Genomic DNA, 118,068 nt, shown 5'->3' on the forward strand with positions numbered 1-118,068 from the left:
ACTATATAGGTGGGCTTGATCTCCACAAATTACGCCATTGTTAAGCAAATTCAAAGGCAAAACTTTGAATCTCAGACCATATTCAAAATTGGATAACAGAAGTACGGCTCCAGACAGTCTGAGGATGTGGCCCATTTTCAACAGCGATGACCCGCGCAGGTCAACAGTGTCTACACGAAAGATAAGGATCACAAAGCGCTTGCATGTGTACATGTCCATGTACATAATAAACATTCAAGTTTCCAAACGATATTCAAGTTTGAAATAGGAATTACCCATTGTGCTGGTTTCATCATCCCAGCTCTTCAGTATTTTCATTTTTGTCTTTAGTTAGTACAATAGCAAGTTTTCTTTATTGTTCAAGCAACCAAAATGGATGCTCTTTAGGCAGTACAGTAACATGGGCTTATGAGGATACGTATACTGTGGTATACTGTCAGTGTAAATAAGTAAAAGTGGAAAATGAACTAGGGAAAAGCAAAAAGTGCAATTTCTTTGCACAATTTGTGTCCCTCAGTATATGTACATGAGTATTATATGCGAATGCCATAAGTGACACTATGCTCAAAGTTTTGCAGTTGAATGCTTTTTTACACTACTCCAGAAGTAAATGAGTCTAATGATATTAAATCTGTAATACCTGCAGCTATTGTCATTTATGTGGTAATCCTAAAAGGTTATGTAGTAAACATAAAGTAGTCGAAATTTGTTTTTTTAAATCTCAGTCACCGTTATAGATATCTTATTCATTAAAACTAACCCTGCTGCAGATTAATGAGATATATGTATTCTACATAAATTAAATACATAAGGTATTTTAATGGAAAGTGGATCTTACACCCCAAATTTGAAGTTCATATAGTATATGTACATTCAGGCTACGTATGAACTTGTTGTGGAACCAAAACATGATCTATATTTTTCAGATATTTTATGGTATCAATACAATGGAGGAGGGTTAAATGGGAAATGTTCTTTGCCGAAAGTATTCAAAAATACACTCTTGGAAATCTGAGCTTGACGGCACAATTCAACTTTGGTATATGTGCAAAAATTGCAAACTTTGGTTCCCAGACGTGATGAATCTGACTATTCCCTTCCTTTCGATTCAAATTTCCGGTATCACGTGACATAAACGGTAGAATTCCTGTGTTTCCCGAAAATATCTGAAATCTTCCGACCTCGTTGTCGTCAACATTGTATCGTTGATGGCCGGGCAGTTTCGGCCGTGTATGCGTGTATCAAAAGATGTATTAGCAATCAGCTGTTTATCCGCCGTGTGTTACCGGAAGTAGTTTCAAAACGTACTCATCCATAATGGATGTATTAACGGCGGCGGATCTTGGAGCTTTTGAGTTTCCCGCTAAAACTGAAACTCTCCTTGGTTCGTTTTGAATTCAAAGAAAAATACCGTTCTACAGCATTGTCCTAAATCTTTAAGGCAATCCAGTTTGTTCATTTGTATGTCTTAAAACAGACATGTAGGGTTTTTTGTTGTGTTTTGTGTGACATACATTCCGAATGTGAAATAAATGAGATGTGATCTTGCAGCCGATTCAGAAGGCTGATCCCTAGCTACTGCAAAATGCACTTTCCGAGTTGTGTAACCGATCAGGCCAATCCCCGTGAATATTAACCAGCAGGTAATAAATCCTGTCTCAGATGGCAAAACGCGAGAAGGCAACGCCTATCATGTGTGACACGAACACAGAAATGGAAGCAGGTCCTAAATTCTCGCTGTTGCGGCTACGATACTGCCACCAAGTATACATTATTCGGAAAAGACCAGGATAATACACGAAGCAGGTAGCGTCTGCCGACAAAGCAGAAAAAATGACTTCAGACCAAAGGGAAAAAGTCCGCCCTCCTGTCTCCATTATACTGTATATGTATGCCGTGTAAATAACAAAAATAGGAAAGGGATCATCTGTATTTAATACTACAAGGAAACCTCCGACAGAGACAGGGTGTACTGTTGTTCATCTTCTCGAGGTTCACAGAATGCCGCTTTCTACCCTATAGAAAAAGACACCGGCAACAAATGGATTGAGGCCAGTTATAAATTTGAACTATTTAACTACTTTTTTGTGTACGAATACTTCCGACATGGAAATCATATCACTCGTGAGAATTTACCTTTAAACGAATGGATGAACTGAGAGACAAGTGGAGATGGACAGCTCTTTGGCTTTATTTTAAACCTTTCCATAAACAATTACAAAAAAATCATTTCCTACTTGTTTTCAATCTCTTAGAACCAGAACCGATACGCCTATAGAGATATTGAAGCTGATTCTGAAAATACGCCATTCTTAAAGCAATTTTTCTAAAACTGAAAGTGGTTGCAATGTCAATCCAATAATTAATTTTGTTCATGTGAAAATACACGTATAACACAAGCTCCCATGCAAAACGAAAACTATCTTTGACAGGTTAAGCACTGTCCAGTATCATTGTTCATGGTCTTGTCAAGAATAAAAAAATAATAATACTCATTTTATTATGCATATATTTTACACATACTAGCCCCATTTCTAACTAAACGTTCTAAAGATTACATGCCACGTTTACATGTATGGTGTTGTTGTGTTCCCTAAATAACAAGTTGATGGTGGCACGGACTTTATTAGTGTCTATGGGATGTGATATTTGGGGTCAACAATTTCTTAAAAGGTGGATGTGAAACAAGGGGTTTGGGTGACAGTCAAACTGTATGGTTGGTTTATTGCTCTCAATTCTCTTCATCAATGTTCAATGTGGGTTTGAAGAAGTGTATCTTAACATAATACAACACACAAAAGGCAAAGTTATAGTGAGGTGAAGTTGTATACGAGTGTAAACTACGGTTTGGGCAGGACCATTGGAAATGCAAGTCAGACGGAGTGGGTTACGGTACGCGTGTGTAGCATCGCAGAACTAGGCTACACTCATCAGGCCGGGCCAAGGTGGGAGCTGTCCCGGACCACCACGGTGACTACCAAGGGCTGGACGGGGCCCAGCGCCGGTGTGCACCGACCACACTGCCGTTCAGGCCGCAATGTGTTGAGCGCAATGATAAGATCGCCGCACTGTGTACCGTTGGCTCAGTGTAGAGACGGGGAGGACTGGCCTAGTTAGCAGGACAAGGGTGGCGAGGGACACGGGGGTGTCTCGCCCGGCCATCGGTTTGGACGTAGCGGTGACGGGCCGCTACGACTCTCACTAGCACCCTGAGCTAATTCGTACCGCTCTCGCATCTGTCCAAGCTAAGCTAGCTGGTCATTCATATGGTTTCATTTCTTCGCCATAAGAATGGTTACTATCGCACTTCTCTCGGAAAGGCTCCAACCGCCTCACTACGTTGGGTTCCGCTCTCGCAACAAGGGCTTGGACCGCCGCACCTGACCGAATTTGCTGTATTTATAGGACTCTAGAGGCTTAGAAATTAATAAAATATGAGCGTCGCTGAACAGCTCAACCAATGAAAATCTTCCATCTCAAAGGGTCGCCTGACTTCGTGCTAGTGTCGTGTGCAAGAATCTAAGTGTCGTGTGTAGATGGGTAAACTACAAAATAAGAAGTAACGTGTACAAAGTGTAGAGCCGGGTGCGTGAAAGTGCTTACCCGGTCATCTGTGGCGAATGATTGACAGTTACAAAGTCTGAGGTTTCTGAACATTAGCATTTCAGGGAACCTTACCACGCCCAACCACGCAGCCACGTGGAGGGGAATTTCAACATGCCAAAACTGAGCAGAGAAAACACAAGGACAAATGAGTGATCAGGACGGAACACACGATCGTGCCAGAGTACATCACGAATAACTTAATACAAAATTAGCATCTCTACTAATTTCCATAATGCATAGCTGAGTTAAATAAGAGACTTTGAGAAATGCAAGGACCGAGAACGAGTAAAACTCAGTAGGGGGAGCTAGAATTCCAAGATTTGCGGGTGCGCAACAGTATTAAAGAGGAATGTACTTTTTATTTTAATCTGTTTATCATTGTTATGAAAATTTGAATTTAAAACGTAGATTCACTCTTTTTTATGGAACTGTACCACTTCTTGGTGGCAGCAGACTTTCAATATCCCTAAACACTGATTCCACGGTAGGACAGTCATGTGGCATTCTAACTTTGCAGCGCTCACATATATTCCATATAGGATCAAGCTCAGCCTTCTTGTTATATGGAATTAGTCACCTAAACTGTAGATATCAATCTGTACATCTCTCCTCTGGAGGATGAGGTGGTTGAAAACCTTTCCACATCATTCGACCGACTGTCCTGCCCAAGGTTGTGATAAAGGAAGTCTTAAAGAAATGCAAATCCCTCCAGAAAAGTCCAATTAGGCCTATACAGCGTTATGTGAAGATGTATGATAGAGCTGTCAAGTTTGTAAATGTGTATGAGAAGCAGCAAGACTGCTTTCTCAGGCCCATTGTTGGGGTCTCTGGTGATATTTAATCTTCTTGGTTCAGGAGCAGAAAACTGGCAATATGCACTGTGACAGGAGAGAGGTCCACCCTCCAAGGTTTTCGATGACCTCCACTTCGAGATCTGCAAAATTAACCTCTGATTCGACTCTGGGATGGGCTCCAAGTCATCGGAGGGCGACAGCTAAATAACTTACCTCGATCCGGCTGTTGAGGGCTCCTATGCAGTTCATGCATGGTGGCAGCGAGAGATTTGTTGCACACCATTAAGCGGTCTATCTCCTCGGGAGGTCATTATGAAGGTCACACTCGGCAGCGGCTTTCTCATTGACCGACTGGGCTTTGAAACCAACTTTGGACGCACACTTGGCCCATTTGGGGGGCCGGTGGTAGCGTCCACAGAGAACACCCCCAGGTACTCTGTCATATCTCTTGGATATTCAACTGTGACAGTGCGTCCACCCAGGGATCACATGCCATCTTGAATTTGGTGCTGCACTGGATTTCCTTTGATTAACCAGTTCAGTGTCTCTTGCTACTTGCCCTACCGTTGATTCTTTATGAGCCACTGTAACGAACCTCAGCAGCACTTAATGTTCCACTCTTCCTCCTTGCATAGTCATAACAATTCAACTGTATAATTCAGTGTCAGAAATATTGTTTGAAATGTAACGAGCAACAACATGAGTTGAAAATCAGGTGTAGGATTAATCAAATAAAATACATTTAGTATTATCACACTTGCAGATATCTGCATTTGCACGTACAGATGTATATCTGTGTGTGCCCAGGCCTTGATGAAGTAAGGGGGCAATATTTGTGGTTAGGAATAACGGCGCCAAGTCAGTTATGGATATGTCCCCGGAACTTTTGTGCCCACATTTCATATTTCAACACGTGTGTAATCCTCACCACTGTAGAACAAGTACTGGTGTGTGTACACATACATGCATACGCAGAAATTAAAGTGTGATTATATTTCGGCTGATAATAAAAATCATTTTCATGCCTGAATTTATTGGAGGACTTAACGAAAATTGCATATCTTTTTATGTACTAAAAACCTGAAATCAAAATAGTTTTCCCAATACATCACAGTCGCACTGTTTCTTGGTTCGAAACCCATCAATCAGTGAATGATGAAGTTTACTTCCAATTTTTTTTGTGTGCAACACAGAAGTGCACTTTATTACAAAAACCTGTCACTCCACTGAGTGCAGTTGGATGCATGTACATGTAATGTATGCACCTGATGTCTGTAGCCGTTTTCAAAAGCATACTGCATAACGAAGGGAAGGTCGATAGTTTTTTTACATGGCAAATGGAGCATGGCGACTTTGAATTAGTCACTTCATTGTCCCCCCAAAACCTGTCCTTTCACTGTTACGGTAATTCGCACTGTATTTCAAACTGTCAAAAGCACCTATGTGTCTCAGTAAACCTTATTTTCAACTTTTGTTTCACTGCTTCAAAGGGAATTTTCCTGTGTTTTTTTTCTAATGAAATTTCTATACAGTTGAGTAAAACTGTGATGTAATCTCAGGAGGAAAGGCACAGGGTTACATTGGTTTATACACAAGAAAGTCCTGCAGTTTTGCAGATTTTGCTGAACTTAATTTTCTCTTCTTTACAAATTTATTGTTGTTCATGTGCAAACCAATAAGCAAGTATCAATCGTTTTTCCAGAACAGTTTTATTAAGTACATTCTGGGTTCATAATTTAAACAGAAAAACCCGTGCACTGAACTCGGTCTTCCCTGGATGACATCACAGCGACAGTATGGGTGATTTTAAACGCTTAAAAATGCACTTTTCAATGAATTTATGTGAACCAATTATAAATGTAAAAAGAGTTTTCAAACATTAAAAAAGGGAACAAAGTTGCGGATTTTTTGTAAGAAGAACTGTCCGATCTTTGATAGTGGCCCAGCTCTGCAGCTGCTGCTACTACGCCTACTGCTACATGTACTGTGACTGTGATAAACTATGTCGGATCTAAAGTTGGTCGGCACTTCGAGAGCTCTGTGCTACCGATGACGCACGACGATGACGTCACAAAGACAAAGCACTTCTCGGAATCAAAGTGTATGATGGTTCCAGGTGTCTGTTCAACCGATTACGAAGAAATAGGATTAGTTTTGGTTGTTGCATTTCTTTCCACTTAAACTCTATCAAACTTTGGACAAGTCAGTAATATCCAGTAACTTTTCCGGGGACTACAAAGTACAAAGTGACTATCCGACCTGGTTTATCAAATCCCTATAGACGGAAGCTTGAAAAACTTTTGGGATACAGTTTTGGCATTTTGTAATTGACGCTTGTCAATTGATTTGTATGCACTGATGTCAAATCAGGGTCGGTGATCTTACTAACAAATTTCAATGAAACGGCAGATGGTAGCAATATGAGAAAATTGAAATTAACAAACAAGCAGAAGAAAAGCGATGATTTAATTATCCGTCACAATGCTTTGACTTATTCTACAATGCATTAGAACTTTAGTAGCTTCGTAACATCTGCTAAACCTTTGAAAATAAGGATACAATTAGAAAACAATATGATATTTTAAAAATATATCATTAGATTCGAGGTTGGGCTTCAAGAGGAAGTTGATTGAAAGTTTACTCTAGAAAACACATGTAGCGGAACTTTTTGGCAACTATACATTTACCGGTCTCGTTTTGAGGAAAACAAGGACACCAATAAATGTGTTTCAAGCAGTCGCCGTTTTCTCAATTAGATTCGATCTGTTGTTCACCTTCCTGGTGTTTCTATAGAGGATTCTAGAACTGTGAGGTGTGCAAGATGTAGGATTTTTATAGTCAGCCTTGTCTTGTGATATCAGTCTTTAATTTAGTGGCGCTGTTTAATTCGGGGGGGGGGGGGCTTTCGGTTCTAGCAATTCAGAATGTCATCTTTCTTTGTCAAGTTTGTGTGTGTATGTTGGAGGGGGTAAAGATTATTTTACCAATGAAAAAAAGTGGACAGTCGTTTCTGGAAAGAAAAATCTATCAAAGACCACCTTATGAGCCACTAGCCATGACTTTTCATATCATGTACAAATATAAACACTGACTCAACGATCCATTAGTGGGAAAAACGTATGCTTTAAGTTTAGGCCTGATCCATGGACGGCCAGACGTAAACGTTAATATGAATACAATGATGTTCTAATGGGGGCGGAAGCGAATGCGGAAAGTCAGTGTTGGCTTTGTGTTGATAAACACGGAAGGAGTCAACAAAAGAGGGCAAATTTCCCTATTTCGAAGAACGTACTACTTCATTTCTGCACAGTGTATACGTAAACCCCTGCGTTGAATCGTGAGGGCCAAGGTCGCCGCGATAGCGCGATTTACAATTCCGGCTTCACCCAGATGGCGGTGCCATTTCAAGAGTACTTGACCCGGATCTATCTTGTCACCCGATTGACCTCACCTGCCCCTCAAAAGAACGTTGAAAACTATAAAAAGGCCGCTATATCTCCTCTACTCCACAAAACCAGCAAGTCGTGCACCAATTTCCGTGGCAAGAAGTTTCACTGAAGTGTATACAAGCATACACAACATGGCTACGTTAAGGTAAGGCTTCTTAGGCGATTAGTGTGTTTTATTTAGACTTTTCCGCTAATGCGCAGGCCTAATTATGCAATCATGCGCATTAAACGGCCATGGCAGCTGCATAAACCCGGGCAGCCTCCTGAAAAATGTGCAGGAATACAAACTTCATTTTTGCACGAGTTTGATGAAATTTCCAACAGTTTTCTTCAAAATCGAAAAGAAAATGCCATCAAGTTTGTAAACTATAGGCTTACCCCTGTACATATGCAATGGGCTTAGGGCACACTTTTGCCATAATCCACTGATGGTCCCATTGGCCCTCCAGGATACGCTCTTTATTACACTGTCTCTGAAAGGTTGAAGCCAGCCAGCCAGTCAGCAAGAAAGCAGAAATAAAAAAAACAAGTTACAATTGAGAGACGACGGTTCGTGGTTTTACTTTACTTTTGCGGTCGCCAAGTGGACTGCAGCGTCAGAACAACCTTTTTGCCTTTGTAAAAATTAATAAATGGTTACACAGACGGTATATCTGAGACTACATGACTGTAATCCTCTGTCAACCCAGCAAGTTTAGGCCTGTGCTAACACCTTTACCCAGAGATCACACCGACCCGAAAACCCTGGCATTCCAGGGATGCCTCGTGCAAGTGTGCACAAACCCAATCCTTTTTTGTTAAAGCTATTCTTGCCGCTGATGTTATGATTACCAATCAATCACTGCACTTAATCAGCAGCTGAGGCAAACGACAGCTGTTCCAAACTAACCATAGATCCTAAAACAGTCTCAGGACTTGCTGGCTGTTTTACAGTGTTCAGTGGTCGGTACTATTACGAGAACATTAACTATGTCTGAAAAAAAAACATACTTACGAACTCACAGTCATATAAACACAGTAAAAGAAAAATTAGCCTATGCGAGAAACTGGTTTTAATCGAACAGTCGTCGAGGGTGTATCGCGGCACGAAAAAACAAGTTACAAAATACAAATGAATAGGTTGTGTCATGACCCTGAAAGCATTATGCGAGGCGTGGTTCGGGAAAATTTCAAGGGGGGAGTGGAGGGAATCCTAAAACATAACCTATACTGAATGTATCTGATGCTTTTCTTCTCAACAGGATGACTTTTGTTGCATTGGCCGTTGTAGCGCTCTCTGCACACGTTTCAGCCTGCACCTCGTCTGTCTCCGTCAACATCGGGGTATCGGAGGCGGCCCAGTGTGCCTACGTCTTCAGCTTGGACGAGCTGGACGACTGCACTTGCCCGAGCCTGGAAGAGGCAATGCGCCGCTGGCTCGCTCAACGCCCGACTCCTGTTGCACAAGACCTGGTTGGTGAGTACCCTCACACACCAAGATCCCTCTTTTTTTAATAAATTTTAGGGAGGGGCCCTTTCTCTGAAGAGGGAGCCGTTCTGTGCATTTTTTCGAGTTGCAATCGAAATATATTTTTTGTCTCCTCCAAAAAAAAGGAAGGGCTAGCAAGATAGCGGTGAGATGCCAATCAGGAAAACAGTCTATTGTGCTGCGTCTTTGTTTCCTTACGCAGTGAAGTATAAATCTCAAGAAGTCACCATGTGGTTGGAATTGCCAGAGCTGTTTGTAGAGGGCGCTGTAACATGAGTGTCTCAATTACTGTTGGAAGCAAATGGGTGGATTTTACCTTCTAGTTCACATAAAATTACTAAAAACATTAGCGGTCTAATAGTTTTTCCAGAGCTATAGATCAGTCCTAGAGCTATTTTAAATTACTGGAGCGCTACCTTCTCAACCGAGCTCCGTATGGAGAAAATTTGACGCCACCCTGGGCGCAGACATTTCGAATCCACGAGCATGCTTGTAGAACATTCGAAATGAAATGGAATAAATATTATGTACTATGAATACAACTTGCATCGGGTACCGATAAGATCCGATTTAACCAAGTCACGGCAAAACCCGTTTACGTTGTTTACGCAGAGCAAAATTAAACGCCCATTGTACACTTTACATTTTTTGGAATATTGCCTTTGTTGATGCATCGTTTTAGAAATACAGACGCAGATGTAGCCGTGCAAAAGCCGTACAAAATTTCGAGTTTTCTGTAGGTTTGAGTAGAAACATGAATGATTTTTCAATCAATTAGCACTCTATAGCCCTATGATGAGATCAGTGCACAATTAAAAATTTGCCTACAATAGCTGCATGCTGCACTGGAAACAGAGAAATGGTTTCAACGTCTGCATGTACAGCTGCTCTCTCTATTTACTGCTCTTGGAATTGCGTTAGAGCCAACGTCATGGGCTATCCGCTGGGAGCGGGAACGAAAGTGGGCGTATGATGCCGATCAAGGGTGGTGAAGGTCTTGTGGCACTGAGCGCTAGTATAATGGAGATCAATGGTGGGAACCAACCGCATGCGCGGGTGCGCACCTCAACTCGATCGTGGCAGATTGGACACGCTTCAAATCCGTATCATAGAGCTTTGCACGCTTTGAATGAAAACTGATACAAGCTTTATGCTTTTAAAAGCTTGTTTTTGACGGTAGTTGTTTTATGCGAGTGCGTGTGGTTTAACATCCTTGTTCTTTATTTTTAAATCACAGCTCATTATGCGTTCGAGGAAGACCTGTCTGATTCCACAGTGAACCGTCGTAATGGGAGCGCGGATGGCCAAATTACTTACGCTGATGGGCAGTGCGGAAAAGCCGCCGTCTTCAACGGCTCGTCCAAGGTGGAGGTGGGCGCTTTCAGCAACTTTATCTGGGGTTCACAGTTCAGTGTCAGCGTCTGGTTCAAGAGAACCGGATCGAGAGACACTTACCAGGGAATCGTCAACACCGGTTACCACACCACTGGTTCCTGGGAGATCCGTATGGGAAGAGAGAACAGTGGTCAGATGATTGGTGGTGGGGTGGTCACGGCAAACAACGCCCCAACTTGGAACTATGCCTACCTGACAGCCAGCTTTGGAGAGTGGCACCACGCGGTCATGACGTACAACGGATCCCAACTGCTCTTCTACCTGGACAACCAGCTGCAGTCTGGGGACCATGACTGTTGCCATGGAGACATCATCTCCAAGAACACCCTCTTGACCATTGGTCAGGCTGGGGTGGGAATGAATCACGAGTATTTCGTTGGCTTGATCGACGAGGTCAAGATCTTTAGTAAGGCGCTGTCTGCATTTGAGGTTGATAAAATGTTCACAGATCCTTGTTATATCGGCGATGTCTCCCCATGTCACAATTAAAGAATACTTTCACGTAAAACAGATTCGGGACTATTTTAGAATGAATAAAGGTTCGATTATGTTCGTTTTAGCAGTACCAAAAATAGGAAAAGTTATGCTATAGTATTCTATGGATTTCTACAAAGTTGAAACATCTTCAAGGTGGCTTTTTTTTTTACTTTAACTTGCAGCATCTGATTTTCTAACCAAATTGCCGATGCTTTGGCCCACTTTGCATGACAGAAAAGTAATTGTGATATTTCGCATCCGATTTTCTGTTTTTAGTTTTATTTCGTTGAATATTACTTCTGTTAAAGTCTTTTGTACAAAAGAATTGTTGATATTATTGCTCGCCTTGCAAAGTTTGCAAAATAAAATGAATTTGCTATTAAATGTTGAAATAGTTCTGAGTCCCGATCCAAATTTGATTCCTGATCTCCAAATCAAAATAGCGACCAGACCCCGTTTGAATTCAGCGGCCCACATGTCTTAACCCTAGGGGTACAGTTTATTAATCTAAAGTGGGAATTTCTGGTCAGCTCATTAGCATTAAAAGTGCCCCCAAACTATCTTTTGAAGAAGGAGATTGTTTTCGAGCAGGGAAAGCCTGGAGGGTGACCTTTGTCCAGGAACTTGCCTTTCAGTGTATCAAAAATTATTGACTCCTACGCTTGTAATAGGTTCAATGATCTAAACAGCAAATAGCAAATTTAGTAGTATAATAGTATAATACCTGTTTCAGACAGGCGTTCTAGAGTCGCGCCGAAAATAAAATTAAGAGCGGCTCCAGTCGACTCAATTAAATTTGGTTTCAGACAGACGAACTTCATACATATATGTACCTTTGCATTTGATTAGCTCAACAAAGGAACGACGACTGAAACTGAGCCGCTCTAGCTCAGGAGACGTGTCGAGCGCCTCCAAGTGTCGACCTTTCGCTTGCTAGCACGAGTGCAGATGGTCGCTCGTAATTGTTTCAGACGGCGAAAGGTTGCCGTTCTTAAGTCAAAATTTGCTTTTAATTCAATTCGGCTCGACTTTAAAACGCCTGCGTGAAACGGAGGTATGTAAAATACAAAATCTTACTTATAGGGATCAATTAAAATTGTTTTTTTTGCAAACAAACACATTTGTCTGGTCGTGAAAACGCTGGATTTCGTGTGCATTTTGTCTGTTAAACCGGTCCGTATTGGCCAGTGTCAGGTGCAAAATTTTTCATTAATATATTTCCTGAGTCACTTTTTGTCTCTTCGTGCAAACAGTAAAACGAACTTTGCCCACGGGTTTACCCTTAATGGTAACGTTATATGTATGGAGGACTTTCTCTCTTTGTGAAAACGGTAAATGTGGATTAAATTGCATTTTGCCCATCAACATCATCGCGATTTTGATATGAGTAGATTTGGTTACATTGGTAAAAACTTGCATCACCTCGTAGGCAGCAGTTATCCTTGCTGATTGATGAAAAAAAGAAATTGGAAAAAATCATGGTTTTGGGCACTTTTCTCTCTTCTTGAAAACGGTGACGACCTTACTCGTCTGCATCGTCAAGTCATGTTTTGTCTTTAGGCCAGCAGACTTTGCTCCGTTTGGTCAATGAGCAGGGCTGTTGATTTTTTTTTTATTAAACAATTTTTTTTTTTAAATCCGGATTTTTAAAATTGAAATCAGATCTTTAAAATTTCAATCAGATTTTATAGATTTTTTTTAAAATTGGAGACAAGTTGGCTCAGTTAGCTACATGGGTAATAGTTTTCTTTGATTTGTTTTTTTACAAAATGACAAATTTGGATTGAAATTAAGAAATTTAAATGAAGTTATTTTATTAAATTTACAAACCACCATGTCGTAGCCTTGGTGAAATGCATGCTGTATAACACCTATCGGTGCATGTGCCTGCAGAGAAGACACTTCCTGCAGAGATAAGTACACTGTACATGCAGTAAAGATAAAGTGCATACGAAGCAAGAGTTGACAGGAATTTGTTAAGAGGGTACTTACACATGCATCAAATGACTAATGAATGAGAAACATGCCATGAACAACATGTACATGGATTTATTTTACATGCTCATATGTAAAATGTTGGTATTTTACTTTGGTCTGTGTGCAAAAAAGCAGTCTCGTTTTGTTGGTGATCGAACAGAGCAATGACTTAGGCTTGATTAAAATCACTTTATTAAAGGCATTTATTAAGTGGTATTTAGTGGTTTCAGTTACACTGCATAATGAGTAATGTGTCTCAGCAAAATGTGTATCTTATTAACTTATATGGCAGATGTTCACTGTTCACTGATACCTTACCTATGTCAAACTCTGAAATGGGCAATTCAAATGAAGTAAAATTTCATCATGGTGATAAATCCTTCTGATCAAATTCACTTACTGAATCCAAAAAACTCATTTAAATCAAAACAAGTGGATAAGCACATTTTCATTTATACTTCTTTAATACTAGTAGGAACTGGAAGGCTCACAGAGTGGTGAATTATCATTGACAATGTGCAAAACCTGCAAACATTTTCAATCAGCAAAACTGAATTTATAAATTGAAACATTTTTGCCTTTCTCCCTCAAAACTAAATATGTTGATTTAAATCAATGATTTTTTTTCAAAAAATCATTTAATTCAAATCGCGATTTAAATCGGTGATTTAAATCAGCCAACCCTGGCAATGAGTTTTATTTGCCGCAAAAACAGCAGACCACTGACACTCGCTGTACCGGCAGCAGATTTGTCCGTAATATAACACGCTGGGGAAACTTGACTAGATAATATATTCAGGGCTCTAAAGAAGTTCGTTTCAAACGGAAACTTCCGAAATTTCAACAGGGGAAGCTGATTAGTCTACTCTCGAGGCTGGCAATAAAACAATCCCCTTAGAAAAGTACATGTACATGGCATGGGTCTAGGCTATCCCTAGACAGTAACTGTGTTATAAAAAACAGAGCAAAAAAAAAAAGAAACGAAAAAAACCACGTCTGGACACAGGGCCCTGCAAACTGGTCAACTGCACAAGTCTGACTCGGACCATTCCCTGCTCGGACACATACGGTAGCCCTGGAGTAGTTTTGCGACGTCGTGAACGTGTTCAAGACTAGTCGTGAATATTTATGTCCATTGTTCCAGGGACACTAAAGACACAATATTTCAGTCATTCCAAAGGTTACGCGGGTACGCGTGAAACCTCATACGGGTAGTGGTACGATAGCAGTTATTTCAAGCCTAGCCACAGCCAAGTAAATCGTGCAAAACTGCACATCCTATGTGCGATAGACGGAGGGCATGTCCGGAACTGGCTTTCAGAGCTACGGTGTGGCTAGGTCTATTGTCTTGGTGCCTCCGAATGCATTTCCTGTGGAGCGAAGTCCTAGACCTAGACAACAGATTCAGATGCAGCTTGACAACAGTGGCTCTCTGTTTACTGTTTCTGGTATGAATTAAAAAAGTGAAGAAGGCAACGCATCCCTTTGTAAATTGAGTAATTTCTTGTTCATCCGACGTAATAGACATTTCCCTGCAATCCTTACTCTAAAGATGGACACTAGACTTAGGGCTTTGCATTTTTGTTTGTGTCCGAAATTGCCTTTGCAGCCTCCAGAAGTACTAAAACCTTATTTAATCGTGACAGTACCGTACTAAATACTAGTGCAGGGCCTAGACCCGTAAACAGGTTCCTTCATCATATACTGGGCCCTGTCGCTCGTTAAACTTCTCTCAAATTCAAATAAGTTTATCCAGTGTTGTCCGGGGGCATAATCAGACATCTGCTGGATTTTATAAACTGAAATTGCACCAGCATGTTCCCTACTTACTGGGTAAACTATGCCCTAGGTTGCTAAAAAATCACAGATTTGCAAGTTTGGAGGAAAAAATGTTGCCTTCAGTATTGCCCACTCCGGACGAATTTTGGCCAGACATTACACAGACTAATTTAAGAGAGCCTGTCTAGTTTGCAACCTGACTTCAGCACTTATGAATTCGTTCAGATCGGCGAGAGTACCTGTCAATCCAAGTGCGTGTAGTTGTGGAAAACACGGCTGTTGTGTGTTGCAGCTAACGCACAAACTGCCCTTGGCTAGTTCCCTGTCCAGTCAAATATTGCTTGCGGCGAATCATTGAACTTTTAGCCCGGCTCTCTCTCTTTGATTTGACACAAAACAGCTGTCAACAATGTGTACATGTAAGTCTCTCAGTACATGTCAGTATCATTTTAAAATTTAAGTATCAATCTAGACCGGCCCAGTTTATGGGTCTATGTAGGCCCAGGCCTGCATTACAGTCATTGACAAATGCATACATCATATACATGTACAGTGTACATGCAGATACATGTACAGGTATGTGGTCAGTGGTGGTAGGCCTTCCCCAGCTCTACTACATGTAAGTGGAGCGTTAATATTCCTCTTTTACGATTTTGGACGGGAGCTACCGGTAGTTGTGTGTGTAACTAGCTTCAGTGGATGTGTACATGTACATGTATGTCTGGAATAATCTTGTCAGTGAAATGATTTAAGAAAGCTCAATGCACGGACTTCAAATTTGATTTGTAGATTGAACATGGTGATCCTAATAAGAGGCCTGCTGCACTTGGAGTGAAAAGGTCAAGGGTTAAGGTCCATGGCTAAAACAAGAGAAACCTTGTCAATGCAACAATTTGAGACCTTTTAGACATTTTTGACATACAGTCTGTATGGACCTCAGATTTGATTTGTGGATTGCTCTGTGTTGGTTCTTAGAAGCCTATCGCTTTGGAGGCCAAAAGTTCAAGGGTGAAGTTAAAGGTTTTGCGTACTCTTTATTCACACGCATTCAATGTTTTTTGTTTCTCTTGTGTACAGTACAATCAGAGGTGATAAGAACGCAAACAGCGGAATGGCTTTCAGGAGATCCGGCTCATCATCGTCTGAGTCTTCAACAGAGGCCCTTTCAACTCTGCATGCAAATACAAGTGGAGAGGTTTTGGATACAGCCCCACGTTCCTACAGCCTGGAGACTGTTAGGTCAAAGGTGAGGGAATTTCGTTGTCCTGGTACAATTATTTATGACATCTTTTAGCAGTGGCGTATCCGGGTCTTGGTAAGGGAGGGGACCAACATGAAATTTTTCCCCCCGAAACTACTGTCCAATCTTTTTCTCCTCCATAATCCTCGCCTCCATCCCGATCTGTTGGATGTACCCTTTTTAGAAAAATTGGCAATATATTTGGGGGGGAGCCCCCCTATACATGTATGTCACTGCCTTTGAGAAGTTTTGGTTGACGCTTGACATACGTGCATTGTACAAAAGTTATAACTGATGAAGAACAGAACGGACGCATGGTACAGTACCTATCCATAAGGTAGGTCCTAATTTATCAATACACCAACATGGAGAATAAGAACTCGCACACATGATGAAAATTCAACGTTTTCGGACATGTCACAGCACAGTGCATCAGGAAAAAAGTCTGGTGCACTGGGCAATCAACAGCAACTGAACAAACTGGCCATGTTGAGACAAGGGGAGCTCCTGCCATTGAACCGTACCACTGCTGGATCTTGTGGTAAATCACAACCACAGACTCCCAGGCAGTTTGGTCTTCGGGAGACTTGACCTGTTGGATCTTGTTACATTGGGTAGGCAAGCCACTTTGACAAATGATGCAATTGGATGTGTCTGGCATGGCTTCTAGCTAAAGTCGGCTGGAGGGTTAGGGTTAAAGTTGCTATTCTTCTTTGGCACTGTTTTTATTTGTGTCATTCACTGGAGATGTCTGTTTGATGTCCTCAAGCAGCAGGCAGAAAAGTTTCTCAACAAGGCTTTCCAGTGCTGGGAAGAAGGTCTTTACACAGATGTGGTGGTCATTGTGGAGGGTCAGAGATTTCCAACCCATCGTATGGTACTTGCCTCACTCTCAGACTTCTTCCCTCCATTGCTACAGGTGAGTGAGAGGTCGCCTTTACCAATGGAAGATTCAAACTTCTGAAATCCTTGCGTCCAAAACCAGTGTTATAGTCGGGACTGTCACTGGACTATTCACAAGACCAGACACAGGACTATACAGAAGATCGTTCACAAGACCAGTCAGCACAGGATGAGCAGTGACAAAGAACTGCTTTTGTTTCAGGTCAATTGAATAGCTTGTGACTTGAATTCAGACTGGAGATCTTGTGTTGGTATTTTAATAACCCTAACCCCCTAGGGACCATCGAAACGATGCTTGTTGGATTCAGAATGGTTATGGGTAATGGACTAAGGATATATTGACTACAACTCTCTGCGTACATATTTGATTTGGCCAGGCTTGTTTTGCAGTAATTTGTACAACGTATATGCCGTGTGCATTGATTTGAAACTAAAAACAACCACATAGTGTAACTGTCAAATAGCAGCCCACAGGATGTGAGTCTTGAATTGTGCCTGCCTCGTGTCCCCATGACGGAGAAACATGTTATGCTCTGGACAGCTCACCATGTGCACATTGTACACGTAGTTATGTTCTCATCTGTCTGCTTTTTCGAGGGTTTCACCATAAACCCCAAAAGCTCAAGGTGGAATTGAAGATGAGCCAAGTAACGGCTGAGAGCTCAGATCAAACTGTTGCAGCACTAATTAATATGCAGAATGTGATGCTCAAGCAGTTTAAATTTTCTGTCAAGAACTATGCTCTTATAATGATTGGTTTTTGCCCTTGTACATGTATTTCAGATGGACGAGAAAAACAGTGGGGAGGTCACACTGAAGGAATTCAAACCAGAGGAGTTCTCTGTTCTACTGAAGTTTGCCTATACAGGACGGATTGACGTCACCGAAGAGACTGCACAGGGTGTGCTGTTGGCAGCAGACTACCTCAGCATTGCACCCATCAGAGACTTTTGCGAAAACTTCATGGCTGATCACCTTGACGTGGGAAATGTCTGCCAGGCCCTGACCTTTTCTCGAGACTGCTCCTTCGCATACCTCAGGGCTCAAGCTGAAGAGTTTTTCAAGGGAAATCTAGATGGGATTTCACAAACCTCCACATTTCTGGAACTGGATCCGGGCACTCTGGTGCAGATTTTTGATGATGACCAACTCGTGCTTCGTGAACAGATCATTTTGAAAACTGAGGAGAGAGAGAAACTCGTCCTGATCGCAGTCCTGCGATATCTCTGCCAGACCCCTCTACTGGAGGATGAGGTTTTTGAAAGGCTTCTCCGAACTGTTCGACTGACTGTCCTTCCCGAGGAGGTGATAAAGGAAGTCTTAAAGAAATTTCAGTCCCTCCAGAAAAGTCCAATTATACAGCGTTATGTGGAAATGTATGAGAAGTATGTAAATGTGTATGAACAAAAGCAAGACAGCTCTCTCAGGTCCAATGTAGGGGCCTTAGCCGGTGATCTTCCATCGTCTTGGTTCAGGAGCAGAAAACTGGCAAAATGCACTGTGACAGACGGAGAGAGGTATGCTGCTGGTGGACAAGTGGCATATTTCCGACAGCCACCGTCCAGGGTTTACGATGACGTCAACTTAGAGATCTGCAAAATTGACATCTGGATTCGACTCTGGGATGGGCGCCAAGTCATCGGAGGGCTGCAGCTGACCTACCATAATCCGGCCGTTGACGGCTCCCAGGTGCAATGCATGCACGGTGGCAGCGAGAGATTTGTGGCTCACCATCAAGTGGTTCTCTCACCTAGGGAGGTCATTATGAAGGTCACACTCGGCAGTGGCTTTCTTGTTGACCGACTGGGATTTGAGACCAACTTTGGACGCAAACTTGGCCCATTCGGGGGACCAGGTGGTGATGCACACATGGAAACAGCCCCACTCGGTACTCTGTCATATCTCTTGGACATCAACTGTGACAGTGCGTCCACCCAGGGATCACTTGCCATCTTGAATTTGATGCTGCGCTGGATTTCATTTGATTAACAAATTCAGTTTTTCTGGTTCCTTGCCCTAGCACTGATTTCTTTTGTTTTAGCTTTATAAGAGTTTGAGACAAGTTTGCTCAAATGCCTATTCAACAGCAAGCAAATTAGCTGCATGTGTAATAGTTGGCAAATTTGTATTGTGACAAAATGAAATAAATTTGGATTGAAATTAAGAAATTTAAACGAAGTAATTTGATTAAATTTACGAACCATCACCATCGACGGTGCTTAGTATGATCTGAAAATAATATCAAATTTAATGCTTGCACAGTTGCTTGTATTAGGCTGCGTGCCCTTAGTGTTCATGTGCAGTCATTGCCCTTATCGAATGCTTTCTTCGTCAGTTATTTCTGGAATGAATAGCCAAGTTGCTGAAGATACTGTGTTTTATTTAAATTATTTTTATTACGACATTTATACAAAAAGTATTTCATGAGATCTCATGAGTACTCTTTGTGATGAAATAGTGCATTTTGTTTGTTATGGACTTAACTGTCCAGTGGTGGTCAACATGTTGGCTAGTTGTAGCCAAATTCTTACAGACTTTGAAAACTTATGTTTTGTAGAGACAAAAGAAACTTACAAACATTACATGGATAATGGAACAGTGTATCAAACTTAAAAGTTTATTCACGATTGCAAAAGTAGATATCTAATGTTAGAGATTTTTCGCTCTTTATTTCCTGCTCACAGCGATAAGTTGTAGTTAATCGCAAACAAAACAAACAAAAATATTGCTAGGATATTACTGGTCCCACTTGTACGGCTAAGCTGCAGGCAGTAATCAGGCATTTTTGGAATGTTTACTAATGTGTGTCTGACCAGGTGGCAATGCTCATCGAGCACTTTGAAGTGCCAGAGTTCAAACTCCTTCTGTGACCTTCCTCTATGGTTAAACTCTGAAGTGGGCTATTTAAATAAAGAAAAATTAAATCATGATTATAAATAATTTGTACCAAATTCACTTACTGAATCCAAAAAGCTGATTTAAATCGAAACAAGTGGATTGAATTGAACAAAAAAATCTTGCCAACTCAGATGTTTTTTAACACGTGCATTCATACTTTCAATATTAGGAACTTTAAGGCTCACAGAGGGGAGATTTGCTGTTTAAAATGTGCAAAACCTGCAAACATTTCCAATCTTAAAAAAAAGTTCAATAATTGAAACATTTTTGCCTTTTTACCCCCAAAATTAAATATGTTGATTTAATCATAATTATCACACATGTACATGTCCATGTCCATTACGTGTGCTTGCCCAGACGTCAACATGTTAAGGAACCAATGGGTGAGGCTATAAGCCACCAGGCACTCGGTGCATGACGTCACTACGCGCGCAAACTCATGCTGTATTGAAAACCCATTCCCAGAACATGGCGGACCGACGGACAGACGCACTGCATGCAAAGAACACGGATGCGGTGTTTTCTACCTCCCTGAGTATACTAAGCACACGGTGGTCGCTTTAAATTATCCATTTAATTTCGCGACTTTGTTTATCATCAAGAAATTAGTCTTTGAGGAATCGCTGGCACACCTACGTGATGACATTGATGGCGTAAGTACAATGGATATCTCTTGTTATTTCACACTTTACAGGAATAAAATTCATAGGCCTAGTTCTTCTGTCTTGTCAGTTGAGAGTGATGAGACCGTAGAGAAAGGAAAAGATCATGTTGAGACTAATCCTACTTGTTGGACGAGGATCAACACTAGGCATGCCTACACTCACAAGCTACGTGCATTGTATCCATTTCTGTGAAAATGACATGACGTTGCCCAGTAAGATTTTGCACACATCTTGCAAATGGTTTATCCCTCAAGTCGTTTGGTCTGATGTGTGCTCCCCCGAACGTGAAGTTGTAATGCTATCCCATGATGTGGTAAGCCCAACAAGCCCCACTTCACTTTAGCATGCTGTGTTGTGGATAAAAATAAGTTAGTATTCTGTGCAAGGGGCGCTCTTGTTTCGAACAATTCTAAAAACAGGTCTTGTAAAGTTGTAGCGGAGAAGCAATTTTGAGATATTGCTTGTCAAAGTTTGATATATTTGATATTTGAAGAATATTTTAAGATATAGTTTGAGTGATAAATAAGGCTTGTAATCCTATTAATATTTTAGAGATTCGGATTGTTGTGTATAGGAGCCATTCTGGTTTTGTACGCGCTTATTTTGGCATGCTGATCTCCACATAAAGTTGCATATTGATATATTTGTAGTATCGTACATGTGACCGATTGTCATCGTGATTGGATTTAATTGAGTGCATCGTTTGGATTGTTCATCACACAGTACATAGCTACTTTGTATTTATAAGCATGGCCATCTACAAAGTGTCTGCAGGACTGTATACACAGTACAGCAAAGTTGAGGAAATTGAACTCCTGTGCAGTATATAACTTTGCAGGCCTGTTTATATTGTGAGAATAATCTTGTTCCAGAGACAAGGCATGTGACGTGTATAAAACAGTTGAATCTGTATTGCTGATCTGCTCTGTTGAATTGAGATCACTCACATTTGTCACAATAAGGTGGGAAGCAGGAGATTGTGTGTCCATTCAAGCTAATTTAGGCATCAGTGACAAACAGTGGACAGTTCGATCCCTACACAACGAAATCCCTCACATGCTGTGCATATTTGAATTTTTGAAATGATAATTGACGTGACTGCATCAGGATGATGTAGATCAGTCAGTAATCGTCTGAGCAACTTGGACTCTTACGAATTGCCTTTTTAATGAGTTGGATATGATCCACCGAATTATGGTAATGTACACACACTACTCATCAGTCATGTCAGTGTGAAATTGGCAACTTGGTCTGGAATCAACTAGCTCCGATCACCAGAATTAGAAGCCATTACTGCGGTGGCACAACGCTCGTGGACAGGTGGTACGCTCACATGACATGCCTCTTCGACCAATAGGGTGTCACGATTTGCCAAACGCACGCGTGCCAAGCTGAAGAATGTGTGTGTGAGTACAGTGCCACCGCAGTTAGGGCGTCTAATCGGATTAGTTCGCCTTGTAATTTGGGAAGGCCAGGCACTTGGATGCATCATTAATTACATGTACCATAGATGAGAAGGCAAAATCCCAGTCTTTCTTGTCAACCCGACAAACTTTTGGCATATACATGTAAGTATTTCTTGAATTTTAACATTGCATAGACACTTTATTGAAAAACATACTTGTACAAACATACCGTATGTTAGGCTGTTAAGCCTGACACAAAAGTCAATGCAAATCTTGGTTCCTGCTATACTAGTAACTTCTGTGTTAAATTGTTGTCAGTTGCTGTGGAGATCAGTGGATTTTCAAAGACTCAGACTTGAACTTAGACTTAGACCTTCTGGACTCAGACTCGAACAATGAGAACTTGGCCACTACGACTTGACCCAAGCCCCCGTCCCTGATTTTTAACTTTATTTTACTGCGCAAGACTCAGTGGTCTATGCATTTATGGTACCTTGGCAGGTACTGTAGTGTGAAATGTTACAGCAGACTGCCAGAAGTCATTAAGTCTGTCATGTATCTGTGCTGGGTCTGATGTCCACGAGTGGGGCGGAGTCAGACCCTTCAGTTCTGGGGGTAAATAAGTGACACAAATTCCACTTTTTCAATCAAATTTTCCCTTGAGAATAAGAGCAACCATTAAGTTTGAGGTACCCAGGCTGAAGGAGGTTTTTACACCAAAAATCACAGAGTTTTCTCATCATTCTTCTGTTTTATTCCCAAAGATCGCACCGTACCGTACATTTTGTGTATCACACAGTGCATATGCAGCGACAGCCAAGGGCCAGTGGTATAGCCGAGCTTGTTCCGCATGTCATTTGGACTGTTTTTGGAGGTGGTAGTGTTTAACCTGTCACAGCTAGCACAGCGCTTGGCCTGATGGTATCACTCCAGTCACGCAGCTCAGAGGCCACTCGTGTGATAATAACAAGATTCCACCCCCTTCTCGATATATGGACAAACTGACCTTGCTTGGCCCTTGGCCCACGCATGTTCACTGAGGGTGTTATGCACACAGATTGTTCAGTACAATGTGATTGTTGGGAAGAAAGCAGGGGATACGTGAGTAAACCCTCCAATTTTTCAAGTTGGTCTTAAAGGCTAACACTGACGTTAATTACACAGTCTAAAGGAGCTATACATGTCAGGTGCCTTAAGGTTACTCTCACATGAAAATTTGATTGAAAAAGTTGGATTTGCGTCACCGGTCATACATGTATGGTACGTCAAAGGCTGGTTTAAAAAAACAGATAGCATTGTAACCACGTATAAACAAACATGGCAGCAAGTCACACAGATAAGTGACTTTAGAACATCCTGCAGGCATACCTCACAGTTTTGGGGTAAACCTCCTAAACATGGTGAATATCTTTTCTCCGTCAATCCTGTTCTTATTCTCAGCCTGGGCCTGTCACCTAGCCCAAGTTAGGGTCATGTTCATGTATGAGACCTGGGTGGGACTGAGAGGGTACAAGTTTCCTAGCAACAGGGGCTCCTTTGGTGCCTGGGAACTGCACCACAGGAGACTATGAAGTACATGCATCACGGTTGCGTTGCTGCAGTAAATGAACCCTCGATCCCCATTTAAATGCACGACATGGCTCTTTTTGACCAATGAGGGGATAATTTTGCTCAAGGCGCATAGACCTACATGTACATGTACATTTCAGAAAGAATGTGTGAAAGAATTTATGGTGAGGTACACTTAACCGGGCTTTTCCTCCCACCTCTCAAACTGAACATCTCTTCATTGTCTTCTTCACTCATTATCATCCTGTAATTGGCGCTAAATGCGCTGTTGGTTGATCAGATAAATAAACTAATTGTAGATGACTAGATGTAATATGGATGTGGCTTGACACCCTTTGCACAAATGAACTATGGAGGAAGAAACCTTGTGACACTAGTCTGAAATGTTCAAGTGTTTTCAAAGTGAATACCAGCAACATTTTCACTGCTTAATTTTGACCTTTTAGGCCACGTTTTTATTGTTTTTAGATGGCTGGTAGTACCTTTACTAATAATGTTAGGTCACTGTAGGAAAATATTAGAGGCGTCAGTTATGGATTTCTTTCCATACATGTAGGCCTACATCTCGACTAACATCGAGGATATCAAGTAATCATGCCATTGCATGTTCCCTCACGTGGCGTAATTGCCCCAAACCCCACATAAACATTTGAGAAGTTACATGTACGTAAACTTGATAATTTGTATTACCTCAATTTACATGTACATACGTGTACACTTAAATCAAAGTTTGTTAGAAGATAATTTTTAATTTTTGGGCAGGTTTAGAAGTGTCCATTTTGCACTGAAGGAAAAAATATTGGAAAATTGAGCCAAAATAAAAATTTCATTGGGTGAGTAAAATCAGGAGTTTTGAATTAGATTAGTGGAAGTTTGATGAAATTTCACTTATTCTGAAATTTGAGGTAAAACTGTTGCTCTGGCAAGGCAGTGGAAGCAAAAAATCAAATTGCTTTAAAGTTAGGGGGTGCGCAGTTAGGGGGCTTCAACAATATGTGAAGGATGTTGCTGTGACAACAGTAAAAGCTGAAGGGATGCATTGTTTTTGTTTTCTGTTTTTATTGTAGGAGGACGTCATTAAGAGAAGATGATGGAGCCAGGAGTGGCCAATGAATGGGCAGCATCAGGGGAGAGCACAGAACCTGAGTAAGTTCCTTCCCAGCACCAGGTTATTCAATGACAAGCTGGATTGAGAAAGTGAACTTTATTCCTGCAAGTTTACCCATTTTCCCCCGTACTATTACATGTGTCCTTATGCCAACCTTCCCAGATCCTTCAAAATCCACCAGGAGATTTGTGGAAGATTGAGGAAGGTAGAGCCCAGCCCAGCCTCTTTGAATTCAAATGGGACTTGATGTGTCCGTAGAGTTTTGGAGAATGTGTCTTTCTGGGAAGGATTTTTTTAGGTTTGTGAAAGGTTTCCAGGAGCCACCATCTTCCTATGCTGTCCTTGCGTCTTGCTGCGTAAATAATCATTACTTTGTCTTCACTTTGTCAGCTTTGACAAGTTTGGCCTCACAGAAAATGATGAAGATGACTCTGATGTTTGCCGTAGCACAGACAATGGTAAGTACATATAATTTGTCCAAAGACTGTGTGTAAAAAGGCCCTAGATCAGAGATGCCACTTTTCCGATTGTAATCGGAAATCCGACTTTTTAGTATTTTTCTCCCCAAATCCGATTTTTTTGCATTTCTCCCTTCAATGTTTTTAACATTGACAGAATTAAATAAAGAAGAAAAGACTGGAAGCAAATCTATGATGCGCACGTATCCTGCACCGTGCGACTTGGTACCTTATCTTGAGTGCAGTCGTCAGTGGAGTGCTTTTGTCAGTCATATTGTGGTGCGAAATACAAAGGACAGTGTTGAGTGGTGTCGTCAGTGACTGGAAATACATGTACATTTAAATATTGACCTTTAATGCATGTAAATCGCTTGTCATGGACAGCTTGATGCATGCACATGCGACATGCGCGATGCATGAACGTACACATCGAATGTACATTGTGCGTCGGATGATAAACATGTGGATTGGCTGTATGTTTGAGGGCCGACAAAATGCAGCATCTTATTGTCAACAGAAACGAGGATCTTCATGATATTGAAAGAGATGTCAAGGACAAATTTCAGTGGAGATGGCTCGAAGAAAAGGATATAAATGGGGATTTCTTTTCTACTTAAGTTTGAAAGCTTTGTTTGCCAGGTAGGCGCGGCCTAAGCCTACCGACTACCGTCATGACCATAATGTTGCATAGGGCCTACTTCCGATCGGGCGGAAAGCTTTCATCATGTTTGTATCTTTGAGTAAAAAACAGCAGGCTGGCCTATGTGTAGGCTGCAACTCATGACTGTGATTGACCAGTGATGATTAAGAAAGAACTTTTTGTTTTTACAGCCGACTACTTGATGAAGATGCATGTTGTGTACACGCACGCAGACCCATGAATTAATACGTATAAATCCGACACAGTGCGATTTTTTTTTGCGTAGGCTTGTGGCATCTCTGCTAGGTGTCAGAAACAAAATGAACAGTTCTATACAAAACCTTTGTACTGTGACTTTGTCCGACAAATTTGGCAATTCAATGCAGCCTTCCCCTAAGGAAAGATACTGCTCACATATTTTGTCCATTTTTTTCAAATTTTTATGATGAAGTCACCACTCTGTTTTCACAGCTGAAGTTAACACCTAGAGTCAGTGATGACATCAGTACTTTATCTTCTATTTGTTCTTCTCAAGAAGCGGGCTCAAGAGAGACTCAAGTTCCAGTGATGACCCAAGTGACAGCCACTCTGACAGTGATGAGGAGGAAGAACAGTGGATGGAGAAAACAGCAGGTAAAAAAAGCTGTCACTTGTCAGTCATATTTGCCATCTGTGAAGAAATCGCAGCTAGATTTGGCCCTGGTACTTCGTAACGTCTTAACCCTAAAAGAGCTTGGTTACATTGGACCAGCTCGATCACAGCCCGCGGCAATCCCCAAAGAATGGTTCTGTCCAGTGCTGAATTTTTGTACAAACTTGGTATGCATGACTTTCCTTCTCAAAACAAATACTGAAGTTTGATCTCAATCTCTGATATGGTTTGACAGTCTTTTGGAAATTGGGAATGGCAGTGGAAAAGTATGCTTTCTTGGTTGACCGCTCTCCAAAAAAAGGTGCTGTGCAAGAAGTTGGATTTTCCCCAAAATGGTGTCAGAATGACCAAAAAGAGTTATTAAAAAAACTCCAGAAAGCTTCTGGAAAGTATGCACCTGGATAATATTGGAAAATATGTTAAAGGGGGGTATATTCCCTCACCCCTCTCCCAGCTCTTTAGATGTTCTTCAAGAAATTTCCACTCACACAGCCAGTTTTCACTATTTGTTAAGTTGAGAAAGCAGTCACTGGGCACCTCCTGTTGCTTGTACATGTGTCAACTGGCTGAAGATGGACCTTTTCCGAATCAGCCGGCTTAGGCTGACAGAATTACATAAGTCTGTGGCAAATGACTGAAGCCACTCACTTGTGGCTTTAATCATCTAGCCTCAGCCACACCTTTTGGACATCACCTTAAAACCCACAACTCTGCTGGTGACATGCTCAAACAAAGGTACATTTATTACAATGCATACAGACATAACTGGTCCCTTTTTGTTACTGTATTTTTACCAGGTGTTAAAGGTGATAGCAGCGTGGTTGGTCCCCTGCCCGTGGGCTCATCTTCTGGCATCACTGGCCTGATAGAGTAAGGCGATAGCAGCATGGTTGGTCCCCTGCTTGTGGGCTCATCTTCTGGCATCGCTGTTCTGATAGAGTAAGGTGATAGCAGCATGGTTGGTCCCCTGCCCGTGGGCTCATCTTCTGGCATCGCTGCGTTGATAGAGTAAGGTGAAAGCAGCATGGTTGGTCCCCTGCCTGTGGGCTCATCTTCTGGCATCGCTGCATTGATAGAGTAAGGTGAAAGCAGCATGGTTGGTCCCCTGCCTGTGGGCTCATCTTCTGGCATCGCTGCATTGATAGAGTAAGGTGAAAGCAGCATGGTTGGTCCCCTGCCCGTGGGCTCATCTTCTGGCATCGCTGCATTGATAGAGTAAGGTGAAAGCAGCATGGTTGGTCCCCTGCCTGTGGGCTCATCTTCTGGCATCGCTGCATTGATAGAGTAAGGTGAAAGCAGCATGGTTGGTCCCCTGCCTGTGGGTTCATCTCCGGGCATCACTGCCCTAGTAGAGTAAGCCATCTCTTGTTTTATGACAAAAGTAGTCATGATTTTGGTTGTCACAACAATTTGTTTAAAGGTACAGTCCACCATTTGTCTTCTGTGGATTATTTTCCTTTGAAGCAACAAAATTACTCAAAATCTAAAGAAGGGAACACAAGATTTTCAGCTTAATAGTTAATGCTCCATATTCTGAGAAAAACTGTTCTAGGACTTCAGATTTCAGATCAAAAGTTGCCGAGTTGTATTTTAAATTGTGCCTGAATTCAGCACCTGGGAAACATTCTCCTATTCAGTTGAATGCAGCTACTCCTTGTCTCTCCCTGAACTGATGAATTCTAGAAACTGCTAGTGTCGGTGCATTGTGTCAATGCTTGCACGCATTTCTAATAGTGACTTTCCAAAAATTGAGAAGGCGCCTGCTTGAAATCATTGTTTCCTCTATCTAAACCAAACATGCTTTTCAACAACAATTTTGGACACCTTTTGGATAACTGCAAATGATAGACTGTCCAGTTCTTTTAACCCGTTTGTCCTTGTACAGGGTTCCCAAAGTCATTGAAAATCCTGGGAAAAAGTTGGCCCAGAAAGTTATGGAGAACTCACAGAAAATTGGTCTGAGGAAAAGTCATGGAAATCAAGATCGTACTAGGGTGATTTTGATGGTGGTTATGGATAATGGCTATGGCAGTCTTACCGTTTATTATACCAAACAAATTTTCCTTGCAGAGTGGCATTAAATGTCATGGAAATTGTCATATTTTAGTTCTGGAAAGTGCAGGAAAGGTCACTGAATTTGATTTTTCGATTTCGTGGGAACCTTGCTTGTAACAATCAGGGCCCAATTTCTCGGTGCTGCTTAGCACGCGATTTCACGCTTACAGAGGCTCTGTGTATTTCGTGCGTACCGTAAATGGTAAGTACAGCCTGATGCATCCTAACCTTGGAGGAAAGATTTGCTTAAACTTAATGATGTAACAACAGAAAACTCTATCCACACGCAACCGTTAGCACAACCACCCTGAGCACCGCCGTGAAATAGTGCTCAAGGTTAGCACATTTTTTTGCTAAAGTTAGCACGATTTTTCTTCTGACTGGGTTGAGAAGCCCCATGAAGTTGGGCCCTGACCTCACCCAGCCTGTTACACCCTGCACTCCCCAGCACTGTATGGTTTTATGGATTTAACAGTGACCCACAATAAGAGTCTGTGTGGTGATGGGTTGAAACATGGATGTTTCGCTCATTTGGGGAGGAAATTATTATTACGGTGTGACTGAAAAATCTTAGGTGACCTTTTCTTATGTTTTGACATTTTTTTCCTGTGTTTAGATTTGGGAAGGCCTCATTGCCAGGTGAATGTACACATACTGCCATGGCTGCCTACATGAACGTTGAGGCTGGCTAGCGTCATGGTGCGAGTGGACTGACCGATGATATCTCCAAAGTGAAGAGGCAGGTTACGTCAGAAGTAGCACCGGTAAGAGTTCTGTGTTTCATATCATTGCTGGCTTACTGCAAGGATGAATCCGGGAAAGGGTAGAAGGGGCTGATTGGGGTCACGACCAAAAAAGGAGCAGAAATTGTTTCATTTGAAAAAATGAAAGGATCTTTTGGTCTATTTAATTTCCTTTCTTTTGAAAAGTGGAAACGTAGCCTTGCCCTACGAACAACTTTAAAAATTAAAAAAACACGGCCCCCCAGAATCAAGTTTGTCCCCCTTCCAAGAGAAATAATGGGGTCTTGGATTTAAAAATGTCATTTTTTGATTCACTAAACCCTAAAGGGATATCTGGAAAAACCTTTTTAACAAAGAGTACAAATTACAAATGCTTTCAGAAGTAATGGTTCAGCAGTGTCAAAGGAATCCTCGTGTCGTTCATTTTCTGACGTGAAAATGGATGAAAAGCAATAGACACTATCAGTTTTTTAATGAAATAAACGGTGTAAAGACAAGGAGCGTACAAGGATCTTATAATTTTGAAGAAATGTCTCAATTTCTGCTGCAACTTAGTTCCTTTTCTTCCCCAAACCTCTTTATATGAAAGCTGTGGGTATGCCCCAGGAGAAGCAGACCATGATGCTGATGAGAACAGCGCCCTCGCCTCCTTCAACCTGGAGAGAAGGAAGATGGAGGACAAGATCCTATGGGACTTCACCGAGATGATTCATGAGAATGTCAATGGCAGGAAGTAACTCAGATGGATGCCAGTCCTCGCCTCCATGACTGAGGAGGAACAGTTTCCAAGATTGCATGAGGGATCCTCATCATAATGATTCACAAAAAGGCAAGGAAAGGACTCAATCTTCTCAGAGATGCAGTTCCTTGCTTCCACCTTAGTGATGAAGCAAGTCTATCTGCATTTGTACACTACTCAAAGAATCATACATAGTGATTAATAATTTAAACAAATGGTATTCACATCGCAAAAAATGAGCGTCATTTAATTTGGCTATTTTCTGGCATCAAATAAGAAACTTCCACTACAGAGTACTGAAGTCTCACGACACTGGAAGAAAAAACTTTGGTCAGCACCTTGTCCAGGTCCTTTACGGCCCTGAAAATGATGTATAAAATTGAGTTTTAACCAAGTAATGTGAGGGTGCTGTTTATGAGTTAGAATGATATCGTGGTAATGTGAGGGTGCTGTTTATGAGTTAGAATGATATCGTGGTAATGTGAGGGTGCTGTTTATGAGTTAGAATGATATCGTGGTAATGTGAGGGTGCTATTTATGAGTTAGAATGATATCGCGGTAATGTGAGGGCACTGTTTATGAGTTGGAATGACATCACGGTAATGTGAGGGTTTAAATGGTAAAACTGTGCCCCCCTGATAAACGTATCCCCACCCCCCGCACACTTCTACTGGATCGTGCCCCAGTAAAAGTGTCGGGGGGTCCCCCTCCAGGTAATTTTGTCCCCACTGAGAAATGTGTCCCCCATGCAACGTCACAAGTCTGTATCACCCAGACCCCGACACCGTGCTTTTTAGGGAATGCTTGTTACATTGAAACACGGTGATAAGGGGGTTATTGCCATGGCTTAAACGGTATGTGGATGCTATTAATCGGAACTGCTTTCAACACTGTTCGCTGGCTGTGGTACGGCGAAATGGTGTAATGCCAGTGCAGAGATTCACACGGTTATTTTCCTTCCTCTACAAGTCAGAGCTACACCATGCCGCGAGACTGATAATGACTACGCGTGTGAGAAGTCTGCAGCCTGAATACGGAACGCTCCCTTATTTGACTTCTAGCAGAAACATAGTTTGGTTGATTTTAAATCACCCCCCTCCCACTTTTTACAACTTTCTACAAATTCTAACTGTATTTTATGTGGACTTAATTATCTGATCTCACACGAAAATAACAACTTCTGTGTAGCAAAACAAGGGGGGTGGGACAAAATTACCTGAGGGGACAGTAAACTGGAGGGAGACAGATTTACTGGGTCGGGGGGAACACTTTACCTAGGTAAATCTGTCCCCCAGACAGTTTTACCGGGGACAGATTTATCGTCCAGCTGGCACTGTTTATGACATTTTGAATAATATTGCAGTAATGTGAGGGCGCTATTTATGAGTTAGAATGATGTCGCAAAAATGTGAGGGCGCTGTTTATGAATTATGAATGATATCTCGATAATGTGAGGGCGCTGTTTATGAGTTATGAATGATATCTCGATAATGTGAGGGCGCTGTTTATGAGTTAGAATTATATCGCGATACTGTGAGAGCGCTGTTTACGAGTTAGAAGAATATCGCGGTAATGTGAGGGCGCTGTTTACGAGTTAGAAGAATATCGCGGTAGTGTGAGGGCGCTGTTTACGAGTTAGAATCGTGATATCGCGGTAATGTGAGGGCGCTGTTTGTGAGTTGGAACGATATTGCGGTAATGTGAGGGCGCTGTTTATGTGTTAAGAGTGATATCGCGGTAATAATGTGAGAACACCGTTGTGAGTATATTCTGGTAATGTGAGGGCACTATGTGTGATTCTAAATCACAGAAACAAATCACTTCGAAGATGTATATATCTCAGCATGAAAAATCACATGAAACTATTGAGACCATTTTATTCAGTAAAATAATGCAATGTCTGACATGTCCCTGTTTGCAAATCTTCCCCCAAATCACATATACATGTGTATTTACAATTACCAGCATCTGTAAAAATGACGGATAAAAAAAAAATCACATTTGTGTTTGTCAGGACATAAAAAAACAGCTTCACAGTTTTCCAAAACCTAAACACAGAATAGTAAGAGGTCCAATATTTCAGTCACTTTTTCTCAAAATGCCCTAAAGTGAGACACATACGTGTACATCATTTTACCACAGTAGTGTTGTATAGTCCTGGCCAGTCTCATTCATGTCATTCCCCCCCCCTCAACTCTCTAAGACACTCCCAGTCTCTCACCCCCTTGCCTCGAAGACATCCCATCCTTAATTTATGTACAGAGAGTGAAAGGTGGCCATTTTGAAGTTGTGCAATACCTGAGCAATACACATCACCCAGTGCTTTTTGACCCTTCCAGCTAATTGGGCTCTGAAACATGACTAACCAATTGCATTGTCTCACATGGTGCTCAACCAAGCATGAAGATAAGTTTCAGTGTACAATAAGTAAAGTCAATGAGGTACACACCTGGCAAAAACAAATGTCTGATCCTTTAATTTGTTTGAGTAGTCTATATTAATGGGATACAGTACAACGCTGCTATAATGAACAGGGCAGGGTCCATACACAATGCTTGGTGTAGCATACCTCCCCAACTATTGCGATTTCATTGGTACTGTTCCAATCGTTGCATCTTCACAGGCCTAAAAATCAAAATGTTCCCATTTCAATAAAAAAGGGGAAAACGTCCTGGCATAGAGGGTGCTTTTTGACAAAACAGAGAGGGTGCCATTTGCAGAAAAAAAGAGGGTGTTATTTCCTATGTTGAAATGTCAGTTGTTACACATACATATGTGTGTATTCTTGCTCGTGTAAAACAGATTCTCTTGTGTGGCTGCTTGTTTTGCTATGGGCTCATACCATGGCCGCCCCATTTTCGGAGTGTATTGATGTCTTAACATTTGAGTCACTGTCATCGGTCCTAAATTATTTTTTTTCTTTAATTTACAGCAAATTTGTGATGTTCAGTAAAAGTGTGCAGAAAATTCCGGAGCCAAGAGGCATGTTCCATCTACTGAATTGTTCAGAATAGGGACGTTGTACTCTACTTACATCCAAATTATTCATGACTTAAGAGGTACTCTGTAAATTGAAGACAATTGGTCAGTTTTCTTTTGATGAAAAGACTATTGTTTGCCTTTGTTTCTTTTCATTGTAACGCATTGGCTCATATTAATGCGCATTTAAAAATATTCATGTTTACATTTAAGTTATCAAGATGCTATACATGTACTTCAAAATTTGCAAATAATTACTATTTGGAAAGACTCCAAACACTTTTATACTACTTCTTTTGAGGACTCAAAGCTCGCAGCTATTGCATGCTTTTAAAAATTGAATGGTGTTCCCATTCAGGCAGCCAAAATACCAGCACGTTCAGTCAACCCAGAGGCTGTTCTGAACCTCACTTAACAAGTTTGCCCCCAAACAGAGAGATTGACAAATGGGGCTGGATAGCTGAGTTGGTAGAGCACTGGTACATTGTTCCAGAGGTCGCTGGTTCAAATCCCGCTTTAGTCAATTTCTTTGTTCATCTTTATAAGTTTTTCCTGAGATATATATGCAACCATACGTATGAAGCCAAACCATGGTGGTATTGCGCATACCCAATGTGTATTAGACTCGCGTTGCAGCCATTCATCGGTATATCAACAGTACAAATTCCGTCAACCTGTGTGAATTGCAAGTGGTTACAGCATAATGGTTTGTGATGCATGGGGTGTGGGTTCGAATCCCAGGACGAAATTGTGGGCAGGGAGGTTGTTTTTTTTTAAAGGAAAATAAAGCCCGAATGTTATAGGAGCCTAATTTCACATGTGAAGTTTTGATGGTTGGTTGAGCATCTAGATGTCGTGCATGGTTGTGAACTGTGGTTTGGTTTCATATATCGCTCTTTTTCCTTGGACAATATTCTATGTGCAATTTGTATTTTCCAAGTTGTACATCCACATTGCCAGAGCATTGGAAAAAACGTCTTTCACTTAAAATTGTCACAAAACTTCAAGTCGCAAATTATTGGCTCAGTGCTGAAAGGTCATTACTGCAAAAATGTAATTTTTGAAAATACTGTAAGGGCCTTTCCCCTGTACACGAAAGATATATTTGATTTAAACATTTTTAAATTTTTTAGTCATAAAACTCGTTTTTTTGCACCCAACATGTTTAAATTTAACCAATTCTGTTTCCCAAATTAACCCTGTGTACGAAAGATATATTTGATTTAAACATTTTTAAATTTTTTAGTCATAAAACTAGTTTTTTTGCACCCAACATGTTTAAATTTTAACCAATTCTGTTTCCCAAATTAATGTCTAAAAACAATATTTTTCACTGAACACCTTTTGGTGCATTCTAAAGACTTTTTAGCACTGACATGAAATTTGTTTCATTTAGAAATGTTACCTTGCAAAAAGGCTTTGTGTGTATGTAAAACAATTGCCATTTAATGCTTTAAACAGTTAATTTCTATTTGCAAGTGAAATAAATGCTCATTCATTTAAACTAGCAGAACTTGTTTGTCCATGTATATCTATTTGTAAAACTGTAGTACTTTCCACTTCACCCTTTTCCTAACCTGGACCATTTTACACTGCTAGAGTTTAAGGTACAGCTGTTTCCATCTTTAGATTTTACATTAGAGACTCCTCCTACATGGAAGCCCTGCCAGTCTTAAACATCTTCCAAGCTCCTTATATAAAGTTTCCTCTTGGAGCCTTTTAGTCTCAATCTTTTAAATACTGCAATAAGGCCAAGAGCAATATGGAACATTAGGAAACTATGTCCTTAAACCCCATGGGTCCCGATACTGATAGTTCCAAGCCCTCAGGCATCCACTCTACCCTTCCTATCAGCTCTCAGACTTCCAGCCCCAAGGACTTCCACCCTTGCCCATATCCAGTACACAGTTTGGCTGAAAAATATTCTAAGTCCAAACAATGGAAGGTTTAACATTTAGAAACGAGCACATTTCTTCAAGAAAGTGCCGTGGCATAGCGGTTAAGGACACTAACTGCAATGCACAAGGACCTGGGTTCAATTCCAGGTGGGCATGCACAATTTTGTTAAAAAACTTAGTAAAAAAAAAAAAAAAAAAAACTTCCTTTTCCGGGGACCCCAGGATTTGAACCGGGGTCCCCTGGCCTGGCAGCAAGCACGCTAACCACCAGGCCGTAGGCCTCTTGATAGATTTAATTTCGGAACTTATATTTAAAGGTTAGGATTGCGCAATTTCAAAAAGGTCAGAGGGCACAGCACATTTGCATGCATTTAAATAATAATTGCATTTAAATAGCACAAATTTCAATGTTAAAAGACAGAATACACAAAATTTTCAGACGCTGCATGTATTTTAGGTCAAACATATTTGCAAACCTTTCTATATTTACACTTCCAAATGTTCAGTTTTATATCATACACATGTCGCTAAAAATTCAACTGTACTGGATGAAACTTGAACACAACTTGGAGAAAGATTCTGGAAGGATTGAAATGTCAGATCCTCTGTATTTTTTAATTCAAGAGAAAATTTCACAATTTTCGCTATCTTGCTATAAACATTAAAATTTGTCAGCTTTTCTGGATGAAAAGTAAATTGGGGAATTCAGCCAGTGTTCAGTTCTTTTTTCCTCTTTCCATTACCACTCTGCCATTAAGGCAGTGTTCAGTTCTTTTTTTCCTCTTTCCATTACCACTGTGCCATTAAGGCAGTGTACAGTTCTTTTTTCCTCTTTCCATTACCACTCTGCCATTAAGGCAGTGTTCAGTTCTTTTTTTCCTCTTTCCATTACCACTCTGCCATTAAGGCAGTGTACAGTTCTTGTTTTCCTCTTTCCATTACCACTCTGCCATTAAGGCAGTGTTCAGTTCTTGTTTTCCTCTTTCCATTACCACTCTGCCATTAAGGCAGTGTTCAGTTCTTTTTTCCTCTTTCCATTACCACTCTGCCATTAAGGCAGTGTACAGTTCTTGTTTTCCTCTTTCCATTACCACTCTGCCATTAAGGCAGTGTTCAGTTCTTTTTTTCCTCTTTCCATTACCACTGTGCCATTAAGGCAGTGTTCAGTTCTTTTTTTCCTCTTTCCATTACCACTGTGCCATTAAGGCAGTGTTCAGTTCTTTTTTTCCTCTTTCCATTACCACTGTGCCATTAAGGCAGTGTTCAGTTCTTTTTTTCCTCTTTCCATTACCACTCTGCCATTAAGGCAGTGTTCAGTTCTTTTTTCCTCTTGCCATTACCACTGTGCCATTAAGGCAGTGTTCAGTTCTTTTTTCCTCTTGCCATTACCACTGTGCCATTAAGGCAGTGTTCAGTTCTTTTTTCCTCTTTCCATTACCACTGTGCCATTAAGGCAGTGTTCAGTTCTTTTTTCCTCTTTCCATTACCACTGTGCCATTAAGGCAGTGTTCAGTTCTTTTTTTCCTCTTTGCATTACCACTGTGCCATTAAGGCAGTGTTCAGTTCTTTTTTCCTCTTTCCATTACCACTCTGCCATTAAGGCAGTGTTCAGTTCTTTTTTCCTCTTTCCATTACCACTGTGCCATTAAGGCAGTGTTCAGTTCTTTTTTCCTCTTTCCATTACCACTGTGCCATTAAGGCAGTGTTCAGTTCTTTTTTTCCTCTTTGCATTACCACTGTGCCATTAAGGCAGTGTTCAGTTCTTTTTTCCTCTTTCCATTACCACTGTGCCATTAAGGCAGTGTTCAGTTCTTTTTTTCCTCTTTGCATTACCACTGTGCTATTAAGGCAGTGTTCAGTTCTTTTTTTCCTCTTTGCATTACCACTGTGCCATTAAGGCAGTGTTCAGTTCTTTTTTTCCTCTTTGCATTACCACTGTGCCATTAAGGCAGTGTTCAGTTCTTTTTTCCTCTTTCCATTACCACTGTGCCATTAAGGCAGTGTTCAGTTCTTTTTCCTCTTTCCATTACCACTGTGCCATTAAGGCAGTGTTCAGTTCTTTTTTTCCTCTTTCCATTGCCACTGTGCCATTAAGGCAGTGTTCAGTTCTTTTTCCTCTTTCCATCACCACTGTGCCATTAAGGCAGTGTTCAGTTCTTTTTTTCCTCTTTCCATTACCACTGTGCCATTCAAGCAGTGTTCAGTTCTTTGTTTCCTCTTTCCATTACCATTGTGCCATTAAGGCAGTGTTCAGTTCTTTTTTCCTCTTTCCATTACCACTGTGCCATTAAGGCAGTGTTCAGTTCTTTTTTCCTCTTTCCATTACCACTGTGCCATTAAGGCAGTGTTCAGTTCTTTTTTTCCTCTTTCCATTGCCACTGTGCCATTAAGGCAGTGTTCACTTCTTTTCTCCTCTTTCCATTACCACTCTGCCATTAAGGCAGTGTTCAGTTCTTTTTTTCCTCTTTCCATTACCACTGTGCCATTAAGGCAGTGTTCAGTTCTTTTTTTCCTCTGTCCATTACCACTGTGCCATTAAGGCAGTGTTCAGTTCTCTTTTTCCTCTTTCCATTGCCATTGTGCCATTAAGGCAGTGTTCAGTTCTTTTTTTCCTCTGTCCATTACCACTCTGCAATTAAGGCAGTGTTCAGTTCTTTTTTTCCTCTTTCATTACCATGTGCCATTAAGGCAGAGTTCAGTTCTTGTTTCCTCTTTCCATTACCATTGTGCCATTAAGGCAGTGTTCAGTTCTTTTTTTCCTCTTTCCATTACCACTGTGCCATTAAGGCAGTGTTCAGTTCTTTTTTTCCTCTTTCCATTACCACTGTGCCATTAAGGCAGTGTTCAGTTCTTGTTTTCCTCTTTCCATTACCACTGTGCCATTAAGGCAGCGTTCAGTTCTTTTTTTCCTCTTTGCATTACCACTGTGCCATTAAGGCAGTGTTCAGTTCTTTTTTCCCTCTTTCCATTACCACTGTGCCATTAAGGCAGTGTTCAGTTCTTTTTTTCCTCTTTCCATTACCACTGTGCCATTAAGGCAGTGTTCAGTTCTTTTTTTCCTCTTTCCATTACCACTGTGCCATTAAGGCAGTGTTCAGTTCTTTTTTCCTCTTTCCATTACCACTGTGCCATTAAGGCAGTGTTCAGTTCTTTTTTCCCTCTTTCCATTGCCACTGTGCCATTAAGGCAGTGTTCAGTTCTGTTTTCCTCTCTCCATTACCACTGTGCCATTAAGGCAGTGTTTAGTTCTTTGTTTCCTCTTGCCATTACCACTGTGCCATTAAGGCAGTGTACAGTTCTTGTTTTCCTCTTGCCATTACCACTGTGCCATTAAGGCAGTGTTCAGTTCTTTTTTTCCTCTTTCCATTACCGTTGTGCCATTCAGGCAGTGTTCAGTTCTTTTTTTCCTCTTTCCATTACCACTGTGCCTTTAAGGCAGTGTTCAGTTCTGTTTTCCTCTTTCCATTACCACTGTGCCATTAAGGCAGTGTTCAGTTCTTTTTTCCTCTTTCCATTACCACTGTGCCATTAAGGCAGTGTTCAGTTCTTTTTTGCTTCTTTCCATTACCACTGTGCCATTAAGGCAGTGTTCAGTTCTTTTTTCCTCTTTCCATTACCACTCTGCCATTAAGGCAGTGTTCAGTTCTTGTTTTCCTCTTTCCATTACCACTCTGCCATTAAGGCAGTGTACAGTTCTTGTTTTCCTCTTTCCATTACCACTGTGCCATTAAGGCAGTGTTCAGTTCTTTTTTTCCTCTTTCTATTACCACTGTGCCATTAAGGCAGTGTTCAGTTCTTTTTTTCCTCTTTCCATTACCACTGTGCCATTAAGGCAGTGTTCAGTTCTTTTTCTCCTCTTTCCATTACCACTGTGCCATTAAGGCAGTGTACAGGTCTTGTTTTCCTCTTTCCATTACCACTGTGCCATTAAGGTAGTGTACAGTTCTTGTTTTTCTCTTTCCATTACCACGGTGTGATGTAGTAAGCTTCATGGAACGGTGATAGCCCCCTCTGTGGTTGGTCAGTATTCTATAGCAGAGCCTCTGATGTAGCAAACACAACGGAAATTCCTCCTGCCAGGATTGCTAGGAAAAACCAATCAATGTCATCAAGTTCTGTCAATTTCGTTCCAGTGATAGTTCTGAATCTGCCGGGTTATTTGTACCATCTCACAGCCGAGATTTTGGCCGTCCCAAGCCCGATTATTTTCAAAACTCGGTGTGCATGTAAAACAGTCATCGTCAACACAGATGTGGAGTTTCAAATCAATTTATCAATCAACTTATATCAACTAATAGTTGATACGGTCATTTGAAGTTGAGGGTTACAAGCCTACCTGACACTGTGTGCACTCAACACAGCAGTTGAAAGCGCAGGTACATTTTTTATTTTTGGTTGACCCGTTTTGGGAAAGTGGGTGCTGCATGAGAACAGTATATGTGTGATTTTCACAGAACTGCTGTCAAAGTGACTGTAAAAAGCTGCTATATGAAACTAAAGGCTTGGCTCGTAAAAAAACATGGAGAAGTATGGCTGACCTCTTTCACTTGGCCTGGTGGTTAGGGTCTACAGTTTCCAATCATAGGGTTGGAGGTTCGATTCCAGCTGCTGGCAATATGTTGTGGCCCTTGGCAAGCCTCTTCACTCCTGCTTGCCTCTCTCCACCCAGGAGTATAAATTGGCACCAGCATTAGCTGGGGAAGCTACCTGCGATGGACTGGCATCCCATCCTGGGGGGAATAGAAATATTCTCAGTTGTTTCATGCCAAGGAAACCACCATAAACACCGGCCTGATGAGCCAAATTGGCTGGAACCAGACTTGCTTTTTTTTTTAACTTTTTCTCTCAGGAAAAAGGGGTGCTTGTAATGAGCAAGATACATGTATGTACAATTTTCACAGAATTGGTGCCAAAAGGACCACAAATAGAGTTACTGAAAAACTCCTGAAGGCTCAACTGCTGTACTCTGGTGATATCAGAAAAAATCTTGAGGGGGCAGATTCTATCTACTTCCTGGTTCTTTTAGGGTCAAATGAACACACACACACTTAACTGCTCAATGGTAATTGTTTTCAAACCTGGAAGTGATTTTGTTCAGGTAATATCTTATGACCCCTATTGGCTCGAGTGTCTGTATTTGATATCTTCAATATTGCCTTGACGTTGCTTTGTGCATCATCTTCAATACTTGACAACTTCCAGTCACTGCAGAAGACAGACTTCTCCTGATGAATGGAAAGCACCTGTTTCTTCCACTCCCACTACCATCTCTGCTTCTATCCACTTGCCAACAAGTGCCCTAACAATAACGAAAAAGTTAACTGGACTGAAGAAATAGAAAGGCCTCATTTCTATCAATTAATATGAATATTTCCAAAGCCATTTTCATAATTAAAACAAGCACAATATATGACCCTAACCCAATGGGAACAAGGCTATCGTGCATCAGACTTTTACATCTGCTGCAGTATGCTGCATCTGGTGGGGTTGGGGTCAAGGTCAGTATTTGCAAAGTCATACATGCATTTTTCACCATTGTTTTAAACTCCTCTTCTATAGGTTGTAGACTGCTGGCCCTTTTTGATTCCACAATCTGACTGTCTTGCTTGGACCTTCATCAATGTTCCAAGAGCAGACAGCATGACAATAAGGGGCTTGATCTGTGAAATTTAAATAATCACAAAATGATTATTCACCCATTTATAATAATTTTTTTTCTTTTTACAAGATAAATATTCATTTCCATGTTGTTATTTTTAAGGAGCTGCCAAAACAACTGTTCAAAGACTCAAAATTGTAGCTTTCATCAGTAAATTTTGGGGGAACTATACCCAAGACAGGTTTACTGTTGGTTAAATTCTCATCAGCCAGAAAATATTTGTCATCATATCTACAAAGTGTAAAACATCCGGCACTGTGCAGTCTCCTTAGTTTTTAATTTAGTTCTCTAAGACTTCAGAAATTAACACAGAACTGTACTTTTTAGCTGGCTGCACCAAGTGGCAACTTCAACTTTATTTTAAATAAGGAAAGATTTTCAGCTGAAGCAGGTACATTATTCAATTTACGTGTATGCCAGATCTTCCTGACCCTATAGGGGAGAGGAAAGGTTATCTCCCCCTTCCCACACACACAGCGACATATCACCTTCCATTGCTTTCCACCCCACACAGCCCCTTCCCTTCAAAAAATTTCTTCCCCTTTTTTCCCTTTCATGGGTGGAAGGTGAAGCCACCACAGCTGCCTATATCAGAAGGGTTAGCAGGTGTCAATTACATGTACGTTTGATAAGCATAATGTCATATCCAGACTTACATGTCTCCATTGTCCAGTCATCGCCAGCTGCCAGGTGAGTATGCAGGTGTGGGGTCCAGCATCAAAGTGTGCCAATGCAATGTATGCTTATAGGGTGCATTCGATTACAAGGCAAACCTGGAAAAATAGCAAGTTATCACAAGAAGAGAAACTCAAACTAACTGAAGAATCTTCAACGGCAAAGTTGCAGGGAACTGAATCAATGGGGACTCACACACCAATTCTACATGTAAGTATCAAAACCAAAAAAACTGATTAACCCTTAAAAAAAAAAGACCAAACTGAAAAACTAAATAAGACTTGAAAACCACGAACTAAAGTTTAACCAGAAACAGAGCTGGAGGGCTGTCGAATCACAGATCAGCCAAAACTTGTAGGCGGGCCACCACATACAGTGTGTGCAGTCTTGAACACTTCAAATGACCATAACAAACAAAATGAAACATATGGGACAAAAGAGTCACAGCGCCAGCTGTGACAGGTCACATGGTAAGACTTGAAGGTTTTCCTGAGTGTACATGTTCTTATACTGTAAGTTCTGTTTGGCACACTGTGCTGGTGAATGCTAAAAAAGGCGGGTTATTTTGGACCTTGTGACTTACAGAGTAAAATGATTGCGGTTGCTCCATGTATCAATCTCTTTCTTGAGTATGTGTGGTTCTGAGAAGAACCAGGGAATAACTCGACGTTTCGAACAGTGTACTCTGTCTGTCTGAAGGAGTCTGACTGGGAATGGAGCTTATATGGTTCACGGAGGAATTTGAGCAGCTCGCCATCAACACATCAGACCACAGACCCAAAATTTGGCTCCGATATGTGGACGACACTTTCGTCATCTGGCAGCATGGACAGGACAACCTCTGACTCGTTCTGGAACACCTCAACGGGCTTCACAGCAGCATCCAGTTCACCATGGAACAAGAACGTCATGGCAACATTTCGTCTCTTGATGTTCAGGTGACCAGAAAGGAGGACGGTAGCCTAGCCTGCACGGTCTACCACAAGCCCACCCACACGAACAGATACTTCCACAGTACGTCCTTCCACCGCCCCAAGATCAAGTCGTCTGTCAACCGGGCCCTTGTCCGCAGGGCATGCAACATCTGCGACAAAGAATTCCTTCGCCAAGAACTCCACCACATCACCGCAGCGCTGCAACGAAACGGATACAAGCCAAGCCAAAACCCAAGATCCCAGATCCACCCCCAGCCGAAGGGTCTCCTATATCCAAAGCCAACTAGTTAGGGCCCCTAGTTCTATCACCCTCCCCTACTTAGGCAGTACTTCCCACCATATCCAGCGTATTCTCCACAGTATTCAAGTTTTCCACACAGCCCACTGCAGTTGCACAACCTGCTCCCCTCGCACAGGGACCGGCAGGACCCCCAGCGCAGACCAGGGGCAAAGTGTACATCGGCGAGACGGGCAGGGACCTCCCTACCCGACTCAACAAGCACAAAGCTCATGGTAGGAAGGGAGAGCTGGAAAAGTCATCAATAATCAAGCACTCCCACACTGAAGACCATCAAATCAACTGGAGCCAAGCTGAACTCATCCCCAGCATCGAAGGATGTATCCCTGCCGCATCAGAGAAGCCATAGAAATCATCAAGCATGACACAGTTCCCCAAGACATCGGCTTCAGCATCAGCAATCCTCACATCCCAGTCCAATGGGTCTCCTATACCCTAGGACTCCCCAGTTAGGTTCCCTCCTTAGTTAGCCTATAAGTCTTCTCTACCCTTCGCACCCAGCTGTTCACTCTCCCACTGCCAACTCCAACTGACACACTTGAGTAAGCACACACTCAGCTCATGCAGTACCAGGATCCAGTGCAGCATCCATTGTTCCCGCCATCACTGTTCCCGCCTTAACGCCTCACCGAGCTAATCCCTACATCTGGATCCCTCTCTACACCATATAAGCTCCACTCCCAGTCTGAATCCTGCAGGTTGCTCCCAGCAATCTCCCTGAAAGTGATCCACTTTTATCTTCCGGGGATACCGGTAAGCAATATCAGTAAATCTAGGGTGTATTGATCTCGGTTTTCCCCTCTTTCTGAGCTACATGCAAATCTGGCCTCATGAATCTGATAATTCGCATGGAACCAACCGGCATCTCAACAAACCCCAATGGAAGTCCAGGAAAAACATGGAAACAATCAACCACGATCCACCATAGATGTTCTAATCAGTCAAGCACAAAATAACTCTCAAACGCAAAGACAGAATAGAAAATGCCCGAAACCCGTCGATTACAGCAATGTTTATTCGGACTTGGATTATGATACCCCCTGTAGTGAAACTCCGTCAAAGCGATGATACACCGAAGAACAACCATCCAATTCCCAACCTACTTAACTCTCCTGATATCAAATTATCTACAGTCAATCCAATACACATAGCTAAAGCACTTAACAAAGTAGGTACAGACTACATTAAAAAAGTGTCGAAAAACAACCAAGGAGGGATTACTGTTAAATGTCACACCTCAGCACAAGCAAGAAAATTGAAAACTCTAACTCAACTAGATCAATGGGTGGTACCAACAAAGTACGCCAAATCAGAAACACAAAGCAAAGGGGTCATAACAGGCAGCCCGACCGATATAACAGATGAAGAAGTAATCGTCATATGCAAACAACAAGGAGTTGTTGGAGCTAAAAGACTCGTGGGCAAACGTGACGGAAAAGCAGAAAAAAGTCTTTCCATCTGCCTGACGTTCAACACCCCAAATCTGCCTCCCAAGATACAACTGGCATATGAGTTCTTTTCGGTCAAGCCATACATTCCGCCTGTTATTCGCTGCTCCAACTGTCAGCGGCTGGGTCACACTGCCCAGAACTGCAGTAGCGCTACACGTTGCGTTTGATGTGGGGGACCCCACACCTTTGAAAAATGTAACCAAAAGGAACAGGTGAAGTGCTGTAGATGCAGTGAAAGACACTCATCTGCTTACGCATGCTGAAATACAATATAACAAGAAAAACAGGACATCAGAGTAACATATAATATCTCTTCCGCTGACGCAGTAAAAGCCATTAACCCTCCTATGCTGAAGTCACTCTTTGGGTCATTTGGTAAACACCTCAAAGAAGCACAGCTGTGCTGTGTCGTGCACTGCACCAACTGTCCCTCACAGGAATATCAGATTGCACTTTTGTGCTGCCCAACAACTGTGCTCTACTGTTTCATGTGCGTAATTGTGCAGTAAACCAAATGCAGTGAAGAGGACTGCACAAAAGACCCTGGGTCATTTTGTGCTGGCAACCAACTGTGTACACACTGAACCTGTGCATGTTTGTGTTCCATGTAGAAAATACATGCAAGAGAGTGACTGTTGGGCACTCGTGCATATTTGTGCTGTAAAACCAAAGGAGGGTTTTAAGACCGATATCTCCATTCGACAAGATACCGGTAACATCACTCAATCAACACCCTCATCAAAACCTACTAACACCATCAAGGAGCAAAGCTCTATTCATCGTATAAATGTTAACGAGGAGAACACCGAGTCGACCCCTGTCATGCAAATTGCCAACTCCAAAGATGCTAGCACTCAAACAGAAGAAACTACGGGAACACAAACTGAACACATGAAGTGCATTTGTAACGAGCAACACCTCACTGAATTACTCACTGGTACTATGCACATCTGGGACACCATACAAAACAAGGAAGAAAGACTTTCAGCTATTAAAGAACTGATAAGTCTTGAAGGTTTGCATGGTGAATAGGTACAATAGAAAGTAGGTTTGCGGTAGCACCATGGACGTATCTCTTTTGTGAGTATTTGCGGTTCTGAAAAGAACCAGTGGTACTCGACGTTTCAAGCAGTATGCTCTGCTCGTCATCAGGAGAATGCCGGATACTGACTGGGAGTGGAGCTTTAGTAGTCTGGTGGAGGATTCTAGAGACAGGGGATTAGTCCGATGATGCGTGAAGGCGGGAACTCTGGAGAAGGGATTAGGCTGGCTCGGTGGTGCGTGGCGGTAAACTTACTCAGGTGTGGCAGTACTGTTGGGGGTGTGGATTGGTAAACATGGGTGCTAAGGGTATAGAGGACCCATAGGCAGACTAAAGGAAGAACTGGGGCAGGGTGCCAAGGGGTATAGATGACCCATAGGACGAGCTAAGAAGGGTTGAGGATGGGGCGCCAGATGTTACTGAAGATGAAGCCTGTGTCTTGCGGAACTGTTCTGTTCTTGTAAATCTCAATTGCCTCACGAACACGGCATGGATGCCATTGTTCTATGTTGGCAATGAGATGGGCTTGTTGCCAGTGGACTTGGTGGTCTTCAGTGCTGGAGTGCTTGATGATGGCAGATTTCTCGAGATCCCCCCGTCGTCCATGGCCTCGATGTTCGTTGAGTCTGGTGGTGAGATCTCTGCCAGTCTCGCCGATATACACCTTGCCGCATTCGCAGGAGATCCTGTAGACGCCTGGCTTGGTCTTGGGGTCTTGCTTGTCCTTGAGTGACTGGAGAGCTGCTTGGATCTTGTTGGGGGCGGTATGGAAGACTTTGATGCCATGGTGTAGAAGGATGCGCTGGATCCGGTGGGAGGTATTGCCTATGTAGGGGAGGGTGACAGAACTAATGTGCCTAATGGGTTGACCTTGGGTATAGGAGACCCGCTGGTCTGGAGGGGGTCTAGGGTCTTGGGTCTTGATCTGTCTTGACTTGAATCCGTTCCGCTGTAGTGCTGTGGAGATGTGATGAAGTTCCAGTTGCAGGTGGTCTTGGTCGCAGATGTTGTATGCTCGACGCACGAGGGTTCTGTTGACGGAGGCCTTGATGCTGGGATGGTGGAAAGACCGGTTGTTCAGGTAGCGGTCGGTGTGTGTGTTGGCTTCCTATACACTGTGCGGGATAGGGTGCCATCTTGTGATCTTGAAACCTCGACATCCAAGAATGCAATGCGACCGTCTTGTTCCTGCTCCATGGTGAACTGGATGTCGTTGTGTTGGCTGTTGAGGTGTTGAAGAAACAGCTGGAGGTCTTGTGGGCTGTGTGGCCAGACGACGAAAGTGTCGTCCACATACCGGATCCATACGCTGGGCTTGAGGTCTGCGGAGAAGAGGGCTGTCTGCTCAAATTCTTCCATGAACAGGTCTGCCAGAACCGGGGATAGAGGCGATCCCATGGAGGTTCCGGAAGACTGCTCGAAGAATTTGTCTCTCCACTGGAAGCAGGAAGATGTTACGCAGCTGCTCAGGAGATCGTGGATTTGATGTGGTGTGAGGTTGGTCCGGTCGCTGAGTGAGGGATCTTGAAGTAACCTATCCTTGGCGATGGTGCATGCTTCAAATGTGGGAACATTAGTGAAGAGAGAGACCACATCGAAGCTGACCATAATGTCTGTGGGGCGTAGAGACAACCCGTCGATGAACTGGGCGAACTGGTCCGAGTTCTTGATATGATGTGGGGTGTTGCCAACCAGAGGGTGAAGGATCTTGGTGAGGTGCCTGGCGGTGTTGTATTAAAGAACTGGTCCAGCACACTGAGCACCTTGAGGACCCTTCCAAATCCAAACAATGGAAACCAAGTCAATCTTCACAGTCCGAGTCCCGGTAAGAACAAAACGAAGTGGCTTGGGCCGTAAGAGTAGAGCCAGCTATAAGAATCCAACTAATGACGAGGCAGGCTGTAGTAAGACCTCAGGAGGTCAACCAATCAACACATCCTCATAATTTATCTGTGAATGATTCTTATTCTACAATGGAATGCGCAATCTCTTTTAGCTCATGGTAAAGAATTTAAACATGCCATCAACTCTTGGCTTCACAAGCCTGACCTTATATGCATTCAGGAAACCTGGCTCAAAGAAGGGAACAATTTCAATATACCGGGCTATGATATTTTCCGTAATGACGGGACAAATACAGACCCCAGAAAAGGGGGTGGAGGATGTGCCATTTTCTCCAAACCTAGTTTAGCTTTTAGATACCTGTCAGGCTCAGTCAACCAAATTGAATACCAAATTGGTGAACTCTACGACAAGTACCGGAAAAAAAATTAACTCATTAATGTGTACAATCCTTGAAACAAGCTTAATGATCACTCTCTTAAGGAGATTTTTCATAAAATAGATACATGTACTGCTAATATAGTTTGTGGCGACCTTAACGGACACAACCCCCTGTGGGTAAGTTCCTCTTTGGATCATAATGGCAAGATTATAGATGACGTTACTGCCGAGATGAACTTAGTCTGTATGAACTCTGGTGAGGGCACAAGAGTTAATATCTCCGAAGGCACCTTCTCCTGTTTAGATGTTACCTTTATGTCCCCGGATTTAGCTGCTAAATGTAACTGGAAAGTTATAAATGACACATGAGGAAGTGATCATTGTCCTATTATCATGGAAATTGACCATTCTTTTCACCAAAATCTAGCCAATCCTGTCCCGAAGTGGTCCTTCAAAAAAGCCGATTGGAATATGTTCCAAACTGCATGTAATAAGCACATTTCAAAAACCCAACCCTTCCTGTCCTATTAACGAAGTCTATGATAAATTTATCGAACAAATTGTTTCTGCCATGAATGATTACATTCTTAAAACTCGCCCCAATCATCACAAATCCCCCAAATCTAGGTGGAATGAGGAATGCAAACAAGCCATAAATGAAAAAAGACAAGCTTTGAAAAACCTCAAGAAATCATGCTTGCCTTCTGACCTGATAGCTTACAAAAGAGCTAGTGCTATTGCTAAGAAAACCATAAATAAAGCTAAAAGAAAAGATTGGGAGAGATTCTGTAGTGAAATAACCCCCAGAACTAATAACCAAGTCTGGAATAAAATTGGCCAGACCCGCAGCAACAGCATCCCAACCTTATGCCATAACAACACCGATGCTGTTACCTACAAAGAAAAGGCTGGCACTCTGGCTAGCAGCTTTGCAGCAGTTAGTAGTAATCGTAATTACAATCCTCCTTTCAACATCATTAAAAATGATACTGAAAAGGCCTTCCAGTTTAATGAAAACGATAGTGTTATCAATGATCCTTTCGAAATAGAGGAACTTAATCACGCCATTAATTCCAGTAAATGTGCCTCTCCTGGTAAACAGGGCATCAGTAATGCTGTCATCAAACGATTACCTGACAAAATACGGGAATGCCTTCTCATCATTTTCAACATGATCAGGTTCACATCACAATGCCCCGATCAGTGGAAAGAGGCGATCCTGATTCCCATCCTAAAGCCTGGAAAAGACTCTTCGAATCTTCTCTCATATCGACCAATAGCTCTTACAGCTACTTTCTGTAAAATAATGGAACAAATGATCAACAATCGTCTTCTTTCCTTCTTGGAAAGTAGAAATCTTCTCTCTAATTGCCAGAGTGGCTTCAGGAAAGGAAGAAGTACTCAGAATCACATAATTAATCTGGAATCGTCTATTAACAAAGCCCGCAGTAACAAAGAAAGCACCCTTGCGGTCTTCTTAGATATTGAAAAAGATTACGATATGCTCTGGCAAAAAGGCATTGTGATAAAACTTCAATCCATGGGAATTTGTGGTCAAATCATCAAATGGATTGATAACTTCAAGTTTAAATCAACAATGTCCTTTCTGAAGAAAGAATTCTGGATAACAGGGCTCCACAAGGCAGCGTCATCAGCCCTGTTGTATTCAATGTTGCAGTTAACGACCTCTCGAATTACATAATTGATGTTAATATGACTCAATATACAGATGATATAGCAATTTGGAAATCAAATAGGAATATCTCCTACCTGGAAAAGAAAATTCAACAGAATCTGAATAACATTAAAAGTTGGTGCGATAAATGGGGCTTTAAGCTCTCGGTCCCCAAAACAGTTGCTGTCCTTCTTACCAACAAAACTCATGGTAACATTTCTTTACGTATCTAAGACCTTAAGATTCACACCAAATCTGCTGCCAAATTCCTTGGTATTACTTTTGATTGTAAGCTCACCTGGAAACAACACATCGATGATATTATTATGAAGTGCAAAAAAAGATTGAATATTCTGAGATGCGTCAGTGGTACCTCTTGGGGGGGCACATGGTAAATCACTTTACCAACTTTACTGTGCCCTCATAAAACCCATCTTAGAATATGGTTGTGTAGCCTTTGATTCAGCCTCAACTACTCTTAAAAACTTGATCGTATCCAATATCAAGCATTGAGAATATGCACTGGTGGGATTCAGGGCTCTCCCCTCTTTAAACTTCAAATTGAATGTGATGAACCGCCACTCGCTCTTTGACAACAATTTTTAGCTAGCTTATATGCTATTAAACTAAACGCCCACCAGAAACATGCAAATAAACATCTGAACCTTGATAACTAACAAAAACACTATTTTGAGGACAAATGGTCTGACTCCAGTTATAAAACACCTTACAAAGTGAGAATCATTCATTACCCTTTCACCTGCTTCCCTCTCGATAACATCTTCCCTTATTGGCATTACAGAAAAGCTCATATCTCTACGGAAATTTTTTAACCAACTAGCTCATACAGACAATACTAACGAAAAAAGAAATATTGCTATTGGGGTGATCAATACTACCTGGGGAAACTCCTTACAAATATATACTGAGGGTTCTCATGACCCTGATTACAAAACTGTTGGATGCGCTAGAAATATTCCCCAATTCAATTACTCTAAAGTAAATGATGGTTGTCACAAACCGGGTCAAAAATATATAGATTGATCACTTTTTCCTTATCTCCACTGACTGACAACAAAGCCACAAAAAAAGAAACTTTTAGGAACTGGTAGTAATCTATACAACAAAAAAGTAAAAAAGAAATTTATTATTATTTACAATCTCCACAAAATCCTTGATAGAGCTTGTGAGTTTATCAAGAGTTTACCCCAAACTAAAAATACATTTATCACATCATTACAAATTCATTATATTACTATCCCCCCACATGGTACTCATGCATGTCGTCCAGCGTGTCATCGCTCCACCAGCTGAACGCTCTGGGGATCTCCGCCGATTTGGCAAGGTAATGTGGTCGCAAGTCCCCCTTTCTAGGTCCTCCGTTCCCTCCTGGTTCTCTTCGGGGTACCGGGGCAGCCTCTCCCCCAAAGAGGAAGATTCTATGACTGAAACTCCACTAAAGGGAGTCCTGTGGAATTTATAACTACAACGTATAAGGCTAATACCGTATTTACAATAAAACTCCAAAATATGCAGAGATAATACCCAAAATCGATGAGTTTTCTACACAACACCGTGTCGCGTTAAATCTACAAAGGTTGGGCGATGCATGTGTACACAATAGTCACTATGAATAATGCAAGCCGCATGGGTGTTGCCGTTGTGCAAACATGAATTCAAGCAGTGTGCACAGGATTTCCACACGAACACGGACTATTTCTTATAAGAGGCAATCTTGACATTTCGAATTTATCTTGAATACAATGATTAAAGCAAAACGACTGAAAATTATACAAAATAGCTTTCTACAACAAAATACTCAACTTACAGTTTTAAGACGAGCGAACAGTCTTAAAGTCTGACTCCCTGGCTTGAAACAACGATCGGTTTTGGTAGATTAACTTCTCAGTGCTGGATTTAGCTTTCCAAGAAGTGGATTTCACTTCTTAAGCACTTAAGTTAAGCTAACGCTTTCAACTGAAGAAATTATATGATTTGGGCTATCGCCACACACTATCTCTGTTTCTCAAATTCTCATTCTGTTTCTCAAATTCTCATAGAGCTATCGCTCAATCGACGAAATCAAAATGTGCTATCGCACGATGACCGATCAGGAGTCTCTCTATGTCAAGCTCTGTCCGCTACCTCTCCAATGCTTCAATACAATTTTAACCCCGCAGGGAGATCATGCTAACTAATCTAAATGTCATGCAAATTTTGAAATTCCACACGTTTTCAAATTTTTCCCACAACAAACGTATTTGGTCATATTAGTCAAAAAATTTACATACTCCCCGTGTTACTAAAAAAATATATTTTTTTTCCAACATTCTTCTATTATTTACAATCAGTAGAAGAATTATCCATTTACAAGAAGTTATACAAAATAAGTTATTCTTTTCTAAATCACACACATCTGATGTAATTCATTTTCTCCGAATGTCATTACTTTCTGTAAACTTTCAAGATTGAATCATTTACATTATGTGAACTGAATTTAACTCCATTCTGGCAATTTTCACTGGATTTAATAAACTTTTGTTGAACAGGTTACTCCACCCTTATGGATCTGAACTCTGATACAATAATACAATAAATCTTCAGTTCATGAACTTAATTTTCCGGGCAACGGCTAAGAAAGTCTGCGCTGATGTTGTTAACCCCTTTGATGGCTTGTACTACACATGTGTACGGTTGTAAGGCTAATGACCACCGCATAACTCTGCTGTTACAACTCTTAGCTTGAGAAATATATGTAAGCGGTGGGTGATCTGTTTGCAGAATGAATTACCTTCCATATAAGTACACTTTGAATTTTTCAATGGCCCAGACTAAGGCCAAACATTCGCGCTCAATGGTAGAGTAGGCTCTCTGTCTTGGCAAGAGTTTTTTGCTGGCAAAGCAAACTGGAAACTCTACCCCATCATGAGTCTGCATGAGGACGGCTCCTAAACCTATGTCAGATGCATCAGTGCGTACTATGAAAGTTTTCTTTGGATCATGCAAATGCAAGATGGGTGATGCTGCAACTCGGCTCTTAAGAGCGACAAATGCTCGCTCTTGCGGTTCGCCCCATGCAATGTTCTTCACACCGTTGCCTTTCATCAAATCTGTTATTGGGCATGCAATAGCTGCAAAGTTGGGGATGAAATGCCTGTAGTAACCTACAATCCCAAGAAAGAGCGAACTTGCTTCTTCCTGGTAGGTCTACTCACTTCCAAGATGTTTCTAACCTTGTCTGGTTGTGGTTTAATCACTCCCTCACCTACTATATGGCCTAGAAAGTCTAGTGACTCAAACCCTAGATAACACTTGGTTGGGCGTGCTGTTAAACTGCCATCCTAAGTCTAGACAAAACTTCTCTGAGTACCTCAACATGTTCATCCCAATTGTCGCTGAGAAAATGAGTATATCATCGATATAGTTAATCACATCACACATACCTGATAGCAGTTTACGCATCATACGACTGAAGACAGCGGGGCATTGATCATGCCAAAAGGTAAGACGGAGAACTGATAGAGCCCATCAGATGTTACGAACGCCGTCTTTTCTTTGTCCTGTTGGGCGATAGGGATTTGCCAGTATCCCTTGGACAAATCTATCTCAGAAAAGTACTTTCCTTTCCCTTACTTCGCCATTAGATCTTCTGTGTTGGGTATGGGCTCTGGGTCGAACAATGTAACTTTATTCAATTTGCGGAAGTCGATGCAGAACCGGTTTGTTCTGTCCTTTTTACGGACAAGGACTATTGGAGCTGCATAGGATGAGGTACTGGGCTCAATCACACCAAGCCTAATCATCATCTCTACTTCCTTTTTGATCGTGCCTTGAACAGCATGAGGAACTGGATAAGGTTTGAAGCAGATGGGTTCATCTGTAGTGAGTTTGACTGTGTACTCGACCAAATGAGTCTTGCCTGGCATATCCGTGAAGACGTCACTGTACTCATATCTCGGATAGAGAATGTATCGGACTCACTTTGTTTATCATCGATGCAGACGTCAGTAGGAAACTCATTCTGCTCTAAAGATGGAAGTTCGAGAGCTGAAGTATCATCATTAAAGTCGTCATTGGCTGCTTCTACAATCCCTGCACATGCAAAGGACAATTGGTTAGCCGCAGACACAACATCTGGTCTATCCTCCTCTCGTCAGACGTACTTCTTCAGCAGATTAGTGTGGTAAGTCTTTTCCCTGTTCCCCACTTTCACCCGGTAGTCATGCTTGGCTACTTTCTTGACAATCTTGAAGGGACCTTGCCACTGCATCAGTAACTTGTTCTGATTCGTTGGAAGGAGAATGAGGACTTCATCATCACAAGCAAACTTTCTGTCACGGCTTTGGACGTTGTAGTACTTGCAATATCGCATGGAAGATTTGCTATGTTCCTCTTGAGCCATTTTACAGGTAGATTCCATTTGCTCTTTCAAATCAACGACGTACTGATATGTTGTTTTTACCTTTTCATCTTCATTACACTCGGTCGTCCACAAATCCCTTAGAATGGCCATGGGACCTCTTAAAGTTCGCCCATAAATTAATTCAAAAGGCGAGAATCTGGTGCTTTCTTGTGGGACTTCTCGATAGGCAAACAGAAGTGAAGGTAAGTGTCTGTCCCAATCCTTGGGGCGTTCCCAACTGGATACTGGATACTTATGCACCGTACCGTCCATCAACACACAGCCTTCAGTAATCCCTAGCAACTGCGAGTCATCTATTAGGCTTTTCCTAACAACCACAGGACTACATCCTGTGTCACGCATAACACGCACCTCCGTGTTTCCTACATAACCATCAGTGACTGGCATAACATTGTTACCGGTACACGCTGCACTAACAATAGGTAAAGTGTGACCACAAATCATAACTATGTCTTTGCCTAAGTGATCCTCACAATTACAAATGCCCTCTTTCGCTGGCAGGCAAGCGGCTGCAGTTTCCTCCACCCTGCTTGCTGGAGGTTAAGCGGTCTCATCTGAGTCCTTATTCTGTACATCTTGCACAACTAAACTAGCACCTTTCTTGCGTGCGCTATTACTTTGGCGATCGCGACCTTGACAGTTGCATGCAATATGTCCATATTTGCCGCATTGGAAACATCTACATGTACGTTCTGCTCTAAGTTGTTCTATTTGTTCCTTGCCCAAGTTGGCACGTTGTGCAGTGCCTGAGTTTGCTACGCTTGCTGGCCTACTCCTCCCATTATCTCTACCACTACTACTACTAAGCTTACAGTTGAAGTGATAACGATCATTGTGCGCTTCTGCATAGCGATCTGCCAATGCTACAAGTTCCTTTAAACTCGTTGACTTCCTCTCCTGAAGGAATAGAGCCATCTCCTTGCTACAAACCCTCATAGTCTGTTCCCGCACAATAAGTTCAAACAAAGCTTCATACGTCCTAGCTACACCTCCAATTTCGATCCATCATGTCAGATACCCTGAAATTCTATCTACAAACTGGGTATATGTCTCAGCAAACTCTGGTCTGGCAGATCTAAACTTGATCCTAAATCCTTCCTCACTCAAAAAGGTACCTATTCAATGTGCCAGTGCCTTCTTCACAGCATCATAATCTCTAGCTGCAGCACTAGGCATACGTGCGTACACCTCCAAGGCCCTACCTGTGAGTGTGAGTAACGCACTAAGTGAGGTTGCCTAGTCTTCTTTTGGCCACTTTGTTGACGTCGCAAATCTCTCAAAACGTTTCAAATATGCGTCTAGCTCATCTTTTCCATCGCTAAATGCCGGCAGTTTGGGAAGCTTCGCTTGCAGCGTGAGTTCAGTTGCTAATGGTGGTTTGACTTGGGTCTTAGCGTTCATTTTTTCTGCAGAATTGTTTGCCATTCTTCTTGCATTAGAATGGTTGAAGACTCCAAACCATTCCAAAGTGGCATCTTTAGTGACCGTCTTAGTGCTTTGCAGGCAATCGATAAACTTTCCCCACAGATAAAATTGTTTGCGATATTCCCCACACCATGATTAATATCGGCAGTCAAGGGAACACTGTTCACTTTGAATGGATCCCCGGTCACTGCGGCATTGAGTACCGAAGTGAATACGTCAAGCGCACAATTAGCGTGTAAAAGGCATTAACACGTGAACCAATACGAGCACGTACTCCATTCGTTTGCACTGCACTTTCTGGTTTACAGTGACGTCACACTTCGGTACTCAATACCAGGAAATGAAAAGGCTGATCAGATTGCTAAAAATGCGACCAAGAAAAACAATATTGATCTTTCCATCCCTTTATCGATTAATGAATTTAAACACACTCTTAAAGAAAAACTTACAAATAACTGGAATACATCAATCCCAAAACATACCAACAATATTAACAATGATGTCTCCTTCTTGTCCCCAAACTGGACAATGAATCGTGCCGAGGAAGTAGCCATACACGGGTTACGATTTCCTTCATAAGATTGGTAAACACCCAAATGGTCTTTGTGACATCTGTGGATGAGTTGATAACGTTGAACATTTTCTCCTTACTTGTCAAAAATATGTTTCACAAAGACAAATCCTCCAAAAATCTCTTACCCTGGCTGAAATACATACAAATCTTCCCCAAATTCTTGGGAAAAAACAGACCTTTCACCACATTATTAAATAAATTCAGAACTGTAATACTGATGTATAATTCTTCTGATGCACCCTGAGGTTTTGCCTGATATTGCGTAAACTCTTGAGAAGGGACGGTGTAAGTGGTTGGCTGGACATGGTGTCATACATGTACTTCGTCACCTGGAGGTGTTGCGGGCCAGCAAATCAGCTGAGCGGGGCCCGGGCCCTTAAACTGCACGGGACACGGCCCGACCTCACAGGACACTTGGACACCCTGTGTCTGGAGGATCACAAGCTCCCCCCTATTTTCCTGTCTCCCCCTCCTGTTCTTTTGGTACCTTCCAAAATCATGCAGCTTTCAGTATCGATTCCTCGAGTTTTCGATCGTCCACATAACAGAGCTTCAACGTCTAACTCACACTGCACACGAATACAAATAGCAGTAGCTAGTACTACATGCATGACATGTATGTATGACATGACAGCCCCTGTGTGCATGTCTAATTCTGATGGCATTTATGTTGCCGTACATGACATTAACCAACCAACCAGAATCCTCCAGTCTCCTGAAGACGGACAGAGTACACTGTTCGAAACGTCGAGTTATTCCCTGGTTCTTCTCAGAACCACACATACTCAAGAAAGAGATTGATACATGGAGCAACTGCAATCATTTTACTCTGTAAGTCACAAGGTCCAAAATAACCCACCTTTTTTAGCATTCACCAGCACAGTGTGCCAAACAGAACTTACAGTATAAGAACATGTACACTCAGACTTCAATCACTGACTCCAGCAGACAGGATTCACGCAGAAAACCACACTCCAGTAATGTGGAACAAGTTGACTTGTCTCTGCTGAGCTGCTTCACTGAGTATCATGGCCACACTACATGTACATGTATGTGGCTACATTACGCAAGGAATGGGAACTCTGAACTACAGTCATTTGCAAAAGTTTAAGACCACCTAGAATTGTATAGGTGTATTTCTGTCACTGGGCCTGCATTACATGTCTCTTTGAATGGTGCACACAGTATGTGACATCACTGTAGCAGTGCTATTTTGTATGTATGGATACCCATTGACTTTCCTCATGCATCACTGCTAAACCTCTTTGGTGAAAAACTTTGAATTCATTCAGTTACAATAAATAACATTATAACCTTTAAAGGGTTATTGAAATAAAAACGATTTAGTTCGCTTGAAGTATTTCAAAATAGCAATAAATACGTGCCCATTTAAAAAACATCATAAATTTAATGTTTACCCCAGTAACTGTGACCGTAAAAAGAATAAATAGATCATGCATTTCTCCGCCACCCCCAAAAAAGATCATGCATTTCCCCGCCCCCCAAAAATCCCCTCTGGCTGTTCGCGCTCCCAGGCTGATTGGATGATGTTATCGCCAGAATGATGCATGTATAATCTACATGTACTTGTACATAGCGCACAGTATGTGCAGTATCGTACGCAATAGACCACGTTGTGCTTGATGTAGCTTGGCCAACAGGGCAAACACTGTTTCAGGTCAAGAAACACAGGGTAGGACTGTGTCTTTTAATTTTTGACCTTGAACTGAGACAGCGTTTGCCTGCGGTATGTTCACTACTTACGGAGTAAACTATCCCCTAGGTTCCCACAAGTGGGTTGCCAATTGCAAAAAACACGCCTTTTCCTCGTTTGGAGGAAAATATGTTGCCTTTTTGTTGCCGTTTTCCCACTCCGGGCGAATTTTGCCACGCTTGCACAAAAGTGACAGCTGTTTCGTGACTTTTGTGTCACGTCACAGAGTGCGAGCTGCGCTAACAATGATTTGCTGCAAGCAGTGTGTGACTGGACAGGGAACCAGCCAAGGGCATTGCGTATATATAGCTGCACATGTCAGTATCGGACTATTAAATGTGTAAATATGCAATGTTAGAATACATAGAAATACTTATATGCCAAAGTTTGTCAGTCTAGCAAGAAAGACTGGGACTTTGCCTTCTCAACTGTGGTAATTAATGATACATCCAAGTGCCTGGCCTTCCAAAATTACAAGGCCAGGCATCTCATGCACATGTCAGTACATTTACATGAACAGAACAGTACATGCAATTTTAGAATTATGGAAATATGTGTACTTTAATACTGGTATGCTAAAGAGTGTCAAAACTAGCTTGGAAGATTTTTTTAAATTCATGCTGCAGCCGTGTGCCTGCCTTCCAGAGTTGACAAGACCTAGTTGACTTGGGACCAAGTTGACCTGAGACGGAGTTGACTCGGAGCGAGTTGATTCCAGACCAAGTCGGTGACTTCACGCTGATAAGCATACAGCGTGTTTACATTGCCATGTTTCAATGGACCATATATGAATCTTCAAAAAGGCAATTCGTAGAGTCTAAGTTGCTCAGACGATTCTTAACTGATCTATGTACATGTACATGTCTGATACAGTTGACTCGCGTCAAATATCATTTCAAAAATTCAAATATGTATAGCATGCCAAAGTGAAGTTGGGCTAGCACTTAAAAAAATTATTTTTGACCTTGTTGGACGTATATCATGTGGAATTTCATAGTATTACAGCTGCATGGTGTGAGCACATCATCACACCCATGGAGGTTGTAGCGTTTTCTGCACAATTACTTGAATCATTTGCATTTATTTCTTTTAGTAAATTTAGCATTTATATAGAGTCTTCATTTTTAACTTTGATAACTTTTTCATTTCCTGTTTATATCCTGTTTGCCATTTCGTAGACACATTACTCACTGCATTTTCCTTGTAAGAGTACACCCACACAGTGTCTTGTACAGTGTATATTGTTTCCGCCTATTTGACCTTGTTAGCCCAGAGGCTGTGGCACACTTCAGCATGCTTCATTTTTAAGCTTGTACTATCATCCACCAAGGACTTAGTTTTAAGGTGAAATTATTCATTAACAGTCATTGTTCTAAGAATCCATCTAAGACATGTGACTAAGACTTTCCTTTCTTAAGTTTTGTGACTTTAACTACATCCTGTTTCTAACTGTATATAAGTCCTGCATCATTGTACAGCTCCTCAGTATCCCATATCCAGTATGCAGTAATAGCCTGCTTTTCATTCTCCAATTCAGTCAACAGCTTACAATTCTCTCGGTCGTTCTTGCGACAATAAAGTTGGTAACAACACTGAATCAATACTGACTCTCATGACGACCCTATACGGTGATCACACCCAACGACTTGCAATTTGCAAGATGTGCACAAAATCTAAGTTGGCATACGATCATATACTATATAGGCCTGCTAAAGTTACTCACAGTCATTTTCACAGAAACGGGCCATGCACATGTACTGAAGGCATGCCAAGTGTTGATCCTAGTCCTACTCCGAGGTTTAGGCTAGGATTAGTCTCAACATGGTCTTTTCCTTTCTCCATGGTCTCAAGGTCTACCCCCAGAACTGTGGGGTCCGACGTCCGCTCCCCTCCCAAGAGAAGCGGATGTCGGACCCCACAGTTCTGGGGGTACTCAACGTCTAGGCCTATCCTGTGAAGTATACCATAATAAGTTTGGAATAATAAAAGCCAAATACATTGTGCTTACTCCATATCACGTAGGTGTGCCAGCGATTCCTCAGAGACTAATGTCTTATGTGTTGTCTTGATAATACACAAAGTCGCGAATATAACCGGATTAAAGCGACCACCGTGCGCTGGAGTCACTCACGTGCATGTGTACCACCGCACATCACCCACGTGTTGTTTGAGGCGTGCCGCGCCTCGGCTGTCCGTAGCCGGTCCGCCATTTATCTGTGTTGGTTTTCAATGCAGCGTGTGTTTTGCGTAGTGACGTCATGCACGGAGTGCCTGGCTTATCCGGAGCGGAACAAAAGAGGGCGTATTTTGTTGGTATATCGACAAGAATATAATATCAAATCAGTGACCTGAAATATGTGATTGGCGAGCTTCCGGTAACTGAGTACCTTCTTCAGGGCAAGCAGATTCAGTTCTGAATGAACACGGAAAAATCCACGTTCATCCCCCATGGATGCAGCGTTCCAAGTTCGACGCGGTGCTCCAGTTCCTTACGCTGTACATCAGATGACGCTTTCCGCAGAATGCAGACGCTCACGTCACTGCATGAGGGTATGTGGCGGCGCGCAAAAGTGCCGCGCGACAGTGAGACCAGGTGTTTGTTGGCGCACACTGCGCACACGCTTGGTCTCTCCGGTGTACAGTTTATCACAGCGACGACATGTAATGCAATAAACCACTTTAATAGTAATGCATGTATGATGTCCGCGTATTCTGTAGCTACCGCGGGGGCCGACGACTGACGGGCTGTTAACTATGTAGGGGCAGGTGTTAATCTGGGTGCTGACAAGGGGAATTGCTGCCTGCTTTTGACAGCGAGACGGAATCCAACCGGGAACGTACAACCATGTCCCGACAGAACGATCGCACCTAAACGTGCAAATCGGGGGTTCGGCGAAAATGGAAGCTGTGGCCGCATCATTTCCGAGTGTACGAGAATGTTTCAGACGAATATTAAGTACCGGGATGTTTCGAGGGTGGTATGTGAGTACGAGGGGGACGCGATCACGTTGCTTGGCCCCGGTGGGTTTCAGAGCCGTTTCGCTCGGGATTGAAGATACGACGTTGAAGGCAGCGTCTGTGATAGCTGGAGGTAGTAACCGCGCTAATGAAAGAAACCTAGCATTTCCTTCCCACGAGCAGAGAACTCCGCATCACTATTACAAATCCTGCGCAGTCGAAGAAACTGAGAGTAAGGGATGGAGTTCTTACACTTGAGGGGGTGAGATGATTAGTACTGCAGGTAGCTGTGGGAATCTGTGGGTTTGTAATGCACGGTTGTGCCAAGTTTCCGCGCACAGATCTGGACGCGCACGTCGAGGAAGGTAACAGAATGTAGTGACACATCAGATGTGTAGCGCAGTGCTAAGTGAACGCAAAGAAATTCTCAACGTCATCACACGTACCGGTGATAGCACCAACAACATCATCGATGTATATCGCCGGTAGCCAACATTAACGGCTGCGCACCCTGATTCTGGGTCATCATCTGCTCCTCAATGCGGCCAACAAACAGGCATAACGGTCCCATCCGTGTGCCCATATAGCTACACCACTGGTCCGAATGTAGTGCTCACCGTTGAACGCAAAGTTGTTCAACGTGAGCTTAATGGCAACTATCTCATTGAACCGAATTCCGAGGGAAACAATGACACAAAATGTTAGGCTCCTTGTTTCAAGCAGTTGACGTCTTTTCAAGGTCATTTGCGTTCGAGCTGTGGTTCTGTGTGTGCAAGATGGGATTTAATAGACCTGTTCACTAATAAATTCGTAATTAAGCACGCATGCGCACAAATCCCCTTAGCGGCAAGAAGTGTGAGCGGGCCATTGAAAATGTACAAGGGTGCGACTTCGATGACCATTTTTTTTTCAGGTTTTCTGACTTTAGTCATTTTTTTCTTCGGAAAATCCCATTAAATCGTTTTCGCTATTAGTTTCTAATTGAAGTGGAATTTTTACTGCTCTGTAAAAAGATTTTAAAATCATAATTTTTCCTAAGCACAAGAAAGTCGTTTCTCAGTATGACATCCTTCTTGGAGCCAACCTGTGCATTTGTAAAAACACGCACTGATGCTAAATCTACCTCCATGGTTCAATGTACATGTACCAGTGCTGTACCGATTCGATTGGCTGCTTTCTGCACTTGGGAAATCTAAAGAACAAGATCTTTTTCTCTTTGGACTCTGCACTTTGTCTTGTCCAACAACGGGACACCATTCTCTCGGTAGTACTTTTGATTGTAAAAATAAAAGACTCCCAAAAAGTGAATGTTGTAGGCCTTATCTAGCTTTTACCATTTTTTACCAGTTTCCGTTTACAGTGATTGCCCAATGGTGGGGGAAGCATAAGCGGATTTCAGTGTTGGCTGTGAGTCAATAAAACACGGATGTAGACAAAAAAGTAGGACGAACATTCCACATTTCGCAGAATTACTGCACATGATTTCTGCATGGTGTAGCTAGAGTAGACGTCAGCCCCTGAGGTGACTTCAGTTCACTCTTGCGAGGGCCAAGGTCGGTGCAACGACGTGATTAATGCGGCTATACCCAGCTGGTGGTGCAATTTCAGCAGAACTGGACCCGGATAGATTTCGTCACCCAATTGACGTCACAGTGCCCCAGCTCACCAGAAGACGACTCGAGACTATAAAAAGGCTGGCATTTCTCCGCTTCTCCACATAACCAGCAAGTGCACAGAATTCGTGGCAAGAAGCCTTTACTGAAGTGTATCACGCATCACGGCATGGCTACGTTCAGGTATGGCCTTCTATACGGCTTTAACTTGCTTGTTACATTACATGTTTTTGTATCAATCTTTCCCCAGTGTAGGCATGTGCATTAAATGGCCATTGCAGCTGAAATTGTACCGATGGAAATGCACAGGGGTGCAGTCTTGAGCACTATTTCGCTTGAATTTTTGAGTTTTCTTTAGAGTTAGAGAAAACCATGAAGTTTATGGCTTTGCTACCCCGCACATTTTTAATGGGCGGCTAACATTTCGTGTTGTACCGAAGTGTGACGTCACTAGCACTGTGAACCAGAAAGTGCAGTGCAAACGAACGGAGTACACGCGCGTGTTGGTTCACGCGCTGGTTCTCGCTCTAACTTGAATGCCTTTTACACATCAATTGTGCGCGTGACGTTTAACATGCGCGCTTGCTGTCATAATGGGCCAGTTCGGTATTCCAACAGCGCGTGCCCAAAACTGAACTTGGCGCTTCCTAGGTCATTGGGGAAAAGCAGCACGCGCGCACAAATGCCTGCTCTATCCGTGGAGCCATACGCAGACTCAAGGGCGCTTTCTTCCCGAAAAACCTTACCTTTTTGAAATCTAGAACTGGGCGCATTATGAATTTGTGAGTGAAAAGGTCCGGCAACGAGAAGCAATTTCAGTGCATAATGGAACATCTAACACCTGTCACAAAGATAGGCCTAAACAGCGGTACCGGATTATTTTTGTGAATCCCTCGATTGCTTTAAAAGCTATCAGAGAAAACTGCAAGATTGTGGAATCTTTGGGACCATTCGGATTTTCTTTCAGGAATTTGGAACCGGGAGCAATGTACAGATCCAAAATGAAATTTTTTGGGGTGGGTATGGGGGTTCAAATATTCAAGTAACCTCGTGTGGCCTTTCCTGTTGAGGAGATGCTAGAATTTGGAGCTTTTTAAATGCTTTTGAAGGAAACAAACCAAATATTCACTCTTCTGTCATAATTTTTCAAGATGAGGCTCCTTTGTGGGTGCAGTGGCTGCCCCCCATAGCCCTCCTGGTTTCGCACTTTCCTACACTCTCTCTCTGAAAGGGTCAGGAGAAAAACACCAAACCAACAGCTGAACCTACTATCGAGAAATGACGGTTAATTGTGGTTTTTCCAAAGAACGTCTTGCAGAAAGTACTAGAAACCAATAACTCAGAGCCCGATAAACAATGTCATGAACTTAACTGAGCCTAAACGAGAAACTGGTGTTTATTTAAGCACTCGTCAAGGATGTATCACCGTACTGCACAAGAAAAAAAAATAAGGGTCTGCACAAAGTTTTGGTGTCATGAGTCTGAAACATACGCGGATGAGGACTGGGCCACGGGAGAGCCCTCAAAAGGAAGAAGGAAAACTGAACGAAAGTAATTTAATGATCGTGGGCTTTGACTTTGCATGCCCAAATGATCTCTTCGATAATTTTGGTAAGTTTTCCACGTACAGTGTAGTAGGTTGGAACGATGCCAGCACAGCACACAAGAGAAATGGAAGCGACATGTGAAAATGTTGTTGTGCATGTTGTGACCGGGCTCAAAGGTGTAGTTTTTCCCTGCTCGTTGAGATTCAGACTCATATGGGGTGTTCAAAAGCGGATCCCGGGGAGAGGTGTTGGGGGTCACCCCCTTGCTCTGACACCTAGGTAATAGGAATACATGAAATTACAACTGTAGTTACAAAAAGGTTACATCCTGTAAGGGTTTATAATTATTTTGTACAGGAATAATATTAGTCATGTATTCACCTGTCCGTACCAATCGGATCTAATATATCTGACTAGGCCTGACCCCCTTGGGCAAATCCTTGGATCCACCCCTCGTGCCCCCCACCTAAATTGGTCATACCCCTTCAGAGGATACATACACTGATCGGAAACTCACACTGGGTGTATCTGATATTTGGTGAAGGATGATCTCCTCTCTTTGTGTCTTCTCCAGGATGGTTTATGTTGCATTGGCCGTAGTAGCGCTCTCGGCACAATTTTCAGCCTGCACCTCGTCTGTCTCCGTCAACATCGGGGTATCGAAGGCGGCCCAGTGTGCCTACGTCTTCAGCTTGGACGAGCTCGACGACTGCACTTGCCCAAGCCTGGAAGAGGCAATGCGCCGCTGGCTCGCTCAACGCCAAACTCCCGTTGTTTCAAAAGACCTGGTTGGTGAGTACCCCGATACCCTCCCACTTGAAGAAAAATAAGTCCGCGCGATCCCACTTTTGTACTATATGTATTGAGGAGGGGCCCTCTGGGGGGGGGTGTTATGCGCATCGCAATCGGAATAGTATATTTGTTATCATTTCCAAACAGTAAGGGTTTGCAGCAAGATTGCGGGGATATACAAATCTGAAAAAAAGTCAGATTGTGTTTCTTTTTTGCTTCCGTACCCAGAGAAGTACCTCGATAAATCTCATGGCGGTGCTGTGGTGGAAATAGAGCGACCCCGTAAGCCTCCCTCCAGTGTGCTCTGACCAATCACAGCCGTGATTTGTGTCTGACACGCGTGCAAAAAAGTCCCACGTGTGCACGCCACGGATGTATATAAAAAAAAACCTGGACTTGCAACGCCTTTGTATGAAAAAGAAGCCAACCAGCGGCCATTTTACCGAGCCGAATACAAAGGCGTGGGTTGGCTCCCTACTATTGACGTCAGGAAGAACAAAGGCGGGCATTACCAGGAAAGCTTTGTATTCGGCTCGGTAAAATGGCTGCGAGTGGATTCAATGACTCTATAAGCTGATTAAGGGCATTGCGAGTCCAGATTTTATTATACACGTCCGTGGTGCACGCGCGTTAATAAGCGAGGACGTGTAGCACGTGACGCGTGGTACGGCTATTGAGTTTGGTTATAGTTCAATCCGTAACCTGGACTACATGGGCTGCGGGCGTGTGCTGTCACTATAGCCCCGGTCGTGTAGACGAAAATAACGGACAAGTTTTATTAAGGACTAGTTAACTAGTGGTTGGTTCGTGACGTACCTAGCGCATGTGCAGTGAAGTTGAAGTGCGAACGACCCTTAGCTAGTCAACCGTTGTCAGGTCATTAGGCCAAAGGGGAGAAAAGGTGGCTGCAGGAAGAGCAAAATAGCAAAATAAAAGTAAAAATAGTCGCCTACCAGTGACACACTGTTTTTCTGGCATGTTTCGTATAGCTGGTCCGTTTGCACTCAGTGCTATTAAAATTGCATTACGGCAACTAACGACGCAACCAACGTCGGTAGGCTGGTCGCAAATAGTTGACTAAACTAGTCTAACCTCCGTAGACTAACGTGGGTTCGATCAGAGTTAGTCGAACTATGGTTAACTATGGGCCCTGATTTGAACTAGCCCAACGCTGATCGGCTTTTTGGGATGAATATACATCATAGAGCTCTATAAAGAAACCTAGAGTGCGCACTCTGTATTCTACATACGAAGTACTCCTGTGCCGACACGGATGCGCAGCCGCCATTGCCACTGTGGGCGGAAGTATAGTTAAAAGTGCCCAAAAAGTGATAAAACCGTATGCTGCATATAAACAGGTTTCGAAGGGACCAGAATGTGCCTGTGTGACGCGTATCCGTACGTATCACGCAACAAACACCACTCGCACAAAATGGTAATGGCGGTTGTTACTTCAGGTCACGCGACGAGTATAGCTCTATGATAGCTCTATGATATACATACAAGGTCAATCGCACGCGTATTTCAAAAGCCGCACACTCCTGCCCACGTTTTCCCTTGTCCATCACGCCCACGTAAATCTGCATCGCGCACGTGCCGTGTTTGAAGTACTGCGCAACCGATGCGCATCACGAAAATTGAAGCACAAAATAGTCTAACGAAGCACGTGGCAATCTGTAGGAAGTGACACTGTTTGAGAGAGACGTCCGTGTATGCTAACGATAGAAACTGATACAATCTCTATGTAATAGACGCTTTTGTGGTAGTTGTTTGCTGTAAAGTAACACCATTCTTTACTCTAAATCACAGCTCATTATGCGTTCGAGGATGACCTGTCAGATTCCACGGCGAACCGTCGTAATGGGAGCGCGAACCGTCGAGTCAACTACGCTGACGGGAAGTGTAATAAAGCCGCCGTCTTCGACGGCTCGACGAAGGTAGACGTGGACGCTTTCCGCAGCTATCTCTGGGGCTCACAGTTCAGTGTCAGCGTCTGGTTCAAGAGAACCGGATCGAGAGACACTTACCAGGGAATCGTTACCACCGGCTACTACACCACTGGTTCGTGGGAGATCCGTATGAAAGGGAATCAGAATCTCGGTGGTGGGGTAGTCACAGCAAACAACGCCCCAACTTGGAACTACGCCGACTTGACAGCCAGCATCGGAGAGTGGCACCACGCGGTCATGACGTACAACGGATCCCAACTGCTCTTCTACCTGGACAACCAGCTGCAGTCTGGGGATGATGACTGTTGCCGTGGAGACATCATCTCCAAGAACACCCCCTTGACCATTGGTCAGGCTGGGGTGGGATGGAGTGGACAGTTTTTCTCTGGTTTGATCGACGAGGTCAAGATCTATAGAAAGGCGTTGTCTGCTTCTGAGGTTGATAAAATGTTCAAAGATCCCTGTTATACCGGCGATGTCTCCCCATGTCACAATTAAAGAACACTTTCACGTTAAACATATTAAGGACCACTTTCGAATGAATATAGTTCGATTCTGCTCGTTTTAGAATTACAAAAATAAGAATGTTTATGCTGTGATATTATATGGATTACTACAAATTTAAAACATCTTCAAGGTGGGTTCTTTAGTTTCACTGGCGACATTCTGAGCCAAATCAATTAATTAATTATTATTATTAATTAATAATGTTTGGGGCTACTTCACTGTGCATAAATAGAAATGTCCTTTGGACTTTTTGTATTGGGTTTTCTTATCTTAGTTTTATTTAGTCGAGTATTGATTTCTAAAGTGATCTGTATACAAAGGAATTTCTGACATTCATTGCTCGCCTCGCAAAGCGAGGGGAAAAAATAAAGTGGTTTTGCTATAACATGTTGAAATAATTCGGAGTCCCGACCGAAGTTTAGATTCCTGAACCCGAGCATACGGGTGGAGTATAATATGGAAGTCAAGAACTCTCTGAATACGAGGAGTGATCGATGGGTTTGGGGCCTGACGTACAGAAACGGGCAAGCCATACGCTAAATTTGCACATATTTAAACCCTAGTGAACGATCACACAAGCAGCTTGATGTTAAATTGATGCATTTTTGCTGTTTCGAATAACAACGCCTGTCACTTTCTTCAACTGAGATAGCCACCCCTCCCCGTTTAAATTCAGCCTCCCGCATTTTCTTAACCCTAGTGCTACAACCCAGTTTTTGACCATGTAGGACATAGTGGCACCGTGACTACCGAATTTAAATACCCAGGGCAACCCGTGGAGATAACCGTCCAGGAAGGCCTGTCAGCGTCTCAAAATTTGCCGACTCCTTTAAGCTTCCATAAAACAGCAAAATACATTAACTTGAACTGTATGTAAGTTAATAATAATGCTTATCTCTTTGTACCCAAAGCCACAAACGTTTCAACCACCCCGTGTTTACACCTAAAGTATGAAGCAATCCAAGGGAAAAGAAATAAGAAGAATAGAAAAGAGGTACGTGAACCCGTTTGAAAAATGTAAATGGGGGGTGGGTGGGTGCCACTAATGCAGTTTACTACGCAAAACTTCTCCCTCTTTCTGTGAACGTGTTCCCATCTTTAAGCGATTTCGAGGTCTCCATGGTTGTGCTTGTGGAGAGCCAGGCGGGCGTGATTTACTTTACAGGGGGCGGGTCATCACGTACGCGATATCCCCGGAAATGATAGATCATATTTACTGAAATATTATTTTGATTTATGTGCGCATGAATGGCAAGTAAAGGCAAAACGCTTGAGCGGCCCATCGAAATGTACAGGGGCACAAATTTCATTGTCATTTTGTCTCAGCGTCTCTATTTTTTTCAGATGGGATCGAGGACGTAGGCTTTGAAATTCATAGTTCGCCATTAAGTCGATAACCAAGAAAAGAGACAAAAAAGCTAGACAAATTCCACAATTTGTAGACTTTCCTCACAGTTTATAATATATGAATCTTGCAAGAAAGTATTGTACGTGCAGTGGCGTATCAAGCGGGGGGGGGGGGGAATTCGCTCCTCTCCTCAACGGATTTTTTTAATAAACCGTACTTTATGCGCGACACTGAAAAAGTAATCGGTATATTTATCAAAGACTACTATTTGCACCCATAGCGAATATGTGGTACGTAAAAAAAATCGCAGCCTGTACACAGTCATAGCGCTCCGGCTGTCGCATAACTCATATAAGGCGCCCTCATAAGCCTTTATTGTACGATGTGTGTTATACGTGCAAGTCCCCCATTCAGTAAGTCCGACTTGACGGATGAGCCAACTGGACCCCACGTTGGTGATATGTAGGTTTTCATATTTGCATATGAACGACATGATCTTGCATAACGTGTACGGAATTTCCACCAATCAAAGCAGTCAGACTTGGAATTTACAACTTCATTGGACAGCTACCACCCGCCTTAAGCCGAGCAGCCCTTAGTCAATAAGGTGCTGTCCTGCCACTGGCCACCTGCCTCACTGGGTGCGCGGGGATAAAACCGACAAGTGGACAGTAAACAAAGCACCAAGCAAAAACAAGAAAAATAGGAAAGCAACAATAAAAACACCCGTTCTCAGGTTTGGGAGCTGGAATGTAAGAACAATGCAGACTGGCCTGTCTGGTGACATCCAATCTGTCTCGAACCCGCGGAAGACCTCAATCATCAACGAGGAGCTGCTGCGTCTCCAAACAGACACCACCGCCTTACAGGAAACCCACTTGCCGATTCACGAAGCCTTAAGGAGTCCGACTACACATTCTTTTTGCAGGGCAAGAAGCAGGAGGAAGTGCAAGAGCACGGTGTGGGCTTCGCAGTGAGAAACTCTCTTCTTGACATGGTCCAGCTTGGTAGTACAGCCAAAGAGTGGTTACTCTCTCTACAGATCAGCACCACAGCTGGACCCATTAACCTGTTAAGCGCCCACGCCCCGCCCTCATGGCTTCTGACGAGGCGAAGAACGCCTTCTACAGCCAGCTGGTTAACGGTCGTGACGTTAACGCTCGCGCTGGAAGCGATAACGATGCCTGGCCCACATGTCTTGGGCACTTTGAAATCGCAAGTGCAATGACAATGGTCAGCGGCTCTTAGAGCTTTGCTCTTACAACGATTTGTGTATCACAAACACATACTTTAGCCCTTAACATTGCCACAGAGTATCCTGGAGACATCCAAGATCAAAACACTGGCATAAACTTCACCCCATCCTCACCAGATGGCCACAGCAAAAGAACTTCCGGTCACCAGAACCTTCCATATCGCTGATTGTGACAGTGACCACTCCTTTGTCTGCTGCAAGGTCAGACTACAGCCAAAGAAGTTCTGCTGTGCCAAGCAAAAAGCCAAGGGTCGTACTGAAGTCAGTAAGGCCAAACATCCTAACTTCTCCACCAAATTTCAAACGCTACTCACCTCTACTTTTACGGGACAGGACGACTTATCATCCACCAACCAATGGTACAAACTAAAGCACTCCATCCATTCCACTGCCGTCATTGTGTTTGGTAAGAAGAAGCGATCACAGGCCAATGACTGCTATGATTCCAGCTCCAGCATTCTCGACCCTCTCATCGAAACCAAGCGTGCCGCCCCGCAAACGTACAAAAACAAGCCTTCACCAGAGTCTCACAAAGGTCTTCAGGCAGCCAGAACTGAAGTCCAGAAAGCAGTCAGGTCCTGCATTAACTTTTAACCTGACCTTTGCAGTACCATCCAGCAGGCACCTGACACAGGAAACATCAAGAATATGTATAACGGTAGCAAGACTGTGATTGGCCCTAGAGTCTGCAAAACAGCCCCGTTGAAAACCAAATCAGGAAAGGTCACCACAGACACAGCCAAACAGCTAGATCGCTGGCTAAAGTACTACTCCGAGCTATACTCCAGGGAGAATCTTGTTCAACAGTCTGCCTTAGATGCCATCGACCGTCTTCCTATGATGCCTGAACTGGATGAGCAACCTACCATTGAAGAACTCTCCAAATCCATAGACAGGCTGCCATCGGGGAAGGCCCCAGGGAAGGACTGAATTTCAGCTGCAGTCATCAAGTGCGGTAAATCAAGCCTGCTCTTGACTCTGCACAAGCTCCTTACAAAGTGTTGGGCAGTGGGAGAAGTTCCCCAAGACATGAAGGATGCTAAAATTATCACCCAGTACAAGAATAGAGAAGACCGCAGTGATTGCAGTAATTACAGTGCTGTATCACTGTTAAGCACTGTTGGAAAACTGTTCACCCACATTGTGCTATACAGGTTGCAAGCCCTTGCAAACAGAATATACCCACAGTCACAGTGCAGTTTCCATTCAAAAAAGTCAACAGTGGACATGACCATTTCACTCCGCCAACTTCAAGAAAATCCATAGAGCAAAACCAGCCCCTCTACCTGGTTTTCATAGACCTAACCAAAGCTTTTGACCTCGTTAGCAGAGATGGACTATTTAAGATGCTCCCCTTATTGGCTGTCCACCCAAACTCCTCAGTTTGGTATCTTCTTCGCCCTGATCCTTAAGCATGCCTTCAAATCCTCAGCAGATGGTGTATACCTACATTCAACATCCGATGGCAGTCTCAATTATGCAAGACTACGTGCCAAATCCAAGATCAGGACCTTCCTCATCAGAGACCTGCTATTTGCAGATGATGCTCCTATAGCATCCCACAGTCAGGCTGGGCTCTAGAGATTAAAGGACAGGTTCTCGGATTCTTGTGATCTATTCGGACTCACCATTAGCCTCAAGAAGCCTCAGGTCATGGGCCAAGGCACTCCAGTGCCACCATGCATCACCATCAAAGGAGAAGACCTAGCGGTTGTCCACCACTTCCAGTATCTTGGTTCTACTTCAGCAACTTGATGTTGAAGTAAACAAGCAAATGAGAAAGGCATCCACCATCCTCTCCAAACTGATAAAGAGGGTCTAGAACAACAAACATCTTACCATCTTTACCAAAGTCAACGTCTACAAAGCCTGTATGGTCAGTACTCTCCTATATGGCAGTGAGTCATGGACAACGTATTCCACCCATGAACGGAAACTCTAGGTGTTCCATATGACATGTCTGCGCAAGATCTTCTTAGTGAAGTGGCAGGATAGAGTGACAAACAACGAGGTCCTCTCCAGAGCAGGCATCCCTTCAATGGTCACTCTTCTTTGCCACAGACGGAAGCACTGGCTCGACTATGTTCACTGGATGGATGATGGACGCATTCCGAAAGATCTCCTCTATAGGAACTTGATGCTAGTAGAAGATCTAGAGAATCGCCTTTCTGTGTTTTCATTGACAGCTCATCATGCGTTCGAGGATGACCTGTCTGATTCAACGGTGAACCACCGTAATGAGAGCAGGGGTGGCCAAATCACATATGCTGATGGTAAGTGTGGTGAAGCCGCTGTCAAAGACGGCATGATTAAGGTGGAGGTGGATGCTTTCAGCAACTGTCCCGTGGGGTCACAGTTCAGCATCAGCGTCTGATTCAAATGGGTTGGATCTAGAGACACCTACCAGGGAATTGTCAACACCGGCTACCGCCTCAATTCTTCATCGGAGATCTGTATAGGATCTGAAAACGGCGGTCAGATGATTGGTGGTGTACTTACCGCAGAAAGTCCCAGAAAACTGGCACCACGCGCACATTAGGATAATGGATTCCAACTACTCCGTGTATCTGGACAATCAGCTGCAGTCTGGGAGCCATGTCTATTGCTATGGGGACATCATCTCAAAGAACACCCCCTTGACCATTGGTTGGCTTAATCGCTGAGGTCAAGATCTTAATAGTTAGGTGCTTTCTGCTTCTGAGGTTGAGAGAAAATGTTCAAAGATCCATGTTATTTAGTCTGCCTGTGTCAAAACTAAAAAATTAAGGACCACTCTCTAATTAATCAATAATGGTTCGATTCTGCTCTTTGTTAAATTACAAAAATACCAAAACTTAGATTACAGATGTATCATTTTACCTACATGTAGATGCCATCAAATTTAAAAAAGACCGAGTCTCAGTGAACTGCCTATGCAAAATGTTACATTTCTAGCCATCAAAGTGGTCCTAAATATGTGAGAATCAAAAATAAATTTGAGATACAGCAAGAGAAGGCAAGATCGGGAAGAAAGTAAGCGGGGGGGGGTGCAATAACGTTTGGGTTCGACTGCATGGGGATGCGGACTCTGTACTTTAAAGTAGCTGCATCTGTATGTCTAGAGCTAAGGTCTAGGTATTCCCTCCATTTGAAATACAGTACACAGAGATGCGCAGACAGACTATAGCTCTGTAAGCCCGTTTCGGACTCGGCCTTTGTGACAGACCGTGGAGGAAAGACACATTTTATTTATACAAGGACGCCATTTAGATCATGTTCCCCAAACCCAACTTATTAATGTAATCTGCTAAATGGGAGAGTGCCAGACTATTTGGAGGTTCCATGCCTCACTTTCCTTCCTGTTTAAAACTATATAATTAATTAAGAGTTAAGAATTATTTATCGGAGGGGGGGTAATATAACTTTGTAATGAACTTTCATTTCATTGCTTTCATTTTTATTCTCAGGTTCCCAAATTAAAGAAATTAACCTCGCGTTTACCTCAATATGGCCGACTTGTGAAAAAGGCCACCATAACTTGGGCACTGAGACATCACAGATACAACCACATGTCAGGGAGCTTATCTGGCCCATCCTCTTTACGAAATCCCTCAAATGCTACAAAACAATATCATAATGGGACAAAGACATCTCCTACCAGACTGAGCATAGTGAAGGCCAGCTCGATTTAAGGCGAACATGAAAGTGAAGCAAATTCGACGTCACAAAACATTTCCAGCCAAAAACATTTGAGTTGGAGAGAAACACTGAAGCCAACGCCACAAGAAAGCTGTCTCTTACACTGACACGTTTCAGTTTGAACTGGCCTTCAAGGATGGGATTAATAATGGTATTTTATAATATTAGGCATTAGTTGCTACACAAGAAGTTAGGAGACAATATATGATAACCACATAACAAAACTTTTAACATAAATTATTTGCCATAAAGCATAAGATTTACACCACACTTAGATAACACTACGGGGCATCTGAGAATAAGTGGGGGTTTAGAAGTGAGAAGGCCAGATGGAGATTTCGAGTGCAGCCCTGTGTTCATTGTCAGTGCATGTAAGTTGGGCAGTGATACTGTAGGATGTGTTCAAAGGGGGGGGGGATTGGTGGGGTGGAAGCAGTTAGGAGATGGATATGGAAAGCTAGAATAGATTTCAAAATTTCTTTCTAAACTTTGAAGAGTTTGAGCCGTCCCACAGGGCTATAAGGGCTTGTGGCTCCTATTCAGAGGAGTCATGGGTTTGATTCCCACTGAAGGCCATGGCCCGTGTCCCTAAGCAAGGCATTTGACCCTTCTGTCCAAGAGAATAAATGGGCACCAAGAGACTGGTAAGATGATGACATCACACTTCATTCACATGTGAGCTTTCATGGCAGTGAGGTTGGACACGATCCACTGAGTCCCCATAGGAAAGTTAACGTACATGTACGTAAACAAAACGAGACATCATGTTTTTAGGGCTATGGTACCAGAGGAAAAACCTCTGTTGGACTGAAATTTCATTACAAAGGATATAAAATGTTCTCAGACTTGGTCTTGCCCAGAAAATGACACAGAGAGACAGACACAGAGACAAACAGGGTGTGGGAAACAACATGTCTTATACAAACAATTTCATAAATGCAATGGTAAGGATAATTTCCTGAGGTGAGAGATGAAGTGTTCCATTTCGTGAGGCAAAGCTGAGTAGAATGGAAGATTTCATCTGTCAACGAATGAAAATGTTCTTACTATTGCATGAATGTGAAACAGTGTTTGTTTTAAACGACACCTGCATAAATCCCTTTCCTGTTGGAACAAATGGTCCTGCAAAAGAAAATCGCGTCTGAAGCACAGCAACCACAATGGTAGTGCTTACTAATACAATGCACTGTTAGACTGGTTCCTGTCCCTACATTATTTGTTTTCTTTTCTTTTCTTTTCCAGAATGAAATATTAAGTTCTATTCAGCGGGTGCTGTTGAATACAACAAATAATTTGATGACATGTGATCATCACTCCATCCATTATATGTCAAGGATTTATGTAGGTACTGTATAAAACTAAACCCCAACAAAGTACTTCACTGAAATGGCAAACTTTTCGACTGCATTTCTCCTGAACTGTCACTCCAGTCCTAATACATAGTTGATGCTTTGGACCACTAAAAAGATGACTGGTTGCCAGGCAACGAGGTAGCGAATCCAGTCCAGAAGCTGACCGAACATGACATGCGGCCGTTCCCATCTGTTGGAGAGGTCAAGGAATAGCACGTACAGGGATATACTAAATTGTTGAGAGGTAAAAACAGAACAAACTCAACAGAGTGCATGTAACTGAAGAAAAATTTTTTTATCATGCCAGCAAATAGGAGTAAATGCTACCAAACGAGTACGTGTCATACTCTGATGATATGAACATTCCCTTGATAAATCCTTGGGCTCTAAAAACCAATGGTAAGACCATTTCACTTAGTCTTTAAAACATGAGTTTAATGAGATACATGTACATCTGGTTTGCTGCTAACCAGTAACTTAATCCCCTATTTCCCAAATAGTTGACTTGGCTGTTGTAGAAAAGCCTATCTGTAGCATCCTATAATGGCACCTAATGTAACAAGTGCACTCTGCCAACAGGTACCCATTTAAGTTTTAACCTCCCAACAGTTTGAGGTATGTGCCTTTTTTCCTGTAGCTCCAGTATATTGTAACCAATACCCTTTTCTCCATAAGAGACTTGTTTTACCTCCAATGTCACAAGTGCCCCTTCTGCCATTTTTCACAAGTGCACTTAGTACGGTGCCCTTGAAATCATTCTGCACCAAATGTAGTGCACTTTTTCTTCCATGATATTCTGCTTCCAAAGGATACGGGTTTTTGAACATTCTTTTCAGGTCCACTTTCTCCTTGCAGTAGGGGCAGGTTTGCCTTTTACCCACAATGCACCAGCCTCGTATGCAGAACTCGTGGAATCTGCCATAACCAGCAACAAAAGCCATTAAATACAGTTGCAAAAAGAAACAATGTACATGTACCGGTACATGTATGCATTATCTGGTAGAGGAGTTACGGGACCCTGCAACAAGGCCTACAGACGGACATTTGAACAGTGCTGACTTTGAATGTCAATTGGCAACCATTAGATGCCATCACTGCAGTGGCACAAGGTTCATGGGCAGGTGGTATGCGCCCATGTTACATGCGTGTGCCTCTTCGAGCAACAGGGTGTCGTGATGTGTTTGTACTCATCAAGCTGAAGAATGTACATGTACTAGTACGTGTAAAGTGTGGTGCCGCCGCGGTTATATGGCATCTAATCGGATTAGTCTACACAGTCAAAATTCATTGTGAAAGCACTCTTAATATAATATTCTGCTTTTAACAAGGAACCTTTTATGCCCCACTTCTTTGTTCTTTGTTGTTGTCTTTTCTGGAGATACAAGATTCCTGTTATCTGCAAAGTACGAGGGACTTCTTATAAACAAAAGTAATGCTCTTTCTGCTGTGATGCCGAAATGCACAACAGAATGCCGCTATAATGGACTCTGGTTGATGGAAAATATTCCCTCATCAAGAACATCCCCTTTTGGCCCTGAATATTGTGCCACTGCTGAGAGCAGTTGAATTCTGGCAGTTAAATAGGGCAATCTATAAAGAACAGAAAACTCATCGTTTCTATTTGCCCACCAAAATAAAGAAATAGTACTGCCTCCCATTCCATGGCATCTGAGAACAGGGCAAGTGGAGAGGAAAAACAGGTTTGTTTGGCACTTGGTCATGTACTGATTGCTCATGTGCAGCTAAGTGTTTTAACTGGTTAAAAAAACACAACAGCGAGAGAGGCCAAGTGACGGTTGTTTCAAACGAAATGGACAACCCTCTGAAAAATAAGTCTGTTGAACCTTTAGTACCACAAACTAAAAGAGATTCACTTTTTCCTTCATTTTCGATGTGAAATTTTCTCAAACTTTTTCCCACTCCTCCCCCCCAAAAATTTGGGGTCATTCTACACGAATAGGGTGGGTAGGGAAACAGGATTTTGAGGGTTAGAGGTTTATTGGCCAATGTCCCCTGCGAGTCTGAACGTCCACTGAGACTCAGACTTGCCAACTCAAAGAGATCCTAAAAACTGCCCAAGAACTCAGAAAACTCAAGAGTATCAATAATCCAGAGGGACTTACATACTGTACATGTACATACATGTACAAACCCACGGGCCCCAGTCCCTCCCTGAAACTCGCAGGAAAACTTGGGTGCGTCTCACCTGTGTTTGCACGTCAGCTCATAGACTCGTTCAACCACTTCTTCGTCCTCATCGGGTATGTAAATCTTCTGGCCACACACGGCGCAGATGTTTTCCTCTAAAGCTCGGCCTGGCAGCCCTGACTTTGTGTAATACTGCAATGTAATAACATTTTGAGAAATGGTTGGCCTTCTTATTTGAACAAAATAAGGAAATGCAGCAGTCTTGATTACCTCTCCCCAATAAAATGACCAACTATTTAAAGATGTTAACCAACAGTCCAACAATCAAGATAGAGAATATTCCAAGATTGTCAGTGAATAGTTTCCCACTTGAGGTTTATTCATTATTTGGTATTCATGACTGCCCCTTGATGTCCAATAAGGCACTGCCATGCCACATCTTCAAGTTAGACACGAATGAATTGTAGACAGTAATGTGTCAATAAATGTGAAGATTTTAACCTAGGTCTACACACAAGCCTTGGAGGTGGCTTGTTTTGGGCAGAGTTGGTCTTGCCTCTAGAATCAGAGGCCCTGCACTGTTCCTGAGAAACAGCTCTTGACTCGACAACTACAATTGGAAGTCACTCCTGTCGTGACATCAAGCTCACATGCAGGTGGTGTGGGTGCATATTTTTGACTAAAGGGGTATTACAGTTTGCCCATGGACCTGCTTCAACTCATGCCTGTGCTTGAGTGTAGTGCTACCACGGTAACGGCATATTAATTAGCTGGTGTCAATCACTCTCGAGTCTTTTCCATGTATCCGGTAAGGATATCACCAAATCTGCCCTGGGATTTATCATGATCGCATGCTACAAGGCTCAATAACAATAAATGTTGTCCTTTCCACATCAAATAGAAAATTAGAATGTGGGTGGAATCATATTTTTTCAAAACAGTTTTAGCTATAAAAGCAGTGCCGGTGGGATGATGGTCAATATACATGTACATGTACATGTATGTGTGTGCACTCAATGCACAATATTGAAGTGACAATGTCAGTACATGTACCATGTGTACTGTATAAATGTGATGCTCTATCACGTGTATACTGTACATACTTTAACCCTAACAGTCCTCAATCGTTCACCTGTTGGAGGATTGACGACCGTTAGGGTTAATATTACGCATCAGCTCTGTATACATGTTGGGCTGCATCAAACATCTGATCAGGATACAAATGTACATTAAATGCATGTAACAAAACATTTATTTTTCAAATTGATCATATTCGGAGGTGAAAATTAGTCAATCTATATAAAAGGAGGTGGGGATCAATTAGTTGTAGACAAAACTGCATTCTAAAAGCACATTTCAAAGTACATTTGTTTTGAGTTTTGACCTGATTTATAATGACCAGAATGAACACGTAGAGTACAGGCACAAGAGTACACAATTTATTTCTCATTCAAATTTCTATTCTATCGGTGGTGTGTAATCTTGCTGCAACTAAGGAAATAAAACACCAACCACATGTACATGAGCATGTACTGGGACCAAACCTCTGTTAGACTGCCAGTCTCCTCCTTCAATTAGGGGACCCACTCCTGTCTGGAACTTCAGAGATGTAGAGCACAAACTTGTGTATTTTCTTTCTCCTTTTGTGGAAATTTGCTGTTACATGTACCGCATATATGAATGGATAATTGTAGGTTGAATATTCACTCATCTCAATAGACTCAGCCTTGGCACGTTACATCCACAGGCTTGAATTTGAAGAAAGCAGATGGTTATGAGTACAGATGCACTGTAAGTATAGCACCATTTTTAAGCCGACTGGACAAACAATGAAATACATGTAGATAATAAGGGCAAAAAAGTACAAAACCTGGTACTTTCAGAGTCTCAGTATTAATCTTTTAATAAAAAGGTAAAAATTGGGCTTGATTTTTAGGGTTGGAATTACTAGCTGGAAACACAACAATCTTTTTTTGGCTTAATACAAAATAATTGCAGCTTTGAAAACAAACAAACTACATGTATAATCAAAAGGTAGTGAAAACAAAACCATTAACAGACAGACACACAAATAAAAAAAAAAAAACAAAATAAAGTTAAAATTGCAGGGAGCTCCATATTCTAAGCTTGACCTTTCTTCCCATAGAAGTTCAGAGTTGTTTTCAAGCTTGGCTGGGACCTTGCCAGGAATAGGTCGCCCGTGATCAAGGAGCTACGTGCCCATGCACTCCGGTGCCTGACCTGAAAGTACAGGGTGAATACGTACCTATATCTGTACATAGATGTGAAGAGAAATCTAATATCAAAGGTTTACAACCCCAATGCTGCCCCAAATAACCCCAGTGACTGCTTGTGGTAATTGGATTCAAGCAAACTTTCCCATCCTGTTAAACTCAATGGTCGGGCAGTTAAGACATCCGCACTGCTTAAAGAAAGAAGATATGAGTTCGAAAGTAACCCGAGCAAGCTTGTGATTTTTTTTTTTTGCAACTCTCAGAACACACTGAGAAAGCAATATGAATATTTCTTGCAAATACAAGGGCACCAGAGAGATTAGTTCAGTTGCCGGTGCCACCCAGCCCTTCCCTCCTCTGCCAAGCTCCAGGTCCTTTCCCTCTCACTCTCCGGGAGCTTCACTTCCAAGTTTGTTTTCAAACTCATTACGAATCTGTGAGCAGCGCTGAAAAGGAAACAACCTGTCAGGATGTTGGGCTCTTGTAATCAATTCAAGGGCTGTTTCCTAAGCACTTGACAAAGGCCAAATGCAGAACACGCGCATCAATCTCCGTGAAGAATTCGGCGCTGAAGCAATAGTTTTCCTTCGCTCACAATGCCCTTTTGAGGAAGGGAGTGGTCTGACAATGGGACTGGTTTGCCGACGACTCAAGGGCTGAAGGGATAAATGGGTTGAGATCTGAGTGTGAATTGCACACTACTTGGAGAGCACACAGCAGTGACAAGTCACAAGATCAAGTTGGGAAAAGTCTCCAGCTCGGTTCTGATGTTCGACAGGATATTATTTTCGTACATGTGAGTGCACTTACCGGATGGTTAGTGTATTTACTGGGGGTGAACCAGCAGGTACATGTATATGTAGTCTATAATTTTGTGTGGGACTGTACTATTTGGCGCTCTGAGGCTGTTTGGGCAGTACATCCCAAGAGAGTGTACTGAATAACATATAACGTTCGGAGGGTGTGTTAGAGTCCTGACCAAAAATGGAGAAGGAAGAGCAATGGGAATTGAACACAATACTTAATGCCACCCAGGGGGATGTCAGTCACACAAACTGGCTGACGCACCAGGTGCGGTACCAAGATCATCCTGGGCTCGCTGACCCTCAGCGACCTCCTCGCCGGGCTGTGCCAGGCCTTGACACTGCCCGAGCCGTACATCGGAGCCTGGCTGCTGGGGGGATTCCTCTGTGTGACAGTCAAACTGCTGCTGATCACTTCTTATTTCATGGGCATCATGTCTCTGCTGCTCCTGACGATTGACCGCTTTATTGCCGTTGCCTTTCCCCTGCGGTATCCTCAGCTGATGACCACGCGGAAAGCAAAGACTACCGTCTGCATCACCTGGGCTGCCTCCAGCATACTGGTCATTCTCTTGTACGGGGTTTACAATCACAGTGTGGTCAGCCCCCAGCATCCCAAGATATGCCACCAGACGCTTAATGGCTGGAGAATATATATTTCTGCCGTGCTTGTTATACTGACGCTAGTTGTAGTCACCATACTGTACAAGTGTATTTCTCTCATTGCGCATCGTCACGCCCGCGACATTGCCACCGTTAACCGTGTCAGACAGGGCATCCGGCAGCACATCAACGCAAGAGGCACGGTCACCATCCTCATCATAGCCAGTGCTCTGGCCATCACCTGGATACCGTTGATTGCCTTCTTCCTGACCTCAGAGAGCAAGTTCTGGGATTACGAGACCACTGCACTCACTGACGTTCTTGCATTGTCTAACGGCTGGCTGAATGTTGTCATCTACTACCTCCGGAATCCATTTCTGCGTCAGGCGCTATGCGATCTGCTGTCTGCCAAGCCTAAGGCCAAAACTGGACACCGTGCTACTGCTGTGCCGAACTTATTTAAAATGAGTACGGCAATAACACAGCAATAGAGCGGCAGTTGTGCTAATCACCGAACTTAAATAGAGCAGTGTCATGCCACTGCCATTTCAAACGACGATAGTGCGGCATAATCTGTTGAACTAAAGGGCTGGCCGTGCCAAGTTCCATTTGCCGAGCCGAACTGCCCTAAACGCCGTGCTATTGCTGTGCTGATCTTTAAAAATTGAATTATTTGAGTTCAGTACAGCAGTAACATGGTCTATCTGTCCATGCCTGTTCCAGAAAACCTTACCCGCCGGTATACATGTATATCTCTTGAACTCATGAATATGTATGTTCTCTACAGGTGTACTCTAGCCCTAAATTGCCCCAAAATGAGGCAAGACATCTTTATGGAGAACTTCATTCAGTTTGTTTAATGAATTCTTTTGTGCTTACTCATACATGTATACATGTATGTGTACTTTTGTCTCAACACAAATTTATGTACACAGCATACATGTAGTGCAACGAATAAAACCTCGGGTTTAGTACTTGATGTTGAGTTACATGTAGTCAGCGGACTTGGTTGAGAGGTCATGCCACATTTCAATTTGCACAGTGAATTTTCAAGATGTATTTTTGCGTTGGGGAGATGTTAATTATATATAACAGGTTTTGCCCTTACCCAACGTATATTAATAAGCACTGTATGCTCAGTGCTTGTTCGAGAGCTTGCGAAAAAACCTCATAAGCTTACTCGGGTGGGACTCGAACCCACGACCTCCTGCTTACTGGTGCAGATGTCTTAACCACTCGACCACCGAGCTTGCCGGGGTCGGCTGGCTGGTCCGAGTCAAATGAAGCAGCGGGTACCGCGAACTATTTTCAAGATGTATTTTTGCGTTGGGGAGATGTTAATTATATATTATATGCTTCTACAATGCACTGGCAAATACATGTACATGTACCTTGTCTGAACTGAAGCCTGAAAAGTGGGTGTGGTCAAGGAACCCCTCAAAGCTGTTTATTTTCAAGCATCAGTGTAAAACCAGAAAACTGGTTGCCCCTTTATGGAAACTAATTTAAGAAAAAAAAGAAAAAGCTTAGAAATAAACAAATCAAGTCTGCCACGAACTACAAAGTTTGCTTATATCTGGACTTACAGTCACCTACATGTATTTTGCAATCAAGGTGTACGGTTAAAATGTCATTTTATAAAAGCCTAACTGTGCGTGCACGTTTCTATGCCTGGCATTTTTTCAAGATGTAGTATTTGTAAATGTATAGTGATCTCTGTCTTTGATATGCACACATTTTTTGGTGTAATACATTACTCATAGAGAATATGTGGTAGGCACTTCACATGTACATGTACTAACGTTATTCCCCTTTGAATCGTTACCTTTGTCAAGTCTGTGTTTAATGAGAATATAAATCTTTGGATTTTGCACCGTAGATTGAAACCCTTAGTTTGTAAAAATGCATAGTTAGGCAGTTTCTGCACTTTTTAAAACTCCAAAAGCACTTGATGAAAGTTTTGGTGATTTAGTCAGAGAAGCTGCAAGAGACAAGCTTTGTACATACATGTGTGTACATGCACATGTGAAACTGCCAACAACTTCAACATAGAAAATACATGCAGCACCCTCATTTTTCTGCAAATAACGCCCACGTTTGTCAGGGCTTTAAAACTTTTTTTCCTTTTTAAAATGGAAATCGGCATCTTCTGATTTTTTTGAAGGGTGAAAACTTGAAACTCAGGACAGTTCCAGTGGAATCGGAATGGTTGGCAGGTGTGCTGAGACCAGGCACACATTCAAGCTCCGTGTATCTGATGGGTGGCTAGGAAACTCAAAGGTACATCTAAACCAATAACTCACCCCTATGCGAGCCGCCATTTGCTCCGAGCATATCTCGGCGAAATCCCGCCCAAGCACCCCGTAGTACAGTCCGTAGAACAGCAAGACCAGGCCAAAGTCCATGGACCTGTCGGTGCGAATCAGGAAGAGCAGGTTGAGGTTGAGGAAGGTGCACATGATGACCGTGTACCCGCAGACACCCAGAGCGTAGCTGATCTTGTAGATTGTGTAAAACCACTTGTACACAAGTCTGCAGCGAGGAAAAAAAAAAGACAGTGGACGTAGATTCTGCCGCGTGGTTGAGCAAACCAGTGGTCTAAAAGGAAATGATCAAGGAGTCAAAGAAATGGGCAGGTTTGATCAGCGACAATTCGGTTGGATTTGCCAGGTGCCTGTTATCTATTTCATGCATAGGTTACCAGTCAAATTCTACAACTGGTTGCAAATTTGTGGCCGATTAAACTGGCCCTCGAGGCCTGGCCCTAACCCTTCAACATCCACCAAACCCCAGTGAAGACGCTTTGGAGAATTTGCAGGATTTGAAAATATGCACGTACATTTAGTGCAAAATACATAGGCTTTGATTTCTCTTGAGCACACAAAGCACTGCATATCTCAATTCCTGTACGTGAGCTCATTAATACTAGTATTTAGTGATCTGACAGTAAGAGGTGCCACAGTCAGGATCGTTTGTAAGAACTTCTTTAATTGCATTGTTAAAAATTATGGTAAAAAAATGCTAATGACATTTTAAAAATTGATTTTTTGAAAAATAAATCTTTGAATGAATTGTCTAAAAGGCCTTTGGTCCGGAAGTTCAAGACATGTAACAACATGTGATGACTGAAGGACTCACTGCTGACCGCTGAGGCAAAGTTGTTCATGTTAAACTGCTTATTTCTAATCAAAAAATAAAGTTTATGAAGTACAGTAACCTAGATGAAATATACACTCTTGGTATGAATAACCTATTTATGCAACTTTTAATGATAAAACAAGATGATTAAAGGTCAGTCTTTGCTTCTTCAAATGGGATAAAAACCCTTGCACACGTACTGGCAAACACATGTACATGCCTTATATAACATTCTGAGAGACTTTATTGAGTAAGTACACATCTTTGGTGTTCCAATTTTCATGATACATGTATATGGCAATACTGCCACATCTAAATGCATACACATGTACATGTACTTGCAAATGGAATGGCTATTCCATAAATAGGTTCTTTCAAATAAAAAACTGAAATGACTTGCCGCTCTATCATACTGTTGAAACCATCCATAAGCAAGCATTCAAAATTTCAAATTACAGTACATACAACAAGCTCCAAGCAAAACTGTCTGTCTTCACTTCTCTTTACTTCTTCTCTTAATAAAAAAACTAAAGGTAAATAAAGATATGTAAATATGTGTAAATCTTTCAAAAACATCAATGTATTAAATTCAGCCATTTCTTCCTTTCAAATACCCGAAAAAAAGGTGATTTTAAACTGATTTCAAAATTTTGTCTAGTGATTTAATTCATGATTTCAATCATTTAATTTTATATTGAACAACCCTATTTTTCAAAAAGCAAGCATTGACAACCTGAGGGCTTCCAACTCTGGGTACATGTATTTCGTTCACACACTTCTGGGCCATTTAGCATAGAGGTGGGCGGCTCCACTCGGACCCTGGGCCCAGATATTGAGTACTTTTGCCAGGGGTATTTTGGGGAGTGGAGGAGATAAACAATAGACATCCATGGCTTTTAAAGATTTGTGAATTTGAAAAGAAAATTGTCCAATGAAAATCAAGCTGACACAGTTTGGTTCTACCCGTAAGAAAATTTTGGAATCCATAGAGGAATATGTATACATGTACAGTATATTACACCTTGGACTGGTATTGATGCTGCAAGACTGATGTTAACATTGCTGGCCTGAGCGGCTTTGGCTTACTGAGACACAATCATTATATAAGAAAACAACTCACTTCTGTGAGTGACACTTTATCCCAACAAATATGAGAAAAGACCACAAAAGCATCCACTTTTTATGGAATGAATGAATTTCTATTTTTTTTCCTGGTTTGCACTGGGATAAAAATACATGTATGTGTAAAATGACCTGATGTTGGTTTGGAATAAATATATTTTTATGTACCTGATTATTTTGAATAATTATTATTAGAGCTATTATTTTCTCTTTCAATTAAACTTTAACCCTAACCTCAAGGCCTTTTTGCAAGGCACCCCCTCAATCCTTTGAAATCCTCCATTCATACAAAAACTTGCATTCGGCCCCAATCTTCCAATCTTTCTTGAATATGCGCCTTCGAGGGGGATTGAGGTGGGTTAAATTTAAGAAGACAAATTGGATACAGTATGAATATTCAGATCAAAAAGATAAACATTTCAGCACTCGATAAAAAAATGAATACTCGTAATATTCAGCACAGGCCTACAATAGTGTAACAGTGGAATATCTACATGTACATGTCCCAGATCTATCTTTTCCTATTACAGTGGCGAGTTCAAGCAGTGAACCACTGGTTGATTTCGCCTGGTACCCTGGACATAATTCATGCAGAGGTTACCAGCAAAGAATCCACCGCAAGTTGACAAATCGTCGTCACTTGATCTTGGTGGAGATTTGATCTTTGCTGTTTGCAGAGAAGCCCATTTCAAGAAGTGACTGGTCCCTCTTTGGCTCACTGCAGTACAACACCTTTGGCTCACCTTGGTGTGGTTCCGGGTAAGGGGTTGCGGGTGGCCTTGTAGGAGATGAAGGCTGTGATGAGCGAGAAGATGGTCCAGATGACCAGGAATCGCCACCAGTGGAGAGTCAAGCAGAAATAGACCGGTATTGCCCACATGCCCACCAGCGTAGCGATCTAGGGGCATAATAATAATAATAATAAAAATAACAAGCACTTGTAAAGCGCCATCTATCTAGCAAACTATTCCGAGGCGATGTATTATTATCTCTGCACACTGGGCTCACACATCATCTGAACATTCCTGAAACCATGTCCACCCCAAACACAGGTCTTTCTTAATAAAGCAAAAATAATTGTCTTTATTTGCACAATGATGTTAGTAATTCTCCTTTGATTGATTGGTGAATGGTTGATCAAGTTGCTATGAATTTTTTTGTCCCAGCACATAGCATAAGGTGCATAATATATACATAACAACTGGGGCCTTCAAATCCCTGCTACACATAGATACAGTTAGAACCATGTGGGTACATAGCTCTTAACAACAAACACAAGGCAACACTCTTTTTCTTATAGCTGAAGCCAATTTTTGAGCTCGGTTGATGCTGTCCACACAAAGAAACAAATGAAATCAAATGACAAGGAGCCATCTCGTAAATCATCCAAGATTCCTGACAATTCCCGCCACCCCCCCCATCTTCTCACTAACAGGCAATCAGTTCTTAGCTGGCTTGCACTGAGCAATCCAAGGTCACTCTTCTGGAAACCACAAACCATTTTTGTAGGAGCCACCTACAAAACCTTGTAGGAGGTTCCCAGTTTTGAATGAAGAGGGGGCTTGCGGTTACACCATGCAGATAGATCTCTTTTGGAAGAAGTGTGGTTCTAATAAGAACCGTTCAGTGCGAGTGTGAACTTGACATTTTGACCAGTGAGCTCTGGTCGTCCTCAGGAGTGGAGTTTTGTACAACAGCCATTCAAGGCTGACAGATTGCCTATGAAAATTTCTCTGGAACTTGTCCCGGACAGGCACAGAGCTTCATGCAGATGAAGCAAGAGGCTCCTGCTACAACTTGTCCTGGACAGCATTTTGAAATGGGTCCCTTGAGAAATTTGAAGAAAGTACAGGACCACTGTTGTACACGAAGGTATGTTTGTGGGTACCCCATGGAAGCACCTCATTCATGGGGAAGCCATTTTTTGTATCTTGTTCCCTGAATCTATCAAATTCAAGGTAAGCTGTTCAGTGGGGTGGTGACAGACTATTTTATGTTCCAAACCACACTTTAATTTTTAAAAAAAAGTTATCATAAACAAAATCGGGCATGACTTTGTATAAACTTTTATTTTGTCACTTCCCCCCCCCCCAAAATGAAAAGGTTTACCTCACCTTTAATTCAACATGGCTGACACATGAATACAGTTGACAGGAAGAAATGTTGGTGCCGAGAAGAGCCACTGGTGGGGAAAGATCTTGGTGTTTCAAACAGCGTGGTCTGTTCATTTTCAGGAAACTACTGAGACCTTTTCTTACCACTAGCTCTTCTCAGCGCCAACACCTCTTCATACATGTACATATGAAAGAGACTGCTTCCACGGTGTACCAACAAAAATACACTGTACCTCCCTGTATACTACTCCACCATGCAAAAGCTTTAAACATGTTAAACAACGCTTGTGGGAACATCACTGGCCTGAGTATGGGACTAGGGCACAGTCTGGTGTCCAGACCCCCTCAGCAGTAGGTCTAGGCTTTTAACAGACCTGGTACGATTTGAAGTGCCTGGTCTTCCACTGGACCAGTAGGACTTGTGCGACGACCAGCGTGGCGATCAGGATCAGGATCATCTCTGCGTGCATGGCCTCGTGGCCTTTGTGCTTCTCGTGCAGACGCTGGTGCTCTATCCTGACAGAGGGGCAAACGGAGACCAAGCAGGGTTACCATGGTTAGGCTGTGCTGCATACATGTACATACAGAGTTGAATCTCCCTAACCCTAACAGTCCTCAATCCTTCACCTGCTGGAGGACTGAGGACTGTTAGGGTTAATAAAAACACTGCTAACCCTAAACTGCCCAAGGGTTGCTGGCCCTAACCTTCCCATTCACACAAAGTTAAACACCCATATGGGACTTTGTGCACAGAGGCTGTTGGACTTTGTTTTTCTGAGGTATGCCAAACCCAATGCAAAAGCCAGCTGTTATGGGCCTACCAGACCTATCCCCACAGAATTAAACACTTTACTACTGTTTAATTCTGTGTGGTTGGGGAAGGTAAGGGTTAATATGACATTCTAGAAATTTTCTTTGTTCATTCCTGATCATACAAGGTAATGTGTCTGAAGGATCTCTTTTTAGTGAGGTTTGAGTGTGCTACATGATATGTGTAGCAAGCACAAAAGACTGGGAGATGAATGCTGGCTACCAGCAAAATGAACACTCCTGACCAACATGGCTCGTTTCAACCATTGGGTGGGTGCTTCTGCTCAAGGAAGACTTAAATGCTAACTGAATAATTCATGGTTAAAGATGGAAGAACATTTGCTTTATAGCTCCCAAAATTGGTCCACATGAGCAGCCCACTGTGACTAACATGTCAAGTTAAGTGCGCATAAGCTTTGGGCCTCAAAATATGGCGGTTGGTGACTTCAATCCCTTAGTTTTGATGGGCTACCCAATCCTTGTGAAGAGATCCCACACACGTGTAACGTTAGGTGGCTCAGACTATTCATCAATATGCTTATAAAGTTTAGATTCCAACCACAGTTCAAACCAGTTTAACCACTTCCTGCTGGGGATTCCGGATCCGGACACGTATGATTTATATGCGTGGCCGGGGTCTCTGAACTGGGACAAAGGGAACAGACAGTCCTTTACGTGTTTGTAAGTGTTCAGTAAATGAAATCAGGAATTTTTAAAGAATTTTGAAAACAGAATTTTTAAAGAATTTTGAAAACAGAATTTTTAAAGAATTTTGAAAACAGAAAAAAATGATAAATATCCCGGTCCAGCATCATTAACATTGATAACTGTATCGGCAGGAAGTGGTTAACAGCTGTGCACGCCCCCTAGTGAACTTTTGTGGATGAGCTTAAACAATCTTTCAGTAACGAGTCCTGCAAACTGCAAGATCTGACAAACCATTTTGTACTTGTGTTGTTACTGAGTTTCTTTAGATGCCCAGTTGTAGTCAAAATTGATATGAGAAAAACCTGAATTTCATAGAAATAAGTTTATATGAGCTTATATTTCAGAAAAGCACCATGTCTCTTTCATACATGTACATGCTGATATTGAGCTGAAGAGCAACACACTTTGCACAGCTTGCAATAGTGCATGATGTAGAATTATGTAAAAATGAACTTACTTCCATCTTTCCTTCTCGGACAATTTGGACAAGTCAAGAGGAACAGTCTAGAGCGAAATCAAATAGAGAAACAAAAATCCAAAAAATCAGTTAGTGGACTTGTAGTGTCAGGGATGGAAAGGTTGGCAACTTCACATGCAAAATGAGCTCTTTCAAAGGCAACGAAACAATGCAATAATGCAAACTCGGACACAAATTTCATATCAGATAGGCTGACCATGCCATCTGAAATGGATGCAACTTATCCAAAATGACTGCTGATTTAGTGTAGCTCAGTAAGCGCTGTCAAACTAGTTCAGCAACCTGCAGATGTTCTGATGTTTTCGGTAGTGAGCATACATGGACAGGTGAAATTTCAGCTCATAAAATGAAGTGGATGGTAGAAGGGAAATATTCTACTTGTTTTTTTTAATACAAAACACTGATGACAAGAGTTTTTCCAATTTGAATTGGAAATTTCTCTTTTCTCCACAAAGTAAACTTTACCACCATCATTGGAATCTCCAATTCCAAAGAATCCTGCAAAGGAAGTACATGTATTAGACAGTTTAAAGACTATTTTGGAGGTGAAATCTGCAGATTCCGATTCAGGGTACAAGTTCTTTTGAGTGCAAATCAATTGATGGCACACAAGGCCTATGGAAGGGTCTGAAACCCTACTATCACGGACCATGCAAAGAAGTGATTTATAGAGTCCTTGTTACTCAGGCTAGGGAAAGAGGCACATGGAGGTGCCCTTTGGTATTCAGACATGTCAGAAGTACTGTAGTGTCCACCGGTATGCATGTACATGTACAGGTACAATGTACATGTATAGAGTGCCCAGTCATGCCAGTCACTGAGCATACAAATCATGGGTAAGAGTTCCACGTATGGAAATCACTTATTTTCCCTGTTAAACAGTGGTTTATTAGCTACATGTACCAGAAAGTGATAACAATCAAAATGTAAATTGTGCATTTACTTTGAAAACACCCTCATAGGGTTTGTGCGCACGGAACTCCTTCGCAATTAAGTACATGTATTTATCGGCCTACTGCCTGACCAGTGTCACATGTAAATTTCACAAAAAAGAGAACATGTACACGTACATGTGCCAACCTGTGATGTGTCCAGTGATAGGCCTACTCTTAAAGGGTAGCTACAATCAATGTTTTCAATTAAAAACCTGAAGAGTGAACTTTTGGGCCTCGGTGAACCTAATTTTCAACTTTGGTTTCACTGTTTCAAAGGGTATTATAATGTCTTTTTGGTTTTTATGCTAACCCCCCCCCAAATTTCCGGTTTCTGGTCAGCACGCATCACTGTAGACCTGCACGTCAGCAAAAAAAAAGTTTTTATTTGGTATAAAACAATGTCCCCAAGCTCCAAAGTTGCTTAATAGACTGGAATCCTGCTAACTGCATAATTTTAACATGCTTTTGATGGGGTATGGTTGAGTAGTACATACATGTACGTCAAATAAAAGAGTCCTTCCAGTCCCCCATAAATTTAGTCGGGCACTCTTTTATACATGTACATGTAGATGACATCATTTCTGAATTATACATTTATATCTGGGAACCAGACAAACGAGGTGGTCTTATGTCTTGTGTACATTTACAAACTGAAAATGCTTTTAAACAGTAAAAAAGTGTGGGCCAGTCTACATGTATTTTAGTGCAGGTAGCGGATGGTGTGACGTGTGCCTGCAGTCGAGATGGACATCGCATGTTACAAATAAATCATTTCCCCCCCAAAAAAACCAAATGAGGGTAAAAAAAAGCCGCATTGCCGCACCGCTTTGGGAGCCAGTTCCTGACCAGAAACCCAAAACTTTTTTTTTTTGGCCTAATGAGCATTTCCATATTCATAAGCAAAACTGTGATGCCATCTCAGGAAGAAGCCTAAATGTTACATTGGTTTGAACACAAAAAAGTCCTGCGTTTTTGTAGATTTTCCTGGTTTAAGTTTTCTCTTCTTTGCTGATTCATTGTTGTTTATGTGCATACTAATATGAAACCATCAATCCCTCTCTCAGAAATGTTTCCAGTTAGTAAATTCTTGGGTTCACAATATGAACAGAGTACCTATGCATTAAACCATGGCTTCCCTCGATGATTTAACAGCAACAGCACCCTCAGTTGTCCGGAAAAGCATGGACAATTTTAATTGTTTCAAAGCATGCAATTTTCAGTGCATTTAACCAAACATGTGCTAAATAGTTTCCGTACATGTACATTGAAGAGGAGTTTGAGTTCAAAGATCCAGAAAAATCGTCTCGAAGAAAAACTCATTGCAGCTACACTTTAATATATCCTGAGGTGAGGCGACCCCAAATGTGACACACTTTGATATTTCTGCATGGATCCACTGTCTTATATATTTTTACCTGAGTGAAAATTCATCAAAATCTCAATATTCCAATTCAAAAATCTGAAATTTACTCACCCACTACAAGGTTCTGATGAAATTTTGTTTGGATCAATTTTCCAATTTTTTTTTCTGAAGTGGAAAATGGACTTTCAAATAAGTCCAAAAACATAAAAACAATTTTCAAACAAATGTGGGGTGAATGTGTGGTTAGGTACATGTACATGTAATATGTAGCCTGATGTACGACAGTTGTAATAGTTTACTAGAATTGGACAATTCTACAGCTACAGAACTTCATTCACCCTCCTTCTGCTGTAACAGTCACAACCAGTCAAAAATTCCTTCCACTTTTCCCTTTGCCATGTTTGCAGTGCATACATGTACATGTAGATATCATGTGATCAGATTGCATCTTTGCCAATGTTTGCATAATATGTAGGAGGGTTCATGTTTAGCATGTTTAGCATGTTTAGGGCCTAGCCTACACTAGCCTACATGTACATATATGTGGGATTTTCTGAGATTTTTATCAAGTCTGCCATGGTAGATAACACTCAGCTGAATTCCTGCTCAATTTCCAGCATGTGCATGATGTGCCCACACCATCTTTCACTGTGTTTGTTAAATTTTGGATGAAATTTCATGACACCAAATTAAATTGTTTGCAAAGGACGGGTTCAACACCCAAATGAATTAAATGCTTTTAAACGAGAGGTCTGAAAACACCAAATAGGCCTATAAGGGGATATCAAGCATGTCAAGTGGAAGTTGAAATGCAGGAATTGTGCCACGCTGGGGTAGTCCTACTTTCTAGGGCTATATTTTTTTACGAACTAACGTTAGGCCTATATGTTCATTGTTAGACAATGTTTCTAGACCGGGTGGTATGTCCGGAAAATGGGCAGATGGAGAGCAAATCTTAAACGTTCCTCTTTAAATCAAACTGCATTTATTTATCGAAAAAAATGGAGTCAATTAAATTTTCGTGGGTAAATTCGGTGAAAAAGATGATACTTACTGGTTTAACTATGTTTATTTCATTGGTATCTGGTTTTTTAATGTCACTCTCCATCTTCAATTCAATAGGTTCCGCCATTCTGTTCTCGCATGGGTCTCGCAACCACTAGCCTTCCACACAAGGCGAATATGGGGACTGGAACAGAAAAAGATCACCCTACAAGGCTAAATGCAATACAGTCACAGTTACGCGTACAGTTAACGCTTTGATAAAAGGATAGTAAGGCATGCGATTGTTCGTCCATGCAACGTGTCTTTTCTCCGCTGAGCAGAGGGGGAGGGGGTTGCACTCGACTTCCTGACATCTGCACATACACGACATAATGTACATGTACATCTGTTCTTGACTCCCAGACATGCACAAATCTTACCTGTTTTGTACATGCAGATGGTCCGTGATGTATGCCAGCTATGGTTGAACTACACTAAATACGCGCTCATACAAAACAGTGCAAAATCAGTCAGAAAGGGCGCCGCCTGGTGACCTCAGGAAGAATATGGCCTTGCGTAGTTCACTTAAAATTCAAGTATGACCAATACAGAACTACATGTATCACAGTATCATAATTATTTTTTTCTTCCCATCAGTCATACCGCATTGGAATAATTCAAGGCGCTGCCTGAAACGATTGTCAACATAACCCAACGAGATCCGGCTGCTGAATATCATATCTTTCAAGGGCATCACCAAATTTAGATTTTGTAGGTCTGCGACACGCCTAGGCCTACTCTAGTGGGATGCAGATGAGATTTGCTGGAGTACCTCACTGTAGATGAAGAATTATGGGCATGGCCAGAACTCCAGTCTTTTTTTAGTAGTAAAACGATGCGCTCAGCTTTCAATGTAGCCGCTCATCTCTATGCAAATTAGCTAGGCTCCGATCCGGGGTATGGGTTCGAACCCCCGGGTCTGAGACAAAAAGTATTTTAAAAATGGAAAATAATTAAAAATAACTGAAGTGGCTGCACAAGTATCATTGTAAATGATTTATGTCATGTAATGTTTCATCATCGTTTCCGCGTGTGCGCAAAAATGAGACACTGAAAAAAAAATCCCAACCTGTCTCCCCCCCTGGAAAAATTCTTGGATCCGACCCTGAAAGCCACACAGGTTGGAGGTTTTTTGTGAACGAAATACCCGAGTTGGAAGCCACAATTAAGTCCCCAATCCGTGACTTATCTGTATGATCGGTCCCGAGGATTACGCACTGCCTACTGTAAATAACATTTGGATCATATCACAAAATATGCATGAGCTCGGGAGTCGAATATCTAGCCATTTAGTGGAATGCACCCTTGAGGGGTTTAGCTCGCTCGTCCAGAGCTGTTTATAGTGCCAATCATATTCAATTAGATGAATCAGCAGAATTTTATGGACAAGAAAAAAGAAAAAAAAGAACGAAAAAAGAAGAAAAAAACCGAAGGAGAAATTTGCGTCACTGCAGATATCACGATATCTCTGTGCTTTTGTCCGCTTGTACATTTTGTTCGACGTTCTTATACATTATAATTATTAATAATAAAAGCAACACTGAACAAACCTTTCACATGTGAAGTACATTAAGTTAAACAACCATGTGTGTGTGTTTGTTTCTAACTTTCAAAAGTAAATAAACCGAGAGGCGTTAGATCAATAGATACAATTTATGCGAATTATTAATACTGCTGTTTTTCGTCAAGAAAGAGAAAAAAAACAAGGAAAACCGTTGTGCTTTTGTATCAATTAGACCGCAGTATATACTAGAGACGGCAGGTGTTATCTTTTGGTAATACACAGTAATTGTAATAATACAATTAGTTTAGTTTCCATGGTGTACCCGCAATCCTAAAGCTCGTGTAACTTCCACCATGCAAACCTTCCAATCTTCAAATATTACTTAAAATGTATCCAATATCATTCAAAATAGGAAACTAACGATAAAAATATATGCAATTCTGATGTAATTATTCTTAATGAATGCAAAAACAGATCCCAAAAGTACACGTGTATATATCATGAACATCGCCCCCTACGATGGTGTCAGCACCCCCTTTCACATTTTCATCCAATTGGCAAGTCAGCCTCCACCGTCCCTACTCCCCACCCACCCCTTATATTCCCCCACAAAGTACGCCACTGCGTCCGTGAATGTGAATAACAGCTTTGACCGGAGGGGTGCCACTTAACTCGTCTAATCTTTGTCTTCTTGAACTATTCTTTCCTCCATGCTTGAATTGATACTCAGAAGTTTTCTTTTTGGTTCAAATAGTCGGGTGCCAATTACATTTTTAACTCGTACGGAGCTCACTTGATTGCACATGAATGATTCTTCCATCACGCTTCGTCTATTGCTTTACACATTACAAAAACGCCTTGAGGATCCTAATTACGAAAATGTATAATAATGAAGGCAAATTTCCGGTACTGAACGAAACCCTAACCCCGGAGTAAACAAAAACCACTTCCTTCTCCAGTTACATAACATATACACCTAACGCACTGAAAGTTGACGATCTTATGTAAACAAGGGAGCATGCACATTCACGATGGGACTTTAGTGATCGGTCATGCTCGCGTCAGATTTTGGCTTTTTGTTGGGGGACCGAAGCTGAGGTTTGCCGACATGAGCAGGGTACCGATACACTGGCAATCCCTGCTTATAGGGCTGAGTTTCTCTTCCATTTTTTCTGGATTGCAGTGATCACGTTTGCAATCGAGATTGGGCAGATTCCATCTGGGTGGACTTGCAAGACCAGGCCCCGGCCTTACACTAGAATAATCTCTCCTGTGCCCCGCCCCGCCGGTAGCACTACCGTGACTGGTGCAACGGTACGAGACTTACCGTGCCTGGCGTCAAACAATACCATTTAAGGGTGCCAATAAAGGTGATTCAGCAGGTGGGGTACTGTCGAAACATGATGATCCAAATGGGATATCGCTTGCTGGAAGATTAGCAACACTTGAGAAACATGTCTCGCTTACTCCTTGCTGAAATACCGTGGTGATATGATCAGGACGGTGGTGAACATAACTGGCCATGGTGGTCGAAGTGACATGTTTTCGATGCTATCTATCAACCTTTAATTCAGAGCCTCATAATTTTTGTGCGTGTTGAGGAAATAGTATTTTTTCAATAATTAAGCTAACATAACTATACACGGTTGTCCTGCATTAAACTGGATACATGTATAAAGGCCTGCATTTCTGTTCTGTGCGGCTTTATTCTTATGGATTGACTGTCCTTAAACCTCATAATCCAAATAATTCCGGAACTGAAAAGATTTTGAAAACAGAGGAAATTGTTTCATGGTTTGTTCTAGAATACTTTTGGTTTATATGCATCAGTCCCATGTGTACCAATCCAGTTGAGTGCTTCTGTTGTGGGCGTTTCATCAAAGGCGAAAATCATGCAATTGTAGAAGCGCGTTTATAAAACCATTTTATTATATCTGAAACATTTCATGTGATTGTAATATACAAAAATACCATTCTTGGCTGCTTCAAATGAAAATATGAAGTATATGGCTGTAATCTAAACAGATGGTAGGTACTATACGACCGGCGTGACCCGCAAAGCACGTACGTGTGCGAGTCGGCACACGGCCACGCTAAAGGGACCTTTCCATATGCGCGCGTCAACACTAGCGCCAAGCGTGTCCGTCAAAATCGCGCCGGCTGGCGGTACTGGTGACCCCAATTAGAAGGTGACCTGCGTTTAGTGGAAGGATTTTCGCTATTTACTTTGGAGAGTGTCTGTCAATAATCTTATGTTCCAGTAGTTTTGTTGTAGTTTTAATGTAGGTCGAAACTCCAAACAGTAGTATTTATTTTCATCTTTCAAGTGGCCGAATTGAAGCTAGTTTGTTTTCTGTTGTAGAAACCGTGGTCCATAGATTCATGTATAGACTTCTTGCGTTCACATTCTTTTGCAAATTTGACATTGTTATTTTCACTATATCAGAAATTCTTAAGGCTGTTTTCTTATCTGTTTAACGACAAACATCAAAAAATTTGGTAGGATTGGAGGATAAAATGAATGTTTCAAAAAAGAGAACTCTTTTCTTATGCACAAGTCAAACGATAACAAGTTTTCAGGAGTCAGCGATTCACATTATATGAATGGTGTGACCCAATTCACCTTTATGACATATAATGCATGAAAAAATTAAAATGAATTTATTTGTGCAGAAAATGCTATTAGTCCCGTGTCAAGAAGAAACAAACGGAATTCCTCCTTTTTTAAATAAAACTTTTGTATTGTCTATAGTTTATGCGTTTTTATTCTAACAAATTCGTTAACTGTCGTCGCTCAACTCGAGAACGGGGCATGGGCATAAATGGGGTGGGGGTTGGGGTATATACAGGTACCCTCCACTTTTTTTTGGGGGGGGGGAGCTATTGAATCATCCCCCCACTTTTTGTGATGAGCACAAAACTTAAATCGAATTGTGAAGAATTTTCAGAATCTCCCAACGACTAAAATATTTGCAATAAAAAGGGAAAGTAATTTAAAAAAACATAACTACATTCTGATGTAAGATTCTGCATGAATTTGATACACATTACAGATGTAAATCATATTCATGAACATCGCCCCCATATCGTGTATATGGTGTCGCCCCTCCCCTCATGGGAGGACGGACCTTCGAGGGGGATGCACCTCCTTGTACAGTTAGGCAACAGATCGTCATAAACATTGCAGTTAGTACTAATCGCCAAAAGATCACTAAACTAGCCGAAATTTTACCTAAGCGATGTTGGAATCTTTCAGCCAATTTCTAACTCGGTATCGGTGTGAAGGTTACACTAAATATGCATGCTCTAAATCTAGTGGATATTTAAAAAGTGGCATATATTTCCATTTTAGATGAAATAATTATGCAGCCTAAAATGTAGACTTCGTCAGCTCTAGAACATTTCTGCGTTGAACTGGGGGTTGAACTCACAGATGATCTGCATCGACTTTTAATCTGAAACGATTTACCAACAAAGCACCAGAAATAAAATTAGAAGAGATAGAGAAGTTAAGCTGGCTTTTTTGTGATAAAAATTGTGAAGAGAAAAGTTCCTTGACTCAATGACTACTCTCTGAGTGCATAAGAACATCTGAATTTTGGAGGAAAATTGCTGGGGCTGAAAAGTAGACAGGGGGTGTCCTTATAAAAGCTGCGTCTGAAACATTTTGCTCCGGCTTAAAGGATCCAGGAAATGACTTTTTCTTAGAATCACTTTTTGTGTATCTCTGTACTCTTCTTCCATGTATGAAGACTGTTTGACATCTTTTATAAGCTACGTGAACTGAACGGTGCACTTTTTCATACATTAAAAATTGACCAAGCATTTCTGGACAAGTGAGGGCGCATTTGCTTTGATGTAAATCCAAGAAGACATGGTTCAAGTCGCATGTTTTCATGTTCAAATTGTGAACCCCAAATTTGCTATCTGGGCACATTTCTGTGAAAAGGATTTTTGCTGGATTATTGCCAAATACTTACACAGCCGTAAATTGCCAAAGAAAATGAAATCTCCCATAGCAGTGGTTAAAAAATTCCAGAAATTTTCTGTGCACAAATAGTGTAACATTGAGATTCAGTGCCTTGGATGATATCATATGCTCATGAATATGCAAATATATTAGCATAAAAACCTAAAAAGCATCAAAATATGGGTTAAAATTGCAAAACAAAAATTGAAAATCAGGTTAATTGAAACCCAAAGATGCAATTTCAAGGGTTTTTAGTGACATTTATCACAATATTTCTATTTCCTGGTTCCTTTAAATACACCACCCATTACGGGTGCATGCTTCAACCACTATCACAGACTCCTGTCCAACAACAAGCCAGTAGGAAAGTCAAGTGGACATGACCCCAGCTGCCAGTGTTGATAGCAGTAGCACTTTTAAAAAAATACAGTTTTGGCAATGTGTTTCAGTTAACTTTCTTACACTTCCCAACGCAGCTGTATGATCGTCTAAGTAAAAGTCGGTTCCACAGGCTAACGGCTTCGAAAAGAAACTATTAGGCCTATGCTGCATGGTGGGCGCAAGTTGCGGGGTATAGGGGTTCGTCTTCCTGTTCTTTACCAGGGTGGGCATGGGCTATTGAACCCCCCGTCACTTTTCATGGAAAGGGAAGAAGTGCAATTTTAAAGAATTTTTCCCAGACAGAGAGAACAATTAAAAATCTATAACTTGACCCCGCTGCTTTGATTTAATATTTTAATGTTTCTTAGCTTCTTTTGTTAACTGCGCATCGATGGTTCACAAACGACTATGAATCGCAAGTCTTGTAGTTGCATCCCTACCAACAAAATGAACACTCCTGACCAACATATGGCTCTTTTCAACCGATGAGGGGGTGCTTCTGCTCAAGGCGGATCATTCTTACCCCATTCACAAATGACACCGGCATCTTGACTGTGGCTGCATTGGGGCTCCTCCCAGCACGAAGACGGGCAGTCTAAGATGCTACCCTCTGATCCAGTGCACGCCACACCGTCCATGTGGACGGGACCGCTGCCCTGACCGAAGTAAGCACCGGATTTGGCGGCCTCTGCACCGGGGAAGCCCAGCATACGACAGACCACAGCAGCGTCGTTGATGTCCCAGTCATTGTCACAAATGCTTCCCCAGGTGTTGTTACGGTACACCTCCACGCGACCGCGATGGTTAACAGACCCTCCCGCCAAGCGAACGATTTCTGATGAGGTTAAAGTGAATACGATAATCTCGCAATTGGCTTAATCACATGACAGTCCAAAAGATGCGAGTGGAACACTGAAAATTCTTTGGCAAACATAACCAAGAAAATAACATTTTCAAAATTATTCCTGGCCTCGTTTGAGATAAAACAGTATCAATATTTAGTGTTGGTATATGTCCAGTTTCAGTACTTTGATAGTCTTCCATCTTGTTTGAATCAGACTGCCAGAACCGCCAAGTTTATACTCTCACCTTGACCATTTTCACAAAGTTTTCTTATGCCTTTAGATGAGAATACTTTTCTTGATAGTCCTCTCATCAAGCTGTTGCACACTGTTTTCATTACCGGCGTTATATTACTTGGGAACAGATTTCATAAGTCAAACATTTAGCCATAAATGTCATTGCGATTAGCCTACGTTGTCAATTGTCATACTTTTAGCCATATCTGCGACAAAGGGTAGAATGACAACGAAGTTCAATAATACAGTGCCGGACAACAGTTAAAAGCAAAAGTTACGGTAGCGAATGACTAGAACGATGAAAATACGAGAAAAGATTAAGTTGATGAAAATGATGAGGGGATACAAAGGAAACAAATGTTTTGCATGAGGAATGAGGATACCCAAATGAAGACCTACAGATAGTCTAATGGTCTATAGTCAAACTGCCCCCGACTGGAAATAAAGAAAGGGGAAGATCTGGCTCCAGAGAGGAAGTTGAGCCAGGCTTTCATACGACAATGTCGGAGGCGGGAAGGATTAAGAGGAAGATCTGCACCTGTACACTGTCCGTGAGAATAATTAAAGTACTGGCTCTTTACTGAGGTAGTTCCGTTGTCAGTGGACCCCCTCTCAAGACCATGATCCGGCTCTTTATTCCTGATGTTATTTTACATGCAAGAGTGTGATTGTCTTTAACTGTGAAACGTACTCGTAACATCGGGTCGGCAAACCACCGTGGCGACACGAGAGCTGCTACGCGGCTGATATTCGTTGCAGACGAACGGGCAGTCCACCAGGCGATTCTCCGTGCCTCTACAGGCGACTCCGTTCATGACGATCGGGAGGTCAGTCCCTGCCGAGCTCGCCCCAGCTTGAACTGCCTCTAGGAAAGGGTGGTGTTGGCGGCAGGCAATATTGGCGTCGCTTAGATCCCAGCCGTTGGAACTAACGGCGCCCCAGGTGGCTGTGGACTCGTGGTAGATTTCCACACGGCCGCTGAGGGCGTCATCACCGTCCACTAGCCAAAGCATTCCATTTGATACTGTACAAAGACAAATGAAGTAGGCCACGTAAGTTTTCCATCTGAGACTGCCGATATAACTATGAAACGCACGATAACGGTCACACTCCATCGTTCAGAAAAAGTAATCTTGACAATTACGTTATTTGTCACGGTCAGTAGTTCTTTGAGCTTTATGACCGACTGAATAGCTTTTATTTTCAGCTTCACTGATGCAGGAAAGTAATTGTACACCCGTACAGATAGTTTAGGTTTAGAACGAGCACGATTTGCCACTCATTTAAGGTTTGAATCCCGGGTCTCCTGTTTTAATGCCAATACAACTATTCAGCTATAGTGACGGAACCTGGCAACATCATTTGTGGATCTGTGGATCAAGCAAACCCTTCCCGAGCTTTATGTTAATGCGATAAGAGGAAGTCGATTTCACTTCCTTTCTTCCAACATAAGCACCAAAACATAAGGCCTCACTTCATTAATTAAGGTGTACATCAAGGTTACGTCAAGACATTTCCAAGTTTGGCCTTCCCAAAACAATTTTGGCCCTCTTCCTCCGAAATGGGGATCTTAAAAACAGCTCTTATCAGCTTTGACCTACTGACATATGTGTGACTTTGTTTGCAAATGATATTCAAAAGAAAACGTAATAAAACAAAAAACCAAACGACCACCACAACAAGTCAAATCACAAACAAAACGAAAAGAAAAAACAAGAAAAAAAATGTAAAACGAAATGGATGGTTTACGGTATTCTTTTAAAGTATGAGTGTTTTAAATCATAATTATTTGCTGACAATATATCATTTGACATTAGTAAGCATGTATTACCTGGACACCCCAGCACTTCAAATTTCACTCTGTAATACTGATGAGTCCAGGTCTGAGGTAATATACGAAGATATCTTGCCATCGGTACCACGGGGAACGTCAGATTTTTGGATTCTTCGCTTTCTGCACGAAACTGGAACCGGTTTATAGTGACAGTGGACAGTGCTTTTATTAACAGTGTTCAAACTTCAAATGGCACACCTCCCACCAAAAGAAACTATTTAAGGGTTAGCATTTGTATGGGCCCCGACCGGGACCAACAGAGGGCGTCACTTTCCTGGGAAAGGAACCTGCTTATTTGGTTGGCACTGCACTTCACTGGTTCAGGAAAAACTATGAGATGCATTTGTTGCAGTCGTGTCGCTGCCAATAAAATGAACACTTCCAACCAAGCGGCGAGGGGTGTTTCTGCTTATTGCGGATACTGCTTTTGTCACCCGAATGACCTAATACGATGCATACAAAACAAATTGGAAATTGGTCTAGTTCCCATTTCAAGTCTACACATTTCCCTACTCTGTTTCTTAGACACCACTGGAAGCTCTTGCTGAAAAAATTGCAGATATTAAAGAGTGAAACATCCTTTAACGAACAGGAAGCGCCAAATTTAAAGGTGCACTTTTTCAACATTGAAATTCATGGGAAGTGCACATCCACATGGGCATAAATCCCGAGGGGATGGGGGCGATATATCCCCTCCAACGACTAAAATGCATTCAATATCACTCCAAAAAAGGATAAACAATTTAAGAAGCCATAAATATGCCATTCTGGATGCAGATATTACAGATGTACATTAATATCATAAACATTGACATAGGGTCATATTGTGTCACCCCCACTTTTCAAATTTCATGTCACCCCCCAACCTTTTAACCATCCCCTACCCCCCCTCAATTGCTGACACAGGTTTACGCCGCTGCACATCCACATAATCCCGTGTTTTTGTACTAGTTTGGTGATCAACTTTGCTTGGACTGTCATCTTTTCTGTTGTCTGTCCATTGTTGTTACTCTCTCTGTTGTTTTTGTGTTGGTTCAAGTAATAATGCGTTTTCCTTTCTTACCGTGTCGCATATTTAATATGACACTTTTAACTATCTTCCGAACGATAAAATTTATGGCCAACATTACCGGCACATTTCTATTGATGTACTCTCACGGAAAAATATAGAAAGTACTGCATTAACTGTCTCATTGACGTGAATGGTCATGTTCCTCGTGATTCATACAGAAAAAATATTTTGTTTTTATTTTTACGTCATACTTACGTCTGATTGCAAATTACAAAACTAAATATGGTTTAGGAATTACAGTCACCCATCTGTTCGTTAACTGCAGGAATAGTCAATTCCGTGTGTTTCATCAGACTTACCCGAACAGCAGTTCCGTTGGTGTCAACGACGTCCTGCCAATCTGACCCATTCACTCTGGTTTGCACAGTGAATGAAGTAACGTGCCAATCGGATCCTGGCTTTCCCTGTATCACGATCCCAGTGACGGCTACGTGCCCACCAAGATCGACCTGGATCCACTGGTTAGGGGTGCAGACCACTAATTCAAGTGAGAATTTCTGACCAGCTCATTAGCATTAAAAGTGCCCCCACAGTATCTTTTGAAAAAGCAGATTGTTTGGCCCCCAAAACGGTGAGATTGTGTAAATCGTTGCCAGGATCAACTTCCTGGGTCTTTGAGCTTTCACATGAGGGCAGAAGGGCTGAAAACTACGGTTGAAAAATGGTCCTAAGTGCCCGAGAAAGTTGAGGGTTGCCACTTGAAAAATGGCTGCAATCAGACTTCGGAAAAATCACTTTTTGGGGGGTGATTTTGTTTTGTGGGAATAATTAAAAATGTAATTGGTTAACCCACAAAAAATTGAAAAGAAATTGAAAGATAAGTGACCAGACAAGAATTTCACTTGTGTTTCAGAAATCTCAGGGATGTCGGCGTGCATGCTATTGGGCCCTGAACGGTGCTGATTTTACACTGTTTTCAATGGGGCTTGAATTAGTGGACTGGACCCTATATTTCAAAATGGCGGCGTCCATGCAGTAGTGGCGGCTGGGTTTAAAATTTATCCCTCTTGTTTACGTTGGTCCTGGCAGTGGTGGAGAGACCACAACAAGCCATGAATAACAGTTTTATGGATTATGAGACATCAGAAATACTGGATTGTCGGACACAATAAATATTCAGGTAATCACATGAGAATTATATATGAACATGTGGAACATGTCACTTTGTAATTGTTTGTTTGTCGGATTCAAGAAATTCTTTGATTAGGATGGACTGAATGAAACCTAGAAAAGCCGGATTCCAACCCTAACAGAGCGTAACCCTAGCGGATGCCAACCCTAATGAAGGCTAACCCTAACAGAGGCCAACCCTAACTGTGGGGGGGGGGGGTCCGGTTCAATTTTAGATGGTCAAGTACAGCCTGGGCACCGACTGACCAAGCCGTGGATATGCACAGGTGACTCAAATTTATCGAGACACTCTCCTTGGTGATTTGTTCCACTCTTGTGTTGGAAGTGCCCTATTTTGGGCTCAGGTTTTCAACTCTTTGGCTGGAGCCTCTCAACTGGAGTAATATCCGACGGTGAGCTTTCATGTCAAAGCATGGCCAAAGTTTTACGTCTTTCGTGCACTTGGCCGCTACAGTTGGCAGTGTCTAGCCTGGGTAACCCTCCCCATTATCTGTAGCAACAGGTAGTTGAAGCTGCTCATGTGAAAAGTGTAATTTTCAGCTGCTTACTGCTCATTGTATTTGCACTAGTTAGTGTATATAGGCAGTCTGCAGTAGTTTGTGCACATTTGCTATAGGCTGACCTTGAGCATTTTCTCTCCATATGCAGCCATTAGACAATTTTTTTTCATTTTTTCTCTGGAATTGAGGTTTTTGATGCATTCTCAACCATTCAGTGTAGTTTGGTGTGAAAAACTGAAAAATGGGTGTATATAAAACAGTCCGGAAACCATCCCAGCCCCCTGGGGAGTACGTGGGTACATGTTGCTATTTCCGTCACAAACAAGTATACACAACCATCATCTCTGCCTTCTCGTACAACCATGTTATACTCGTGGCTGAGGTGAGGCCAGTGGGGATAAAACAGACTTGCCAAAAGTCGCAACGCATACCCAAGGTGGGATTCGAACCCTTGATCCCACGGTCGGGAGTTACAAACCGTAACTATAGGCCACTGGGCCACAGGTCCCCTGTGAGTATTCACTAACGGTATTCCCCTGTCACTCGTCCTTCGGCAGATCATTCTCAACTCGATGCACAGATACCAGCCTCGGGTGCACATCGCTAGGAAGGCGGACGCCCACGCCGGCGCAATGGCGCCCTCACTGACGTCACTGAGCAGCAGCGAGCTCAGGAGCTATGAGTTTGCCGAGACGGCCTTTACAGCGGTCACCGCCTACCAGAACCAGCTGGTAAGTGAGACTGTTGGAACGTGGCCGCTTCTAGCAATGCAGGCGATTCACACTAGTGCGCCTCCAAGAGTTTGAAACGCGTTGGCCAATCACAGTGCGCAAAATCTGTCAACCCATTTCGACAGAAAGCGTCGACAAATTTCGCGCGTCGGGATTGGCCAACGCATATCAAACTCTTGGAGGCGCACTATTGCGAATCGCCCGTATTAGCCCACTGCACAGAGTCACCAGAATTTCATAGGAACAACAAACAAGGCTGCACTTGCAAGAAAAAGGACTCTTATTAGTCGTTATTATGAAGGGTTGAGTGTATAATATGCGCAGTAACCACTTTGACATCATTGTACTCGTAGGTTGACCCATCTACTAATATAACAACTACCAGTAACATTAACCGGAGATTATTCCTCAATATTCACCCAATAAATTCTCGAGTGAGTACAAAAGTCATAGCTGTTACCCTACAATAGAATTACAATTACAACACGGCTGTCCACACTTTTATACAGTTATATGATATAATTCTGGGACTCATAGTCATATAAATGTGTTAATATAAATTGAAATAAAATGGACACAAAATCATTTTGAATGTTTTTTGCTAACAGAGTGGAAAAAAATCGTATGGATTTTGACAAGCTGTTTATGCGGCCAGTGTAGCCTTTCTGTACAAGGGCCTAGGGAGAAGTATAGACTTGATTTCAAGCCAGGGCTGCTGCAGAGACTAACGCCTAAATGTACACTCTATTAATTAATAAATTTTGTACTGTGGCTAAAAGTATGTGGAGGTACTTCAACCGTCTGAGAGTTTGCATGGGTAGATTGCATGGGGAAATGTGATTGAATCGTCTAGTGTTAAATTGACACTGAAACACCTCTCGCATTACCAACAATTGATACCGTACTATCTTTGTTATTTGTTGCAATTTTCCTGACCAGATCACTCGACTGAAGATTGACAGCAATCCCTTCGCCAAAGGCTTCAGAGATTCATCCAGATTATCCGATTTTGAAAGGTAGTTCCATGTTTCATATTACATTTACCCCTGTCAGTAGACTCCACGCAGAAGCTCCTCAAATTTGTTTAAAATCAACACAACATGGAACGCAGTGAGAGATGATGAGCCACAGAACATTTCAAACCGAACGCATCACTTAATCCCATTATCCAAGCGCATTCGCTGGACGTTGCTGAATATATTGTAAATTACTGTACTTGCAGCGCAGTTTTATCAATGTGCACCGTGCGCATGTCATAGACACGCACAAGGGTTGATCCAGGGGCAACTGTCGAATTAGAATTCGAAAACAAAAACATAATGACACCAGGCCATATGGGCAAAAATCCGGGGGGGGGATTGGTGGGGTATATATCCCCCTTTTTGAGGGGGGGGCCTATTGAGCCATCCCCCACACTTTTTGTGGTGAGCAGAAAATTAAAATGGATGGCGAAGAATTTTTCAGACTTCCAACAACTAAAATGCATTCAAAAGAACTAAGAGCAATTTTAAAAAGCCATATGTCATTCTTAATACATGCATGTATTACAGATGCACATTGATATCATAAGCACCACTCTCTATATAGAGTAATATTCCCCCCCAAAAAAAATTTCATGTCATCCCTCACTTTTCCCCATCTTCCATCCCCCCAAATTTCCAGCACAGACATACACCACCGCCACTCGAAGAAATCAAGGGTTACCAGCGCTTTTTACTGTTTCCACAGAATTGCCTTGTAGTGCTGCCAGATTGTATGCATTACCGGACGGCCCTGTACAAGTTGTTTACTTCAGCGATTAGTTATCCTTCGCGCTCTTCGTGTTCATTAAACCGCCGGCTACCGAATACCAATTACCACGCTAATGTTTTTGATAACATTCGAAAGTGTTTACGTGCCATAAGCGATAATCTCGATAAAACGTTATCTCTAAGATGCTTTCAGGAGACTATAACAACACTGATAAGTTTAACTGAACTATCAGGCTCGCTGGAAATTTGAGAGGTAGTTTTTGGGGAGAAGCGAATGCCTCGAGTTTGGTCTAAACTCACATTAAGCCTTTATGGTGGTGAATATTGTGACGCCGTCAACGGGCCTTCGCTCATTGCTATTGAAGACGATTACTGGTAAGTTTTGACACCCGGCAGACCAGACTTGAAAGGCTATCTCTCCAAACTCGCGCCCTCTTGACAAGGCCTCCACATCCTGCTCATGCTGACGCCTCTTAAGATGATGCACGTGCATCATTAAATTTGTCTTAATCTTTCCTGCTCCAAGCACGCTTCATCGATGAATTCTCTTATCGGCGGTTCTACACTGTCCGCGTCACTGTGGATTTTCAGGAATCTTAAAGAGCATTTTAGGACACTACAGACAGTTTGCCATCATCTGCGCTCGCTTTCTTATCTACTGGATACCACTTCTCAGCATAAAATGAATGGCGGGTCCAGTCCTGCGTTGGTGGAAGATCAAAATGAGCAAGTATTCTAAAGGGGGGGGGGGTTGTGCGGGTGTTCTACTTCCCCTTGTGAAGACCTGGCTTGTTCGATTTTTAAAACGCGTTCTGTCGCCGGTTGAAGTTCCAATAAATATGCTGACTATGATAGAATTAAAAAATTAATTAACCATAGGTCCTATAGTCCGGTGTACTTCTTGCTTTCACACACACACACGTACTTATGTACATGTATAACTTAGGTGGTTTTGAAGAGGAAACTCTTAGGTTAATGATGCTTTTTATTGCATCTTTTTTTTTTTTTTTTTGCTTTTGGCAATACAGCAATGTTCCCTAGTAAACAGAGACACTCAAAACGGAGCTTGTGTCGCTTTCCAGTAAAAGGGTTTACACCCCGCAGCATGCTTCTGTGATAGCGCTGTCAGCATCTCCTTTGAAATAACTGTAATACTGAAATGCCCGTTGTGTGATTTCAGTATATCAACCGTTCAGCCTCAGGCTAGAATCCAAGCGGGCACTGCCTGACTAATTTTCTGCCGAATGTGCACAAATGCTGCATGGTCGTCGAGTGGAAGGAACGTAACTGAACGCACCCATGTGGTGGAAATGACACTGAAGGGTCCTCGGTCGACAGCGATGTTTAGCATTTACCATTGAGGACGTTTATATTCATGATGTGTTGGGTGGCCGAAAGCAAACTGTCTTCTGCTTTGGATACTAAAATCGTTTTTTTTGTGTGTGTGTATTTTCTCAAAGAAAGATCCCCACCACGATCTAATAAATGTACCCAAATAAATAATATTTCTGCTCCGCAATTTTTCAAGAAAAGAATGCCTACTAGAAACCTTATCATGAAAAGACCAGGAGAATAACGGTAATTTTTTTTCCCGTTCAAACCTCCAAGCAGAGAGCGAGTGGAGACGCTAATACAAGAACACACGTATGCGCGCTCGCCAATCAGGCCACATGAGGGCGGCACACTCAACGGAACGGACGGTAGCGCAAGATATGGCCTATCCTGTGGTGGTGCCGTGATGCCGCACAATTTCCAGGAATGCACTGACGCTGGAAAAGGCCTCTTATCCTTTGCTGAACAGTTCCCTTTAACGGAAGAGTTCTCAAGGAGTAAGTTCATTCTTCAAATTTAGTTGGAGTACCTCTTCATATTTTCCATTCAAAGAAGAGGAAGAGAAAAAAAAACCCAAGAACACACTGTCGCACCATGTGAAAAAAAACTACAAGCGTACTAGGGTCCGCTCGTTGTTTTTTTCCACAAGCCTTCGGGGGCAAACACCGAGTATATAGTGTTATAATACACGTCGGGCAGGGCAAAAATCCATAATCAATGAGGTGTAGTTTGTTTTCACCTGAGTAGCGTGAACAGGGATTGGCGTTTCTTGGTTTTGAGTAAATATACAGGCATTTCGAAAGTTGATGTACCAAGTTAAGTTCTCAGCCTCCTTGGAGAAAGCAGCTAAGCTTCATGTAAGCGATCCCTGCTTGACTTCAAACCGAAATTTTACTCTTTTATAATTTCTAACAGGAGTCAGCGCATGGAGGGGAGTTCCTTTACTGCCCATTTCACCCAGTGGCCTCTCATTCTACCCTATGTATTCAATGGTATCGTCTTCAGAGCAAGATAAAACCAGCTTCGATTTGCGGTCCGTGAGACGTTCTATCCAGGAGGACGAGTGGTTTCCGGTGTCCCATGCATTCAGGGAGTCTCATCGTTACCACAAGCATCTGGCTCAGGGCCCTTATGCTTCCATCAAAACGACTAGAAGTGCGTCTACATTATTTGCTCCGCCCTCTCTTGTCCGTTGATAGCTGATCACAACTCCCAAACAGCGTGTTTGATTACTTATCCGTGGTGTGGTCACCGTGTAGAAAGGCACATGTAGAGCCCGAACGAACTTGGTTATTTGAGGTGTTACTCCAGGGCCGGTAACGAGGTCATGCATAGATTAAATTTGCAAAATGAAATCGAATTGTCAAAAGCAGTGGACATTCAATCTAACTTCAATTTTCCTTCACGTTCTCCTAAGGAGCAATGTTTTCAAATAGCGTTGTGAATTACTTCTTCGACGGGTTATGTACTCAGGCGATACCCGATCAAGCTCTTGCGCAAGTAAGTGCGGGGAAAGTAATCGAACGCAATGTATATACACGTATCTGCGCTGTTCGTAAATTAAAGAGGGCGCTGCTTGTCCGTCCGTTTTCATTTGGCGATCATAGTGCACCAAGGTTTTAGACTGGATCCCAGTTGGTTAATACACTTTGGAAGGTTGAAGCCATACGTTGGATGGTGAGACCACGGACGTCATATGAAAAACAAATCTGCATGACTTGCAATGCTCTTGTATCGTTGAAGCCATCGGTGGCCATCTTACCATGCCCAATACACTGGTGATATTTGGCTCGCATAGCAATGTAACCATCGTCACCACGAACGATTTAGTTAACTCTGGCGAGCAGGCCTTTGTATTTCCTTTTTATTAGACATGGTAAGATGGTCTGCCATTTATCTGCTCTGCAAAGGGTCAACAGAGGGTGTACTTTCACATTGTGACGATGATCGTAACGAGGCAACCTCGTTCTCATGGGTACGATCTTGCCGCGCCATGTTGGTTCCTACCATTCCTTGCGCGATCTAACCCTGGTATTGTATAATTTAATATTCCATTATTTGGGATACATGTATTCAAATTAGCACTTTAGTCAGTGTGTTTACGTGTGACGAAGATTTACGTGTGCGTGACTTTCAAGAGAATACGTGGTCGCGAGCGTGCAGCTTTTGAAATACGCGTGGGACTGATTTCACATGTATGTTTCTTCATCATGAATAGCCAGTCAGCGTCATTTTCGTATTCTACACAACCAGGGGCTAGTGAAGGGACGCGCACGCGGCCCATGGAGTCGAGGTTGTACTGGAGTGGACACACGAACAACTTGTAACCGTGCTGAGGCCGCCGACGTGCATGCATGAAACGTGCACGAGCGCACGAGACGTGACGGGCATTTAAATTAATGTGACGAGCAGTCTTTTAAGGGGCCCATTTTAGACCCCCCCTTCCCCCTGTACGCATGGCGTACGCAGTGGCTCCAACCTCCCCTCCCTATGTACGCATACACATTCCAAAATTCCGGAAGACGCTCCAGGTCATTGTGTCATGAGTAATGTTTTTGTTTATTATTATTATTAACGGACGTTGGCGCTGGAGGATAAACGTTGGGGTGGATGGAAGGATACTGTGTTTGAATTTCGACGAACAAAAGCTTTTTCTGCTAGTTATTTGTATGAAAATTGTATTGATATGATGAAACTTCATTACAGGCAAATTTTTGGTTTCCGTACGGTACGACTAGCTTGACTTCCCCCTCTGTACGCATGGGCTGAGTTCGGGCGGCTTTTTCCCGGATGTTCACAAACAGCTCGATTTGTTGTTGGTGGGTCGGCCGCTCGAACGCCGGGAACAAACAACCGATTAGCTAGTTAGTGACAAGCAACATGCAACATGGCAGCGTCCATGTAGGCTACGTTATTCGAGAGTTAATGTTTGGATGGGCTGAATTCTTTTCTATATAAGCATATATATTTCTGTGTTACGGAAAATAATTAGTGTTAATTTTGCAAAACTTCCCATTGTCTATGGCTTTGGTAGCCATCTCTCTACTTTTTGCTGCTGTTCAAAAATCAAACTCTCACGAGTTTTTCCGTGTGTTCCTGTAAAACTCTGACGAGGAGGTGGTGTGTGATCCTGTTCCGAGAACAGTATTCTTGAGTCGTGGTCCCGCCGTTTGAGCGCGAGAACAAGAAACATGTCAGGAACAGGCCGCTCGAACTCGACCATGGTGTACGTAACGGGACCAACCGCCCCCCATCCTCCTTCGTTCGTACATATTTTATGGACGGCCCTTACCTCACGCACGTGCGCATGCGGCTACTTTCTCCCATCTCTGGCCTTCAAACATTTAAAAAGCAGCATTTCGCAGCCAAGGAAACAAACTGCTTTTTTTCTGGCAGATTCTAGGAAGAGGAAGTGTATGGGTTTTCTCGTGAATATTACCAAAACGTTGTCCGTTATTTTGTAAATGAAGTTTCCTGTTGTAGATCCAGTACTCGTGAGCGATGGCGATAATATTGAATTGGACCACAGTTTAAGACTGCCAGTTTTTAAGCACTTTATTGTAACCTGTTGATCTTTTGAGATGTAACGAAAACAAAATTCGGCACAAGGAACAAGGTTCTAATGCGCATGAGAGTGGGCGGCTTGGTTTTTGAGTGGGTGTGTGGGTGGCTGGGTGGAGCTTAGGCCATTGTGTGAGTTTTTATTTGTTGAAGGAGGTGTTTGTGGTGATTGTTTTTACCGGGGTTTTGTTAAGTTCCTGGCTGGAAGCCGTAAGCACTGTAAGTAGGCGCTATTAATACTCGAACTCGGAAGGTCAAGGAATTAGTTGATGATTGCATTAAATGCATGTGGATGCTTCCTCCCCTGAAATTTCAAAGTTTTTGAAGCAAACGAAGTAGCCTCCATAATTTTGTCAAAATTAACTTTTTTCACCATGAGCTTGGCATGTCTGCAAACATTTCCCCAAACTGATGTTTTGCTGGTAAAAAGTACAGTGGCCAATGCACGCCCATTCTCACTATACATAACAAAGAAACACTGCACCCTCTTCATCCCAGCCCACCCCCTAACCCCCTGTAAATCATGGTGAAGTCGAATGTTTGCTCAAGGCAGTGAACATTAATGGTTGTCGACCTACAGTGAAGTTAATCAATTTAAACCATTTAAGGGCAAAGCCCGCCCGTCATTAAAGTACATCTTGAAATTTAAAAACTTTCTGTCGGCCTGTCTCTTCTTTGCCGATGAGGGCAAACCTCAAATCGATGCGGATTAGATTAATTTTGGACAACTATTTCATTACCTTCTGATTTGCTTATTTTCACCGTTGAGGGCGATGTGCACTCTGTACTGCAGTCTGTACTGTATGTTCCAAGGCAAAGATACACAATCTCCGAGTCTCTGAGTGTTAGCGTCTCATAAAGAAAGAATTCGTGCGGCATAATATTTCGCAATCAAATAAAAATCTAAATCATGAGAAGAAAGTGAGAGAGCACAGTTCATCAATGGAGTTGTCAATCAATTTACATCATGAGCTGTTACTTTGTAAAACTGAATTATTTCTGAAGCCGATAACAACATAATTGTTAGGTATTAAGAGATGGCTGTTTCGCTTGTAATGTAAATCAGTCAGTATTGTATCATGAAATGACACTGTAACGTAGATATTGTTCAATGTGTTAGACATTTTACGCAGTTTCTGAAGGCTGATACACAGAGTTGGATTTATGTCGCATTCGTATGCATGCCATTTCATTTCTTGTGATCGCAATGGGAGCCATTTTATCTTGTTCCGTAATTCATCATCTTCAATGAGATTTGTGAAACGGGGTGGTGCCAAACCTCTCTTTCAAATTTTATTTTAAATGTGGCTACAAACATTTCGATGTGATTTATCACAAATTTTGAGTTATTCTAAACAAAAACTGGCCGGATTTTGTATTGAACTTTTATTGCGTTGCTGTTGTTTTTAGTCTCAGGTTTCCAAAATAAAACGTCTTACCTCACTTTGAATTCAAGACGGCCCACACAATACAGTTCAGTCTATTTTGTCACAGGTGTATATTATACATGTATACTGTACGCCACATCATGACGTATTACTGTGCCAATTAAACAGAAAGTTTTACTATGGTGTGTCCTAATCGTGTAAATCTTGACGCTTCATTGGTTTACGTTGTCCAGCCTTTGTTTTGAGCGAGGCACATGCACGGGACGTGTGTGAGGTTAATTGCATTCTAAATTGCACGCGATCCATGCATTGGAGACTAAGAAAAGACAGATGAGGGGCGGAAGGGGAAGGACGAGTTGGCTGGTTGCTACGACACTTCCAATATTTGACATCACTGAACAGCAGAGGAATATTGTCCTGTTTGAAATGTAAATATTTTTTTCCCTTGAGTTCACTTTTGCAAAAAGAGGTCTGGATGTATTGGACAGGAAAACCTGCAGGCACAAGCAAGCGCAGTAGATTTTATGTTGCGGTATTCAAACTGCAGTACACAAGGCCAGGTTGACATGTCTGACCATACAGCTTTATGGTTAGTCTTGGTTGCAAGACGTTAATATCGGTGTATCTGCCCCGAATTGAAGTGCACCCCCAAGCGGCAAAAGAAAGACAGATGGTAGTATACAAATACAGCATGGTTTGAGGAGAAATAGTGGGATTTACTGGTCCCCACATGTAGGTCAGCTTGACTACCCGCCGACGCGAAATGGAGGGAGGTGGTCATGCTGACCTAGGTCAGCTTGACTTCGCATCGGAAGGTAGTCATGTTGACCTGCACCGAGGGACCAGTAATCCCCACTATCTCCCCGAAATAAACCATGCTGTATTTGTTTTACTACAAATATTCCATTAAATGTTCAATTCTGCAGGATCCGACTGAGAAACCTCTTCAAAATCCACCTTTTTGTCAATACATTATTTTCCTAGGAGTTTCACTGCCTTGTCAATAACTGCCTTTGCAGATTTTGCATCTTTATTCAGCACAATAAGTTCAAGTCCATGGTTGATAAGCCAGGCACTCAGTGTATGACGTCACTACGCAAAACTCACGCTGCATTGAAAACCCATTTACAAAACACGGACCGACTACGGACAGGCACACTGCAAACAACACGTGGGTGCGGTGCGGCGGCACACGTACAAATGTACGTGTGTATGCGTAACCACGATTGTCGATTTAATCCATTTATTTTCGCGACATCATGTATCCAGACAACCGATGTGAAGTTAGTTCTTCGTTCGACGTTCAATGTTGAAAAAGTAACCGTTTGATATTCGAACGTTAAATAAGTAATCGTTTGACACATCCTAAAAGTGATGGAGTGCAAAAGAGACAAAAAACAAAGCACTCCGCCAACATGCACATCTGTTCACATGTACCTAATTTACATTGCAAGTGCCATTTCACAATAAAGTACATGTATAAACAAACAACTCTCTCCCATGGGGGAGCCGAAGGCATGGGGTTCGTTGGGGATCAAACAAGCCCTGAGGTGTAGGCGATGGTGTTTTCTTAAGGCGTTGCAATTATTAGAAGAAAAATAAAGGTTAATTATATTCTTTCTGTTTTCATCGAACTATTTTACTCAATCGAAATAATATACATCAATCAGACGCCCCGGCCAACAACGTCTTTTTGTGTATTTGTGTACACTTTAGCGACCCCATTGCCTCCATTTCAACCGGGCAAAGGTAGTTTTCTACGGTCAAAAGGGCTTTGATGAAAGCCGTGTCTCTTCGCTGGAGTTCTTAGCTTGCAAACCAGAGTGGGCAAGTGAATGCCTAACTCTACACTGAATCTCTCAAATCGAAATAAAATACCCGAACCCCATGCCCCGCCTTGAAATTACATTGAATCTGATGTCACTGTTCTCCTCAATCGGAGACGACTCCTGGCAACTCGGGGCATGGGGTTTTCGGGGTGAAACAAGCCCTGAAATGTAGGCGACGGCTTTTGACGGCCGTGTAATTATAAGAGGAAAAAAACATTTTTATTTGAAAAAAAGAAGAAGTTAGAGCCTGGTTTGGAATGATGTTCAGTAATTCGACTGAGTGACATGGTTTCGAGGAAACGGCAAAAACCTTTTTTCTTTTATAATCATACAGCCGTCAAACACATCGCCTACATTGCTGGGCTTTTTTCTCGAAAAACCCCGTGTCCCTGGTAACAAGGAGTTGTCTTCGATCGAGGAGAAAAATGACATCAGATTCAATATAATCTCCAGTCGGTCTATGGAGTTTGGTTATTTTATTTCGATTTGAGAAATGCAGTGTGATGCATTCACTTCAAAATTCCCACTGCGGTTTGCAGGCGAAGAACTAGACTCAACCCACGATACAAGACTTTCGTCAAAGCTGTTTTGACCGTGGAAAACTGAAAGTGAGGCAACAGGGTTCCTAAAGTGTACAGAAGCACTTTGACAAACAGCAGTTTAGATCCGGGCGTGGAATTGCCCGATGTCAAGGTAGTTTCTCGTTCGACACTCAGTGTTGAAGAAGTTGCGGGATGTGTCAGATGACAAATGTTGCTGACTGAATGATGCAGATACAGATGTGAATAAGTAACCGTTTGGCATTCACGATGCATGCGCCTAAAAGCGATGGAGCGCAAACGGGACAAAACTTCACACCACCAAATTCATAGGCCTAGTTCTTGAGACCATTCAGGAAGGAAAGGATCATGTTGAGACTAATGCTAGGAGTAGGATTAACACTAAGCATGCGTACAGTACACGTGCATGGCCCATTTCTGTGAAAATGACATGAATAACTTTAGTAGGCCTATATGCACGCTTAGATTTTGCGCACATCTTGCAAATTGTTTATCCCTCCCCAGCAAGTCGTTGGGTGTGATGATGTGCTCACGTGCAGCTGTAATACAAGGCCATCCCGTTTGAAATAGGCCCAAGCCCAACAAGGTCAATTATAATTTTTTGTAGTGCTAGTCCGCCTCACTTTGGCATGCTGTGCATATTGGAATTGTTTAAATGATATTTGATGCAACTGCATCAGGATGATGTAGATCAGTTAATAGTAGTCTGAGCAACTTGGACTCTACCCATTGCCTTTTTTAAAGATTGGACATAGTCCGGCGATACATGGCAATGTACATACATGTACACTGTAATCAGTGTGAAGTCGCTAACTTGGTCCGGAACCAACTCGCTCGGAGTCAACTCCATCTCAGGTCAACTCGGTCCCAAGTCAACTTGGTCTTGTCAACTCTAGAGGTGGGCACTTGGCTGGAGCATGAATTAACAATCTTCCCATCCAGTTTTGACACGCTTCAGCATACCTGTATTAAAGTACATGTATTTCAAGAATTCTAACATTGCACGTACATACGTGTACATTATGTTGACATGTGCATGAGATGCCTGGCCTTGTAATCCGGGAAGGCCAGCTACTTGGATGCATATATACTTACCATAAACAAGAAGGCAAAATCCCATCTTGCCGTTCTGACAAACTTGTGCATATTAAAGTATTTCCAGATTTCTAACATTACATTTACACCTTAAGACAGATTGCGTTTACTAGGGGCATATTTCTTCAGTCCTCTTCAAAATGTACATAATCCTGTGAGAGAAAACTTAATTCGAGTGTAGTGTTTTTTGTTGAGTCCAGGGACGGACTGGAGGCATGACACCACGTTTTGGTTCCCCTACAGAGTCACCGATGTTTGTTCCTTGTTCTATAATTCACTCAATCATGTGGTTGCGGTGGCTTACATGTAAAAAAAAACCTATGGCATGGCAGAAGAAATAATTTAGCAGCCACAATAATTGCTGTTACAAAATTAAGTCCACAATAGTGTCCAGTTTATACAGAGTTTAACCCCCAAATTAACCCATTATTGATAAAGATAAACCCTTACCAACTGATCCTCTTCATAAAGGTTCAAAATACAGTTGGCCAGCCGTTATTTCTACGGAAACATCTGTACATGTGACCAAACGTGGAGGAAAATCCTTACAAAATGTAGGCCCAGCCCAAGCACTGAGGCACTCTTACTCCGTCCCTTCTGTATGACCTTGCTTAAAATAACTTAAGTGCTCCATAACATTGCAAGAATATTTAAATAAAGATTAATAACTTTTTACTTGACCCCCCTTCTATCTGTCGTAGAAAGAAACTTTTTATTTAATTTACTAATGCAAAAAGTGGTGCCTTAGGCCTGACACAAACCTAAATTATGTATAATTGCGCGCCTGGCCCTGCCTAGTCGCGATGAGATCGCAACACGTACGTTTCACAGTAGTACAGTGAACTACCGCATTTCCCACAAAGGAGCCCCGTTGCTAGGAAAATTGCGCCCTCTCTTAGTCCGACTTGTGGCAAATGGGTGTATTGTCCCAATTCAAGGTAAATTCTCTGCCAGGCCGAGGCGCTCAAAAAGTATCCTACAGTGGGGGCTCCCATCCTAGGGCAAATCAAAGAAAAACGTTACTGAGAAATTGTCCAAAGAGCCCCAGAAAATGGAGGGGTGTCACTTGAAAATGGTTGCTGACAGATTTAGGAACGTTCACTTTTTAGGGGATGGGTTTGTTTTGGGCGGATAATTGAAAATTTCATTGATTAACCTACTAAAAATTGGAAATCAAATGAAATCTGAAGGACCAAACCAACACTTTGTTTTTGGTTTGAGAGGCCTGAGGGACTTTGTTTGCCAGCACTGGGGCTGTAAACTTTGTTGATTTTACACTTTTTTTAATGGGGCATTCAAAGTTAATAAGTTGGATGGATGCGCTGCACAACATAGGAAGAAGTTGTGTTAGTTATGCATAACATAGCACAACGCATTGCGTGCGACGGCTACCAATAATGTTGACCAGTTTTTACATGCAGTGGCTACTTTGAATAAAAGTCTTTGTCACAAATCCTGCCTTTGAAGTAAGGCAGCAGAGTTCAAGTGTGGATTCCTATTGAATAGATGAACTGATGCATACACAACCCTTTCCAAAATATACTGCACTACAACAGAGTTTCAGAATTCAACGATCGCGGTGTACTTCGCCACAAAAAGCTATCCTTTTAGTATGTGGAATTGCAGTCAAAGAATGCTCATGGGGAAGAGATGAAACGCACACTCCAACTACAACCTGGGCAAATGGATATACGCTACTCATGTAATGAGTTGATACAGGAGGCACGTAAACGGTTTTGAAAAATGTAGTGAAGAGAAGAGTCGCAGCACAAAAATGGACGATATTCCTGTATGAAAGGTATCGGTAAACTCACAAAAATGGAAATGCCAGATAGTTGTTGATTCAGTGATGTAGTGGCTTGATACTGAGCCTTGGCCTTAAAGTTGCCTTGAGGGTCGATTTTAGGGTCTTGTCTTTAGCCTTATAAAGGGCAAAATCTGCGGTCTAGACGGATCCATGCCTAGTAGTTTTAGAGTCTTGATCTTTAAGGCCCCTTGGAGGTAAATTTGGTTGAAATTTTGCCGTCCTACAAACAGGTCACTCAGGGTGAGCTGTAAGCTCTCCGTGCAAAGACTGATCAATCATACTTTTCCATGGGGAACACCATTTGTACACTTTCACGTCATGCAGCTTTTAATTTTGTTACCATGATAGGCTAAGGGCATTTCTGCTGCTTTCCTCAAAACAAAGCTTGATTAATTTTGCATAATAATTAATGATTGTTTATGTGGCCAAAAGGTAACATATTTGTATACTTAAATACGGGCGTTTCACAAAAGTGCGCCTCCAAGACTTGCAGGACGTTGGCCAATCACAATGCGCGAGATTTGTCGACCCAATGCGCGTTTGGAAAGGGTCGACAAATTTCGCGCGTTGTGATTAACCAACGCGTTACAAATTCTTGGAGGCGCACTATTGTGAATCGTCCGGACACCTCATTTTTGACTGCTGTCGGACTCAGTGCGGAAAATTTGTATCCGCATGAAAAACGAACCACATTTCAGACAAATGGATCTCGATCTTGAAGAAATGAACTGATAGATACATACGATTCATCAGTCTTCCAGATATTATTACCGATGATCTGAGGGAATTCGACAAAAGTGTGAAAATTGGGCACTAAAGGTAAAAAGGTAAGGTAAAAAGGTACAAATTTCCAAAAAAGGTTTTCTACCTAGAAGTTTTCTACCTAGAAGTCATCAACTTTTTGTTCATAAGAGTTACTAGTCTAGTTCATGTGGCATCATCCCCCTAGAAATCTGTAAAGAATTCCCGAGATTCCGATCAAACAATGACCAACACAAAGGCGGGGGGGGTCTCTCCGTCTCATACCTTGCTTCAAATGCCTCGTTTTCAAG

At 42.2% G+C, this 118,068-nt stretch overlaps 6 protein-coding genes and 2 long non-coding RNA genes across 14 annotated transcripts; 5 read left to right on the forward strand and 3 right to left on the reverse strand.

Moving 5' to 3' along the window:
- Positions 1-7,838: 7,838 nt before the first annotated feature.
- LOC110977226 (uncharacterized) lies at positions 7,839-11,583 on the forward strand. Its single transcript, XM_022231161.2, has 3 exons — positions 7,839-7,994; positions 9,091-9,305; positions 10,555-11,583. Exons 1-3 carry the CDS (start codon positions 7,981-7,983, stop codon positions 11,199-11,201), a joined length of 876 nt encoding a protein of 291 aa, XP_022086853.2. The 5' UTR covers positions 7,839-7,980; the 3' UTR covers positions 11,202-11,583.
- Positions 11,584-11,728: 145 nt separating this feature from the next.
- LOC110977225 (kelch-like protein 40) lies at positions 11,729-20,297 on the forward strand. Of its 2 annotated transcripts, none has more exons than XM_022231159.2 (4): positions 11,729-12,243; positions 16,023-16,191; positions 16,933-17,104; positions 17,872-20,297. In XM_022231159.2, the coding sequence occupies exons 2-4, from the start codon at positions 16,121-16,123 to the stop codon at positions 19,075-19,077; spliced, it is 1,449 nt and encodes a 482-aa protein (XP_022086851.2). In that variant the 5' UTR covers positions 11,729-12,243; positions 16,023-16,120; the 3' UTR covers positions 19,078-20,297. The 2 variants fall into 2 exon arrangements, with proteins under 2 accessions (XP_022086851.2, XP_022086850.2); XM_022231158.2 differs by having other exon boundaries at positions 16,958-17,104.
- A 120-nt stretch (positions 20,298-20,417) lies between these two features.
- LOC147800105 (uncharacterized) lies at positions 20,418-34,513 on the forward strand. 3 transcript variants are annotated; one of them, XR_015424293.1, is made up of 7 exons: positions 20,418-20,639; positions 24,694-24,772; positions 25,125-25,192; positions 26,371-26,465; positions 27,282-27,837; positions 29,156-29,303; positions 29,872-34,513. It is a non-coding gene; the product is annotated as an uncharacterized LOC147800105 (long non-coding RNA). The 3 variants fall into 3 exon arrangements; XR_015424291.1 differs by having other exon boundaries at positions 20,419-20,639; positions 26,368-26,465; XR_015424292.1 differs by lacking the exon at positions 20,418-20,639 and adding an exon at positions 20,669-20,964 and having other exon boundaries at positions 26,368-26,465.
- An 813-nt stretch (positions 34,514-35,326) lies between these two features.
- On the reverse strand, positions 35,327-59,209 carry LOC110977245 (uncharacterized). 3 transcript variants are annotated; one of them, XR_015424295.1, is made up of 5 exons: positions 59,001-59,209; positions 41,214-41,330; positions 40,432-40,558; positions 39,437-40,197; positions 35,327-38,983 (listed from the first exon to the last, which is right to left on the reverse strand). It is a non-coding gene; the product is annotated as an uncharacterized LOC110977245 (long non-coding RNA). The 3 variants fall into 3 exon arrangements; XR_015424294.1 differs by having other exon boundaries at positions 39,437-40,558; XR_015424296.1 differs by lacking the exon at positions 59,001-59,209 and adding an exon at positions 48,315-48,457 and having other exon boundaries at positions 39,437-40,558.
- Positions 59,210-61,543: 2,334 nt separating this feature from the next.
- Positions 61,544-66,756, forward strand: LOC110977193 (uncharacterized). The gene is made up of 3 exons (XM_022231093.2): positions 61,544-61,746; positions 63,685-63,902; positions 65,712-66,756. Exons 1-3 carry the CDS (start codon positions 61,733-61,735, stop codon positions 66,347-66,349), a joined length of 870 nt encoding a protein of 289 aa, XP_022086785.2. The 5' UTR covers positions 61,544-61,732; the 3' UTR covers positions 66,350-66,756.
- Positions 66,757-73,765: 7,009 nt separating this feature from the next.
- LOC110977192 (E3 ubiquitin ligase Rnf121-like) lies at positions 73,766-91,653 on the reverse strand. Its single transcript, XM_022231092.2, has 8 exons — positions 91,502-91,653; positions 88,129-88,175; positions 86,528-86,669; positions 84,783-84,937; positions 82,083-82,311; positions 76,198-76,331; positions 74,805-74,906; positions 73,766-74,181 (listed from the first exon to the last, which is right to left on the reverse strand). The coding sequence occupies exons 1-8, from the start codon at positions 91,577-91,579 to the stop codon at positions 74,061-74,063; spliced, it is 1,008 nt and encodes a 335-aa protein (XP_022086784.1). The 5' UTR covers positions 91,580-91,653; the 3' UTR covers positions 73,766-74,060.
- A 3,860-nt stretch (positions 91,654-95,513) lies between these two features.
- LOC110977214 (neurotrypsin-like) lies at positions 95,514-101,791 on the reverse strand. Its single transcript, XM_087133636.1, has 5 exons — positions 101,631-101,791; positions 100,257-100,389; positions 99,117-99,449; positions 97,870-98,181; positions 95,514-96,450 (listed from the first exon to the last, which is right to left on the reverse strand). Exons 2-5 carry the CDS (start codon positions 100,336-100,338, stop codon positions 96,446-96,448), a joined length of 732 nt encoding a protein of 243 aa, XP_086989762.1. The 5' UTR covers positions 100,339-100,389; positions 101,631-101,791; the 3' UTR covers positions 95,514-96,445.
- Positions 101,792-103,470: 1,679 nt separating this feature from the next.
- On the forward strand, positions 103,471-108,243 carry LOC147800106 (T-box transcription factor TBX20-like). 2 transcript variants are annotated; one of them, XM_087133491.1, is made up of 4 exons: positions 103,471-103,693; positions 104,633-104,709; positions 107,056-107,273; positions 107,692-108,243. In XM_087133491.1, the coding sequence occupies exons 1-4, from the start codon at positions 103,535-103,537 to the stop codon at positions 107,970-107,972; spliced, it is 735 nt and encodes a 244-aa protein (XP_086989617.1). In that variant the 5' UTR covers positions 103,471-103,534; the 3' UTR covers positions 107,973-108,243. The 2 variants fall into 2 exon arrangements, with proteins under 2 accessions (XP_086989617.1, XP_086989616.1); XM_087133490.1 differs by having other exon boundaries at positions 103,473-103,693; positions 107,053-107,273.
- The last annotated feature ends 9,825 nt before the right edge of the window (positions 108,244-118,068 follow it).

Source organism: Acanthaster planci, linkage group LG02, assembly GCF_054643075.1.
Source record: "Acanthaster planci isolate LZ-2023a linkage group LG02, COTS_SCS, whole genome shotgun sequence".
NCBI lineage: Eukaryota > Metazoa > Echinodermata > Asteroidea > Valvatida > Acanthasteridae > Acanthaster > Acanthaster planci.

Coding starts and splice junctions, on each gene's coding strand:
- LOC110977214 (XM_087133636.1), bottom strand. CDS start 100,338: ATGGCAAGATATCTTCGTATATTACCTCAGACCTGGACTCATCAGTAT. Junction 99,450..100,256: donor TGAAGTGCTGGGGTGTCCAG/GTAATACATGCT, acceptor GTCTTTGTACAG/TATCAAATGGAATGCTTTGG. Junction 98,182..99,116: donor TTGCCGACCCGATGTTACGA/GTACGTTTCACA, acceptor TAACCTCATCAG/AAATCGTTCGCTTGGCGGGA.
- LOC147800106 (XM_087133490.1), top strand. CDS start 103,535: ATGCACAGATACCAGCCTCGGGTGCACATCGCTAGGAAGGCGGACGCC. Junction 103,694..104,632: donor CCGCCTACCAGAACCAGCTG/GTAAGTGAGACT, acceptor TTTCCTGACCAG/ATCACTCGACTGAAGATTGA. Junction 107,274..107,691: donor AACGGAAGAGTTCTCAAGGA/GTAAGTTCATTC, acceptor AATTTCTAACAG/GAGTCAGCGCATGGAGGGGA.
- LOC110977225 (XM_022231158.2), top strand. CDS start 16,057: ATGGCTTTCAGGAGATCCGGCTCATCATCGTCTGAGTCTTCAACAGAG. Junction 16,192..16,957: donor TGGAGACTGTTAGGTCAAAG/GTGAGGGAATTT, acceptor GTCCTCAAGCAG/CAGGCAGAAAAGTTTCTCAA. Junction 17,105..17,871: donor TCTTCCCTCCATTGCTACAG/GTGAGTGAGAGG, acceptor CATGTATTTCAG/ATGGACGAGAAAAACAGTGG.
- LOC110977193 (XM_022231093.2), top strand. Junction 63,903..65,711: donor TGTTTCAAAAGACCTGGTTG/GTGAGTACCCCG, acceptor TCTAAATCACAG/CTCATTATGCGTTCGAGGAT.
- LOC110977192 (XM_022231092.2), bottom strand. CDS start 91,579: ATGGCGGAACCTATTGAATTGAAGATGGAGAGTGACATTAAAAAACCA. Junction 88,176..91,501: donor AAATAAACATAGTTAAACCA/GTAAGTATCATC, acceptor ATTTCGCTCTAG/ACTGTTCCTCTTGACTTGTC. Junction 86,670..88,128: donor TCCGAGAAGGAAAGATGGAA/GTAAGTTCATTT, acceptor CCCCTCTGTCAG/GATAGAGCACCAGCGTCTGC.
- LOC110977226 (XM_022231161.2), top strand. Junction 9,306..10,554: donor TGTTGCACAAGACCTGGTTG/GTGAGTACCCTC, acceptor TTTAAATCACAG/CTCATTATGCGTTCGAGGAA.